Raw genomic sequence first — 144,179 nt, forward strand, 5'->3', positions numbered from 1 at the left:
TTAGTACATAATCCGACTTGTATTGAATGAAATGCAGTAGATAAACCAGCCGCTCCGCCGCCAGTAGCGGACACACAGTGCATGTGAACAACAGACAACTGATACTCAGCTGATCTGCGGCGCAACCACAGCCAGTGAGTCCAGAGAGTCCGGGGATCGACAGTGAACGTTTTCAGGATCGACCGGTAGATCGCCATCGACGGGTTGATGACCACTGCTCTAGAGGGATCATTGGAGCAGCGAACTGTGATGAACAATATGAAAACAAACTAAAAGTTCCATTTGGGGAATGTCTTGGTTCTACTTCTAAAGAGAAAATAACTACAAACATTTAGATATGTATAGGGTGTGTGTGTATCTCTGAGCCCAGTGGCTGTGTGGCCTTTTTTCTTCCTATGGGAGCTGACCGCGCTGCAGAAGAAAGCAGCCACTCTGTAACAGTGGCACTGTGGTCTGTGCCGAATTGTATTTATCCAGTTGTGGACTGGCCATCACAGAGCAGATGTGTTGGCCCATGCAAATTACACAAGTGCCCCGCCTATCCCTCCTATCTGAGCAAGTGTCAATGTTTACAACTTCAGCTGAAAGCGGAGTGACCCTTCTGGTCAAACATATAGAAAAAAACCATCACAGTGAATTTGGGGAACAGCAGTCACGTAAATCTGTGTTCTCCTCCAAGTTTAACATCACCAAATGTCCCTAGTCTGTCTCGTTAACCTTGTGAGCAGTGCACCTTTTATATAAGTGCACGTCTTTCTCTCAGTAAATGAAAACCATCAAGTATTCAGTGGAACCATAGTATAAATACAATACATGAAAATGTTTACAAGTTAATGTTTCACAGTTTGAACCTGCCTGATACAAGTGATGAACAAATAATAGCTTTATATATAATTTATGCTTACTTTAGAGTAGAGGAGATGCTGGCTCATCAGAAAGTACCACCAGGCAGCAGAGTGCAGAAGCTTTTTTAAAAAGTTTTCTACAATAGGTTATGTTCATTTTAAAGTTTACTTACCATAAGAGTTTATATGAAATATTCTATTCATAAATATTGACTGTTACCTCATTCTGTTCTGTATTGGTCTATTTAATGTAAGTAGAACACTTAGGAAAACTATAGATCAAGTTCTATGCCTACCTGTGTACACATCTACCGCAGCACTGCTGAATTTAATCACTGTAACACAGCAAATGTAATTGTATCCTGGAAAAACATTTCCCACCAGAACGTAATTGCTTGTGTAAAATACTTGCGTACTGTATTAACACAGGCAAACTAATTGTGTTCACACATGGGTCTAATCGCAAACGGACAGCTCTGGGTAGGGGTCTAAGACTCTTTGAGGACACATTGACATCCGATTGCTGAGTACACATTCTGAGGTGGGCTGTACATGGCACCATTCTTTCAACAGTGTGCATGCAAATGTATCCTGGGCCACACTGAAGGACTGCACACTTGATTGACATCGTCTGCGTAAACAGACGTACTCATGCACTCCGTCAAAGCTGGCATTGTTCACGACATCTGAGCATTTCAAAAAGTCCATAGAAGTAAATCACGAGTAGGTCAAACGTCCCAGGTGTTTGGATTTGCCTGGAACACGCCAAGGAACAGGCCCCATCTGTGTTGTTTTTCATTTGTTATTCAGGGTTTACCCCAAGTAGCAGATGATCACATTAAGCATTTTTGAACAGAATCTTAACCAAATGAAAAATTAAAAAAAATAATAACTTTTATCCGCAGCTCTGGACAAAAATGATTGTATCGTCCCTAATTTAAAACAAGATTGTTTTTCTTTAACCTGGGTTCAGGGCCAGACAATTTCATGTTAATTACAACAGTTATTCTTTTTGAAAAGAGAAAGTACCAAAATAACCACAGAATGTTGCATTATGGGTTGTTTCTTGCCTTTTGTTGCTAGGCCCTGATTCTTTCAGAGTGAATGAATGAGTTAGTCCAGTTTCATATGCAGGAGTTTCTGAAAGCTGGTTTAACATGATCTGCTGCCACATCTGTTGAACAAGAATTATCTTTATCACAGATAATGAGCTCAAGACTGAAGTGTGCAAAAAGTTAACTGTCGGAGAACATTTGTTGCAAGTGGAATGAGAGCAAGGAAGGAATTGACTCACTACAATAACTTGGCTGACTAGTTGCCACTGGAATGTACAACTGAACAAAAACATTTGCTCAGCAGCCGAACACTGTCTGATGGCTGTGAGGAAGGAAAGAAATAAATTCAATACAAGTCTTGCTTTACCTGCACACACTGCAGTCCTTCACAATCCACACAAGTGGGACTAATAACTTCAGAACACACACTTCAGTGAGCATATTTGTTTTGCTTTTCTTACTAACGTATGAGTGATACTGTGAAGAACAACCACCAGTGTTGCCATTTTTATAAATATTATAATGATACTGGTCCACAGCCACTAGAGTGCCCAAGACCTGGAGACATGGGGGAAAACCCAATTATTCTACTTTAATTTCCAGCAGATGAGTCACGGGAAGTGCATTGCTTCCTCTCGCCAATTTAAAAACAATGCATTTGGTGATGTATGTGTTAATTTGCATATAGAGTGAGATATTGTCACTGGAGACGGATGTGGAGACCCATGCTAATGCTTGGTGTGAACTGTCTGCTTGTACTGAGGTCACTTGAAATACATGTTATTGACCGGCCTCGTGTTCCGATCACTCGTGGTTTTCTGCCTTTTCCCTGTTGCCTAGTGTTTCTTTGCATGTTGAGTTTTTTTGGACTGTGCCTTTCTTTTGCACTATGTTTCCTTTGTTTTGATATTGGCATTTATTAAAGTACACCTTTTGTTATTGACCTTCACCTGGCTCCTGCATTTGGGTCCTCCTGCCCCTCACATTGTGACAATGTGTGTCACATGGTGCCCAACAGTATCTTTTCACCCGTAAAAAATCACATGCCATTAAGTAAATCTCCTTCCCAGTCTGCTTTATTTCCATCTCATTAAATGATGATGGAAGAATGATAGGAGAACAGCTTTCCATGTTTTTTGATAGTACCTTGTTTTCTGTTGGGACTAATCTTGGATATAAGAAAACTGCCACTGCATTCCTGCAGTACTTCATTGCTTGGCCTTAACAAGGCTGAGTCAGCCTTGGAGTTTTTTTTGTTTATCATGGCCTCACTATCTGGGCTGATTAGGTGGGGTAACCTTAAGTTACTATTACACCCGGTTCCATCTTAGACATGTCACTGTTGCTGTCACTTTCAATGAATCCATTATTATTGATATGGTGTCATATGAGTCATGATTAATCGGAACGGCCTCAATGTTATATTCATTAAGAGCCTCCCAGGATGAATCCATTATTTTTTGTGGCAGGAGGGACAGTCGACCTGCGATCAACGTCAAATAAGTCATTGCATGGCTACATTTTGTTAAATTAGATGACAACAAAGTCGACCATATACTTGCAAAGAGCAGTTTTCATATCCAAGCTCAACAACTAACATGGCACATCGTGTGTTTGGGCTAATGATTACGTTAAAATAAGAATTTATAGTTAATTTAAGTTAGTGATAATTGTAATCATTTGTCTGTAAGTAAATTACCACTGCCAATTGTTCCTCTTATTATATTCATTTGAAATATTCTTGCTCTATTTGACAGCTCCAAGCTGCTTCAGAGTTAAAATACAGTCAAAACACCAGATTTGCCCCGATGCACGCTGGATTTAGTTTTTCATAAAACTCCCACAGTTGCTTAATATAGATGCATGAAAGACAACAGATGGTTTACGTTCTACCCTTGAGCTATATCACCATGAATGAGATTGTCAGCAGTGGATTTTAAATCTCATGAGAGGGGCCTCCCAAAGGTGCTTGCCAATCCTTTCTGCCTAATAGGCGTGTAAAATTAATTCAAGGCAGTTTTCTCAGAGAATTAGCTGAGTAATGCAGTGTACTGTGTGGCTTATACTCACAGACAGCCCCCATGTCCTCTCCTGTTACTTTCTCTGTTTCACCTCAGCTTATGAGATGCTCAAATTCGTTCACCCGCTGCTAGTGAAAGTCTGCTCTGTTTAGTGTTGGGTCAGTAGCTAAAGCCTTGGTGTGTCTGTGCTTGTTTGCTAAAACAATTAAGCGGAGGACTTGGTGAGGGCAGTGAGTTTATGTGTGGGCTGAAAAACAGAAACTGTTAGATACAAATAAAAAAAGCTGCAACACAGATTCTCACCTGGTTTGGTAATATTAGTGTCATAATTGGTAACCCATTCACATCCCAATCCTCATTATTTGACTGTTCTTCACTCGACCTGGAAACACCCTGTGCTCCTCCTTCTTGAAGGCCGTCCAACAAATCTTAGTTCTGGTCTTTGAAGCGGAGTGATCTGAGGAGCTGTGATGATACACAAGATCCTTTACACAAGTCTAGTCATGGACACCGCAGCAAATAAGACTGATTTGAAATAGCATCACAGCTTTACACCATCAAATAAAAAATGGGTCTGCAGGTTTTTCTAAATAAAACAACTGTAAAAAGCATATTTCATTCTTTAGAAATACTCTCTGTTATGTCTCCCTTTTAAAATTTGTATTGTGGAGTCTATATTTAAGAAATAATAACATTTCACTCGTCATTTCCAGAAACTTGCAGATTTACAAACTGAACATAAATATATTTTGACACAAATAATCAATTAATTAAAACATATTGCTGCCAGCAGATTAAAACCCCCTGTTACACTGATACAAGATCTAAAGCAAAAGAGGGCTAGACCTCACTGCCAAGGTCTAAAATCCAATTTACAGCCGATCTAGTTGTGAAGCTGAGACATTGCCCTCTCCTCGTGTCTTCTTGCATTTCAGCTTCTACAGTGGGAGGGACTAAAATGTGAATAAAAGACTCAATTCAGAATCTATCTTACAGCAGGCTCAAAGAGGCACACAGCAGCTCCAAACACCAGCAGTGTCATTCTTCAATTTCTATCTACCAATCTCTTAAAATGCAATGTGGTCAGATGCATTGCGTTAAGGCAGTGATAAGATCTTTTTTACTAATAATCTGGTCTGAAACCAATAGCAGATCCATTTCCTCGGCAGAAGCGCTCTCTTACTCCCTGGTAAATCTGCATCAGTAATTAACTATATACTTGAATTAAAATGATTCACCAAGTGGATTTGGCAGACCCTAAATACAATTGTGCCACATACTTTAGACCATTAATTTATATTTTCAAAATAGAGCCTTCAGTGTTGATATCAAGCTTAGCATCTAAGGCACCTACTACAGTAAATAAGTTAAAGCAGTTGGCTCTAAGAAAAAAATACAGATTTTTCTCCTGATATTTTCATGCAAAAGTAACAATGTGGAGCCTTTTCTAAGGAAGACGTTGTCTGCGCTGTCTTAAGAGGCATTTACCATCCCAGTCCAACGTTTTAAAGGATGTTCCCATCAACCTGCTTTTCTGGTGTACTGAAAAAAACAAGATATGTCTTGAATGTGACCTTTTTCTTTTTGTATAATAAAAACTATACTGACCTTTTCCCCTTTTGTGCTAAAAATTAAATGTAATATATGTGGAACTGATTTCAAAGCTTGATACTTTATAAATCATTCTCAATCTTAACTTATATGCAACAGAAAACCTAAATGTTTCGTTTTATGTGTAGTCAAACAGCCAAACTGTGAAGTTTGAAATTAAATTTCATGAACCTTGAAATTGTTTGCGTTCTGATGTGAGTGTCTTCAGAAAGATTTAAATGAAATGCTAAGTGCAGAGACTTGTATCACTCTCATCTGAAGATATTAAAAGTAATATAGAATATCGTCTCTATCAACACACAAACCACAGGCAAACCTCATCCCATGTCCTACTGCCACCTGCTCTAGCTGTGGGCTGCCTCCTCTCCCGTGCTGTGTGCACTTGTGTACCGTCCACTGAAATTCAACAAGGATTTTATGCAAGAGTTTGCTGATTTCATAGCAGGTATTTCGATGGTTTATGATCCCTTTTTTAATTAGTGGGGATTTGAATGTACATGTATGCTATGAAACTAAACCTATGCCTAAAGACTTATTGAATCCTATAAATTCCTTTAATCTCACCCAGGTGGTGTCTGGCACCACACTTGAAAAGGGGCACACGTTCTACCTTGTGTTGTCTATTGGCCTATCTGTTCATGTCAATACAATCTGTGATACATCATCTGCCTGTTTTGTTCACGATGACAGTCCCTTGCTCTGTGGTCAAGCCTTCTCCTCCTGCATGCTGCTGCTGCATAATTAACCACCACACTCCTTTGCATTTCTCTGCTGTTTTTAAAGACTCTGTGCTCTATAACTTGGATGGATGTGATGTTCTGTTTGACTGCCTAAATGACATAAAATCATGGATGAACTTAAACTTCCTCAGACTAAATGAAAACAGGACTGAGGTTATTGTGTTTGGAAACCCTGAACTGCCGGATGTGGGCACCCTTGGCCCTCTAGCCCCTAATATTCACTCCTCTGTGAAGAGTCTTCGTGTTCATTTTGATTACCTACGTTGTTAAATCTAGCTTCTTTCAACTGAGACTCAAAACCTTCCAAATCAACAGATCAATAAGGGAACATTTGGACTGGGGCCGCACTGCGCCTCCTGGGGAATGTTTTAACCTCTCTGACCATTACAACAATGTCAGAAATGCTGGATCCACAGAGACCTCCTGTAATACAGCCACACACATATATATATTGTATTTTCTTCTATCTTTATTTTATTTTTAATATTGTTATCACGTGTTGCTGTCTTCTTGTTGGACCTAATACTTTGCTAAGCACTTTGGTCAACCAACTTGTTTTAAATGTGCTATATAAATAAAATTGACATTGACATTGAAATCCCATGCACACTCAACCATACAGTCATTATGTTTTGTCCTCAAATATAAAATCAATAGATTTTCTCACCTGTTTGCCTTTTGTTAATTACCATCCAACAATTCACTCATCCACTCCAGCGAAAGGAGAGTTTGGAGGTAGAGGTCAAACTGTATTTCAGCCAAGTTTAATTGGAGTGTAACTTCTCTCTTTAGTCTTGGATTTACTCGTGGATTTCTATAATACCAGATGGGACAATAACATGGCCGGGCATAATAACCTTCCATTTTTGTCACTTTTCCTCAGTTAATCCCCATCAGCCGCTGTCTGACTAATTAAATTCTATAACCGAGCTTAGCCCATGCTTGTGGATGATTACAGAGACAGTATAACCTCAACATAAATCACTGTGACATTCACACAAAAGAAGCTGACTCATTTATTTTTCCTTTAACATTTTAAATGGATTTTTTTTCTAACATTTCCGGTCTTCAAATGCCAGAGTTATTCTTGTTGCAGACAAGCTCAGTGTTGTTCAAAATATCACTAATGTGCTTTTAATTTGGATGCTATCCTAATGTAAGTTATTGCGCTAGTGTATATCCTTTTAATATGTTAATTTGGGTTTAGAGAAAACGTCTTTATTAGTCTAGACAGAAGACATTTGGTCAGTGTGTAGGATGTAGAGGATCTCTCAGCTGACATGTCCTATTAAATACGTAAAACTTTCAAAACTACAGAAACTAAGAATCCTGTTTTTTGTGAGCTTTGTTTAAGTCTTTTAGAATGACTGTTACATTTGGTTAGGGTTCTTTTCCATAGTCTGTTGCACTGCCGTGTTTCAGCGGTAGCCCACAATAGACAAACAAACGCTGGCTCTAGAGAGGGCCATTCACTCTTTCCTGTGACCTGAAGGTCCCTCTAGGTTTCCCTACATGGTTGGAAGAGGACGTTGAGGCGAGGGATGTTCAGTTGGTTACACTATGAAACTTCACTGCTACAAGACACCAGAGGTGGCAAAAGTATACATTCTTTACCAGAGTAGAAGTACAGGTATTTGAGTCACATATGACTCGAGTAAAAGTATGCATATTGATTCAACCTCTTTACTTCAGTAAAAGTACAGGCTTTAAAATGTACTCAAAGTTCAATGTAAAGAGTACCCCTCCCATCAGTGCAAAGCAAACTGATACTCGTGTCACATTAATATAGTTCAATGACCATTTAATTTAAACCATTCTTACTTCAAATCAAAATTTAAAAAACCCAATATATACTATGAACAGAGGTTATAGCAAGAGAATATGTTTGAGCATGAAATACTGTCCAGGAGGAAATGTGTAGGCTACAATGGAATACAGTATTCTTAATTTAAATAAGGGCAGGGATAGGAAATGTTTTGTTGCCCTGCTTCGTTGTCGACGTTATCAGTGATGTTGACTGATTCTTTCTTCTATGTTGTTACTCCTTGTCATGGAGATATGTGCTGAGCCTCATCTCCGCGGTTGAGTCTCCTTTTTCGAGTCTGTTTTTTCTCTGTCTTTTAAACTGCATAGGTTTTGCATTATATGCACCAATAGATACAATCGGAATCGTGTTGTTGTCCATTTAGGTTCAAATCTGTCCTGATATTGGGAAGACGGTGCTCGATGATGCAAAATGAAAACAATAAATAATTCCCCTCAAACTCATTCACACAAAAGTAACGAGCCTGTTTTGAAAATGTAAGTAGTCTAAAGTACACATATTTATGTTAAAACGTTGGGAGTAAAAGTAAAAAGTCATCAGAAAAATCTACTTAACAGAAACATACTAAGTATTTGTACTTTATTACTTCCACTAAGTAATCCTTTAACACAGATGATGAAGACTGATTTAATGAGCTTTGTATTACAGAGGAGACCAGAGTAGGATCTCTTTGCAGATACTTGTAGGCTGCAGAGGAAAGCTGACCTGATACTGTCCACTTGGCCTATTTACTGAAGCCCATGGCTCCAATTAAAGCCTTATGATTGGGCTTAAGTGCGCCGCAGGCTTATCAAACTAACCACAGCACACAGTGGAAATGAAATATAGTTTGTCAAAACTTAGGCCTGGGCTAAAAGGTACAGAATGGACTGTCTCGTCAGCAGCTTGCACTTGGACAGTAAATGGGTCTTGGTTGTTTTATCGACAATGACAAAGGTTAAAGCTTAAAAACAAAAAGATTGCCTCTGTTCTTTCAGTCCTATCTTTACTTTAGATAAAATACAAGAAGCCTCACAACTGCTGTTTTGTTCAGTTATCTATTGGACATGTTTGTCTACACAAAAAACTGTGATAAATAGTGTTTCCAAAAGTTAGTTATAACCCTTGAGATTTCACTCTAACAGGTGCTGCAAATAGACAATGAAACATTGCTATCTAAGTATTTGTTGAAAGGCTTGTTTTCCAAATCTTGACTATTGGAAACCGAATTAATGAGTGAAGCTGCTTCACACAAGTCAGAGACAGGCAAGTGTAGCCTTTCTCCCTGTCGACACTCAGCCTTATCCGTAGTCTGCATCATTGTTATTGGAAACAACGGAACATTCTCTCCAGTCATTTTTCAATACACGCTCGTTTTCAAACTGGCAACCAACTCTCCTGCTTCCCAGCCATCCGGTGCCACGTATCTATTCTGTCTTCTCATCGCCGTCCTGCACAGCTCTGCACATTGATCCTGCCTTCTGGTCATTGCCCACTGAGGAGGCTGTGACTTTGGGTCTCTGGTAACCCAAACAGCCTCCTCTTCCTCAGAGGGCCTCCACCTGAGTCTTCCAGGTTGACGGGTCTCCAGTCTCCTGTCAACCCACCTGAGGTGTCCCTCTCTGACCTCCTCCCGTCGATTGGCAGCCCATTCTGTATTTACACAGCTCATTGGCCCTCTCCCAGTCTTTTCATGCTGTCTCTGCTGTTGACTTCTTGTCAACATTCCCATCACCTGTTACTGTTTTGTTGCTGTTTACTTCATTAGCATTTGTACCAGAAAATGTGACTGCACGTCTGCCTGCTTATCTGCATGTTCAAATCTGTCTCCATTTGTTGTGACATACAGAATAACTGAATTTCTCCAGCCAGTCTGGTTTCATGCATTTGGGTTCTCTATCTTGTTGCCTGCTGCTATACGTGTGACAGTGTATGCATATCAAGAATTAATAAGTAGCTTATTGCTGAAAAGATGCAGATGATAAATAGTGTAAATGGTGATTTCATTACTCTTTTGTGGATTATAACTTAAACTCTGAAGCAAGGGAAGTCATCTGATATTGCTGTCGATCAACTATCTAAAAAATGTATTATGATTCATCCTAGCAAAGGGTATCAAGGGGCTGAGAGGCTTAATGTCTCATGTTGTGAGTTCAGCTTTTGCTTGCTTGAGTGCCCATTTGCTCCTGTTGAGCGGATAGTGTGTATTTCACTTTCATTTAATTACTTTCTGTGGGTAGAAGATCATACGCAGTGTACAAAAACTACATTTTTCATTCTGATTTATAGTGCATCAATGGAATGCCACAAATCTATGTTGGGAGCTTTTTGCCAATATTATGATAGGAAAAGTGGAAAAAACTGTTGGATTCAAACCCACTGCATTAAGCCTTAATGGTAAGCACTCTCCAAGGTGATCTTCTTGAAAGCTTGAATTGCTTAAAAATACGAAAAGGTGATGAGGCTCTTGATCGCTAGGCTCTACATGCAACATCAGTTCACCAGACCCCTGTCACTAAAGGGACATCGGCAATTAAAACCTTGCATCTGGAGGGTAAAAAGGAAAACGATAGGCAGGCTACAAATTGACCAGCTTGAAAAAAATAATTGGGAACATTTTAGAGAACTGCAGAGGTCCAGAGTGCCACTTGGCTGGAGAGGAACTTTGGAATAGGAGGTGTTAGATGATTATTTTTAGACATTATTTGCTACCATCTTCCACTCTTACTCTCTTGCTCACACTTCACCAAAAGCATCAGATACACAGATGGGTCAACTTAAACATTGACTTCCTAATACTATGTTGTAGAATAATGGTGAATTTAGAAATACTGTGGACTTTAGCTTCTGCATCTTTTAAGTAGAGTTTCAGTGAAGTATTAAAATAGAATATTAATAAGGGCTGAAATTCATGATACATGTCATTTGCAAGTTTGTCATATCTTGACAATTCTAGATAATTTATTATGATTTCAAAATTTCAAAATGATAAATAAGTAATTTCCCCAAAAAACAATTTAACTTAACATTTGTTTGACCAGCAGGCCAAAGCTAAAAAATATTCAATTTACAACAATGTAAACCATCAAGGAGTAGCAAGGACATGGCATATAAGAGGCCTTTAAACAATTGATTATCAAAATGGGGGATTTCTTTACAAAGAGTGTCAAGCTAATGGTTTTAGCCTCGACTTTTCTGTGGAGCAGCATAACTTTCAAAAGGTTTCGTTTCACTTTTACACTAAATGCTATAACTGGTGTTCAGGCACATAGGATAACAAAACTTGCCCACTGGCCCCACTGGTCTGTTTCATATTATAACGGACATAAAAACTATTTGGTTCATTTTCACGTGTTGGCGGTCTTACCCACGTTCGTCAAATAAAACTCCCCTTTGTCTTGGTCTGAAGGTGCAGTTGTAAAGTGAAAGTTTCAGCTCCGTGCAGCAGCAGATTCACATCATAGAGCAGCAGAGTCTGATCACATAACAAGAGGTGAGTTGATTGACAAGGTAGAGGTTAAGGGTAGTTAAAAAAGTAATGTATGTTTTTCACGAACAGATGCATGGGTTAACGGGGTTTGAGAGAGAGAGAGAGAGAGAGAGAGAGAGAGAGAGAGAGAGAGCTCTAATCAAGCAAGAGAGCAAAACCCTAAGATTATGTAACTGTGTAAGAACTAATTGAACTATGGCTGGACTGCTCAAAACTTCAAGTGCACCACAATAGATAGATAAACTTTATTACAGGCTCTAGACCCAATAGCAAGACATACACCATAAAGAAAAAAGAAAACAGATACATAAACACATACAAACATACTCTTATTCATGAGAGTCTTAAAAGGCACCCATACCAATGTTTCCACAGATATGATTGATATCTGACCAAGCTGCACCTGGGGCTTGTGAGCATCATTATAATACAGTTTTGTGATTCATCAAGTCGAGACATAAACTTAAACATCAGGTTCCTCAAGAGAGCCTGTAAAGTGCTTAGCCCTGAGTCACAAAAGAGCTTACTAGCACTGCTACACCTGGGCTTTTTCAGCAGTATCCTCAGACAGTCATTGTATGCTACCTGAAGTTTGCGCAGGGTCTCCTTTTTGTAGCTGCCCCATAATGGGGCTGCATACATGGGGGTGCAGTAAGCACGAAACAAGCTCACTTTCACATCATCAGAACAGTAGTGGAATTTCCTGACTAACATGTTTGCTTGGACATACAACATTCGTCTCTGCCTGTACATGTCAGCATCATCTTCCATCTTGTCAGTGATGATGTGCCCAAGATATTTCGTACAGTTAGATACACAGAGGGATTTCCCTGACAGGTAAAACATTGGAAAGTGTAGCTTCTGATCTTCCTTGGTCCTACATATCAATACAACACTCTTTTTTGCATTGTACTGTACGTCAAACTCAACCCCATACTCGGAGCATATATCCAACAGCTGCTGGAACCCAACAGTGCTGGGGGACATAATAGCCAAATCGTCTGCGTACATCAGATGGTTTAACAGAGTGTTCCCTATCAGACAACCTGTCTTACACTTCCCCAACTGCTTCGACAGGTTGTTCATGTATAGGTTGAACAGGGCTGGAGACAGAAGCCCCCCCTGCCGTACCCCATTGCCTACACTGAAGGGTGAGGATAGGCTGTTTCCCCATTTAACCTGCATACCTTGGTTGGCATACCAGTAAACCAGGATTCGTATGATGCATCCAGGCACACCCCTAAGCATGAGTTTAGTAAAAAGCTTATGGTGATTTACTCTGTCAAATGCCTTAGAAGCATCAATAAACCCTAGAAACATTGTAGCAAGGCTGCCCATCAAATATCAAAGTAAGAACTCTACAGATACTCCAACAACAGATGTCCATTGTACGCTTTAATCAGTAAACCTGAGTTGTCACGTCTACCTGGTGGGAGAATTTCCACACCATGGATGATGATTAATAGAAAAAACATTAACAAATAAAAAATAAAAATTGTGAGGTTATTGGTAAATGCTAAATTAAATTTACTAAAGTTGTTTTGCTACCAGTAAGAGAGCTAAACAGTCGAAATTGAAGAGCCCATGACGAAATGATGGTGGACAGTTCCAGGTGCCAGTGGACTGTATTCATCAATTAACTGAGGAATCCTCTGTACTGTCTGCACTCATTTACAATGTGTTTTATCATCAGAGTTCTGGCTGCCCCCTATGGTCACAGGGCAGCCTGCCAGATATTGGCAATTGCTTTGGTGCGGCTTGTTTGGCAGGCGTCAGAGACCAACACACAATACCACCTTTGCTGCAGGGCCGTCGGTTTTAGAGCAACAGATGTGTTTAGTAATTCACTGCCTCGAGAGACTTCATTTTGTGTCCAGTTTGTTTTATGCATATGGATATAACTTCAGCAACAGCTTTTTATGATGGTGAAAGAAATGTTACCAGGTGTTGTTTTTTTTCTTCCAAATGTTTCTTTCTTTATGATTTCGTCCTGCAGCGAAGCCTCTCATCTGTTTAAGAACTCACAAACAGATTATAACCTTGATTTAGTATGATAAGAGATTACAGAAGATGGTGGAGTAGAACATTAGTTTGAGAAGTAGTAGTAAAAAGAATCACTAAAGAGAGCTGGTTCACATTATCTTGTAGTGTGATGGGTAAGGCTGTCATATAACATGATGCAAATAAAAAATAAAAATTGCAATAGGATCATGTGATGTCTGTTTTATTCTGTTAACGATGCAAATTTAAAGATGGTGCACTTGTCTACTACCTTAATTGATATAAGTAAAGATGGAGAGAGGGTCCATAGCTGCTAAAACATGTTGAACTCATAGATCTTGACTGTGAATCTTGTAGCAACACTATGCTGTGAAAGTATAGAGTTATTGTTCCTGATATAGTAACACAGGCCTATAGAATACCTGCAGACTCACAATAAACTCTGTCGATGAGCATCTCTTTTTTTATGCAGCTATAATTTAGAGATTTAACCAGGGGTTCATTAGTTTGGGATAAAAGCATAAATGCAATCACTGACTATATTATAAATGGGAAATGGAATACATCAATCAGCTACCCTATTATAGCCAGTAACTGTTTTTTATGTTGTGACAGATTGGTGCATTTTAAAATTAATCAAGTCCCGGAGCAATGGAAGATAACTGACTACATAATCAGTTTTACATCATGGCTCAGAATGAACTTCACAACAATCCAGTGATATGTAGTTAAAATTACATGCCTAGATGGGAAAATAAAATATATTTCTGAAAGTAAATAAATAAGCACTGTATTAGAAATGCGTAAATTGTTTGTTTGGACACAGTTTAGCTTTTCATTCCATTCTGTGGTTTGTAATTCACTAAATGAGTTAAAAAAAACACTTATATTTTTCGTGGCTCTCAAAAGACGGATGGACAGACTCACTTCCGAGGACACCCATTGACGACGTACATTCCCAAGCCCCAACCTCGAACAATCTGAAGTAAATGCCTAACCCCAAAGTAATTGAAACCTAATCCCCTAAGAAGAAGTCAATCATTAAAACTTGTGGGGTTCAGAATTTCCCATCCACGAAGCTGTCGGATCCCCACAAGTCTTTAGAGCTCTCATCTTTCACTCCCCATTTAATATATCAAAACAAGAGCCCACACATTCAGGGGAACCTAGAGTCATGTGGAAAGTATGACAGAAAAGGAAAGCAACGTTGACGCAGGCCCTTAGTGGGCAAGTGTTTATCAAGCCGACTGATGGGCTCTTATTTTTGTCAAAGGTTGAAAGGCTTTTTAACAAAAGGTCATTTGGATTTGACTCACTCCGGCTCGGGTCCAGTCTCGAGGCCGTTGGCCTGGTTAATCAGACATTATGCCCTGAGCCCCTGGTTAAAGGGGTTGATTATAGGGGCGGCTCTTATCTCCGCTCACCAGAGGCTTTGTAGTAAACAGTGGAGAGTGAGGACCAAGCATTACACAAAACAATTAGCAGAACATCCCTAAAGGTGCACTGAAGCCTGAAAAACATTAAAAGTCAGCACTGAAAAGAGATTTGTTGAACCTGAAGTCCCACTAACGAATTCAGCTCAGTCTCAACAGACTTGGGGGGGGGGGGGGGGGTTAGTCTGTCCAGCTCTTGCAAATCTTTTGGGTGATATCAAATACAACAAAGGTTACTTTATAGCACCTCTCTCATAGTTTAGAGTTTAATATTCAGTGCTCATAATATAATGGTAACAATAATGTAATAAGGCCAAAAGTGTATCTGCCCAGTCTCGTGTTAGTTAACTTGATGTCAAGAGTTTGATGAGACTTTAAGATAGAAACAAGACTCTTTGACCTTGTAAACTTGGCACAATTATGTTGGACAGTTTTGGCAATTAGATGGTCACAAGACTCCTGCTTTAATACTGTGTGAACGTTAAATGTGGGATGACTTCAGTTCTTGGACGTAGTTCCAGGTCGACACAGGCTCTTCAGTGAAGTGGGGACAAATCTTGTGACCTGATTAGACGTAACCTGAAATTTGATAATCCCTTGGAAAATCTATTTTTATTACATTATTAAGCGTAACTTAATTTACAACTTGCTAGATTCACCAAAGGCAACCTTTTATATAAAGTGTCTTTGTCTTGGTAACAGGGATTTTCACAATTATCAGGACCAAAATCACGAAAACAATATTGCTACAATATCTGTAGAAAGTCAGACAATGTCAGTAGATTTTATCATTAAAATTGTGAGTTTTATCTGATTTTTGGCAAATTAATTTTGCTCAAATTAATACAACATATTAAAAAATATTTATACCTTCTATTCCTGTGCCGATAGATGGTGATCTTGTGATCAAAGATGGTCAAAGTGATCACACTTCTATTCTTATTGCACTTATTTCCTGTTTAAAAGGCTGACGCTGCATCTTTCAGGCAGATGAAGACATGGGAATCTAGGAAAAGCATTATTCTTGTATTAGAGTAAACAGTTGAACCTGGAATTACACGCATGGGGAGTAAAGTATGAAACCAGCTCTTTGGTTTTGATGCATGTTTTATTGTTCTTTAGTTCTTCAGAGTGTTGAAAGTTACCTAATCTTGGCAGTAAGTTGGATGTGTAGGTGATAAACTCTTTAGCTATACGTGCCGTTTTCAGAACACATTAGAGCAAACAAATAACTAATCCATTCATAAACTTTCTCTAACGTATATTTAGTTTAGGAGTGGTTAAAAGATACTACCCCCCAAGACCTATATCTGCTGAGTATCACCCTGAATATAGTGGCATGCACATTGGCTGCTAACCCCCCCCCCCCCCCCAACAGCTTCTGTCAAATTATCTATTACATATCATTTTCCTGTTGTTGACATATTACAGACCTTTACCACCATTGACTCTGTCTCTCCCATATCCCCCTGTAAGTCTCCTTGATTTTAATTATCCTACTTTTCTAGTAGGTTTTTATTAAATAATACATTGCACATTGCAGATTTAGACCAAAAAACTTTATTGAACAGCACTCTCAAAATATATGACAATTTCTTTAGCTTTGGTATCAACATGTGTACAATAATCTATACAAGACCTCCACAGCTGCAAACAGTCTGTGAGCTAAAAGTGAATTAATTAAAGTGACGGTATGCAGTAGAGAAAGGTACCACACCAGACATTCACTTACAACACAGCACTGATGCACTGCTGTCAGAAACTCCAGTTATCTTTGTGCTGCAAGATGGGAAAGTGTAAAATCAGTTACCAAAAAATTGAACAAGATGCAGACAAGCACTTTGCAAACAATATATACAGAACAACCATATATCAAGTTTTGTTGCCTCAGATAAAGTCTATTGTTGCGTCCTGGGGAAAAGAAATTTATTTTTGCTGTGGGTGCTGTTGCATTTTCTGAGATAATGCCTCTGAATAACTTCAGAGGCTGTTATAAACATTAGTGACTTTTGTAAAAGCAAATAACTTTAAATATTATGTGTAGAGGCTGACATCTTTCAACAATACACTGCTGTGTACCCATGAGCAAAGCACTGCTGATCATTTCTAGGATGTTTGAAAATCACCCCGTCACAATAAAGGGCTTGTGTCCTCAATTATTTTAAAGACGAACTGCGCTTTGGATTTTGGATCAGCACATGCAAACTACATAGACTGCATACGCATACAAACACCGCCTTTTGGGGGATTTGGAGCCCGAATCTGTGCAGTAGTGAGCGGGGGATGGAGCTGCCACCGATACACATGCTCGACCAATTGTGAGTTAGTATCAGTTGTGAATCATTTTGTTTCAACCCGTGTATATATAGCATCAAGTAACTATATAACTAATACCAAATGTAATGAAATGAGCACTTGAACATATGTCACTGTGATGTCAGTGTCCCGACCACTAACATGGAGGAGTCACAATTAGGGACCTATGTTGTAACCAGCCATCAGGTTTTTGGGGGGGAAGCAGTCATGTGAAAATGTCAACTTGGAAACCATGAAGAAATTCGGGCATAGAGGCACACATTCTCAGGATTTTTACTGACACCACTTGTTTGTCTCCGTGATGACCACGGAACATTACCAGATATTGCATTTGTTCGACCTCATTTGCATATCAATTACAATCTTTATTGAAAGAACTATACAGCAACCTGCCAACATGCAACTATTTCTTTGACCTTAAAGTCTCTATCCCTGAACAAAATGCGACTGCTGCTAGCAATGCTACATTTACAAACAAACTACTTATTAATCCACTTAATTCGATCTCCTTACGCATTTCAAAGTGATAAATCAAGCGTAAACTTTCAGGGGATAATAATAGTCTAATAAGTCTAATTAAATGATGGTTTAAATTTTTACTAGTACATTCTCAACACTCCGCCTTGTCTTTATTTTCATGTATTTCTTTATCATGTCTATTCTAGGAAAGAGTTAAAAAAAATGAATCGTAATAAACATCTTGTGTTTTTCCCGCTCACTTTGTAACCACAGTCAAGTCACATATCAATGCATCTTATCCCTTTGTCCTGCACTGTGAACACATTTCTGTTTTGACTTTAAAATGACAGAATACCTTCCCGAAAAATAGATATTGCACAAAATAAATTATTCCTCCACTTGCTCTTCTATTGTCACAGCAGTCTGGCAGAGCTTTTCCCCAAAATTGCGTCAAGAACATCCTTCACTTCTTATGCGTGGTGAGACATATGTGCACTTCTTCCTCTGCAGAGAAACATAGACCCCCCATCCCGAGGCAATCTAAGATTACCCTCTGTTAACTGTCCATCATCTCTACTAGCCGGGGCAGAACTGATGCAACAGATGTGTCAAATCCACCTGGACTGGCCGGTTGCTGATCTCTAAGCCTTGGTTACACCACCCCTCTCATTATTGATTGATCCTGGCTGACGAGGTTGGCTATAGCTATGAAAAAGTCCACAATCATCAGCCATCAAAGTGGGCCACTAGTGATACTACGGCAGGTTTGTTCTCTGAAGAAAGGGCTTTAGTGATGTCGTTTGTGGGTTCAAAGGAAGGGCCCAGTTGGGGCAGTGTGGCGGCTGGCTGTCCAAGGGATGCTACCATATATAGTAAGTCGTTGGTCTGGCGGGGACCATTGACTGCTACGCCCCTCACGGCCTTGGTGGCGACCTTGGAGGAGCTCTTTATGCTGGAGCCGCGTCGAGGAGTCTCACATCGCAGCAGGGCTTGGCAACATCTGTGAAACTGGGGCGAGCATGCAACACAAAGAAACATGGTCAGAAATGTGCTGTATACTGCAGGAATAGTCAGAAGACCACAAAGAATAAAACTGTAAAAACAAGCCAAGAGAATTAATGTTGGTCATAATTGGTTCTTGCACCTACCATTGCTAAATGAGTTTACCTGGCGGATCTCTTCTCCTGCCCTCCTCTGCTTCACACAGCACCATTCTGTCACAGGGGTTATCGTGTCGCCTAAAGGTTTTTGTTGAACAATAGGCCAAGGGACATTATTTGTAAATGGTAAATTGATTGCCTTTATATATAGCTTTTCTATTGTTAAGGATCACTCAAAGGGCTTTACACGACAATTCTCACACCCACACATTCATACAACACTTTTGTTCTAGGACACACCAATGCTACAGCATCAGGGGCAGACTGGGGTTCAGTATCTTGCTGTTATATAACCGTCTCAATCTCATGTGTGAACCGTTACTAAATCTTCATGTGGGATTAGGGCTGTTTAGGTATTTGGTTTAGTTGCATCTCAATATATTCACACATCCACACAACAAGTTTTTCCCCCTCTCTTACAGTTTCAGACCTGGAAGCTGCTCGGACTGTGGGTTCAGGCCTGTGGTCAAGTTGTTAAAAAGGAAGGAATTGTTTCGCCTGAAAAACACTGCCTGTCCTCTGATTGTCTTGCTCTCTCGTCATTGGTGGGCACGGTTGCGCAAATAAATTGGGCAAAAAGCTGATCTACACTCTGTGTGGTAGCTTGTGGTCATGCTTGTAGCTCCTCATCTGAGGATGGGACGACTCCTGCCAGACCACAAGATATCAACATTTTTGTGGGAATATCTTGCCTTCACTGATGGTATGAAACCTGAGTGGCTATGGAACATAGGGTTGTGATTTGTAACATTCCCTATCGCATCAATACAGTTAGCTTAGTTTAACCCCAGTTTGATCTTTCACCTTCCAACAACCTGTTTATGTCAGCACTTTCTTCCTCTCCAGTGGGTTTCTGTGAGAGACATGTGGTCAGCCACAACCCTCCCTTGATAAAGCACAGCCAGCACTGGGGCCCCAAATGTTCTGGTCAGTCTTCCTGTAAGTGTCCTTCAAGTCCATTGATTGGATTGCTTGTAAACTATTATGAGCAATGTCCTGGTACTCAATGTGACTCCACCTATGTTGATCACACAGAGGAAAGTGGTGACACCCACTGTCCCTGTTACCGCAGCCTAATATCTCTATTCTGCACCTCACGATTTACGTCTTATTGCAAAACTTCACTGCCAACTCGGTAGATGGGATGCCTTTTATGCAGCCAGGCAGAAAATAAGAGAGTGAAGGTCAGGGTTGGGGAAAGACGTGTGGCACAACTGATTTAATGCAGGCAACTGTAGTTTGCTTCTCTTCACAGGCCTGCAATCAACACTCGACCTTCTATTAACTTTAATGATTTTTCTCTAAGCGTTTTATTTGTCAGTCCTTAACCACCATTTATATTTTGGCCTCAATCAGAGTCCTTACCTTACCTTGACAACTCCCGAGAGTGAGGCTTTTAAAAACATTAGCTCATTAGTTTTAAACCAGCCATACACTATGATTATTCCCATTCGGACACTTTGCACAGTGCGCCGGTAATAGGGTGCTATGTTTTTATTGACTAGTAATTGTAAACATTTCCACCACAGTGTGGCTTCGATCAGAGTCAGATTACGATGCATGACATATTCTCTCGTTCCGACGCGTTATTTGGTGTCCACGTAATAATTTTTTCCCCAAATGTCACCAAAAGTGCTGTTACTTTCCGCAGGGGCCTGTCAGGCATTTTAAATGTACAGTTTTAGCAGTCAGGTCTTGGCTGATGATCGATACATACAGTGGGAGCACATAAATTGTGAGATTTGGGTTCACAGATGATTTACTCATACAGTCTGAGTTAAAAAAAATCATATAGTGTATGCCCAGCTTTACAGAACTGTCCAGAATCATCATTCTTGTTGGCTGCAAGGTTCCATCTGTGATCAATGAACTAGGATTCAAAGTAACACCTTGGCATATTTTAAGCATAATGACAGCTGCTGTGTAACCGCTGTGTGTACATTGAATTAACTTTCTGAGGAACTTCATGAAGAGCAATAAGGAACTAGATTTTTTTATAATTGAGTCAAAAACATAATTTTCTAAATCTGATTTTAGTTTTAGTCTGCAAACATTAGCATCACTCGTTAGTCAAACACACAGCACTTTTTCTCAAGTTTGAACTTAAGTGTTTCAAGCTGCATTGTGTAAGCAATTCAACAACTCTATTTTGTTATTTGAACCTGGTCAAAGGGACAACATCATGCTTTGCATTTTGATTTACTACTTATTTCTCACTGTAAACAATACAAACTCATCGGAATTTTAAAGCCTTAAAAGTAATGTAGAATATGAGTGGGTGCACCTAAATGAAGTCTTGGTGCACTTCAGTGAAAAGGTTAGGTGCATTGCAACCTATTGCAATGCACCTAATTTGAAATCCTGGTAATGGTTAACAACCAGAAAGTGTTCTTTTATTTGAAACTCTAATAACTTTAATGTCACAGTGATTTAACGTTGCGCAAAGGTGTCATTTATAACTGTTGTGTTCCCCTAAAACAGGGTCTGCAAAAAGCGTTTGTGGGAAGGGGTGTGCGCCTTGTTTGGGGTATGCAACAACAGGAAATGAAGCCGAGGTTCTGCCAAAACCTCTTCTGGAAGTGTTGAGGGATGCATTGTGATAACATTGTATATGCAATACTGTTTTAAATGCCCATGAAACTACTACATGATACCTAATCACCTGTGAATGTTCTAAACGAGTGAGTTCGCAGACAGCTAACAGCCTTTAACCAATAAACGAAGCAGCCCTTTCTTTGGTTTTCAGCTATGGATTTGCAACCTCCTCTCGTTTATGCAGAAAAAGGTTGTGACATTAGCTCGATAGTGTCGTTAGTGTATCTCAATGGAGACACTGAAAATGCACAAATCTAGATCGAATTTGGACAAAAATGCGCATTTTAATACCAGCTATAGAAGTAGCTGTTGTTTAGTGATTTCATGTTATCCAGTACAGGTCTACACCTCCACTACTGCTGTATTTTCACCAGCACCAAGAATCGGAACACATCAAAAATATGTTGTGGTTAGAAAAGACAGGCTGTCCCCAAGGTGCAGAGTAAAGGCACTGGAATCTATACACCATCTGTCAGGGTCTAATAAATAGTGAATGGACACCTTAATATATTTTTCAATGTGGGAAACAGAATTCCCAGAATTCTGATTTAATGCAGATCTCCCTGTTTTATACCAACTTCTGCACAACAGAGAGCCACAGCCGCTGATAGACAGATAGGAAGAGTCTGAATAATTGACGACCCCAGCAGCAGGTTGAAAGCATAACAATGCATTCAGGGCATTTGGCTATGCTTAAAATTCCAGGCATTTCTATCCATATCCAAGACATGTTCACACCACAGACCCCAATTTGACTATTTTTTAGTCTCCTTCCCGGGGCTCCTGTTAACGTGGACTCCGATTAATGCCGCTCTTGAGTAAACGTAGTATACTTAGTATACTTTCTGAGTTTCATGTATACTTATAGTCTACTACATTTTCTCATGAGGTGCAATATATGATGAACGTCTTTCACAGCATCTGAGAAAAGCGGGGATATCACAAAAGTCAAATGAACAATCAAAGCATTCCAACTATACAACAATATCAAATTGAGACACAGAGAGAACAGGAAAAAAATGGGCTGATACACATGTCGACAGAGACGAAGATGCTCGGTTAAATGTAACTGATGTGATGTTGATGTTTTAAGAGCTGAAAAACATGACTAAAATTAAAGTTTGGACAAGGACCATATTTTTCTTGCTGTCAATAAACCCTATGACAACACAAAAAGCAACAATAAAATGATTCCAATAACAAATACTGTTTTTGTAGCCAAACCCTAATATGTCGTATTCCTCCGTGCCACAGAGCACCATGTCAAAAAACTAATAAAAAGAGACATAAAGGAACCACAGCGTTGGTTGATATGTTTCCTCACGAAATATTTGCGAAACAATATGAAATCCACAGTTGAAAATAGTCCCCAATAAATGCCCTATTCACTTTGAGTAATATTCAAAAACTACACCGCCCTGTTCGTCTTCTGTTTCTTTTTTAAGGAAGAAGGTGTTAAAGTTTTCAAACTTTCAAAGATTTAAATCTTTTCACATGAATCAGCTTGTGACAGAGATCCGTTGACAGCTGAGGAGTTGTAAAACATTAATAGATTAACCAGCAGCTTCTTGACTTTATTCCTCCCGTGGGATCTAAGTGTCAAAGAAACCGTGTATTGCTAGCTTTGTCCTTAAAATATGGACCCAAGTGCTTTTCAGTTGAATTCCTTGAACATGAATTTTTTAACGCATCACAAACTTAGAATTTCGTAGCTTGACTCGACATTGAACCTCACATCGTCAGAAGCCCGTCAAATGCCTGCAGAGAGCAAGAAATGCCTCCGGACATAACTTAAAATTCTCCTCCCAATGTATCTACGGACAGTATATCAGTCCCCTCTCTGTCTGTAACCTATAGGTCATCTATGAGTGAAGGCTAACAATGAGATGTAAAGAAAAGGGGGGTTCAACACCTCTCTGTGGCGCTGATGCAACTCTCTCCTCTCCCCATCAGCTGTCTCAACTCACTGAAGAGCACTGGAGGAAGATGGGGAGACGGAGACAACAGACAAGTGGTAACGGATGAAGTTAGTTAAGACACAGGCATCAAGGCTAAGGTCAAGGCAAAGGTGAAGACGATGACAGATAAATGGATAAAGCATGACAGGGGGATTGAAGGAGAGGGATGCACCGAGTGTGTTGAGAGGGAAGGTTGAAAATGAATCAAAGGGTCATCTCACGCAGGTCACATCAGATTTGGCGGAGGTTTCTTTGATCTGATCTGAGGCTGGTTGGGTAGAGTATGACAAAAGAGGGTAATATGTCAGGCGTCATCTCAAACTACAAGGACTTTATTTATTTTATTTTCTGAAGCAGCGATGTCTGCTCGGATCCAACATTTTTTTCTTTTTGCCTCTACGCGACTGTACAGAAAGACTTTCATTAGCAGTTCACTCACGTCGGCTTCGCAAGAGCAAAGAAGTCCAACATAAACCCAAAGTTATGGGGTGCACAATTTCTCATTATACAATATCAAAACAACCGCACTGGATGAAAAAACTCAATAAATGAGAAAGCACAATAGTTCCTGCTCCTTTTTAAATGAGTGACACTAATAATGAAGACGTTGCTGTGTTCTCATCACAGCCTCAGAGGAGTTCAATTGCAGTCACTTGAGTAAATGAAACTAAATGCAGTTTAAGGAATCTAAATGAGATGAGCCAATGTCAGGAAGACCTGAGCTTCTTTTATGGACATAAGCAGATTACCCACCACTTCATCTGACAATTTTCTGTTTTAATTTGATGAAGTAAGCTCCCTGGCGTTGTGAAGAATTCACTCAGACCATAAACCTAATTTCAGAAAAAAGTTATAGATCTGAGAGCTGTCGTCGGGAAAATTACTGTCACACAGGAACATGTGATCAGAATGACAATCATCTGATTTCCTCATGGAATGTAATGGCGCTTTCTGAGAAAAAGACTGCCCTGCATTTATAGTGTGTGTATCAATCATTTCCTCACCCGGCCCCACGGCTCAGATGTCGTGCTACATCTCATTTCCAAGAGCCATTGACATAATGCTTCCTAACAGACTTGCCTTCCACAGCATCGATCCAAGTTTACATTGAAGCCTCTGGCCTGTGGAGTGAGCTGATTCTGTTTCCAATCATATCCTTGCCAGCATTCAGCTGCAGTAGTCAGACACAGTATAAGCTACAGCGGTGAATTAACTGAATGAAGTGCTCATTTTATAAAGTTGAAAAGACTGAAACTGTCATTTACAATTTACACCACATATATTACATGGAATTAGGGCAGTGTTTCCAACCAAAACTGGGTATTGATGATAGAAATGTGTCTAGATCAGATAATCAGGGCCTCGCAAATATGATGCAATGTTTACATTTATTTTTTATTTTTTTAAGTGTTGACTGTATACAAAGATGGATGGTGTCACAGCTGAAGTCTGTGCAGGAGTGATCGAGGGATGGAGTCGTGGTAGCGAAGTACCGTCGACACACACACTTGACCAATCGTGGGTCAATCTCAGCTGTCAATCATGTCAGATAACTATTGTAAACCTACTTTACTAAACACACTTGCATTTAAACATTAGAGTGATACGATCTACCTACAACGACAGAAATCATCTTTTGAATATTTTTTGTTTGGTCCATGTCCCATCTATTAACATAGAGGAGGTTGGATTTATGACCTTTACCACCCACCAGGTTGCGATCAAGATGTTTTGGCTCCAGTTTTGGCGAGTCATTTTGTCCATCTTTTTAAATTTATAACTAAACTGTCACCAACTGCTTGCTCACCTTCCAGGTGCTCCCTTGGCTGTACATTACATTACATGTACATATACATTTAGAAATTACTAATTATGTGCTCCTTTTCTTTTTATTGAAAACTTAATCCCTAAGTAAGCACCAGTCAATCTGCGGATCTGTCGGTTTGAACACCCTGATGAATAGTGGATGGGTCGCGGGTGGTGAACTAATACATCATTAGTGAGGAAAATATTAATTACATTCACTAAAGTCTGAGCAGAGCTGTGGTCCACTTCTGCCCTGCAGTAGACATCTTCATTTCCCATCAAGCAAATTAGTGACAATGGGGAATACTCAGAAATGCTGTACTCTTACAGCCTCCAAATTACAGCTTAGTCCACTTATTCAACTCAATGTTTCTTTGGGTTCAATAAAATTGTCTTCATATCTTTGTTCTGCCAACGGGGTAAGTGAAAGTATGGTGCTATTTAGATTTTCCAATTAATCAAATGATCATTAAAGATCATTTAACAACTTTGAGGTAAGTCAGCCTAAGGGCTCCTAAAATCATGTCACAGTGCAGCCGCCATTTAGGTCAAACTGTGATTGAAGTTCTGAAATCTAGTTTATAAACTGCAGAAAAACATTCTGTCATGTTGGTATGAAAGACCTGGTTATTTTACCCTGAAGTGAAAAATGTTGATAGCCCTTCAGTGGAACAGTTTTTTTCCCCCATTTCATCTCACTTTGAAATGCTCAACATCTTTATATTTGATCCGTTTATATTCACATGTGGTCAGATGAAAGATGAAATAACAAAGAGAAACACTATTTGTAGTAGTTTTTATCATGGTTAATTCATAGGCAATTTCCTCTGGGCACAAAAAGTGTGCCCAATTGAGAGAAAAGTCGCTACTGTAAAGAGGCTTCACAACATAAACCTATACTGGGCCTGGTCCACACAGGATCCTTACTGGTGTGTTTTTGATGTGTATCATGGTGTTTGAGAATTATCAATCAGGACATGCTCATTTAAATATGGATCAATAGCTGATCCTTGCTGGATACAGACCACTTGGCCCCCAAGGCCCCAGCTGTGCTATGAATACCTTGTGTAATAGAATAAACATCTTGGGATGAACCGGAGTGAAATGAGTTTGTCAGAAAGACGTGGGCATGCACACAAGAAACAGACTTTAACCGGGGCATTTATTCAAGTAGTGATGGAGTAGATGACTCCGAAAATCACAGGGCACGTCAAACTGTCAGTACTGATGACTCAGTTCACAGCAGGAACATGAGACGATGGTGGAATGATACGACCTGTCGGTTTGTTTGACGTGGTTTCATTGTTTGAGTCTGTTCCTCTTGACAGTAAGTAATTGTGGAGTCTTTTGGAAGGACGCTTCAGCAGTTTATTAACAGATGATTAGGTCTTTTGAAGAACATGGTTGGCTTGTGCTGCTTTGTAAAGGCTCATGTCCAGCAATAAGAATTACTGCTGACTGGTGCTTTCTGTAATTCCACCTACTGTTTTTGCAATGTCTGCAATTGTGATCACGGTAATGTCAAAGCAATAGTTTGACATCTTGGAAAATGTGCTCATTCGCTCTCTTTTCTTGAGTTAGCTGAAAGGGTGAATACTTGTCTTAAAACAAGAAGCCAGTCAGGTCTCCGTGAGATTGGTGACCCACTGCAATGTCTGAAATTACTGAGACTGCTACAATATCACAATTACATGACTCTGCAAGGTACTTTTAATTTGAAACAATGGGTAGAGTACCGGCCTCTCTAGCACGCAGCTGCAGCCTTTATTCTGATAGAGGAGTGGAAGAAGAAGAAAGAGGAAGGTTGATTTAACAAGCAAACTCCTATAAGTAGGTTATTTAGATAAATTATCGATATTAACTGTGTTGTCATTGTGTGTGTGTTTGTGTAAGCACCAGACCTTCACTCTATGGGGCAACTGTAATGACTTAACAGTGTTCTGATGTACTGACAGCTGACACAGTAAAAACCACCGTACACATTGAGAAGACAATTCAGGTCAAACTTACCAACGTAACTGCTGATCGTTGCTGGGACAAACGGACACCAGCTGGTACTTGTATCTGTACAGCATTTTTAGTCTTCAACTCGCCTCAACTCATAGTTTCCATAGTAACGGGCTGGGAGGAATTGAAGACTGAAAATGACATACAGGACATTTGGTGCCTCTCTCCCTCTCACGCTGTTATGAGGTAGATGATGTGTGGGCTAAAATGTCCCTGTAAGGTCAGATGGCTGCCGCTGTGTCGGCGACTCGGCGGCGGCTCGAGTAAGAAGGGAGTGTTAGACGGAACAGACGGTGGAGGAATAGAGGTGCTTACACCTTCGGATGACATGGCTACATGGCAAATGTACTGCAATTATTTAGAGCTTGTCTTGTCTTATTGACCACTGAACGCACTTTACACTACATGACACACATACACACACACACATTCAGAATCTTGCCCAAGGACACTTTGAATAGAAACAAAGACCTTTCGATTCATTTTAATGTAGTTTTTGTGTTGATTTCCAACTTCAAAATAAAATAACCGTGTGTGAGCAAAGCTTCACAGCAATGTATTGCACTTGAGCAGGTTTGGAAGCCGATAAGATTTCCTCTCCAGCAGAAAGTTCTGTATATAAATCTCTATATGGCACATGAAATCTTTCTGTCAGAGTCTGAATGGAATTGTTTTCTAAAACCTTACGCAGCATTTTGTGCTTCACTTAATAGACCGGAGAGAGATGGTAAAGATTACATTGAGGGAGGGGGGAAAAAAGTTTCAACAGTCGGCATCAGTGTGATGCCAGGACGGTCTTGGTTATCTTTTGTTATTTTTTTTCTCTCTATGATGAAGAATGTTTCAGAAAGGAACAAAAAATCCTAAATCTAAAGTCTAAATGTATTGTTTAGTACAAAGAGTTTTTACTTGAGAGAGGAACTTGATAAGGAAGTAGAAGCTTTGGAGTTAACTTGCAAAACCTACACTATAAATCAAACTAAGAGGCAGTGAATTCTCTTCAATGATGAGTTACGTGAAAGTAGTTTCATCATCTCTCAACCAAGGACAACAGTTACCTGCAGTCCTCTGCCAGGGATTTGTGTTAATAACTTGTTTATGGAGCTATAAATTCATCCAAATCAATTCCCATTCAGGAAGCTCTGTGTAATTTCATCTAGCAACACTGGTCGTCTTTTCTGAGGTGTTACACAGCAGCTGAAAAACTCAGTACACCAGATGCTAATCTTTGAGTGAATACAGTGACAAGTGTTTATACTCTTTTTATAAACTGGAAATCCTGAAAAACATAAGGGCCTGTGAAACAGAAACTTTCACAAAGACACAGAAAAGTAAAATTCTGTCTTTTTCCAAGCAGCCTCTCTTCAAAGTTGTTCCAGTATTTCAATGGATTGTGTTCAAACTTCCCTTTCTTTCACTTACAGCTTCATGCACTGTACCTGTCATTCACCTGCAGAGCTGCTCTCCCAAACACACCAAGGAAATACAGGGCAGTCTCCACCATTTAACATCCAAACTCCAATTATCTGTTGGTTGAAACTTGTGTATGTTGCAGCACAAGGCAGCTGACGAGCTCTGTAGACTGTTTACACTGATGCCACATTCACATTATGCGCTGTAGGATGTCCCTTAGTGTAAATACATTCTGTCGATCTGCAAAGAAATGTTTACACCAACTTCCTTGTGGAAAATACATGTTGAACCATGTGGAAGATTTTGCGGCTGCTGTTATAGCTGATCCTTTGTGCTGTATTCAGATAAATAACTACGGTAGTGAAAATGTTTTTGCTTTAATATTCATTAACGACTGTGTCTGTAGGAGTTCTGTTCCAATGATTTAACACATGCTTTAAAGTTTCAAATAAAGCAAAGCAAGCATATAATATAACGCAGAGGCAGCAAGTAAAGTAAATGAAGAATATAAATCAGATTAACTCATAAGGAGGCCCCTGTGGCCCAGATGATCTCCCACTTGCACAGAGCACAAAAAGGGGCCTTCAAATTAGGTAATAATAATAAATGGGTAAACTGAAATTTATATTCAGCTCTATATTTGCACTTTGCAATTTAGTAAATCACATTATTAGAAACTAAATCTTACACACTAAACTATGGGAGAGGGGGGGGGGGGGTCACAAAGCTCCAGCAAAGTCTATTTGTGACCTTAATCACAGGTCTCAGCCATTCCAAAGCTGACAACACATTAACCAAACAGGGAGTGTTAGTTTTCCTCGCATAAGGAAACTATTTCCTAATCCCCATATAGGTTCAACTGCAACTCACAACGTTCCAAATTGATAAAAAAAAAAAGATTATTTGGGTTTGGCATATTTCAGTTATAATATCAATTATTCTTAGATATGAAAACATTTCTTGGAAAGCTATAACCATGTATACACATCTTAAGTATACTATTTTAGATTGAACCGCCAGGCAGCCAGTGAGGCTTAACATCAGCAGTACCTCAGGAAAATCTATGATTGTCTCATAAAGAATGATTGACTACAGTGTGTGTGTCAGAGGGGAAACAAAAGGTGTGTGTTGTTTTCTCCAAGGTTCGGGATCACCACTTCACTGAAGTGCTTGCCTGTCGATGATATATTTATATCCATTCATATGGTAGTTGGCAGAAATGGAAGCAGAGATCTACGTTGCAGTGATATTAACACAATCAGTCATTACGTTAGAAAACATCAGGAACAAGACCCTGTTCAAAGTAAGTATGGATTTATCCATTAAACGATAGTCTGCACTCTCACTGTATTCTTCTGGGACAGAACTGGATCAGTGCTCTTACTGGTTAAGCAAGGTGTCTCATTAAATGTGATTTCAATTCACCAAAGACCTCTGCTGGAAATAGCCTGATCTAATTCTGAGGAAGGAGATCTCGCATCCAGCATAAAACATTATTTTGAACTCTAGGCTTCAACTTGGCTGAACTTGAAATTGCTAAAAAAAAAAAGAGGCTGCAACTGAATGTTTCCACAATAACATGCTTGTTTTCATCAGGCTGTGGATTGAATTAAATATAACACACACACCCTCACACAAACACACACAAGGAAGAGCTGCATGATAAATGTGGCAGTGCTTGTTAGGTCGGCTATGATTAATTATTTGAATACAAAGGCTTTATGTCCCTTGCTCCTCACTCAGTGATCTAGTATGCATGTCCAGCTATGATCAGACCTGGCTCTCCACATGTCGGCCACTAGAGGTAGAACATGAAACGGATGTTTCAGTTCACTTCTCAACCCTGGTTGTCTTTTGGCTTTTTCCTCCTGTCTCTTATTTATCTGCCCCTTCAACCAGAAAAGCACGAGCACTACCCGCGCTCTCTCGGTTTTGACGCTGCCAGCCCAAACAAACTTAGTTTTTTTCTTTCACTTTGAAAAAGACATTGCGTCATTTGTTTGCAGTACTCTCAGTGCTGCACTGTAAGTTTCAGGCATATGTGACATCAAACAATTCGAAATCCAGAGAACTTATTTTCTCAACCTGCTTCCTACTATGGAGTCCTACATTAACACACTATTCTGCCACAGTTTGAACATTTGTGATTGTTTCACATTTGGGTTTGAAGTTGGTGGGAACAGCTGAATGGGTTGTTTGGTTACTTCAATTACAATGTTTCAAATGTAATCAAATAACATGTTTTTGACTTATTTACTCACTCAATCTTTAAAACAAATTCTGCTGTTTTCACCATACAATGCCTCTGTGAACTCTGAATTGCCATTTGACAGATATCAGAGTAGCATTGATCTTCTAATTTACCTCAACCACACACAAAATAAGCATATTTTCCAACATGTTCTTTTAGTGTTAGGAATGATGACTGATTTGATGAAGTTTTCAAATGTGAATGTGTCACCCAGTATGTTCGGGGGAACAAGCTGAAAAGCATGTTTTCATTTCAGCAGTTACTGATGACAGTTGTAATTTACCAATGAGTCATGGGCTCATGGTTTTGAGTCAGTTCGGATTCATCTCCTCACAGCAACTTAAAATTAAATAAAGCAGAAGAGCTAATAAAACATTATCATAGTACCCAGCCCCTTCTAACAACAACCGCAGAATCACAGCTCGCAAGCACAGATAACTCCCATAGCTATTCATCATAGTCTGAAGTGGGCATGGGCCAAGGTTAATTGAGACATACTGTGTGTTTTTTAATCAACACTTCAGACGACGGGCACCTTCGTGACATTGTAAATACGCCTTCTGGTTTGATAATGAGCAGGATTAGGTTACATTCACTTGAAAGGCTCAAGTTAGTTGATTACAAAACATATTAGATTTGTTCACCGTGGCCTGAGATGCACCAAAGTGCCAGCTTAGACGAGATGGAGTCAAAGAGATCAAGGTAGTGATTCCTAAGTACTTATTGCATCATTTATTTAATCAGATGGCTATTTATGGAAACCTGTGATGCTTTCCAACACATGTCCGCAAAGGCAGAAGTCCATCACACGTGTGTGTGTAACATATTTTCATTGACACCTACACAGCTCTGCACACAGGTACGTGGTAGACGTCCTAGAAGGCATTAGAGTACAATCTGATACGAATACAAACCAGAGGCTCATTTCCATTAAATAAACACCCCTCTGTAAACATTGAAGAAGACTGGCCTCAGTAAATGAGATGCTCTTTTCCTGCCGCTTTGTGACAGTGTAAGACAAAAGGCCCTGACCCTCGCTGCAGCGCCCCCCTCCCTCCTTCCATCCTTCTCTCACCTGTTTATTCATGAAGACGTAGATGACTGGGTTGATGACTGTGCTCGTCTTAGCCAGGACCGAGGGGATGATGCTCGCCACGGGCGTAACCAGGCCCGGGGGCCCGAAAGTGGCCATCAGGGCCATGATGCCGTACGGCAGCCAGCACAAGAGGTAGCATATCACCATGACCACCACCATGAATAACACACGCTGCTCACGTTTCCTGCTCGTCGATGGGTTGATTCCACTCACCTGGACACAGCGACAGGAAGAGAGAGGGAGGAAGAGAAATAATATGTTAATAAGCTGGAAATCTTCACGCCATGTGTTCAGACGCGTATGTTTTTGACTTTTGCTGTCACAGTGCATCCAAACTGTCCTCTGTAAAACAGAGCTGTTTTGGGAGGAGAGGAGTCTCTCTCACTTCTGCACTCTATCACTTTGTTTCCCAAAGTCGTTCAGAGAGGTGGAGCGAGCAGGAAACAGACGGAGCAGGAGGCCACGAAACGCATATCAACATACCTTCATTCATTCATCCTACATACCTACAGAAGAAGTCTAATCAGAGGAAGACAATGACACAACTTAATGTCATTAAGTCATTAAGAAATAGTTAACCTACAGGTTAACTATTTCCCCTTCTTTCCCGTCTTTATACTAAGCTCAGCTAGCTGTCTATTGGCTCCAGCCACATGTTTACTTGTAAAAGCATTGGGAGTGGTATCATCCATCTTATCTGACTCTCAACAAGAAAGCAAATCGACATATTTCCCAAAATGTCAAACTATTCCATTCACTCCTGACATCTGGAAACGCTGGAGAAATACAGATACACTTTGGGCTTCAGCTTTAACCTACCATACCACTATTGCACAAACACTGTGTAATTAAAACCAATATTATCCGGCTAATTTGGCTGCTTGTTCACAACCTGCGTGATGTCTGATCACCTGTGTGTCATGCCCTCGTCAGAGTGTTGGAATGCACTGACACACTCGAATCTGATTGTGCCCGAGAACATGGACAGCAAAAGTCTAAACAAATGCATTCACCTCCATATGGACACGACTGCACACTGAAAAACACCTTAACTCTCCAGACTTGAGCTGCCTTCATTTGTCTCTATGCCCGATGGCCACATGTCAGCTGCTGTCAGTCAATTTTTTCGCCATGGAGACACAGTGACAGGGAGCCAGTTTCAAGACGAGCTGAAGCTGTGGCAGGTTCCTGTTTTTGAGTTTTTGTGCAAAGGCTCTGAAGTGATGTGGTGGCATGATACTGTGCATGATACTGTCCACACACAGTAGTTGCACATACTCATAGGGAAAAAACATCATGATTTTTGAACAAAGAATCATCAGCCATAAAATATTCGTATCAGTCTGCTAACCATTTAATCAAGTCTACTTTTACTTTCACATAATTTTCTTTTTCCCTTTTGCATGCACTGTATACATATGTATGCTATAAGGGTTTGTGAAAATACGGTAGTGTGTGTATATACAGTGTATATATATTTAGGTGTTTTCCCATGCATTATTCAGTTAACATTTTACTGACAAGCTGTAAACCCATACATTCCTGTACATCGCATACTGTCATTCACACTGTGACATTTGTATGAATATACACGTAAATATAACGCTCAGCTTTCACTCGACTCTCAGCGTTTGTCTTATCGCCACAATATGACAGACAACTGCTTTTCCAACGTTGCAGACAAGCCACACCAGTGATTGACAGCCTTGTCACATTTAGATAATCTTCCCCAAGTGGCTTCCATGTCTCAGCAAAAGGAAACTTTGGATGTTTTCACGATCATGTTTAGACCATCTGATACAAACGCTGAAGTGTTTGCAGGCTGAGCTGAGATTCTTCCAGGCAAACTGTGTTATGATTTACAAAGGTAGTAATTTCTTGTTGACGACTCAATTTAGTTTTCTTTATTGTGGCTATAGTTTTAAATTAAAACCTGATTTGCTCTGAATGCAGAATTTAAGCTGTCTTGAATATAAATTTGAGGCTTCATACTGTATGTATCTTATCGGCTTCACACTTGGCATGTGTATTGTTAAGGGGCCCAATGAAGTGCACGGTTGAATTTGTCGCGATCAATAAACTTTGAATAAACGGACAAACCTTCCCATGTAGTCAGTGGTGGTGAGGCAGTGTGCAGGCAGTCTGAGGATTGAGTTGAACATGTCTAAGGATAAAAACCTATAGCAGTGTTTGCCATCTGTCAAAAATCACATCCTGATCATTTTGATAATTAGAAAAAAAATGTAAAACCATATTGCACTGACACAGGTGCTGATCTCCATCATGGCACTTCTTCTGCTTGATAGAATCACTTTCTCTTTTATCCAATTGTCTACAAAGTAAAAGCACAGCATTTGTTTTCCTGCTGCAATGGTTTAAGTCAAGCTAAATTATAGAGCTTTTATTTTGAAAATGTGTTAACTTGGGTCTGATAATTGTATGGCTTGCTTGACAGTAATAAAGCAAATTTTTCTTTTTTTATGAAAAACATTGACCATAATATCGGTGCAAAACAAACAGAATCCATTTGATCACGGACGCACAATGATTCATCGCAGATTTTCAATGTTTAATTTTCCTCTGTGGCAACAGGAGTATTGTCTCCACCCAGGTCCCTGGCAGACTTTTAGCTATTCAGATCATTTGGCCAATGTGTTGCGATGTAAAATTAGTTTTGAACCAAAGTCAAAGGAACTGGCTGGAAATAGAATAGTTTATGGTGTCGGTACATGCAATGTCTTAATGCTTTGTGCTTACTGTTACTGGTTTTGGTTTGGATCCTTCCCTTTCGCACACGTATATGTGGACAATGCACATGTTTAAATGTGTGTACGTGCATTGTTCCAGCACCTATAATGACTTGTGTTTCCCATAAAGTGACACCTTTAAGCCGTGTAAATGACAGCATTCTCTGTGTCTGGCTCATTGTATAAGGAAAATTCAGCTTTTTTTTAGCGATTATTGGCTCAATATACCCATAAAATGAAATGTGCAGTGGACTCTGCTTGGGGTGTTAGTCGTGTACACACACAATGTTCATCTGCTGTGGTCGTCACATCATTTAAACCCTAATTACAAGCAACCAAGTGAGGAAATCTGCTCGTGGCAGCCCTCAATTTGAAATTCCAAGTCAGAGATGCCTGGAACTTCTGAATTACAGACATGACAACAGAGTTGCTATGAATGCATCCCCAGCAGTTACACCAAAATTAACTCCAGTATTATAAAATAATACAATTTATCTGGTTAATTTAAGACTTGCACATTGAGCCAGTTCATTTTATTCAACGTATGGCTATAGTGCTGTTCCAGAGCGACCACGTTACCAAATTATTATGCAAAAGTTCATAATTTGATTCATTCCACACAGAGATACGTATTTCTATTTCCTCTAACAGTCACTGGATGTTTAAAGAAATAGTGGAAAAGTGAAAGAAATGTTAGATACTTTGGTTTAAAACCGATAATGAATTGTTCAAAAAATGATCAATACCAATACTATGTTAAACACAGCAGAAAACTGAATATCTAGATTTTGCACTGTTGGCCAGACAAAACAAGATTTATAGATGCATGTATAATTGTTTCAAATATTTTCTGGCAAATTATAAACTATTATTACTATTGTATTACTATCAATTATCAGGAGAAACCAATTATCTGACTGATAATTAAAATTATCGTTGTTACTGCTTTGGTTAGCTCTAGGCCAAACCGCCTTGGAATTATGTACGAACACTCCAATGTTCAATTCTACACGAATTGCAGAAAAGGCCTCAGCTTGAGTGAAACACATTTCCTCAAGTTGACACAATGTCACGTCACACTGTTGATTATTTGCCTTAATGGGCATTTTTCAAGGTAGACATTTTGGCTTGTCATCGTAGAAAAAGCTCAGGTGTTATTCACATTAACAAAGGCTTTGTTCTTCTGAAGTTCCTTCAATGAGTCATGACAATGAGTCACCAGGATCAATACAGGACCCTGAAAGTAAAGCAACTCAACAGATATTAACCATGATTAATCTATTTCATTAAACCTTGCTTCTCCTTCTGTGATTGGTCAAAATGTCTGCCGTGACAAAGACCTCTATGTCAGCCTCGCACACCAATCATAGGTTGAATATCTAAACGCACCAGTCCGTTCATTCTAATGGGAGCTGCTTGCTCAGGTAAAGTTACCATTACTTCCTACCTGTGTTTTCTGCTGGCCCACATGAATATAATCCCTTCTGTGATGGAAACTGTGATTTTTAGAGCGACTGCTAAAAGGTTGATTGCAGCAGTTTTGCATCTGTTTTTCTGGGACTGGTGCCCAGCGCATCATGTGACCTGCAACTCAGTTAGTGCAACACATTCAGGGCTGCTGCTGAATGCTTTGAATGATCTTTTCTGGGTGCTCATTTTGAAGCTATTGACAGAGCACAGACACTTGCTGTGTAGAAGGGTCAAAGGATCAAGGACATAGCAGCAGGCTGTACTGTGGGGCCTGCTGTCAGGATTGGCGTTTGAGAAAAATAGAAAAAAAACTGCTGGACTCAGCTGGTTCACGGTTGAACATTTCTACTGAATATCAGATCATGGGGGGAAATGTGATCGTATCACCTCTTACATGTACACACTGCTTTTGTGAGGTTGTGTGTGTTGGCCTGAGCAGGAAATATGTGTGGGACAGTGGTTTTTGTTTGCTCTCCTTCTTCCTGCCCGTCCCAATTCTTGCATGTGTGCACTTTCTGCTACACAAATGTTTTCTCTTCCACATGACCCTGAAGTTGACGACAACATATATTTGCATAGATAGTTGAGTGGTGCACTTTATCATAGCCATTTAGCTGTTTGCATTTCATGTTCAGAAGAGGTGAATGGTTGGATCTCTTCCTGTTCAGCCCCTTTAAGAGTCGAGCTCAAGTGTGGACTTCGAGAGGTGCCTGATGTACTTGGGGAGAGTTCCGAAAATAAGAAGTAGACTTTATTTGTGCGATGCCAAATGGAGAGAGGGTCATTCCACACTTCAGAGACAGATGGAAACGAATCCAAATATGACTCGTATCACGGAGCAGGTGGTGACAGACGTTAGGGCACTGTATGAGCTGCATGGTGCAGGCTGCAGCTCATCTTAATAGCCCTGTTCAAGGAGAAAATAGTGGAAGGGCACATATTAGTGGAGGATAATAGCTTCCAGGCTGCAGTTGGTGTTGTGGTCAGGTCAGCGGATGATTAAAGTTTGAGCAAAGAGTCAGGCACACAGACTTGGGTGAGGAAAGATCAGTTTTGATGGATTTTTGGGAGACAGAACCTCCATACTCAGGTGCATTGTGGGCATGTATGACAGTTCCTTGTCTTGAATCAAGTCAGATCTCCTGCTGGTTTCTGGCAGGAGTCGTTACCGTCCTGTCAGCGATGATGGAAAAGTCTAGCAGAGAGGGGGAAAGTACTGCAGAGTCCTAACACCCATCCTATCCATTTTTTTGTATTTTTAGTTCACAGGAGAGTAGTTCTCAATCCTTTAGTGCCTTAATGTGCAGCCAGTGTATGTTGAATTACACACGTGGGGATGTGCAGAAAGAGAAATTAAATCTTTTGAATGCTGCACTGCCTTAAGTTTATTGCGCGGCTCTTGCCTCATTCTCCTGTCTCCGAATGGCACTCATTTGTCATCATTGTAAAAGTGTTTTCATTCCCCAAGTTCAAGCAGAGCGGACATCTGAGGAGAAATGTACTGAAGTGAACATTTATATTGCTTTCAATTTGCCAGAGAAGCTAAATCAATGATAGGAAACTAACAAGAAGGAACATGGTGACGGAGTTGAATTGCTTGCCTACAGTTCTTTCCACTGTCCAGTGGGGAAGGCCAAAACATTTAGAATTTTAGGACTGGAAGTGAGGACAGACTGAGTCACCAGCCAGTCATCTGGCTGGTCGTTGTTTTAGTTCAGTATTTGAACTTTATTCAGGTGCTTGCATTTCAAGAAAGAGAATGAACTTCTTTCAGTTCATTTCAAACTTCTGTAAATTCTTTATTCTGACTGCTACTTCCACGACAACTCCAGCCTCAACTTTTAAGCCTTCACAATTCCTCAGAGTAAAATACATAAAAAATAATGCAACATTCATTTTTTAAAGTTCTGGAACAAAGTCCTAGATTAAGCCAAATTAACTTGCAAGTCCATCCTGTTCCAGCTCCTAAAGGCATTCTCCAGGATTTAGCACCAGATAAGTCTTATTTGGATGAATGCAATGAAACAGCAGTTTCTTTCAAAGCATGCATGACAAACTCAAATTATGGGTTTGGATATAATAAGCAGTGGTACTTCATGCCCAGTAGGCATTTGTCTTCCTGTGCTCATCATCTCAGAAGCCTTATGACACACGAGTGGGACCAGCTGCTTTTTACATCACTGTAATCAAAGAGTCTCATCAGTTTAATACTGGAAAATACAGCTGCAAGATAGAATAGGCTCTGAACCAATGAAAGTCTGAAATCTGCCCAGATGGCTTGGAGAGTTATGTTGTATTTTACTATTATAATTACGTCATTGTTTTCTTAATGATCATCTTAGCGGAGAAGATTTATTTTCAACTTTCTTACTCATAAAACAGGTCAGCAGGGGATGGTGGAGACAGGCTGGCAGCCATGTTGAAACAGTGCTCAGACAAAGCTGAAATAAATCAACACACAAAACTGACTGTGAGTCCATTTTCAAGAATCGCTCTGCGTCATTACTAGCCTTCCTCTGACCAAAGATTTTCATAGTCAACCAGTTATCATTAGTTCAAGACATTACCGAACAAGTTGTTTCGGGTATTATTTGATTACTGGATTGTTAAATGAATACATTTAATAATTCAATAGATGCTGGTTAATAATAACTATTTTCTATTTAAAGGTATAGTGCAGGGTTTCTGCAGGGTCTTAAAAATAAGACTAATAGACTATGGATACCAACTGTCTCTGTCTGTAGTTTGCAAGACAGGGAAGCATATCAAGGGTTATTTTGTATTGTAGGCCACTTCAACTTAACTTCAATTATGGGGACGTGTAACTTATTCTGGGACTCTGATATTCCTTCATATCTGTTGTACTTGACAACAATCTTAAATTTCATTCCTTATGGTCTTAAAAGTTATAAATTTTACCATTTAATTTGCCCTTCTCTGTGAAACCATCGTCCTCCCCTATGTTCATATTGTGAGAGGACTCCAGCTCTGTTAGACCGTGATGTCAACATCACAGCCAGGTGTCCAGGCTCATTTTGGCCCCGATGATGTCTTTCAGAGACAAACACTGTAAACACACCTGTCACCTGCCAACCACGGTGCAGCCAGAAGCCCTGCAGCTAAATATCAGTTATGTTAACAATGCTGATATTTAGCAGCTAGCCGCCAGGCAGACCCACTGAGAGTGGAAATTAATTTGAAACACCAACAAACCTGCAGATCAGACATGACAATATTCCATGTCTCTCCTGGCCCCTCCTTTTTTCTCTTTCTCTTTGACTCACCTTAGAAACAGATCCTCTGTATGCGTCCACCTGTCTCGTCTTTCTCTTAGCAACAGCTCAAATGCTGCAGTTTTCATTCAGTAATTCCATCGGCCTTTTTCATGGCAGACATGTCAAAGGTGTAATTCAAATGAATGACAGCTGATTCGAATTTAGCTGCTACAGTTTCAGACTCTTCACACTGTCATGTCTTACTGAGACATTTGAGGTGAACAGCCATTGTTAAGGTGCTTTTCCAACTCTGAAAAAAACTAAAACTTCACCATAAAGAGTAGATTGAAGCCAAAGAAGATCCCTCAACACTAACGTCCTTTCTGGTCCGGTTACACACAGATACCGGACAAACTTTTTCAACAGTTGGTGACCCAGATGCACCCAGACTCACCAAACCCATATTAGCACGCTGTAAGTGTTCCTAATGAAACTACACAATCCGTTAATCTGGAGTCTTCTGTGCAGCTAACTTGATTACACTGAAGTGGGTGGCTGCCAGACTGGCTGCTGAATATCACCTCAGCTCCGGGGGTTGTGGGCATTCAGTAAACCTCCCACGCCTTCGCCAGCTGCCGCCTGCCCTCTTTCATGCCTGCAGCAGCACCAGATATTGGTTATTAGACTGTGAGATCGGTGGCGGTGCTGGTGGCAGTGCGACAGGAAGCAGGCTGTATGAGCTAGACACGAGGCTGAGAACAGACAGAGGGAGAGTGCAGAGAGTGAGATAGAGCGGAAAGAAGTTGTTTGAGAATTAAAAAGCGTACGGGGAGAAGGAGCCGGATCATTGCAGCAGAAACAGAGGAGGAGAGGTGAGAGTGAATTCGGGGGAAATTGAGGTCTATAAGGAGGCGATAATGCAAGAAATGAAATAATTGAAAGTATAGTTCTGCGGTGATTCATTTAAAAGTTTCCCCTCTCCTGCTTTTGGCCTTGTATCATTATGGACAGTTGCTTTGGGAGTTTGCCCCATGCTGTAATAAGCAGGTGAGGCTGCCAGCTTGGCCAGCGATTACCTGGCTAGAGATTAAAGTGTGGCAGCTGCAGCCATGTTTGCCTTGTTACACAAACGTGCTCCACCTAAAGGTAGAGGGGCTGTCATGTAAGTTCAATTTTCTAAGCAAGCTGCCAAATAAGCTTCTCTATACTCTCATCTTCAAACACGCACACACTTCCAAAACCCTTTAGAAAATAGAGACCCAAACCAAATCATCTTGAAGTAATGAGTATTTGCCACTCCTGAGGATTTTTTCGTTTTTTGCAAGAATGCATTGTCAACACTCTTGAGCCTCCTGAGAGAGTTGAGCTGGAACAGCTTTTCAGCACTTCACCACCTCAACCAGGAAATAAAGATTAGAAGAATCCTTTTACTGTAAATTCTATCTTTCACAGAGACACGTTCCCAGGTTCAAGTCTGTAAGGCATCAACAACTAACTTTGGAATGCTGAAAGCCCAAAAAAAACGTATCCTGTCACTATTGAATGTGACTAAAAGGATGCGGAGAGGAACAAAATGAGAGATATTTGACAGTTTCAGGCAAGCCTCTCTCAAAGTTCAGTTAATTGGGGGGAAACTTGTGAACTACTAACGCCACAGCTCTTGACTCTCGCGATGTATGACAGACGGTTTCTTTATCTGATCATTTATTAAACACAAGGGTATGGTGTGCTGCTATGAAAACATCCCCAACGTCTGACTGAAAGCCAGATCTTTACTAGCCTACAGTACAGGAATGTACATGGAAGAAAAGTGGCTCATTTAGTTTCAGGCATTTTCATAATTGCTGAAAAAAGTTAAAAGTTACATTTATCTTGTTGGTGTTTGGCTGGAAAATCCCCCCCCCTTCCCCTTTGACAGCTGCAACACAAAATCAAAGCTTGTTGAATCCCAGCACCGAAACACGGACACCTCAGAAAGCTACATCCGCACCAATCTAATGGCACATTTCAGTGTTTCATCAACCCAGACAAACAGTCCTGCTGTACACACACACACACACACACACACACACACACACACACACACACACACACATCACCGATAAGGGGAAAAGACATAGTAGCAGCACTTTTGACTGGCTTGTTTTGCCTCAGCATTCCAGCTCCTGAGTCGGCCCGGCTGTTCTGCCAGGCCAGTTGTTGGCTGCTAAACATGATTGATTGCAGGATTTGTGTCTGCTGCATTAGTCCCGTACACCACCAGCCTCCTGCCAAACACTACACCAGCCTTTCGCCCATCAAAGGTCCTCTCTCAGGAAGAATCCTCAATGCTCTGTTGAGTGGCTTTACAAACATTCACTGTCGCCCTCCTCCTCGCCTTTCCATATCCCCGGGATCCTCCCCTCTACCTGCTCCCCTTTGCCGTCACGTCGAGGTGTCTGCAAGGTCATGGGGAAGGAAAAAGTACCATGATTGTAATTTATTGAATAAGGGAGGGTCAAGTAAATCTGCCGAGCACAGGGGAATAGGCATCCCTGGCTGCTTTCTACAGACAAACAACTTGTAAAGGAGGGAATCAGGAATGAAATTAAGGGTGAGGCTATGTTGGGCTGCAGAGGGAATTCAGGGGCAGATGTAGTGAATGGAAGGTTGGTGTGGGGGCATGTGTGTGTGCGCTGGAGATGAAGTGCCGGAACATTCATTTTCATTTGGAATAACAGCACTCTGAGGACCCTAGGGAGAGAGGAGAACTGTACAAGTGGTGTGAAATTGACTTGTCGAATTGTAGAGCTAAAGGGCTTCTTTTTTTTGCTGTTAGATTGCTTTTGGTCTGGAGATCCTATCTCTTGTCCTGCCTCCCGCTAACTCTAAAGGGAGTCTAGCAGACGACTTATGTTCTCTCTAGTGTCAGAATTCTTTACTGAGGTTACCAAATACAGAGGAAAAAAATGGATCATATCCCCCAGCTGTGAGCAAGGTGTCAAAGATTAGTGCATAGCAGCGCTTACAAGCCTGCTCTGGCAAACACAAGTGACATCTTTGACATCAAGAATGCCTCACATGTCTGGGTCCTAAAATAATCTTTGTGAACATATACCAGCATTAAATTGTGCAAAAAAGAACTCCACAAGAAAACATGTTGACTGTGGAAACGTATTCGGCAATTTTGTATTCACTGAACCAATTTTGGCCCCTGGGGACCTTTATTTGATTGACAGACTTTTATTCCAAATCATTTGACGATTGACCTGATTTAGAGCAGTAGCAGTCAAACTCAGCGACAGAAGCTGTGACATGGACACATTAACTCACAAAGATGGTCACACTCACTATGCTGGCACATTTGTGATATATCAGTGGCATGACACCGCATGGGTGCCTCGCTAGAATTTGTTCACAAAACTTCAAAAGACGCACAGTACAGAGAAGTTTGGCAGAGCCTTGCAACCAGAGGTGACTTAATGATGCCCCTTAGCACCCAATTAACAGTGTTTCCAGTGTCATGACAGCAAGGAGGCCAATCCTACGATTACAATTTTGCCTAAATATGCAAAATGTACACTTATAAAATACAGCAGGATGTTTTGAGGGGATTTAGCAATGTTCTGTTAAGGGGTTGGAGCTTTTTTGTCAAAACTTCAGGAAGCTCTTTTTATAACCCCAGAAGACTTTATTATACACTCACCAAGAACACTATGAGGAGCATCACACTAATACTGGGTAGTTAGTTCCTCCCTTTGCTCTTGAAACAGCCTCAGTTCTCCGTGACATGGATTCCACAAGATTTTCCAAACTTTCTGCTGAGATTCTGCTCCATGTTGACATGACTGCAACACACAATTTCTGCAGATTTGTCAGCTGCCAATCTCCTGCTCTTCCACATCTCAGGTGTTCTATCTGTTGACTGGGGAGGTCACGGAAGTTGACTGAACTTATCGTTGTTTATAAATCCAGTTTGCTCAGACTTTGACTTTGCGACATGGTGCATTATCATGTTGCAAGTAGCCATTAGAAGATGGTGAATTGAGGCATAAAGAGATGGTCAGCAACAAAACTTGCATAGACTATAGCATTCTGATGATAATAGTTGATAATAAAGGGACTAAAGATTGCCAAGAAAACGTCTGCTACATTATTGTACTACCACCAGCAGACTGGACTGTTGACACAAGGCAGATTGGGTCCATGGATTCATCCCGTTGATGCCAAACTCTGACCCTACCATCTGCAGCCTCAGCAGAAATCCAGACTCATCAGACCTGGCTACAGTTTTCCAGTCTTCAACTTTCCGTCGCTGGTGAGTCGGTCAGGAGTGAAACCAGAAATAGTCTCTGCTGTTGTTACCCATCTGCCTCAAGGCTCGACATGTGGCGTAGTCCGAGATGCTTTTCTGCTCACCACAGTTGTAATCTGTGTTATCAGCTCCAGTCTCTCTGCTCTCCTCTCAGATCACGTTTGTCCCCATATTCTGATGTGTGATGTGAACATTAACTGAAGCTCCTGACCTGCATCTACATGATTTCATTGCACTGCTGACACATAATTGAAAAAAATGAATGAGTAGGTGAACAGGTGTTCCCCATGTGTTCGGTGAATGTAATGAATAGTGCTCCTCATAATGATTAAGTTGGAATTTATGAAATTTGAGTATAAATAGCAGACTCTCCCATTGGCCAATCTGCTCAATAACACTCATACAGATTCCATGTACCTTAATGCTGTAATATATTACTCCCTCGCACATGCTCTCACACGTGTGTACAAGCACGTACGCACATAATTAGTTATGCCCTTGTGTTTCATTAATTAGCGGCATTGGGCTAAAAGCTCATCACTCAATGTGTCCTGGAACTGCCTAGAACAACACACACACACACACACACACACACACACACACACACACACACACACACACACACACACACAAACTTTACCAGGAGGGTTCTCCACTGTATGGCTTTAAACACATTCAGTGGGAATATTATTGATTGTCCCCATACGACTCTGGTTCTATACATATGGGGGACATTAGATTCCAACAGCAAATTAATTATCTTCATGAATATTTAATTGGATATACTGTAAGAAAAGGCAATTACACAAGGTGCAACACTGCAGATAGAAATTTGTTAGTGTTGTGTTATTTTATGTTTTCTTCACTTTAAACACAGTCCTGTGTTGCTATCAAACAATAATTTTCCAATCTCTGTTTGTGTAGCACTTAGTTATTATCAATCCTGTTGTGTGGGGGGAAAAAAGGAAGATCATTTATGTATAGACCTGCTGGGGATGACTTGGTAGGGGGAAGTATTCACTAATTATCTTATATTACACTTGGCAATGGCATTAAAAGTCTGTAACTAAGAGTTTCCTCTAAAGACCTATTCACAAAGCTCTTAAACTTTTACAAATTTAATTGGAAGAACTCCAAAGCTGAGAGTAGGGAAACATAGACGCTGTTGGTATAAATGACATTTAGTTTCATGCATGACTGGACTCTCAGTGATTGGTGGAAAGGTGACCTGGCCGTGTGAGAGAAAGTCAAGTCAAATATCAATACACAGGTACACGTGATCGTTACCTTTAAACACTGATTTGAGGAAGGAGTTACCCGCAACATAAAAGCCGTTTTCAGACATGAACTCCAGCGGGGGATCCCCAGCTGTGTTCACACATCGACTGCTCCATGATTTATACAGACTTAATACTTTGTGACACTAAATAATGTCAAAGTTACAGAGATTTGCCTCAAGACGTTTAATACAGACCCAGATATTCTAGCAGAAACAATCAGCTAACCTTGTAAGTTATTACAACCTGACTTATATTTCAGTGAGAAAATATGACTTAAAGGTAGCACAAATAAGTTCATTGGTCCATTTTATTTAGCACCTTTCTTTCTCAGATGTCATTAAGTGCTTCCCAGATCAGTATTCACAGGTCAATGGTCCAACAGAAGACGGGTCCAAACTTTGGGAGGTGCAAGTTAAAAAACACAGCTTCCTATAGTTTTAAACCTTGAGCAACTAACAACCAACAAACCACAAGCAGAGGACCTTGGAAACCAGCTCATAATATAAAACTGCAGGAAATCTCTAATGTAGGTTCCCAACCATGCAGAAGTCTAAAAATAATCACAAGAATTTAATTGGATTCTGAATTTGATGTGTCTCTCTTATCTCTATAGCAGGCTTTTCATACCTAAACTGTGGCAATAAGGATGTTTCTTGAAGATTTTTTGAAACATTAGTTCTTCTTCTCTGAAATGCACAAAAGCACATAAACTGATCACAGATTATGCTCTGGTTTAACTAAGACTTTAGTAGTGTAGTTTGATGAAAGGGAGAAGATGCACTGTGAGGAGCCAGCAGAAATCAAATGAGATGATGCAGGTCACTGCGCTCTAATCCCACCCTGAGGCTGAAGACAAAAGATTTTTCTCTTCATCTACATGTGGGACCTTTCTCCTGCCCAGCCTTCAGACGTGAAACCAGCAGGGTGTGATGCAGATCTCCGAGGACCAACTTGGAGGAAGATTAAGAGATTCTAAGAGAAACAGGCATGTTATAAATATCAGGCAGAGAGAGAAAAACTGCCCAAGCAAAAGGAAAATTACATAGCGTCCTATGCAAAACCTTTTGATTTAAAAAACTAAATATAATTGGTTAAGAATGGGAGTCTCCAGCAGAGGTCAACATTTCCATAAGCACACACTTTTTATTAGGAAGGACCAGGGAACTATTTAACAAATGGAAATAGGTCAAGAAGAACCCAATCTAAGTGATAATACATCTGTGGCTGCCCCATTTCCAGTGCAGAATTCTCAAGAGGTGTGTTAGAGATTTATATCCTTAGGAGAAAGACAGGTGGGGCGGAGTTGGGGCAAGCACACACTGCCATAACAGCAGACAGCCATCCTCAATAAACCTGTGGCCCGTAAAATATGGCAAATAAAGAATGCTATAATTTCGACGAATCCATCACTGTTCATCACTACTTTGCTGAATGAATGAGCATTAGTGTATGTGTCACAGCCAACGATGAAATGCTGCTACATCCTACAGACAAATGGCTGCAGAGGCTGGAAGTGCCAGACGAGAGGCTGCCTCACATTCAGATTCTCCAATTAGGCCATGGCTTACTGGGTCAGGACAGGCAGGGAGCCCAGGATGTGAGCAAAGAGTGAAACAATAAAAGATTGAGGCTTCTTGTTTGTAGCCAACTATAGGCAATAGTGCATTTTGTTGAATGATGCACTGAGGGTTTTTACCTTTTACACTGAATAAACTCCTTGAGTCAGCCAAATTAACCTGTTGTGTCTTTTTGATTAACCCGCTCTGCATCCCAGTGTCATCACCATTTAGAAGAAACTCAGCACTCCATCATAAGCTTTATTTAGGCTTGGGAGCTACGCAGGAGAAGGACATATCGTCTTTTGTTTTAGTCTGATCACATCATGTCACTTTAGGGCATAGCTCCTAATAAGACTGCCTTGAACTGTGTCCCAGTTTGGGGCTTACTCTTTGAGGTCCACATTGCCCGACTAGATACTCCGTAATTGGTCTGCAAGGTTGTCCCTTCTCAAAGGTCCTTTGCAGGAGTATTTTGCTCACAACCAGTGAATCTGTAACGGCGTTGTTATTGAACTATATTGAGGTAATAATAAATCCAAATACCATTTTTTTTGTACAATATCGACTCTTGGCAATTATGGTGTTGTGGTTAAGCGAAATAAATCATGGTTAAATTAGACAACTAAATTTCTTGATTAGTTAAACGTAGCATTGAGATGTTCAGCAAGAAATGTAAGTGTTCAAATTCTCTTCCAGCTAATGGACAATGGACACTATTTTATTTATTTTATATGTGTCACTGTTCTACAGTTGAGAGTACAGGTCGCTGTGCTGATGCTTTGTGAGAAAGAAAGACTTTCCAGATGCCAGTGAAGAAGTGACAAGTAAATACACCTGAATCAATACAGGGTAATGTCTTCATGTCCAATACACCTACCAGCTGTAAATATGTGCACTCTGTGAAATACAACTTGCTTTGACATGTTAGGAAATACCATTGAGGTCAAAAATCAAGCTTTCTGTGGAAACTAAATTTCTCAGGAGCTCCATTTAGATGTTTGATCCAGGCCAATTTTGCATTGATTTTGTGTCAACCAGCCATGTTGCATCGCAAACAAAAGCACTGCACAAAGCCCTGCATGATACAATCAGTGTGTGACTATTTTGTTTGTTGTGACTTTGATGCCTGCACTTTGATTTCCTCTTTGGGAAACCAACATTAAAGCTTTAAAGTGAGAAACTGGGGTTGATATTTTCAGATCCTTCTGTCCCAGTTTGTTTGGGAGGCAAATGAGATGGGGAATTACTGGTTTCACATTTACTATAAATGCTATTTTGACGACATCCATCAAAACTTTGTCTCCTAGGAGAGTCTATGGTTCACGTGTCAATAATTAATACAGTAATAATGAATAATTTAATATTTTTCCCCATGGGGTAGATGTGGTAAGAGTTACTGGGTCAGTAATTTACACAGGAAGCCTTTGTTCCAGTTGAATTTACTGTATATGGACATTTGAGATGTGGGTCAAAACAGTAACTTCCTCTCGGTCAGAGCTAAAACCTTGTGGGCAACTTACTGATGAAACTCACAGTGTTTACTAATTCATGGAAGGTTAATAAATGTTAATCACTGTGGCCATTTTCATTGTTTAGCACATAAGTCATTCAAATTGTCCTGCAATATCCTCACATCAGTCATTATTCCATTTCTGTAAACAGGGGCCTTGCTACAGGATAGGCATAGCAGGTAGCTACCTAGGGCCCCCAGCTGAAAATCGGCCCGTGAAAACTTCTGATTACGTTTGTCCACAGCAACATCAATTTTGTTGGAACCCCCTTAAATACTGTGATCCACTATGTACAGGAGAAGCCACATGCCACTAGCTTTCTGTCATTCTGTACCTGGGATGGAGGTGGGGGTTTTGACTTAAACTTTACTACTTAACTAGTAATTGATTGTAAGCACAATATGCATTGTGTTGAATTTGTTTATAATAAAAGAATTAAACGAAGATTGGGATGATATGGTTTGGTATCATATGTTTCTGGGAGGGGTTGGGTTTGGTTGGATGTGGGGCCACTCCATGTTTGTTCCCTAAAGTGCATTGAAACGCTCCTAGATAGTAAAGCCAGCCAAGTCATTTTGTCGCCGATAACAAACCGTGACAGCAAGAAACAAAACAATATGCCAGAACATTCCAGTATGTAGGCGCAAACAGGGCACTAATGAACGGACTCCATTCTTGTTACATGAGCCACACAGTTAGCATGTTCTTAGACAGACCTCTAAATGTGTACTGCTGTGACTCACATTCTGTATAGTAAAGATAAAATGTGGATTTAATTATACCTTTTCAAACACTGACTGCAGTATCCATAATGTTACCTGTATGATTGATAACCACACTTACTGTGGGTTTACGTAGAAGGTCGGTCAAAATGAATGAAGGTTATTCATGTGGAAGTTGAGCAAAAGAGGACTCATGGTAAATTAACTCTACACTTTAATACCATCGACCTCAAATAGCCCCGTGTTTCAACTTCTATCTAGCTCTCCTAACATATATTATTCTGGCAGCCATAAAAAAACATTAGCTCTCTCGGATGGATTATAGTCAGCTTTAATAACTGGAGTAAAATATATGTCTCTAGGGCTGTGATCAGATGATCACATCTCAGTAATGAATCACACTAATGATAGATCCCCCTGCTGCCTTTTAGCTGGGCTTCATAGTGTCCATGCTTTTAAAAGATTACACAGTAAAAGGCACCAGTTCATATAAAGTCTTTTGCATGGGGCCGAATCATAAGCGTGCATTGTTTAAAGCTATGAGCGTGCGTGCGTGCGTTAGGAAGCTACATTGTGGCGATAAGAGCCGACACTGTCAAAACCACGTGATCTCCGCATCGGAATTAAAACGTTGAATCCTGCCTCTGCTTGCTGCACCACCCCTCACCTGAATCCTGCATAGTTTGTTGTTGTGAACACATCTGAGCACCTCCGCAGGCCATGCCTGAAAACGGTTTTAGTCTGCCTCTGTCCGAAGGACCATTTACAAACCAGCATCTTTTAAAAGTCACTGAATAACGTGTTCTATAGTTGAATCTCCACAAAAGCTGAGATGTAACAATGACAAGGTATTTGCTAAGTGAAGTGTGAAGTTAACCAGCTGCTGGTGAAAGCAACATATTTGACACATAAGGACATCCACAGCATCTCCTCCTCTCCTCATCACTAGAAAGCACAACCGTGTAAGAGCAGTCTGTTTTTTGTCTGTGTGTGTGTGCACACGGTTTCCTTCAATCCTCTACAAGATAATTTCGATTAAGTACAGATATTATATTGAGAGGCGAGTGCAATTAAGAACAGAACTCGAACCGACTTGTCACGTCATTTTTTAACACTATCTCACTATTGTTAAAATTACTAGATATCATATACAAATCTGTAAAACCCTGAAACTAGAAATCAGATATAACCTTTCATACTAAACTAAGGAGAGTTTAGGATGTTAAATGACAGAAAATATAATGGTAGTATAATGGAAAAAGAAGTTTCTATTTGCCTGAACTCTCTGATGAAAATGGAATTAATCTGGTGGCTTTGTTTCAGTCAGTGTAAGAAGCAGACTGACAGACAGTGAAGTGGTTGAGGTCTTGACACTTGAGCTGTTATCATGAGGACACTCTAACTGAGCCTGTAGTTCATGTGAGGCCTGCTCTCCCTGTGACGCAGAACATCTGCTGATGCACAGCAGCACCTCGGTTTTACTGCCACACAACCACCACACTTGACTGGTTTAAACATACTGAGGGGAAATGGTCTTCTCGCGACTGATGACTGTTTCGAACAGGATCATTAAGAAGTGCAATTAATGACCACATAGTCAGTTTTACTGCTAAAGCCAGATTACACCTCCTCCCCAGTAGATCATCGCTTTCTCTCAGTTTTCCTCCTGGACTCTGGAGGTCAGCTGCACCTTTCACCATAATTTGGTGGAATTGTTTCCGTACGATATCAAGTATCTGGAGGGTTAAGTTAATGGCATCTCACAGCTTGGTTGTTGAGCTGCATTTTTTCTCTGTATGTCCACAGATTGGTAATAAGTGGTCGGCAGATGTCAGGGAAGCCGAGGCTGAGCTATGAGGTAAATTGTGCGAACATCGCAGCATCTGAAGACTGGAGTGCTACTGGCACTTTACAAGGGCTTGGAAGGAAACGTTTACACCGAAGTGTTTTTGATTTTATGGTTTATGATTCAAGTTTCCTATTTTGAAAATCCAATTTCTTGCCTTTGCAATTGAGCACGAAGGATGCAGATCAGTGTGTGCTTCAATGCACTTGATTGAAATACTGGATAGTCAAACGTTTTGTATGTTAATCTCTTCATCGTGTTTAAGGAGTCAAACTCAAACCACATAAGGAAAGTGGGAAACATCTCAGACACCACACTGAAGGTAAAATAGCCAAAAATTAATATTGCCATTGAATCCAAGCAAACAATGTCATATATTAGGTGATCCCTCATTTGCAAACTTTTCCTCAGCCTACTCGAGCTGATTGATTGTTGAGCCCTATTAGACACATTGTGATCTGTTAATATGAGCTATACAAATACAAGTTGATTGATTTATTGATTGACCTATTTATTTAGTACCTTTTATCAGGTCAAATTTTTCATTTGCCCAGCAAGTAAAGTCTTTTGGTGTCATCCAAGTGTCAGCAAGCCCCGACATTCATATTCGACTCGAAACGAGGTCGTTAACATCGTGTTTTAAGCCTTAACCATCGTGTTTTAAGCCATAAACATCGTGTTTTAAGCCATAAACATCGTGTTTTAAGCCATAAACATCATGTTTTAAGCCATAAACATCGTGTTTTAAGCCATAAACATCGTGTTTTAAGCCATAAACATCGTGTTTTAAGCCCCCGTCTGAAGAAGGACTCCCCATTGATTTCAATTGTATTGGATTCTGTTCTAACAAAGTTTACCCCGGAGACTCCAGAAGTGTTTTGTGGACTCAAACACTTCACCCACCCCTCCAACCGCATAGTGGTGAGTAGATAATGAGGGAATTTTCATTTTTGACTTTCAGTGCACTGAAGCACACACTGATCTGCATCCCACTGGCTTAATTGCAAAGGCTGAGATTGCTTTCTAAAAATAAGAAACATTAATACTCAACAACATCCAAAACATTGTGTTTTCCACTACTTTGTGTTTTACATCCTCCCTGTAAAAAGTCATTAAAAATAAAGCTCTACAAACAATATTCAGTTCGCAAACTTGGCTCATTAGATAAGCTGAACAGTTTCGTTTTTTTTACGATCCACTCTTGGTTAAACTCTGCTTTGGATTTCCTTCCAAAAACTCTGAGGTGGAAAAATAGTATTAAATCTGCTCTTCTGTCACCATTAAGGGCCTTTTCACACCTGAAAGTTTGGACCATGGTTCATGTCTTTTTTCATTGTTTTCAACTGAGCAGGTTAGTTTTGGTTTTACGTTGCAATTTAGAAAACTAAAGAATAATCATCTTAACGACCAACTAAGGATGAGTCTATTTATAGCCTGATTGATATTGATGATCACTTCGGCAGGTAATAGTCTTTGTTTGAATGGAAAGAAGGAATGAAGCAGTTCATTTTGTTAATTTAATTACTGCTGTAATATCATTATCCACAAAGGTTTTCTTTGCACCAAAGCCTACAAATTTAAATAAAGGTGATTATTCTTTTAGAACTAAGCTAAACACATGGACATTATTGTGTTACCAAATGCTTCATTGTTGTGTGATGGCACATATCGGGCTGCTTTCTGGAGACGTGATGAGGGGTGGAGATGGGATGGAAGTGATAATGACAACCGAGACAACCAAGGTGAAGAAGATGGATGATAATGGCACAGTGAAAGGGAAAGAATATGGGACGAGGGCACACAGAGAGCTGGGAGATGGAGAAAGTGTTTTGAAAAGAGTGTAAGAGCGGGTGAGAAAGCAGGGACTGAAGCTGTCACTGTCGAAAATGAGATGAGCCGTTGTGCCAGTTGTGTGCATAATACGTGTGTGTTTCCAACAAGACAATAAACAAGGACACGGTGCACTTGTAGCCTGACAAACAAAAAGAACATGAACTTAACACTGCAGGCAATCTAACCAAGAACTACTTTGTGTTTTAAGCTGGCAGCTTATTCTTCAGCGCCGCAATCGTGCCCTTCAGCATCTTGCCATTCGCCATCTCATTTTACATACTTTGTTTTTGTGGTAAGGAACATTAGGGTCCTTAATAGAAACAAAGAATTAAGCACAGAGATGCATTTTAACAGGAGCACTTTTGGCCACTTGTAGATTGTGAGCAGAAAGTTGGTGTAATATTTGACTGAATACTGTCACTAAAGTTTTGATAAGCCTATCGCAGGACTTTGTCCCGGGAGTGCAGTACGACTAACAAGTAAGAAAGAAAAACAAAGTATACGTCCAAGTGTACATTCGTTGTTACTTAAACTAATGTACCTTCGCTTTTTTGTAAATTTGCATTTATTTGTTATTAGTGTTTGTTGGCATGTGAATGATGATTTCCCTGCATGTGTTTCACAATATTTCATTGTGTGTATCCTGAGAACTAAAGGCAATGTGCGTGCAGAATAGAAACAAAATGTTATTCCCCATGGACAACACTTAGTCTTAAGTGTAATGTTGGGTTAGGACCAAACAGGACGAGAATTTATCCTGTGGTGCAAATACTTACTAAGTCACTGCAAAGACATGAGTAACTATGAATCTGCGATGGACGAGGCAGACGTGCATTCCAGTTCACGCAAGTTGAAAATATTTCAACTTGAGCAAAGACTTGTGTCGTGAAAGCTCATCAGCTTAGAGATTTTCCTGACGAACCCAGAATCAGAAATGGAGGACAATCTTACTTGCACTCCGAGGGAACCCAAAGCTTTACGAAGCAAATTCTGCACAGACACGACAAAAATGTACGGGACTTGAAGAAAAGTCAGTAAAACAGAAGGATTACCAAGTAGACAATGTGTACTTAATTCCAACTATCAGTTGTACTTAGATGCTAATCTTAATGATGCTAAATGGTAATGATAAGTGAGTCCTAGCATTAGCTGCCTTCCTTTGAAAGGCCATTTATTTTCACATGGCCACCGACGTTTTTTTTCCCGTAATTTTCACTGTTTTGCTTTTAGTCCTTCTCGGACTTTTCATCACCTTTACGTAATCTGCTGATTATCCTGTATGTTCATCAAATGTTTTGAAAGAAATTTATTTTCCCTAGAGTTCAAGGTGTTTTGTCTAAAAACGAATTAAATACGGTGCATAATGGAAAACAATGATGAAAAAAATTAACAGAAAAGCATCCCATTTAAAAAGCTGGAACTAAAGAATGTTTTGCAAGGTTGCTTGTATTATGTTGTAAACATGTGAAAAATGCTGGTTGCGTCAGAGCCACTTGAGAGTGGACAAGTGGACAAGTGAATCATAATAGGAGCTCACAAAATTAACAAGTGGCCAGAGGTGGGAAGAAAAAATCTTCTTGTGGCCATTGAAATTATTACATTTGCGAGGTCACTTAATGTAATGTGGGAAAGAGCAAAATTAGGTTGTTTGGTTCAGTGCATAACGAGGTTAACATTTCAGGTTAACATTAATATAGCAGGGCTTCAATCGGTCACTCTCATTTCTCCCCTTTCATCCCTTTACCTCCCTCACTTCCTCTCGTTATCTTCATCTCCCTCCCTCCCTCTCTCCCTCTCTCCCTCCCTCCCTCCCTCCCTCTCTCCCTCTCTCCCTCTCTACCTCTCGGCCACAAAGTATGCTGGAGAAATATCGTGGCACTTGAGAGCACTGCTCGATCTCCACAGGGACACACGAGCCACGTAATGAATTCAGACCAAGAGTGAGGTTGTTGAGACAAAGGGAGGAGCTGCTGGTTGTCTAACCAAAGACTCCATCTGTCTGTGTGCGTGCGTGTGCATATTTTATCCTCTTTGTTTTGGTTTTCAAGTGTCGTGGACAATGTCTCTCGGTTGAGGCATACATTTTTTCTTCTCTTGTTGTTTTGATGACATCTATGTTGCTAATAGAAACTGAAGGACAGATCTATTGGGTTTGGATCAGGACACATACTGTAGTGGCTTTGATGAACTTGGTTGGGTTAATACATTTGAATCATCTGAGCCGGAGCTCATCACTTCAACCTTTTAGCTGTGTCTATACTATCCTCCAGGTAGAGAGGAATTAAGTTGTTGTTCCCCACATCCAAATCTGTGTCTGATTTTGATCTTGTAATATTACAGCAGACACCAAATGATGTGAAATAATATGTATCACGGAGCAAAACTTTCTATGTTTTCTTTTTGTTTTTATCAAGGTTTAAATAATGGGCCCTATTCTCATGCACGTGCAAAGCTCATGATTTCCCTTTGCTATGAAAAACTGCTGTTGTGTCCCATGATATGTTTACGTCATCTTTACCCTTTTAGTTATTTTGGTGACTTGCAGCACATCAGAGTGGGAAGAATGGTACGCTACATTTTCAGTTTTAAAGGATAACGGTAATTTGCATCATCTGCCAGTTGAGTGGCCCACAGTACAGAGTGGATCCATGTGGAGCGGTTTCTGTCACTTTGAACAGTGATGTTGGATCAGCGATGTTTCGATCCTTTGAGGAATAAGTTATGTGAAGATGTGACTTCGCACTTTGATGTGCAGCAGAGCGGTTTGTAATAGAATGCATGTAGGTGCGTATTTGTCTCAATTTATATTCAAGCCCCATGTCTTAGTGGAGTCTGGTACTGCATACAGAACATGACATGTATACATGGACGCAGGGTTGTCATGATACCAAAATTTGAGTCCTCAATATGATTCCATACTCTATACCACGATAAACTATGTTATATTGAGCGCTATTGTTCATGCAATAATTTTCTTTAAAGCAATACAAATTTATTTAAATAACTAAGTGATTAATACAAAGAATTGATCACACAAAAAAACGTGGCCAGTATGAAAAGGAAGAGCGTATTGATAATAACGCTTTTTACTATTGGCTGGAGAAAACAAGCATTGTGAGGGTGTCACGTTCGACTCTGTTAATCAGATGAATTAATCATCAGATTAATCCATAATGAAAATAATCATTGATGCAGTCAACCCTTTTAATGCCTGACTAATATTAGTTTGATGATATGATAGTAAAACTGTCAAGGAGGCATTTTTCTTGTAATGCTTTACATACATTTTCCTGACTATGCATGAGGTGCTATTAACATTTACTTCTAAACATAGTATTGTTACAGTGTGGTAGATCTATTGGTCCTTCTTCTGACTCCCTCCTGATTCTGAGAGTAGAATAGATCGGCTTCTGTAGTTAACGGATTGTATCATTTCCAACATGTGGTGTTTAAACGTTGATACTTTTGACAACCCTACATAAAAGCAGGTTTTGTGATTTTTTCAAATTGAGTTAAATGCTAACCACTAAAACAAACTGCACAAATCAGTACTGCAGATTCTGCTCTTTCCCTGGTAACAAAATGTCAGAGTCCTGGTGCAGAAAGCTCCACAGTTCAAAGGGACGGTGAAAGAAGACAAAGAACATCGACAACTGCACCACAACATGTTCAGTACCGTCAAGTCACCATGCTCTGCAGAGGGTTAGATAATGTAACATATTGTGAACCAGCAGACAACACAACCGTCGTTTTCACTGTTAATTAACCAGACATTGTGTAGCACCAGCAGCCTACACAAGGTTTGCTGTTGTTGTGACTGCTTGGGATAAAAATAGTATGCCATCAGTCACAGTTGGTGAGCCCAGTTTTTATTATTTGTTGAAGTACCCACAATATGTCCGACAGTGTCCATGTCTGACACCAGGAATATTTTTGGACAAAGGTTCTTTGTCTAATTTACAAATGCTTCAAATCAGCATGTGCAACATTAAAGCTGCAACATCCAGTTGAAAATAAAGTCAAGACAGAGCCTTGGACTTTGTAAATATTTAAAGCAGTTGCAGTATCAGGTACATTAGATTCATGTGTGGATGTTTTGGTTTGTTCTTGTTTCTGTGACTTGCAGACGGCTTCGGTATATTTCTGTGGCGTTTGGATTAATGTATGATGTTTTAGGGTCAAAGAGCCCAGCGGCTACAGGCAGAGAAAGAGGGAAAGAAACTAGTTTATTTAAGGCAGAAGGGAGCGTTGCATCCACACAGTAATAGATTGTGCAAACTGAATATATAGGAAGCGTATGCATCTTTTGATTCCATTGTATGGTCTTATATTGCCTATTCTTTATGCAAATTACGTGAACTGACAAATAGAAAGGCAGGCATCTTTGAATTGTGTTTAATTCAGTTTCTGTTGAGATCTCCTAAAACACAATTTACAGCAGTTGTTTTCCTGACTGCACCTATGTATTAAACTTAACGATGTATTATGAGCATAAGTGGTTAAATTAATGTAGTGGTAAATGGACTGTAATTATATTTATATATTATATACATTCTAGTCTTAATGAGAGAGCGAGAAAACCTCAACAACCTCTCTTAACAACCTCTTAAAGCGTTTTACAGTACAAGCCACATTCACACACAGCGCTGTACTATACACAATGCTTTTTCTATCAAACACCAGCACAGCCACTGGGGGGTTCAGAGCCCGGCCATGGACACTTTGGCATGTGGAGCCTGGGATTGAACCACAGACCTTCTGATTAGTGGACAACCCACTCTATCTCCTGATCCACAGCCACTCATGAATTTCCTTGTTCAAGACATTTTACAGCACTTATTAAAAACCATGGACGCTGTTGTTATGGGTAATGATTTACTTATGTGCTATTTTTGCAGACTAAATCAATGGATGTTTTTTTCTAATACCTGGTCCCAGATGGATTCTGGGTAAAGTCTATACAGTTTGAATTATGTTGGCATGTTGAAAGGAGGTACAGGCTCATTTTAAGTAACTCATACACATACATCTGTATGAGAACGATATCTTGACACACTTCAAGTGATTTGCTGTTAAAGCCTTCTCTGAGAGCGAGCAATAAAAAGAGACGGTAACATTGACAGACACTACGAAGCATGCACAAGCGAGCATAGACGATGGGTTTCTGTCCATTTCCTGTCTTACAATCCTCTCAGCCGGCTATTGATGGATGCATGATTAAACTGAAAAAGGAGGCTAATCTTCACCTCATGGAGACAGTTTTGAGCTGAAGTAGGCCAACAAATTTCATCGAAAGCCGTGTCTAAATACTCAACTTCACTCCTCTGCCTCTGATATTTGGTTTCACTATGAGATGGGATCAGGCAAATGCACACCGCCTCGGATCAAACCCCCGCGTGGACTGCTCCACTGAGCGTCACATTATTAGATAGGGGAGCCGACTCTTTTAACCTTTAGTCGACAAGTTGCTGACATACTTTTATCTTTTCCAGCCGTTGATTTCCAACGTGACCTGACTTTACTAATGAACAATAGCAAGTACTCACCATCAGCGGGAGAGGAACAACCCTGAGCAGCACAGCGAGCCATTAGATAAAGCAAATGAAGAATGCTCATGTAATCCTGCAAAAAGAGCAACCAAAGGACAAGAAGAGGGGACAAAGAAGCTGAAGCCGACGTATAATAGATAAATCAGAGCGTTTGGAAGGAAGAGAATGAGAAGCAGGGAAAGACAAAAGAGAGAAAACACTGAGACACTATTACTTTTCCTCGTTTCACCCTATATCATGTACAAAGAACTGTGTGTGTTTTCTGATGAGGCAGGACAGCAAATAGATACAGTGTGAAAAGGGGCAAAATAAAAAGAACAAAGTGAAAGAAACTGATGCCAAACCACAGATGGAGAGGAAGAAAACCGTGCACAACAACACGGGAAAGAAAGGAGACCGGCATTGTTCTATTAGATTAGTTGTTACCTATCTTTGCTCACAGTTGTGTCTGTGTCACACACCAAGCCGCTGAGGGAAGACGGAGCACATGCAAACACACACACACACACACACACACACACACACACACACACACACACACAGATGCACACACATATGTTTGTACAGCTATCTTAGTGAGGACACTCATTGGCATAATGCATTCCCTGGCCCCCAACCCTAACCCTAACCATCCTAACTAAATGCCTAACCCTTAACCCTCAACCTAACCTAAAGGTTAACCGTAACCCTAAAACCAACTCTTAACCCCCAAACAGTCCATTAAAGGGGGGGTCACAAAGTGAGGACCTGCCAAAAGGTCCTCACTTTGTGACCTCACTCCGTAGGTTGTAGACTCAAACTGGCCCTCACAAAGATAGCTGAACAAGAGCGCGCGCACACACACACACACACACACACACACACACACTATCATCTGTCTGAGAGGACATGATGCTCGCAGTCTGTATTACTGGAACGGTCACTCTGGGAACTGTTTTTGCAAACTTCACAACTGTGTGTGTGTGTGTGTGTGTGTGTGTGTGTGTGTGTGTGTGAGGGGTTTGTGTGTGATGACTAAGTTCCCTGGAGAGAGTGCACACTACCTCCCACACTGTCTCCCCTCATATTCTCTCAGTCACTGTGGGGCAGTGTGCGTAATACTGCACATGCAGCCGGATGTTGCAAACTAGGCTCATCTCCTACTCACAGGGTTTATATTCTCCTCCACTGTCCTGCTCACCTTCCAAATTCACCTTGTCTTTACTTATGTATCCTCACTGTTGGGGGTAATTATTTTCTGTAGTGTCAGCTATAGGGTTGGGAAATGCAAAGGGACATACACTCAGGGGCTTTGTTTTTAGGATCCTGTGTGCAGTCTGTTTGGGTTTAAATAAATGAGGTTCCCCATAAAGTTTACATCGTTCAAATTATAAGCACCATAAAAAATATATTTAAGGAAGAACAGCTGAACTTAAAGATTCAAGTCTCCTACATCTGTCACCACATCCAGCATCAGGGATAGATGTGGTCAGAAATGTGCCTGGTGGCACCTGTAATCTCACCCACTTGTGGCGCCACAGGGTTCGAGAAAACACCAGTCCAAGGTGACGGACAGACGACAACTGGAGGTCAGCAAAAACAAGATCTTCAAGCAGTGTTAAGTTACTCTTTAAAGGTTCAGTGTGTAGAATTTAGTGACATCTAGTGTTGGAGTTGCATGCTGCAGCTGAATGCCCCTCCCCTCACGCTCCCCTTCCAAACATGAAAGAGAACCTGTGGTAGCCTTTAGTTCTCCTTAAAACTCAATAGGTGTTTAGTTTGTCTAGTCTGGGCTACTTTAAAAAACATAGCGGCCTCCGTAGAGATATATAACTGGACAAAGGTTCTGACCAGTCACAGCTAATTTCCTCTAACTCTGCTCCCATAAATACTGGCTGTGACTCTTTCTGGATTTGAAGCCAGTGCATTTAACTGTTCTGTGCAATGTCCCATCAAAGACCCAGCGATTGACTTTATGGACTTGCAGTGACAGCACCCATGGTCATTTTAGTTGGATACAGCTAGAGTTAGGGGTACCTGTAATTACCTCTGCATTGTAATGGCTGTTTGGATGGATGGATGGATTTCAACTAAAAACAAATAATTAAGCCCCAGAGTCACAGCTGCATGATACATCTTCATGAAACACCTGCAGGTTTTAGTTCACCGGTTCACAACTTTGTGAACTTTGAGAAGTAGAAGTAGAGTTTTTGCTTAAGTTTAGTTACTTCACAACAAAAACAGAGACTTTTCATGTTCATGACATTAAATCTTTGAGTTGTAATTCACTTTATAACACTTCTCTCATCAGCTTAAATCATATTAAAACATTTCATAAGCCAGTACACATTGCAACTGTCTCTGTCTCTACATTTCAGGAGTCAATATAAGGGTTCTGACATTTTTTTTTATTTGGGCTATTCCATTTGCAGTAATATCCAGCATCTAGACTCGAGATGCTGGATATTACTCGATTATAGAGGCTTTGCTTGAATTATGTTCTATATCATTGTTGTTGCTTGTGTTCTTACTTTGATTTGTGTTGGTCTGCAGATAATGTGCAATATCGCCACAGTGAGATTCTCAACTTCTGCTGAATCAGTTACGATCACCATCCTGTGAGCTTGATATTTCATTGTATTGTATTAAGATATACACTACCGTTCAAAAGTTTGGGGTCACCCAGACAATTTCGTGTTTTCCATGAAAACTCACACTTTTATTTATCAAATGAGTTGCAAAATGAATAGAAAATATAGTCAAGACATTGACAAGGTTAGAAATAATGATTTTTATTTGAAATATTAATTTTGTTCTTCAAACTTTGCTTTCGTCAAAGAATGCTCCATTTGCAGCAATTACAGCATTGCAGACCTTTGGCATTCTAGCTGTTAATTTGTTGAGGTAATCTGTAGAAATGTCACCCCACGCTTCCTGAAGCCCCTCCCACAAGTTGGATTGGCTTGATGGGCACTTCTTGCGTACCATACGGTCAAGCTGCTCCCACAACAGCTCAATGGGGTTGAGATCTGGTGACTGCGCTGGCCACTCCATTACAGACAGCATACCAGCTGCCTGCTTCTTCCCTAAATAGTTCTTGCATAATTTGGAGGTGTGCTTTGGGTCATTGTCCTGTTGTAGGAGGAAATTGGCTCCAATCAAGCGCTGTCCACAGGGTATGGCATGGCGTTGCAAAATGGAGTGATAGCCTTCCTTATTTAAAATCCCTTTTACCTTGTACAAATCTCCCACTTTACCAGCACCAAAGCAGCCCCAGACATCACATTACCTCCACCATGCTTGACAGATGGCGTCAGGCACTCTTCCAGCATCTTTTCACCTGTTCTGCATCTCACAAATGTTCTTCTGTGTGATCCAAACACCTCAAACTTTGATTCGTCTGTCCATAACACTTTTTTCCAATCTTCCTCTGTCCAATGTCTGTGTTCTTTTGCCCATATCAATCTTTTCTTTTTATTGGCCAGTCTCAGATATGGCTTTTTCTTTGCCACTCTGCCTAGAAGGCCAGCATCCCGGAGTCGCCTCTTCACTGTAGACGTTGACACTGGCGTTTTGCGGGTACCATTTAAAGAAGCTGCCAGTTGAGGACCTGTGAGGCGTCTATTTCTCAAACTAGAGACTCTAATATACTTGTCTTCTTGCTGAGTTGTGCACTGGGGCCTCCCACTTCTCTTTCTACTCTGGTTAGAACCCGTTTGTGCTGTTCTCTGAAGGGAGTAGTACACACCGTTGTAGGAAATTTTCAGTTTCTTTGCAATTTCTCGCATGGAATAGCCTTCATTTCTAAGAACAAGAATAGACTGGCGAGTTTCACATGAAAGTTCTCTTTTTCTGGCCATTTTGAGAGTATAATCGAACCCACAAATGTGATGCTCCAGATACTCAACTAGCAACTAGGTTTTCTAATCATCCATTAGTCTTCTAAGGCGATTAGCAAACACAATGTACCATTAGAACACTGGAGTGATAGTTGCTGGAAATGGGCCTCTATACACCTATGTAGATATTTCATTAAAAACCAGATGTTTCCACCTAGAATAGTCATTTACCACATTAACAATGTATAGAGTGTATTTCAGATTAATTTAATGTTATGTTCATTGAAAAAAACAGTGCTTTTCTTTGAAAAATAAGGAAAATTCTAAGTGACCCCAAACTTTTGAATGGTAGTGTATAGGATGACTGTGTACTAACAAGTTTATTTATGCTTCCAGCAGATAAATCACTGCTTTTACATGTACTTAGTAGTTTCTGGCCCCCCGATGAATTTAAGTATAAGGGTGCTTTCACACCTACCTCGTTTGGTCCGGACCTTCTGTATTTTCAGTTTAGTCTGAACCAAAATAACAAGTGTGAAAGGTGCCTCGGACTATGGTGCGGATAAACTGATTAAAATTTAGTCCGACTGGATCAAACTGAACCATGGCTCTGATCATATGCAATGTGAAAATACTTATTTTGGATAGTTCGGCCTTTCGGGACCGATCGCATGAAGTTAAGGCAGCATTAAACAATTAAAGATGAAAACGTAGTGGAGGCAGCTTGTAGGGTTGCTTGAAGTCTTTACCTTTAACGATATAATGTTTGGATGACAAAGAGCGTCATTTTGCTGGTAGCAACAACATAATGATATTAGATTGGCAATGAAATTAACCAAGTGAAACCGTTCACTCATTTCCTTCATTGAAATGGAAAGACTACTTCTTTCTATTAGCAAATACAAATTAAACAAATACAGCCGAATTGAGAACTTGCTGACATCCGAAGCACAAGGGAAACCAGATCAAATGTAATAACGTAACAAAGACATGAACCTTGGTTCGTACCATGATCCCGACTTTCAGGTGTGAAAACGCACTAACGTTTATTCTGGCTTTGTTTTGTTCTCCACCAACTTCTTAGAGAAAACGCAGTCACTTTAGCTGCTCGCTGCTCCACAATACTCAGAAGCTTTCTGGTGTCAGTGTTTTTCAGGTTTTCATCCATATAAACCAATAATTTAGAGACATTTAAGATGGTGTTATTTCCATTAACAGTGGCTCATAGTTCACACTGTGTGCACTTGTTCTAGGGTGGAAAATTGTTCCTGTCAAAATTCATCCATCTTTACTGCGGTAAAGTTTTAAAAAGATTCCTTAATAACAAATATCTACAGTATATTCTTGGTCAATAGTTCTGACTGCTTAACTTGTCAGAATATATGTGAGCTGCTGCCAGCACTCGTTATTCTATCCCCTGAAGTATCAAGGTTTATGAGAAATGTGGTTTCAGTTTTGAAAATCCCAAAGACCCCAGATGCATCTAGTGTTGAGGGTGGACCCAGATTTCCTTGTGCAAACGCTGCGACTTCAGTGGAAGTCTTCCCCATTGACTTACTTGTCTGATGGTGCACAGCAGCTTCCCATAGCAGAAGACGATCACCAGGAAAGGTATGATGAGGCAGAATACAAACAGGCAGATGATGTAAGAGATGTTATTCGCTGTCTTGGCCTTCCAGTCAACAGAGCAGGTGGTCCCGGGACCTTCAGGGCCGTATTGGCTCCAACCTAAGAGCGGCGGCACGGTCCAGATGAGGGAGTAGACCCAGGACAGGGTGATGCCCAGTGAGATCTTCCGGTAGTTGGAGGAGTCCGCCTCGGTGGGGACCATCATGGTGCTGTAGCGCTCATAGGAGAGGATAGCCAGGGAGATGAGGGACACGATACCTACAGCAAAAAAGACAGGGGACACACATACCTAAGTTGCAAGAAAGGTAGATCCAGCATTTAACAGTTAATTGGGTACATAAGCAGAATATAACACTGTAGACATCGTACAGGTTTGTTCCCTCCTTTTTTTACCCTGGCTGCTGTACATCACATTTAATGAGGCCATCAAATACAGACTAAACACAGTCTGTCCAAATCTGTGCATCTACGATGAACATGCATATATATGTGATATAAAACCTCACAGCTCTCTCTGAAATCAAAAGTACAGCTAAAAATGAGCTTTGTGGTTTATGGTTTCAAAGAGAGTCCGGTTATAATTTCAAAGAATAATTGCCCCAGTGAAATGGGCGGAGTAATAAAACTATAGCAAATGTGGTTGTATCGCATTTCAGCTCACAAGCTTCCTGCAGCAGATCCATGCTGCTGTAAATCTCAAACAGCAGCACAACCTGTAGTGTCTCTGCTCAGTGAACACACGCACACACACACACACACACACACGCGCGCACGCACACCAACTTGATATCTCGATGTGTTACTGTTTCTGTGTATTTCAGAGGTAGAGCAGCAGGAGCCTGCAGCTCGGCGCTCACACTGACCCCTCAGCCTTTTGTTTAGAAGCTGATGTGATCCACAGGGCTGTCCTTCATGCTCATTGATTTTCAGTGGCAGTGAAGTGGAGCTAAACTGAGTGTTCCTTTAGGGAAGTGATCCAGCCCTTTATTTAAGGTGCCGAAGCCGCAAACACGCAACACAATCAATGAATAAAGGTAAAAATGAGGAGGGGAAAAAGTTAGAAAAATAAGGCAGTAGAACAAGTTCAAAAACTTTTAGCTCTGTGAATGTTTTTGTTTGCGTGCACGTGTCTTGTGCACACACATCCACCACACTGCCCTGCCTGCAGAGTCCCTATTGTACAGTGTGTTGTCTGTTGCCCCCAGATATTGCAATCATGCTGCGTATTCTGCACAGTATGCTTAGCTCCGGGCTTTTTATTAGCTCTGTTACTGCAATATTACAAAGTAAACAAAGTTTTACAACAACCTACTTGTGTTTCTGTTTGATGTGGGTTTACTGACTCATAGCAACCGACCCCAAACACGCACTGTCTCCCATCTGTTTTGACAAAGGGCTCTTTCATCCCAGCTCATCACTACTCTATCTCATCCAGCGTGTCATTTCACTCTTCTGTTCTCTCTGCAGTTTGAAAAGAAACAGCAGAAGAACTTTCTCTTCCTCACAACAGGTGGACTGGCTGATGTCCTCTTTGTGATAGTGTTAATAGCTGGCAACAAATTACATCTCGCTAGAGGTAGCCATTACTCCAGTATGTTTTGGAGCAAAAACTAAAAGTAACTAAAAGACTGCAACCCTTAGAAATTGTGATTATTTCAGATTATTTCAGCTATTTATTTCATTTTCTTGTGGATGGTGGTGACTTTGCCAAGAGCTGCAGCCAACATTGTGTTGACAAGACAAAGGGCTATACTATGCCATCTGAGCACTGCTGCTTCTTCAGGGGAGACGGACTCTACAGTGACTCGCTATCTGAAAGTGACCAGCCAGGCCGAGGCTAGCCAGTTAGCATGCTGACCTACTATGAGCAAAAAAAAGTGCTAGAAATTGAATCAAAACAAGAATGAACATTGGTGTTACTTTCCTTCACTGGAGACAATTAATGGAATTACCAGCCTTTACCAAATGAACATCACGCTTCATTGGTGAAGACTTGAAACTAGCGATTAAGATCATAACCTCTTTATGAAAATGTGTACTGACGTTATAAATCAAGCGAGTCATTTCCTCATAGACTTCAATATACAAGTTTCAGGCACTTACGTATTGTCTTAACTTTCTGAACATGGAGTCTACCTCCGTTTTGTATGTACTCTGTGGTCCACATCCAGCTTTGAATGAGGAGCCAAATCAATTCACACTTTCTCAGATTTGCTACAGCAGTTCTCCACCATGGCATACATGCAGGGGAATAAAACTTTAATATTGGCAGTCATCATGTTTCTGAAACCTTTGACAGCAGTCCCTTGGCCTTGGGCTCTTCGAATCTGCTGTAGTTGATTAGGATTTATCCCTTTCAGAAACTACATATTGCCGATCCCATCACATTCCCCTTGCTCTATTTTTTGGTTACAAAGTGTATGACTGACAAGGAAATCTTTATTTAAGCCCATGTAATGTCATCATGAAAGACACCCGCAGAACTCTGGATGTAACTTCATACCAAGTGAAATCACAAATCCCTCTTCATCCATCTACTCGTCTTCAGGCAGGATCAAAGGAAGCAGTTGAATCTAATATTCCAAAATGAAACATCTTATGATCTAATAATGTCTGAAATCAAGAAAAAGGAGCATCTTTGTTCGGTGTCTGTGCAGCTCCCTGACTTCCTCCGCCTTATGTGTCTGTTAGAAAGTATCTGGCTCAGCAGCACTCGTCTGATAAGGTATATCCAGGAAAAGACGGTTTGAATGAAAAACACAGGCTCAAATAAAGCTTTGTTTGTCCGACAAATCTCATCGCCGTGTGTTTTTCCTCGGCCATCATGGGTGCAGGGGAAGTACTGTGATCCTGATGTGTTCCAAACAAAAGAAGTCTTTTATTTGGAAGAAAATGTCTTGCTAACATTAAAGATGATGGCTTTGGCTAACAGGTAAAGAGATGATTGTTCCCATTAATGCTCAACTAAAACCAGACATGTTTCCACAAAATATATTTTGGTCTCTGCTTTGAAAGACCTTTACTTTACTATTTATTACGCCTGCTCATTAGATGGCTCACTATCTTTGACCTTTATGGTGCAGCAGCATTGTTCTGCTCTCTTTCTCCCTGCTGAGACTTTTTTTCTTACCATCGTACCAAATTAAAATCACTCTGGCCAGGTGCTGCTGGTGCCTGCGTGATGCACATGTATATGCATTTGCTCTCCCCCGGACATCGTCATCTATATCTGTGCTCGGTTGCGTGTGCAAGTGTGTGTGCATGCAGAAGGGCAATCTAACTTCAGTATGCAGCGAGTGGGCCCAGCAGTGCAAGGTTAATCCAGTGACTGTGTGCAGAGATCACTTGAGGCAGAAGGAGGCAGCCAGCAGTATGCTGGGACACGCAGACCTGGTGTCAAATAAAGGCAGAAAAATACATTCCCGCCTGTTCCCCCCCGAGAATAATGGAAGACAATAAAAGTTCAATGAGAGAGGGAGAGTGAGAGGAAAATGCTAAATAGCGGTCAGGGCAGGTGAAGCAGTTAAATGGGTGCGGGGAGGTTGATGGCAAAAAAAGAAAAGTGCAGGTTGTGAGTGTGTGGACATGTGTGCAATTTCCACAAATTGTCTTCGGTTTGGGCTTTTGGCTTGAAGGCAAAGCGGTTAATATTCTATTGTTCAGTCGTTCATAAATCTAAGATGTTATAGACCGAAAGGAGGACACTGTGAGCAAGAAGTAGAAATCAATGTGCAGAGGGAGTAGGAATACCATGTCCTATGCCAGGCTAACAGCATCTTTTGTCACTGACAGTCATGCCCTCTAATTTGAAGGAGCATCGATCATACAGAGAAGTTTTACAGAGATTTGGTGAATACTGTGTCAAAAGCAGCCCCCAGCCGTATTCATCTGAATTATAAATTTTACTTTTCCTTTCTCTGACCCTGCTCCACTCTTTCTTGCACTCTGTTTTTATGAGCCTATTGAGGAATTACTCATCCATAACCAATGGGCGCTCTAATGATGTCTGTAAGCCATCTCTCGTTCTCACATGAACACACACACACACACACACACACACGCTGTCTGTCTTCCTGCGATGTTGTAGCTGGTAGAAGCTAAAGTCCTGTCAGAGAGGTTTTAATAAATTGTCTCCTTGTGGATGTCACTGTTACACGACCTCAGACAGCGCCTAAGATCAGCATAAAACTCTAGTTATCTAGACGGTGGATACACTCAGTGTACATCCAGATACTGATAAACATGGGAGTCTCACTTTATTCTCTATGATCTGACTGAAATGAAGTAATCCTTTTTTGGATGCTGCCAACGTATCCTAGAGGAACTGAAAGAAGTGCTGAAGAGTCTGTTATCAATTTAAAAGTTTCACAAATTCCAGAGGCTGTTAAGGAAAGAAATTCAGTGAAGTTAAGTAAAACGTAGGGTGGGAAGTTTTTAAGCAGCAGATCAAGAAAGCGACACAGTGTCCTGGTGACAAAAGCCATGGATGGAAAAGCCTGCTGGATTCGTCTGCTGCATGAATCTTAATCACTGAACGTATGTGAGTGTAAATCTTTAGTTCCTTCCTCCGGTGCATGGATAGATTGAACAGCCAGGGGCTCGATGGGTCGCAGGTCCCCTGGGCTTTATCAAATAACACTTAAAGAGATACAATCGAAAAGAGACATGAAATGGCCACGAAGAAGGACGAAAAGACTAAGAGAGATGCAAAACTAGTAGATGTAACAGTACGGCAGAGGCGCAAATCAGCCATAAAGAGGCACATAATGCACACAAGAGATGTAAAATTACTCCAAAGACACAAAATGAGGACAAATAGATGTAAAATGACTATAAAGAGACTACATCGAAAAACACAAATCGACAACTACATATGCATTTTTTGAATATTTCATTATCCAAAGGCTTCATGTTTGGCTTTAGTGTTGCTGTGATTGCGGGTGGTCACCAGCAGATGCTCCACATTGAAATGGAGCGCGCAGAAGTGAATGAGAGGGAACCTTTCCTGTAAGATTTATACTTTATAATTTATAATTTGTACTTTTCTATAAACTTCCTCAGGGAGAAGTTATCGGCCGCTGACTGCAGAGTTGTTCTGCGTCCAGCATCCAATCAGCAGTCAATGTTCAGCTGGAAATGGAGCTGGGAAGTCTGTTTTTGAAAAGCTGTAAATATTTAATCAGATGTTATTATTATGTTTAATCCTGTGAAAAATCATTCACTGTTTTTTTTTCCAGCAGTGACTGATGAACTTTAGGAAATCCTTTTTAGAGGAACCTGACCATGAAATCCAGTGGCTATGATTAATTGATGGGGGGGGGGGTGCAGGAAACAAAGCGGCAATGTAATAAAAACATGATCCATTATTAAAATCTGATTGAAGGACTGACCGTTGTCTGTCATAGTTTATACAAACAGAACCAGGCGTGATGCAGTGAATTCTATATGAGATTAGTATAGATTAATTTTAGCCAAATTCAGTCAAGAAGGATGTTCAGTAGGAGCATGAAGGGCCCTAGAAACCAACTACTGTATTTCTAACCCTTCCATCTGTTGTTCAGCTTGAAAGCATTAAGTGCAACATATCCTTTGACATGTGCACTTTGATTGGACAGCCAGAGAGAAGTAGGACACACAGCTCAAAAGAGTTGAGAGATTGGTGTTTTCAAAAGCCAATACCTCAGACATGCTCCTCTAAAGGTTGTGTGAGAGGCTTGAAAAGCTTTTAATGCAATTAGTGCGACTGAGGGTAAGAGGGCTTGTCCACTGAAGAACCTCAAATCAGGTCTCAGGCGGAGGACTTGTGACTTTGGTAGCATTTCTTATGTTTAATGCACAAATGAGTCAAATCCGGATCCAACAGATTTAATCAAATTAGAAGTACTGACGAATACACATGCTCAGGTGGGAAATGATTTGAACACTGTTATGCTAGTTTTATACAAACTCCTTATGAATCACTTTATTATTGCCCCCCTGGCCTGTGCACGAGGCTTTTTTTGGCTCTTCCCCCAGCCTGGCCCCAACCCAGGTGAGTGAGTGCTTTATCCTCAGTTGCGTCATTGCGCCCTATTTGCATCGATATCAGCAAAGGTAGACCTGCATCTGCTTTCTCGTCGCTAATTTCCCATGGGTGACATTATTCCGCAACAAATGCTGCTGATGCATCCGTCATAGCCTGCGCACGGGCCGAGACCGTGCATGTGCCCACAGCGCACGGACCTGCTCCACTTGCTTCAGGCGCAATCGCTCAACTATGTGGTAATGAGCGTTTCGCGGGCATTTAATAGGACTGCACGCTGTTTTATGTACACAGTTGCGTGCAGCGCCCAAATCACCGGCTTGACGATCGGGAGTGACATGTTTTCAGAGTCAGTAATGACATTTGAAATGACTAAGCATCTGCGAGCTGGGACAGCACCCTGGTACCGGGAAGATGCAAAGCACATGCAGCTTTGGAAGTGATCCAACAGTCTGTCATGCAGCAGCCCCAGCCGGAGACTATAGGACCAGAGCCTCACCACGAACATCTCCACTACACTGATTTTTTTTTTTTTTACAAACTCATTCATTGGGAAGAAACATGCGCATCTGGACGTGCACACATCTTCAGAGCCACGAGGACGTGCACCCGTCACGAGTCTATATGTGCCTGCAACAGTCTATCCCTGTTATCCTGCACCTCGCACAATATAACAGTTAATAAGAGGATCTGCACTTTCACCAAGACCCCCCACCCCCTCTCTCCGCTGTGCATGCAGGCTGCAGGATGGTCTCACCCAAAATTCCCAAAATACCACTGAGAGAGTCTGAGACAAAGAAACCCCGGGAAGTAAAATCAACTGACCATATCGGTTTGATGTTTTGGAAAAGATAACCAATCATCATGGTATCATGATTCGATTCATCTGGGCTACACGGTTTTTCAGCCTTTTCTATGAAAGTTGTGAGGACGCACCATGCGCACAACGACGGATCGTATAACAGCCAAATGTTTCCGTAATGTTTACAAATGCTCCATTTCAAACAATAAAGCTTAACTTAATTGAATGAAACAAGCGCAGTGCCGCGGGAAGGATCCACACCGAGGCTGCAGCGCACCATCTCTCACACCCGATACAGAAAACACAGTCTACAGCTGTGCCACAGACACACAACCAAAAACGTCCGTGTGAACATTTCCTCACAAAATCCACATTTCTACTCACCAAAGAGAGAGTTGGCGAAGCCGTACCAGACGCATCCCCCTTCTCCTATGAGCCACCGTCCCTGTGTACTGGCCGCGAAGCTGAACGGAGTCCCCAGTACGCACACCAGCAGGTCGCTGATGGAAATGTTAATCAGGAGCAGGTTGATGGGCGAGCGCAGCATCTTGAAGCGGCAGAAGAGCACGAGCACCAGCAGGTTGTTCAGGAGTCCCAGAGTGCCGATGAAGCCCAGGCACACGGCCACGACCAAGTTCCCCGTCGGGGTGAGGGTGGTCCGGTACGAGCCGCCGCCCGGGTGCCCTTCCCCGGCTCCGGCGCACAGAGCGCTGTTGACCCCCGCGCAGCCGCCGCTCAGGCTCACGGTCACGTTGGACACGATCATCGCAGCCCGGTGTCAACGGCGGTGGCACACTGGGCCACGGTGCACTGAAGCGGCTAATATGTCTTTAGCATTTTCTTTCTTAGGTGTGTGTCGGGGGGAAGAAGAATAAAGATACGCTGTCGTCCCAAGCGTGCAGCACTTGTTGCTTTTAACAGTTGACCAAGTAAAGCCAGAGGTAGATGTGTGGCGGTGAATAGTTAGTTTGCTGATGTCTAAACTTTGTGTCCCACTGCAGGGGGAGGGGGTGTTCTGAAGAATAAAACAAAGTTTGGTTAGGCTTTGCTCCACCATGTGGCAGCCAATAACGCACCCGCTCACACTTTCCAGACACGCTCCTGTTTCTCACACAGACACCTTCCCCGGCTCTCAGTCCGTATTTAAATCACCGAAGCCCGCTCTCCAGCAGATGACGTCTGGGCGGGGGGAGGAGGAGGAGGAGGAAGAGGAGGAGGAGGAGGTGGTGAGGGGTGCCTTAGTGAGAGACCAGCACGGAGATCCAGAGGCAGACCAATGAAACCACAATCATAATGCGTCTCAAAGGAACCGGGATATACAGCGCTGCAGAAGCTCAAGCTTGATTAACCAAGAAAAAAAAGTCCACCTTAAAGTTCGAACATGTCCTCTGTGTTTATCCGTGGGTCTGATCCAGAGCGTATCCAACTCTGACTCTGAGTCTGACCCTGAACTCTGATCGGAGTAGGTTCAATGAACTCTGAGTGTTTGGAATTAAACGCATGAGTTGCATCTTATTCACCAGAGCCAAAAAAGAGCTGTCCTACTTTATTCCATAATAACCTAATTTCAGGAAAACCGAGAGGAACGGGCTGACACCGTCTCATCTATAGCGCACACGGGCAGACTGAATAATATGAAGGTGACAACTCAACAGCTTGGATCGACGTGTTGGGCATCAGCAGAGCGAACAGAAGCTGATTTAGTTCATTTGCATGACCACACGAGTGATTTGTTTATATTTTGAGAGTGAGTGAGGTTTCTTCTCTATCCAATTCTTGATTTGTTTGCACTTTGAAGGTGGGTTTTCGTGATCATATTGACACGAAGTCCACTATACAAACTGCTCCAACATCCAATAAGGGAGTATTGATGCATGGCGCTGTCCGTGGTGCTGAACCCGGTCTCCCAGGAGCAGTGGCTGCTCCACTTAATTGTTTATTCTGGTCTGCCGTGCATCTTAATTCACAGCTTTGAAATATATAGATATTTATTATTTATTGACACTTCAGGTCAAAGGGTCTGGATGTTTATTTCTACAAATGCCTAAAAGGTTTAATTAAAAATGCTCACAGATCAAAATAGGATAGGTTAACAGGATAGGATATTAACAGATGAGTCGCAGCCTACACAACTTTTTTATATTTACCCAAATGAAGTATCATTTCAAGGATCTTCTGCTGAATTTTAAAGAGATGAGCTGCTGATTCACTGTCCAGATTTAGCCACGCCACATGCTGATTCACCCCCATGATAAAGATGAGATTTCCAGGCAGCTCAGTTTGTCCTTTTGGATGGGACGACATTGAAGATGTCACTTTGGAGACACTCTGTACCTCTTTGTTTATCAGAAATAAACTCAGAATGACACTGGGCAGATGTAAGTTGCTTTGTCCTCATATAGGAAATCAATTTATGTAGATGTCCATTGTCCAATGGCTTTTTTTTCATTTTCTGGTTCAGTTGATTCCATCTGTGAATTGTTATCATAATTTTCTTCCCATCTGTCATCACTAGAAATATACACTCCAGGGATGGGTTGAGGCTGGAATAATGAGGAGCAGTGAAATGCTAAAACATGATGTGTGTCAGGCATCCCAAGGTGTCCGAATATTCCACCACAGACCCAGAGAAGCTGCAAGGAGATATTTTTTGAATAAACCCCACCCTGTGCTACTAAACCTAGGTTTCATTCTGAGTCAGACAAGTATGATGTGGACCATGCTAATCCACTGCAGAGCCAAACCTCTCATCTGTTACCTACTGCACATGGCTGACGGGTAAAAAGGTAAAAAATCCAGGGACTTTTTTTTCTATTTTGGGGAAATAAATAGCAAGTTTTTATTAGGCAAGTTGAAATGAATCAAGTTGAAATGAAGGTTTCCACTATGTACATTTTGCAGCAGCGACCCACCTCTGCAAAATTATTACTGCCATTAGAATTAGGGCAGACAGACAGTAGGCTCAAATCAGAAGTTATTAGGACCCACAGTCCTTGAAGTTTATTTTGTTCGTTTGATTCGCTTGAGAATTTATGAGGCGTCCATGTCCTTAAACACATTGAAGAAAAAGACAAGAACCACAGTTCAGCTGCCACAGACTTCACGAGACATGCACAACCCGGAGATCAGGGTTAAAGGGGACCAGCATGAAGCGAATTCATGATCTGACACCATCTATCAATAACCTATGTAGTTATTGTGTGTTAATGTGGTTGTCAGATTGCGTCTGAAGCAGCCACTGGTTAAAAATAATCTATCCAGTGTTTAGTTTCTAAAGTTCACAGAGTAAGCAGAAGTTGTGAATACAAAGGTGCCTTAATGACCTCCTAAAGGAGCAGTTTGTATCTGGCAGCAGGTAAAGCAGAAGTTCCCTTCTGTGAATGCATATGCTGCTGTCATACTTGTACAACACAGCACACACTGTGATCCCCCCCAAAAAAAGTGCAGGTTCAAAATGTCAGCAGTTAGTTGGTAATTAAAAGCAAATCCTCATGGTCTAATGCTGGCATTTAGTGTTAAAGAGGTGGTCTTCATTACACATGGCCGGGTAGAAATGGGCCCACTGTAACATTGGACTTTGTACGCCAGAGGAAAGTCACAGAGTCAGATGATGGGGAGCTTTTTCCTCCCCTTCATGGTCTGTTCTAATCTCTTCCCAGCAAATGTCCCCCCTGTCACCCAGAAGCAGGGTAATTATCCGTGAGAAATCCACAGCGACATTTACTCTGACAACTTCTCCTCTATGTAGTCGTAATTGGGTTGAATTAAGACACCTGGCTTCTATCGTGAATACCATTCCCATTTAACCATCACATGGAGACTGGGCAGTTGATATTTAGTTGGATTTTTAGGTCAACATAATGGCTTCACTCTGGGGAGTTGTCCTTGAAGATCAAGAGCAAATGGGGTGAGAAGGTCGTCACAGAAATCTGTTATGTAATTTAGAAAAAAAGGTGCAGTCAGGATGCAGTTTTATAGTTATTATCTCATGTATTGGATTGGCTGAAGACTTAGCTATAGATTTAGTAATTATATTTAAAATAATTTATTATTTAGCAAAGGTTTTTATTGACTGACTGCTGGTTGGTATATTGCATCAATAAAGTGCGTTAATGTTGCTGCCTGTATTACCCTGTTTGTTGTGTCAATACAGTCTCCTGTGCTTTCCTGCAGCCAAATCTGCAATTACAGATCAAGATTTGAACCTAAAATTAATTTAAAGAGCAGCCTGGCATATAGCAGCCGATTAAATTTCATTCATCCCCCAGAAGACCCAGGGCAATGAAGCTCATTGTCTCTCTGTATATCACAAGTTATTCCCTTGTACCAAGCTTTGACTTGTGTCACAGATTTGTCCCCCCCCCCCCCCCCCATTTGGCTCAAAACCACAAATGGCAACATCATGATGAATCTTGAGGTAAAGTCCAGGGATAAATCAGGTATGAAAGGTGAGAACATGTATAAGTGTCTGGATAGGGGAAGACCTCTGCTGGTGGGGCTAGAGGGAAAGTCAGAGGATCACCTACTATTGAATGTCTGCACTAAATCTCTTGTCAAGCCTTCAAACTGTTTTCATATTTCAGTCTGGACCAAAGTGGTGGTCTCACCAACTGACCTGCTGACATTGCCACATTGCTAACATGACTAGAAGGCTCTTTTCTGCAGGGTATGTCACAAGCTATCCATTACTCCAGCATTTTGCTCATAGTGTCGGAACTGAAGACAAAGTTTTATCCTTTGTCCTGCCTTTTATCAGATGTGAGCAATATTATTTTTATTATTAAAAAGTTGTAGCCCAGCACCAAGCGTGTACTGTTGATGGCTGCATGTGCAAGTGATTCATTTACATGGACACCAATGGTCCAACTACTCCAAAGCGCACAATCAGCAGTTTTTAGAATATCCATCAACAACATGCTGTGGACAATAGTTAGTCCTGAAAGTCAGTGTAAACAGCAACTGTTAATGAACTTAAGTTAGACCAAAAGTCTGTGCTTTAGTGCACAGTGTAAATGTTCAGCACAACCTTTGATACTGGGTGAGCAGGGGTATAGATTAGCAGTAGTAGTAGATTCGATGCTACCATATCCATTCTGACTAAATGATCACAGGTAACATGAGTTCATGGCTGGAGTGACAGGATTAAAGATAAAGAAAGTAATGTTTGTTTTCTTGTTCATCATCAAGACAATGGTCTCTTCAGTTTGGTCTCATATCTTTGCATGTTTCTATAAATCTTTGTATTCCCTCTTCCCGAGTGTCACCGTCTCCCTATCAGCCCCTGAATCAGTCCATCTGATTTGTTTATCTCGGAGGCCTGGGTGCTTTGTTTGTGTCGACATTCCGCCGGCCCCAAAGGGTGCACAACTCAAGGTAAAGGTGTCACCAGGTATCCCTGCCATGCATTCCAATAATGAGCGCGTAGAGCATATACAATAAATCTGTGTATGCGAGTGCCACAGTGAGACAGAAAACATGATGACATCTCGCAGAGTCAAGGAGAGGAAATGGGCAAAGAGCAAAACAAGCACCTAAGGGAGCAGGTGTAGGGGGAAGAACAAAAGGTCGACAAACATGAGTGGGGGTTTGTTGCTGTGTCTGAGACTGTGCATCAGCGGGTACACAAATATGTTTGTTCGAGAACATTTTTTTCAAAGAGAGTGTCTTGTAAGCCCCCATCACATTGTCAATTTGTTCTCCCTCTCCTCCATTCCTGCCCTCTTACTCCCTCCATCCTCCCTCTCATCCATCCTTAGCTGCCCTCCCCTCTGACATTGACCTTGGGAAAGTAGCCACTGCTGCTCTGCAACTTAATATGCCCACAGCTTTGAGGGAAGCTCAGATGAGGCGGGAGCCATGGATCATATAGATTTATTGTCCATAGGTCTTACACGCAGGTCCGCCACAGCCCTTAGTTTGTCTGGACCTGTGTGTCACTCGAGGCCCATGCTTTAAATGCCTGACACACAGCCTGTCTTGACAGGATATGGATGAGGAGAATATCTCTTGAATGATGGGAGGGGTGGTGAAGAAGAGCTGCCTGAGAAAACATTGTGAGAGGCCGGTGAGAGGTAACTCATGATGCAGCGGAGCATCTGGTGACAGAGTGACACATGTCAAGTCAAGTGCATGTCCCTGCATGTCTGTCCCCAACTCAATCTCCACAACACTCAACTGTTCTGGTACAGACAATGAAAATATGTATTAAATCAAGACTGAAAAGTTTTTCTTATGCTAGTTTCACAGTAGGGCAGTGTGTCAAGTTGTGTTTGTGACATTATGTGTGGAAACATTAGCTTCAGAACGAAAAACTAAATAGATAAGGAAGACTGTGGAGACTGCAACAAAAATGTGGTTGGTCAATGTCGACTTCAGACCATAAGGATTTTTATATCAAATTCCAAATTTTTCTTGACCAATCGTGAGCCAGTCTCAGCTGTCAATCAACACGTTTCACTAGCATCAAGTAAGTAATGAAACATGAGCATTACAACATATAAATGTGATAAAAAAACACCTAATATGACAGAAACCATCCTTTGACAAAAATTCTTTTAACATGCACTTGATCAATCTACTAACATGGAGGAGGCCTTGTTTATCACCCTGCAGCCAGCCACTGGGGGGCAAAAGGGATGCTTTTGCTTCACTTTTGGGAGCCGTCATGTCGTCCATCTTTAGTCCATGGTGACAACAGAACATTATTTAACATCGTGTTTACTTGTGTTTTTACTTGCTCATCACACTGCATGTCAAATTGCCTCATGAGTTGGTTAATTAACTGGTGTTAAGGCATCTAAATTACCATGGCCACTAAATGAAATGCTTAAGAACACACACACACACACACACACATTGTAATTCCAGTCTCCTTTATAGCAAAGAGGGATAATACTTATAATTTATTGTCCGGTTCTGAGCTTTATATATTGATACATAATTAGATAGTATCTGAAACACTGAAATAACACAGGTGTATCTCACACAGCTCACATTTAAGAGACTCTTGATCCAAATACAGAAAGTCACAGTACGAAAACATATAACGTGTGTGCTTCATTTATGTATTTGACATGAAGGAAAGTTAATTTTGGAGAGTGCCATCCCCAACGGTGGCATGCTAAGTTGTCTCACTGTGTTGGATTTGTTGGAGCGGCAGAAACACTCATTTCACTAATGGTTATACAGTGTTGTAACAGAGTGGCAGTTGTCCTATAATCCATCTCTGACAGGTGCTGGCAGACGTGTACAGACAGCACACAAAGAAATAACAGACATGTTTTATTTAGGCCTGTTGTGAAGTTAATGAGTTAAAGCTGATACGACAAAACACCGGCAGCATGTTTGTTATTTTAACTGGTGACAGCGACGCTCAGCATCGTCTAAATACGAGAAGCTGTGGCGTTTTTTCTGTTCAACACCGCAGTGACGTGCTGTGACGTGCTGCCGAGATGCAGACCTCCACCCCAACACCAACGAAGCCCCACCTCAATGCATCATTCACCTGTTTACTACAACAATACACTGTAAACTCAAGCATATAATATCAAGGTGGTGTAATTAAGTCTAGACATACCTGTGGGGTAAGAGCATGTGTTACTGACAGAGGTATCTGACAGAAGTGAGGCAGACGAGTGGGAGGCAATGGTCTTTCCATACAGGTAAAACTAAGAGTAGGGAGTAAATGAGTCTGGTTTGCCTCCTCAAGAATTAATTCAACTGTATACATGTTAACCCACAAACTGGCACTTATTATATATTATATCAAATTATATATATTCATTCAGTCCATAATGGCTCTCTCTCTCTCTCTCTCTCTCTCTCTCTCTCTCTCTCTCTCTCGTGCTCACTCGCAGACACACACACACACACACACACACACACACACACGCACACGCACACGCACACACACTGACTCAGCTGAAGTCTCTGACCCGCTACAGTTTAAATTTTGATTTGTTTGTAACCAAAGCTACGAAATCAACACTGATCACCACATAATGATCAATACTTAAATGAGTACAATCTTTCAACATAGTTGAGTGAAAACAACATCAGGTAATCGTCACCAAGATAAAGGTCACGTTTATTTCCATAAAGAGGCGGTGAAGGGAGATCTGATCACAAGTGGTCACAGCTCTTCTATAATTTCATTTATTTCCTAAAGAAACATCCTGAGCTGCACATACACACACTGCTGACAGGAGCGTTTCATGGAACTTTGTTGTCCCACGCAATAGCAACCTGGGGGGCCCTACATCGAACTACACCAAACCCCCATTGCCCCACTTAGATTCTGTTATTATTGAAATTATAAACAAAGCACATGCACAAGCATTGAAAAAAATTCTAGTCTTCAACAAAACCTCTAAAATTACAAAGCATTTGGTAGAAAACTAGTGGCATGGGGTCTCATTGGGGGTTTCCAACCACGGTGTCATTGCAGTCTCCTGTACGTAGCCGATCATAGACTTTAAATGTTGCTGTGTACTAATGTATTCAACCATTTTCCAGGTGTCCCTCTCAGCTTTAGGCCCCAAGCAAATCCCTGCTTTACCTTCCCTGTTGTAACACCTCGTTCATATCTTTACTGCTGCTAAACTTCTAACTCTCTGCTCCAGTCCCCAGCCTCACCGTTACACACCCGCTCTCTACACACACAACAATATGTTGAATCAAATGTCTCACTGCAGTCTGTTTGCCAGGCCTGTACAACCACCCTCCTTCAACCTTGCATATATAGTAATCATTTGATCCTTTGTTTTTATTTAAAAAAATATTGATTAGCGCAGCTTTAAGGATAAATAATAGCTTGTTTACAAGTAAACTCAGGTTCTAACTTTATACTGTGCATCTCTGCAGGTCAATGACAATTAATACTCTCTTTTTCTTGACAACCTCAAGGTTGTAGCCATTAAGCAAGACAAGGACATATACTGTAAGCCTCCACTTTATTGGTTTTCTTGATAGATTCATTGTGTGAAAACTATCCAGGCATAGTGACACCTACCAGAGGCTCAAACAAGTGAGCTGCAGCCTGTCTTTGACTGTGAACACCGTGAATGAACCTCAAACGTTACGTCTCTGCTCCTGTGTCCCTTTTCATCTCTTTTTAGGGAGGTTTTACTTAACATAGTTGAAATGTGAGCTGCTACGACTGCTTGGCTTGACATTGTTATTACTTGTTTGTTTTTTTCTGTATGTGAAGAGGGAGCAATTTAAAAACAATGTAGATAATCAGAATGACAAATCTGTGAGACTCCAGACCCGTCAGTTATGTCATACTGACGGCATCGTTTTAAGTAAAAATCGTTCATATTTATGGGTGTTTCAGTATCATAATTGCCTAGATCAGATATAAGGTCTGACATAAGACTGACTTTTCTCATCCTAAGAAATATCAATGGCTGAGAGTAAACTGTCAAAACAGCATGTTTCCACCCCACAAGATTTATCCTCTGTCCAATTTTGTACAAAAACTTCAATGCACTCAAAAAGCACATACCATGGCTTTCTGGAGGCAGATTTCTGGATCTGCCTCCTGTAATGGAAATTGTGTCATTTGTGGATGTGATATCGCATGAGCAGAGGTGTGTGTGGAAGATTGACCAGATTGTTTATCTAAAAGGGCAACTTACAATCTACTGCTCAGATTGTTAACTCTTTGAAGCCTTCATTCTATGGTATCTCTTTGTACATGGTTGGGATCTCACACCCGGGGTCTCACTCCAGGGGTCTTCCACAGAGACGTGCAGGCAGGATGTCTCCTACCCTGATAAGACATCAGGAGGGTAATAAATACCTTTACATACCCAATGGGAGGGGGCCTGTGGGTTATAAGAACACAAACCTCACCTCTGTTCTTTACCCTCTTTTTCAATACTGGTGTGATTGTTGTATTTCTTTGTGAAACTAAAACAAACCAAAATATCTACTGTAAAACAAGCTGTGCATTTTGTTCCCTCCACCCTCTAGAGTGTTCACTGATTGATATCAGGCTGGCTGATTTGTTTTGTATATTGACTCTTGTGGACAGAGGAGTGCAACTGGGTCTTAGAAGGCCGGTGCTCGATATTTTGTACAGATCTCAACACATTCAGCAGCTCTGGATTTCTGCGTGAGCACCAAGGACTCCAGACACTGCGTTCTGAGTGAATCGGATAATCTTTCCATCTAAAACAGATTTAACATACTGATTTTAAAATTCAAAATCAAAGTCCAGCATATTTTGTTGCCGTTTCGACAACTGTGGCTCAAAAGGTGGAGATGGTCGTCCACCAGCCCGAGGCCAGTGGCTCAATCTGCAGATCCTCCAGTGTGCATGCTGACGTGTCCTTGGGCAAAACTGAACGCCTGATTTGCCCCTGATGGCTTTGCTGGCAGAGTATGAATGATGTGATAGAATTATTGCTGTGCATAGAGGCACTGTGTGAATGTGTATGTGAATTGCTGAATGTCACTTGTACTGTAAAGCACTTTGAGTGGTCGATAAGACCAGAAAAGTGCAACAGAAAAGAAAATGAAAAACTGCTATATACAGTATATGCAGTCCATTTACCATTTACTCTGTCAAAAATGCTTGACATACAGTTATCATTGATGTTTGATTGTAGGACTACGATCATCAGAGGATACAGCCATGAAAAAGGACATTTTATCAAATTTTAATAGGTTATGACATCTTTTCTGAGATGTAACATTAGTTGTTATTACAGTGCCATATGACAGTGAGCCCAGGGGTAAGTTAATTATACTGCAGGCAGCTTCTGACAAGCTCTTTCAATTTTAAGTCCACCCAACTGAAGGAAAAGGGTGTGGGACGTGAAAGTCTTTATGTCTAATGAAACCTCAGGGACGGGGAGGCTTTACAAAAACGTCCTCATGCTATAAAAAAAAGGCACATTGATAGTTATTCTCAGCATTACTGATACAGATGAAAGCACACAAACATGAGGAAGCAAGGTCCAAGTGGGTTTAGAGATAAACATACACCTGGATGTAATTCAGTTTAATAACAGACTCAGCAGGTTAATTAGCCCGGTCGCTAAAGGTGATGAGTGGACATATTATCGGATAATATGCATGACCTGGTGTTGGAATGACAGAGTTGGTTTGTTTGTGAAGTGACAGGTTATTGATTGGTCTTTTGTGTTTGTCTCTCCTCACAAAGAGGTTTGAGGTTGGGAGAAAGAATCCTCAGGAGTGCTTCAGAGACATTGTCTTGATAAAGGACACTTCAGTTTATTTAGAGACACGAGCCTCTGAACAAGTTCCAGTGTCAATACCACTGAACAACAAATTTATTTTCTTTTTTACAACCCAAGTCCAACGGAAGCTCTGTAAGTACATTTCTAAAGGAAATAAATAATCATTACAGAGGAAGTAGAAACTTGGGTTCAATGCACTTTAACGCATTATGTGGAAGATGGATTTGACCCTTTAAACATCACATATTGTGCTTTTCAGCAGTCAAAGTTTGAAGATATGCGTTAAAATTAAAAGATGCACAGTTTGTTTTTCTTCCAGCTGCAGAGATCTGTGCCATTTAGATGTCTCCATTATAGCCTTGTCACCTTTTAGCCCAGCAACAAGCACATTATGTTTGCTGTTAGTCCACTGATCATTAAAACCTTTTTAGAGATCGGCCCTGTGAAGTCTCTCATTAATCTTTGTCAGCTGAACCCTTTTCTCAGATCAGCGATGACCAAGTAAATAAAGGCAGAAAGCCTATTAGCCGCGCAGCCTGAGAGGAGCCGGTGCTAAAAGCATCGAGCACTGAGAAGTGCCTCTTTGGGTGGTAATTGTAGGGGAAACTCTTTTCATGCTTCATCACAAATACATTTTAACGTGTCATTTCAATCCGCCATCACATACAATATGCCACCATATCCAGTCCAAACATGTCTTTATCTGTGTATAACTACTAGTTAGACGTTGGTAACATTTCAGATTCAATGGGATGGAAATATGTTGATTTCTGCCTCACCTCTTTATAACAGCATTTTTATGCCGTCAGGCGATTGAACATAAACACTGTCGATCAGTGGTAGACACATCTGTGCATCTATCACAGTATATTCAATGTAGAAATAACAACCCAACTCAGAATCATCCTTTTAAATAAAGAGCTGTTAATGGTGTGCTGTGGGATAATTGCAGTGCAATTTCTAGCCAGAGAACAATTGTACAAATACAACAACTAAGTGTTGCACAACCCATCAAGAGCCACAGAAAAAACAAAGATGAGGAACATCCTCTTCCCTTCTCACACTATTATCTTAGCCTCACTTATTTTCTCTACTTTGTCGAAAGAATAGCTTTATAGTGTCTTATAAGCATTAAGACGTGACGAGGCATCACTGGCAAACTTTTTTGTAATTGTTAAAATAATTGGATGACCTTTTTGACTGTACTCAGCAGCATTATCTTTGCTAAAATGTGAAATTTGCATCTTAAAAATGATCATCACACAAGCAGAGAACAAAATCACCTGCAGCTTCAAGTTACAAGTTACAAGTTTCGGGGAAAATGCTTAAAGGAGACATATTACGCTCAGGTTTGTAATTTCCATACTTAAATACACGCTCTAATTTTCAGAAAACACATCATTTTCATCATAGTGTTCAAAGCTGCTGCTCCTCTTTCCAGCCTCTGTCTCAAACACTTGGTTTCAGGTCCTGTCTCTTTAAGGCTCCCTTTCAATAAAGCCTGCTCTGATTGGTCAGTTGGCCCACTCTTTTGTAATTGGTCAACCGCTTCCACCGCGTATAGGAAGAAGGAAAAGTCGGCCTCCACATTCACATTACATGGCTTTGTAAGGGGGCATGTCAGACTAGCAAGGATTAGCTAACTAAGAGGAGTGCGTTATGCAAATGTCGGGGATGCAATGGACATCATGACAGAGTGGAAGTATCAGCCAGACGACTGAAGGGTGTTTCAGGAGCAGTACTTTCTCTGGGGGAGAGGAGTTGCCAACTTTGGGCTTCTAACTTTGCACAACTTTTACATTCACAAAAAAACCTTCTACACGTTAGAGGAAAGAGAAAAACCTAAAAGCATCATATGTCTCCTTTAATGCTAAACTGTTGCATCAGAGCAGTAAGGACATAGTGGCAGGCAAACCTTTACCAACAAAGTCTTGTTGCTTTGACCCTCAAATACAAACTTTTCCCCTCAGCCTGAGTTAAATCAGGTGTGAATCCAGTGTCGTTCTTGCTCCACTTATTTGCTGCTACACTGTTAATTAACTAAATAGGGAATAGTTTGAGGATCGATCTTTCCGCTGCAGTGGCAACCGTCTGTATCAGATTCTTTTTCAACTTTGGGGAAAATAAGGGAACTTAACTAAGAGCCAGCAATTGTCCCAGATTTGTTGTCATGTTGAGTTCTTTGGAAGCCAGTTCATGCTCTCTCAGTATTATTCAGCCTTAGACTCATCATGTTGTCATCAGAAGTATTTTTTTCATTTAGTTTCTGAAGCAGCTCCAATATTTCTGCAGAGATGTGGAGGCAGGTGCCTTGGTACATTATTGAAAAGGTTAAAAAAAAATCTATATGCAGCTTCTAAATGTTCTCTGCTGATGAGTGTTATCTGTTGAAGGAAGGATTGCTATGTGAGTTGCAGACTTGGGTTATAAAACAATTCACCATGATGGCTCAGGTACTCATTATAGTGATGCTCTGTAGAAACTGTAACACAGTGTTCCAATCGGAAAAAGATTAGAACGGAATGTGGGGCACCAAAAAAAACAACAATTTTGCCAATTTCCGAAACTCCTCACAGCAAACTAATAATGGAACAATGTTCCTGATGATGAAATCCAGAAATTCAGGTTTTATTACATTTTGATAGATACAGGCTATATAGACAGTCTGAATATATCTCCCCTCCCCTCCCCTCCCCTCCCCTCCCCCTCCCCCACTCTCTCCCCTTTATTTCACCCACCTCTCTTCCCCATTTTTCTCCTCTCACCCCAACCGGTGTGTGTGTGTGTTAGAGAGTGGACACAATACAAATAGACAAACATTGGTAATCTGAAACATTTCTGATTGTTTTATATTTTTTGCAAATATGAATTAGTCAAACAAAAAATGTGAAAATATAAAGATATTAAAAATAAAAGCACTTACGAGCACATAACACACTCAGGCACTGGCTGTTGTCCCCGGTGGCCCTGGTTTAGAAACTGGAAGAGTAGACGTTAAATGAAATGCAGATAGTGGTGACATAAACATTATGGTTAACTTTTTCACAATAAAGCAGAGTAAGCTCTTTAATTACAGCAGAGATTTTAAGACATAAAGATTGTGGAGGTGATTTATTACCCCACTGTGCGCAGGGACACCGCACGATAATATTGCTTTGTAATTTGCTTTTATTGCTTCAGGACAAAAGACCTTGTGATCCTGCTCGATCCCCTGTGGCTTTGTCCATTGTTGAGTGGCAGAAAATGCACGGATAAAGGAACGTTATTAGAAAGATGGCGGAGGAGGAAGACAGGCCACAGTGTTTGTTTTTCATGCCTGACATTCGCCACGTCCGCTGGAATATAATGGTCAGTATGCAGTAAAATGAAAAATGAATATTAGCAGCTGACACAGGGAAGTTAAAGCCAGAGTAATGTGATCAAAGGATGTGCTGCTCGTCTCCAGCAGCAACCTAGCAGCAGCAGAGCCTGTATTCATGTGCTCAGTCAGCACTGTGCACATAACAACTGCATGAGACAATCATTCTTCAATTTAGATCAAATGTTTTTCTACATGGAAGCAGTGAATCGATGAAAACGCTGCACAGTTCCCAATTTCTCATTAGAGTGTGTGTGTGTGTGTGTGTGTGTGTGTGCGTGTGCGCGTGTGTGTGCCATCTGGCATGCAGGAGCACATGTTTCAGTTACCACCTCATGGGAGCGATGTCCCTCCTGAAGCATCATCTTTTCATTTGACAGTCATTACTCTTTGTCACTAGCAATATGAGATTTGGAGCGAGTGGAGACGCACTAAGGCCTCTCTCAGCTTGGAGCCCAAAACATCACAGATCAACGGCAGTTTTGAAAGTGACAAGCTGAGGAAGCAGAAATCTAGCGACCTAACAATGTGATGCAATTGTTCATCATTTTACCTGAGGGAGCTCCTTTGCCATTTAATAAACACAGACAGTTATTGGGGAGTGTGAATTTACAGAACGCTGTTTTGTTATTTGGCAGAGGAGGAATGAAGTGATTTGTCAGGGGAGGTACGAGTCCGACTGGGTGTTGAGATTAATTGTCGTATGAAAAGATAACACAGTCGCGCGCACAGCTTTGTTGTTAAAGGCCAGAAACAAAGACTGTCAAAGAGGCCGTTTTAATGAGCCAAAGTTCATGTAGCAGCACTGTGTGGTGTTCCCACATGAAAACGTCCATAAATCAGGTGACAAGCCGCCATTTGAAATATGAACATGAAAGACTGCGCGTCTTTGTGCAAAAATCAAAAACATGTTCATTGAAAATGTGGCCTCTTTATGTTCTGTGGCATTGATTTGACAGCAGTACTTTATTAGATGGTTTCAGTTTTTTGATGCCCCATAAATCACTCTGGCTTTTTGGGAACAGCTATTTAATCTTTGAACTTTTCGCTCATATTCTTGCAATAAATCCAGAAATATGTCTGTCCCTCTCTGTCCTTCTAGTTTTTTTTTTTTTACAACAACCCGCTCGTCTGATTGACTTTGCGGGGCGGATTCTTAACGATCCAAGGAAGTGCACTGTCGACTGAGAATGTTTTGGATGAGGGGTTTAAGAGAAAATCATCAGAGATCCCTTCATTTATTTTAAATTGTACACTGCTCTTGCTTTTACCATGGCAACCATGTTCAACACTTAACCCTGATCACGTGATGTCACTGATGACAGTATCAAACACCACGCTCCGGCTTGGTGCCACAGCTCTCGTTTAAAGTAACAGGGAATAAGGGAAGGCTGAAAGGAGGCTGACAAGACAACAGTCAACATCCAGATCAATTACTGTAAATAAAGATGGACGACATGACAGCTATTTATACATAGAGCCAAAATATCTTGTTTGCACCTTGGTGGTTGGCTGTAGTATAGGTCATAAAACCTGCCTACTCCATGTTAGCAGATGGGACATGAGCCAAACTAAAAAGTTAAAATATTTGTCATGGCTAAGGACACTTGGCAACAAAGACTGGAGGAACTGAGGATCGAACCACCGACCCTCTGGTCATTGGACGACCCTCTCTACCACCTGTGGCCCTTGAAGGAAGTTTTGTTTCTTCTGATGTAGTGAAGCTTTAAGAGCTCCAGCCTGGTGCATCGTCAAAATGATACAAAACTTAGCCACAAAGAATTCCCTCCTCCTACTGTTGTGCAGCTATAAAGAGTGTAATGCACAGAGATAAACATTTGGTGGCGCTACTTTTCTAGAACATTTGTTTATTGTAATGTATGTAATGTATTGTAAATCTCATTTTCTGATCAATTTGGTTTTAATGAGTTAAATGCAGAGATTGTGATTGGCTGGGCAGACGTATCGCCAGGACTTCGAAACCACTACTCCACTAACTGATCACGACTGTACATACACTGGCTCTAAATGACATCACCAGTATAGTGTGGCAGTGCACGTGTCCAGGATTACAGCAATGCTGTAAGAATTGGCTCACAGGTTTCTGGAACTGATGAATTTTCTTTCTAACTGATGTCAGAGTTGTGTGTTCCATAAAGAGAAATCCATAGAGACCTGCTTTTTCCTGCTTTTCCAGTTAAGGGCAATTTCCTTACAGTTGAAGCAGAGCGATACTTGTATACTGTGGTTTGGTATCGTGACTAATGACAAGTCACCTAATAACCACTTTGAAACCCAACAGTCCAACATGAGAGATAGTTTGTCAGTAATTTTTCTGTTGTTTGTTATACATGGGTCGTTCCAAGTTGCTTGGATGTAATTGCCTACGGTGTTGAAGGGTCAAAGTTGGTTGTTACTTGCATCTGAGAGGCTCATTTTGTGAACACACACCACACAGGCATGTGACAAGTGTTCGGTGGTGGTTGAGGCTGAACCTGTACTGCATGAAATTGGGACAGGATTTGTGTGTCCTTGAGAATGTATTTGTGCAGATTGTGGTCCAGAAGTTGTTATTTAGTGAAGAAATGTTAAATGATAAAGTGCTTCTTTTGACCTGAGATCTGCTTTCTCTTCTCTTAAAAAAACAGTGTGTGTTTGTTATTTTGTTGGGACCTTTTCCAGTATGACCACTGACCTTTTCAGGAACTCTTGGTCCTAATGGGGCATGAAACTGAAACTTCATGTCTAAGCTCCTGGTTAAGGTTGGTGGTAAGATGTGTATTGTGGTTAGGTTAAGGTTAGTGTTGGGCATGAATTGGTCCTGGATAAGGTTTGGGTTACGTTGTACACAATGAATGGAAGTCATTGCAAGTGTCCTAACAAGGATAGCGTCACAAACTTGACTTGCTGTACTTAAAAGTTATTGTATTGATAGCAGTATATCCTATATTTATATGAGATAGAGTATTTCAATATAATTTTCATTTTAGCATACTGAGCTCACCTGTGTATGAAATGTGCTTTACTAATAAATACACCTGATTTATAGCAATTCTATTTAAGTTTTACTTAGCGCCCCCTTTAGCCACCCGTTATGATTAAAGTTCACCTTCACCCCTACATTTTGAGTGAAGTGTCTCTTCCTCTCTCTCCCTGAAAATTTCAAACAATGCCTTGAGATGGAGCCGCTGAGACACACCATCATGTAGAGACGTCCCAAATGTCCGACACATTGGCTCTGGAAGGTTCAAGATGGTTTGAAACACATGCTCAAACCATGAATGTAGATAAATTTGGTAATAAATGTGATATTCAAAACAGAATAGATGTATTTAATCAAAGAGCAGTCACAGATTTTAGTTTATAGCTAAAAAAAAACTACATTTTAATGGGCAGCATCATTTTAATTTGGTTGGGCTCAGTGTCTGAGTGATTAAGTGGTTTTCATGTGGAGGAAAAAAAACAAAGCCTATCAATCTCTTGACCGGAGCTCTGACTGTGGAGTCCCACTCACTGAACACACCGAACTCTCTTAAGGATTCTGGATATTTTCCTCACAGAATATCAGAAATAAGCACTGCTTTTAAATTACTTCTAAGTCTTTTTAACTGATTTACAGTTTAGCATTACTCTTGAACTTGCTGGGCCGATGCTGGCAGTTTAAGTCGGCAGTCACCAGTCTCTCTATTCCAAGTGAGTGAACTATCGTCCTAATGTTGAAGCTGCTATTTTGTGGAAAAAACGTGTCATAGTGTTGCTTTAACCCAGGCATGGTTATTTGGTGGGGTCACCATTTCATTCTTTAATGCAATAACCTACAATGCAGCTAACTGCTTGACTACAGGCACACACATGCTTTACCACACACTCAAAACAAACCCAGGTAATACTGAAAGCTATATGTATGGTGGCCCTGAGAGCTCAATTCACTGCAACAATAAGAAAGTCATTTTTCTGTCTCAATATGTCTCAGCTTTTTTCCTAAATGCAGCCACATGTGTTGTCAAACAGGTGAAGTTTGCTCAGTTTCCTTGTATGTTGCCTGTTTGCATGGGTTTGTCACAGTAGCAGTGCATTGAGCACTCAGGGCCGCTGTACATAAGGGTGAGCACCACACATCAGTCACTGAGGACCTCAGCTGAAGCAGCTGCTGGTCAAGTGGCCTCTGTGATCAGCCCCTCATTTTTGCGTGACCAGACTACCACCGACAGTTTGGGAAATTTCTTACGGTTTACATAGTCTGCAATGAATTTTAAATTGCTTTTGGAGATATGAACAAATGAATATAAAATAGAGCGGAGACCAATCCATCTTCCATCCCCTCGCCACATCAATAATAAAAGAGGGAGACTGTGACTCTTTTATTGACTGAATTACCTGCAGTATAATTTTTACTATACTACTGTGTGTACATCAAATTCCAATTGCGCTGGAAACCTTAACCTCAAACCTACACTTGTCTCCTGAATGAATTTTCCTGTCGTCAACAAGAAAAGCAGCGGGGCTTCATCTTTCTAAATTACATCTTGTTGGAGCGTGCTCACAGTAACATGACCTATGAAATATGTCGCCAAAACATGTGCGTATATATTTATATATAGTTGTAGAATATAATACATCACCCCGATCTGTTCTTCTCTCCATAGCTCCCTGTATATTGGGTTATAGAAACTCCTCGAACTTTGTGTTCATCCTACCTGGTTTATCAACAATGAAGATTTTGTATTCAATGTTTGTCATTAAATGAAACTGAACTTGCTTCATTACCGTTCACATATGTGGCTTTTCAAAACCTTTAAAAATAAAAGCTCTGTAATTCAGCTCGATAGGAAGCATCACAACAACATAAATGCATGTTGTGCCTTTACTTTGAAGACAGCTTGCTAAAGAGGAAGGGATTCTATGAATGGTGCTGCCATCAGGGAGATCAGTCTGCAACACCTGTGAATGTCTGTCAGTAGAATACGGTGACATAGAATTATCACAATGGCCTGTTGGCGATTTTGACCCGTGGTTTGACTCGGTTGCCGACCACGCTGTAGTTTATCCAAGGACGTAGAAGAAGACATGTTCAACGCCCCTACTGGTTACTAAACAGACAAAGACAGACAGACGTTTGTGGAATTAAAACCATCTTTCCCTCCATCTGATTCTCTCCCTATTCTTTTGTTATTCCTTTGCCTTTCCTCCTCCTGCTCTTCCATGTCCACGTTCCTTTTGTGCTCTGTCCCTCTTGACCGTACACCCCCCCTTCCGTACATCAGGCTCCTGCTCCTTCTCCCTCTCCTCGTGCTTCTCATCCATCTGCCTTCCCCTCCTCCTTATTCATCTCGCCTTTTTCCTCGGACCTGGTCAGCTGTGTGGAGTAATTTAGCAGCTCACGAGTCCTGGGCCAAATCTGTCACCACAGACATATTAGCAGCAACGCAAGTGATTTCCCACCGGGACCACAGACACTTCCAATCACATCCTCAGGGACACGAAGGGACAGAGGAATAGGGTGAAGAATAACAGACAGGTGGTGAAAAAGAGGATGAGGAAGAAGCCCATTAAATTAACAGGTGAGGACACAGCCTATAGAGATAGCTATCATTCCTGTGAATTAAGTCAGAACATTAGTCGACCAAGAAGTCTTACAAGTGAGGTGACGTTTCTTTGGTTGAAAAGGTTTCTTCAGATTTTAATCATTGCTATTTTAAGCATTGCATGACACAGGAAATATGCAATAGCTGCCTCTGGGGTCACATTTAACAACTGCTATCGAATATGTTGAAAACTAGGACAATTTAGCTGTCTGACAAAAAAGTCCTAACAGAGCTCCATACACGGTTAAGACCACTACACAATGTTGGATGTATAGCTTGAATTCAGTGCATACATGAGGTGAATGCAGAAGAGGAATCCTCCATGAGAGCCTGTTTAAATCCCCACTGTGACCCTCCCTGGTAGTTTCTCTGATGGGTTGTTGAGCAAAAGACTGTAAAAGCCCAGTTGTGCAATTCAATTTTATTAAGATATATAAAGAAATAGACTAGTGCAGCTTTAATTGACACGTCTAATCAGCTGCGGCATGACAGACGACACAGAAGCACGGGACGTGAAATGTGTCTTCTCGTATGTATTCACATTAACATAAATATAAGCTGTCCTAGAGGAGGCCCGCGCAAGCGAATGTGTGCGTTTCCATGCTCATACGCAAGTGAGTGTGTCCCTCATCTGTGTGGACTTGCTTTGATTGAAGGGAAAGGGGACCTCCCCTGTCAACCTGCAATCTCGCGTTTAGAAAAAGACTTATGTCCACATTACGCCCCCACAGGTTCCTCCCTGATTAAGAGATGGCAGAGGGCGAGGTGGACAGAAAGGTGGCAGAAGGGACCCCGCGTTCATTATGTATCTGGATGTGGCGCTGACAGCTCTGATGACTGATGGGGGGGAGAGGAGCTGGGTGATGGCAAAGAACTGTTTTCACAGTGGCTGTGTAAATATGCTGTTCATTCAGAAGATGGGAAGAATCTTTAAGCCCTCAGGTTCTGCCTTTGTGTGGTTTTTCTTCCCTAAAAAGAACCAAGAGACATGCAGCTATATTTTTCAACAAGAACAAAGCTTCTAAAACTGCCAATACACGAGTACGCTCCAATTAAAAAAAAAGATGGTGATTCACTTGAAAATGTTATTAGAAACCATGCATGCCTACAAAATGATAAGAATATGGACCATATCAATGTGTGTTGTAGCCCATTAACTACTAATTGTATATACTCTGCATCACTGCTGACCATTGTCTAAGCCACACATTTTAAGCCCGATGTCCCACCCAATGTCCAGTCAGACACGGGCTTATTTCTGGTCAGAATGAAACTCATCTTCCATATACGTGAGTGTCAGGGGATTTGTTACTTATACACCTCTTAACACCTTTAATATTGTGTATGACTTATATCCCTTAGATGTCTGGAGGCCTCTAGAGGATTAGATGTTTTACTTTTTGTGTTAGGAGTTGCCATCCTGTCTCTGGTGTTGTGGTGAACATCAAGAGTCTGCATCTCAGCCTCTTAACAGGACTTACAGTCATCTAGACTGATATGTGGTATAACTAGTGCAGTGCCTGTTCTAAACATCCCCATTAGTTTGGTCTGTGTTAATGCTCCGAGCTAGAATCACCCCTTGTTTTGAGTGAGTCCTCCACAAACAGTTTTTTCACTTTTTATTGTTTGTTGTGCTGGATGTTGTGTGCAGAGCTTCTTATAAACAGTCTATGGTGCCGAGTGAAGTTTGAAAACTTTGTGTTATTCCTACCTGGTTTATCTGCAGTGAAGAAAACATGTAAAACTGGTTCAGCAGACTGGAGGCACACTACCCTGCTCCCACTGATTGCTACAGAGTCATTCAGACCAAACAACAAGAAGTGCCCAGCAGAACGAAACTGCATTTCTCCCAGCTCCATGTGCAAACATAAAAGGCAAGTAAATGAACACAACAAAAATAGACATAGTATACAAGACCTAAAGACAAACTAAAGCCATAAATAAATGAAAAATTGCTTGGTTGGATTATTGCACAGAGTAACAGTAAACAGTAACAATCAATATAAACTTGTAACAGTAGATGTAAACTCGACACTGGTGAATATAAACAATGTGCTTGAGTGGTGAAACATTGAATTATTGCACAAAGAAATAACAGCATTTTAGAAGATATGACGTATCGTTGTAATTAGTACTTCTAATTTCGTTTAGGCAAAGCTTACAATGACAATAAAGGCATTCTGATTTTTTTAGGGGTCGCCTGTTAATTCAATTTTATTGATATTAAATGTATCGCATTTCATCCATGTGCACGTTGGACTAAGAATCTTCTCTGTCGACCGATCCATGTTGTAATAAACTCACATCTTCAAGTAAGGAGATCTGAGGCTCATCGAGTTAAGTCTTTTACTCATGACTGTGAGCACTGATTGCAAATTTAACCACCTTTCATCAGACGTGTGTGCTCAAGATTTTCATCAGGAAGGGAATATTTTTCCTGTTTAAGTTACATTTATCATTGCATAGGTTTCAGTTAACAGTACAGTGTTGTACAGTATATACTGTATATGCTTATATTTACATGTACTTTTTGTTTATTTGTAGATGTACTGGTTTTAAAGTATCTAAATCAACACTGAAAGAATGAAACTCAACACAAGTACAAGCCAGAGGGCAAAAATATAGTGCCTGCATTTACAAATGTCAAACTGCAGTCATGGCAACATATCAAATGAAACAAACAGCATTGTATTTAAACTTCCAATCTTCTGCTCACTCTACCACACCAGGTGATGTTTACCTGAAAACACCTGCTCCTGCTCCTTTAAACCAGGGCTCCTCGCTGCTGCTCCCCTCAGGTGTTCGGGTGTTCACGTGTTCTGCATGGATTTTCTGGAGGTGCCTCAACGCCTGTGGACACTGCTTCACTTCACAGAGGGAAGATACAACTGTTTGTGCTCCAACCTTGATGTTGTGGCTCTGTTTAGTCCCAGCTGCTGTCCTGCAGGTGTGCTTGTACAGTGGGCTGTGTCTTTTGGCTCTCGCTGTTTGCTCTGCTGCTGCTGCTGCTGCTGCCTGCTTGGCTACTTGAGTATTTCCATTGGAATATATTATGACTGTGTAGTTGCAGAGGCTGAGCTCATTTTCTTGTGGTGGTAGTCAAGCACATGTGTTACGATGCTGTTGATTTATGTACCAGTCGTAACATGAGCAGTAATTGTTGCTGTTAGATTTGGAGGCTCCCAGTTGGCACAGTGAGCAGAATATTGTTTATTTGCCTCAGGGATGTGGACATTAGTGTCTTCTTGCACACAATCCATTCATATACCTGTGGATATTTACCTGTAACACACAACCACAATTTCTCCAATTGTGGTTGTGCTGCTGTTTTTCATTTCCGTTGTAATTATGGTGTAGGTGCAAACTCCTGTGGATATTATATACATCCGATACATCATTTGCTTTTCATGCTACATAATATTCGGTAAGAGGAGGCTGTCTGCTCAGTATTCTATTTCCTAATGTTAATATGTGTAAAAGGGTAGCAAAACTGTAATGTGTCTTCTCTGTGGCTCCATATCATCCGTGAATCCGTCTCATGTTTGCAAATTACCCTTATTGTCTGAGATCAATAGCAGGGGACTGGTCACAATGAAACTTGATCTGCTGTCAGACATGCAGTTTGGCGCGGACAGGCGGACAGGCGGAATGGAAGAATACAAAGATCTCAGGATTGGAAAAGAGTCACAAAAGACACAAACAAAGCTGTCAACTTGGAAAAATTGCTGGTGGAATTTGTACGTCCTGCCTCCTGCATGATGTACCCAGGTGCCGCCCCTCGACGGAATATTCTGGGCATGTTCCTGTTGTTGTGAGAGGCAAACTCCGGTAAATGTCTGACCCAATTTTCTGGACATTTTCAGATGTGACATCCCAGATGGCAGCGACGAATGTGACAGTGACAGACTTAAAGCCAGTTTGTAATAACTGATTTTTGGGGATTTTTTTGGAGCGATCACTGTTTGCTTGCATCACTGAGAAAGTGAAATTGTATTAATCCTCGTGGGAGAAACTGGGTCACATTACAGTTGTTCCATTCTAGAAAAAGAAGAGATGTTAAAAGCATAAAGAAATTACAAGGAAAAGAGAGAATAAGATGTATTCCATAAGAATATGCAGTTATGCTTAACTCTTGTTTTGATCTGTCATAGGCTTGGCCTCATAGCATACTCCCTTTTCTAAAGTTTTATTAAGTAGTCACATTATAAATAATATTATCGATAATATAATGATAAACCTTGTTTATATAGCAGAGAGTTTATAAAGTTATTTGACAGCAACAATCGGCAAGGTGCAATGTGACAAAAAAAGCATTGAGGTGGTTGAAAGTAGTTGATTAAATTGTTTAAATATAAGACTGTCACATAAAAACTTGATCGCATAAAAGCAGGAAAGGGACAATAAAATAAAAGGTGATAAGAAAACAGTAAAATGACGATAGGATGACATCACATGAAAGCAAGTCTATAAAAATGGGTTTTAAGAAGTGATTTAAAAGAAGTCGCCGACTTAGTTTCCAGTCTCAATTTTGGAACAGCCAGCAGGGCTCCACCTGAGGATCTAAGGATATTGTGTGCAGAGCTTCTTATAAACAGTCTATGGTGCAGAGTGAAGTTTGAAAACTTTGTGTTATTCCTACCTGGTTTATCTGCAGTGAAGAAAACATGTTAGACTGGTTCAGCAGACTGGAGGCACACTACCCTGCTCCCACTGATTGCTACAGAGCTCTGGTCTAATTTGAAAGTCAAAGTGAACTTTATTGTCATTCAGACCGAACAACAAGAAGTGCCCAGCAGAACGAGACTGCATTTCTCCCAGCTCCATGTGCAAACATAAAAGCAGTAAAGGGACAATAGGTGATGGTGAGGATCTAAGGCTGCTAACAGGCACTGTTTGAAAGTGATCAGGAAAATCTTAAAATCAATTCTAAAGCAGACAGAGAGTCAATTGACAGAAGAAAGTATCTGGGTGATGTGATGTCGTCTGTTAAAACCAGTAAGAAGTAAGAACCAGTAAGAAGTAAAAACTCTTACAAATGCTCATTTTTTATTTGCCAACCAGAAAATAAAGGGCAGCACAACACTGCACCCATTTTACCCTCTTAAGATAGATATGCATGCAAGACTGTTATTGCCATTGATATTGATTATTCAGCTTTTTATCGATTCTGAAAAGAAATGCCTTCAATACTCACTTGCCTGCTTTCCTCTCTGCCCTTTAATTGGATTCTGAGAGCAACACACACAGTCACACACACACACACGCACGCATGCACGCACACACACACACAGACTAATGTGAAGAAGTCTGTCAGATTCAGTGCCACAGAATCTGTTGTCCTTCAAACGGCTGTCATTATGAGTCTACACAGTTTGAAATAACTGCATCAGAGACGTACATCAGTGGAATATTTACGCCCTGATTGTATCATTAACCCAAGTAGGACATGAATCGTCTGAACCCTTTTCTACAGCATCTGGTGATCGTATTTTTTTTGGCTGATGTTTCTTTTGGTTTCTGGGTGTCCTTGCTGCAGGGCTGCTTTCAGATGAGTGAGTGTTGATTGAGTTGCTAAACTCTCTCTCTCTCTCTCTCTCTCTCTCTCTCTCTCTCTCTCTCTCTCTCTCTCTCTCTCTCTCTCTCTGCCTTAGTCGTAGCTAGCTTTGAACACTCATCATGTTCCTTTATGTGACTAGACTTTAAATGGCTGATGAGGGGTTGCAGGTTGGTTTCCTCCACGAGGGATTTGCTTGGAATAAATCTTGCAAATTGCAAATTTATTGTCTTTTTCTGGCACCTACCTAGAACTGTCAGGCCGCTGAAGCCAAAAGTACACAGAAGTATATGGAGGTGTGGATTATTATGATCACTTTACAATCTCTGCTGCGAAGAGCTTTTTTAATCCTTGTGGGGAAGTGACAAGGTGAGAGCCAAGGTGCCACAAATCAACCCTGCACAGACTTTGCATTCACATTGTAATTTGTCCCGTGCGAGTTGGCCGATTGAAATGTGATTTTCAATAGATCTTCGTACATTATGTGTGCTTTTGCCAACTGAAGCCACAAATTCCGCGAGGACATTTACGGACCACGTTTCGTGCCAAAATAGAAAGTGTGTTTGCAGCGTGCCACCGAATCTGCATGAACACAAACGCAGGTCAGGCAGATTAATTCAGGGACGCAAAATTATCAAACAGGTGCAGGCAGACAGAAACCCTTGAAATTCAGATGAGGTAACTGGCAGTTTACCAGTTTAACTGCAGCAGGATAAAGTGAGAGCTTGATTGTTTAATTCATAACCAGTCACCTGATTAGTCGGTGCTACTCTTGGGAATTTCCCTCACCAGACTCCTTTGGTGCTCCTCAGTTTTAAACTAATTTTGAATAACCAAATATAAAATGAGTTCCCAAATCCTGAATGTTACTATAGTTATTACAGATGAGATAAGTGTAGAGTATGTAAAAAAGGACCTGACTTTCAGAGGATGAAAACATGATAAACTTTTATTACAATAATAAAATAAATAAACCTTACATTTGAAAACGTCCTCCACAGCTACAGAAACACTAACAAAGATAACCTCTGTCAAACTTATTCTTTGCTTCTTTTAACTGAACTTTCTGAAAGCATGAGGGTGCGTAAACTCCAGTATTCATATCTAGTTACATCATAATATTCCGCCAACAGCTAATTAATGCATTGCTTCTGTAAGTGAGGCTACAGCAGTGACTCCCCGAACAGTGCTCTCAGAAAGTTGTCAGACTCCTTTGCTTTTTAACTGTGTGCGATGTTGCAGACGAAAACTAAACTAATTTAAATTCTCAGTTTCCTTCAACAATCCACTCGATACCACATAATGACAAAGCAGAATTGTGTTGAATACTTTCTGGATGTGCTATATTCTTATCAGTATTAGTTTCACTGGGTGCAGTGTCTTTGTATCTTTACAGTTTGTGTGTGTGTGTGTGTGTGTGTGTGTGTGTGTGTGTGTGTGTGTGTGTGTGTGTGTGTGTGTGTGTGTGTGTGTGTGTGTGTGTGCGCCGTGGTCAGCATCTGCAATGTGTTGCAGGGGGGGGTGCATTCTGTGTGGAATGTGGATTAGAAAGAAAATAGTTCAAATCGAGGCCAGAGGTGAGACTGGTAACCAGTACAAAGGGGGCCTCATTACAGTGATGTGGTGTCTCTGCAGCAGAGGCAGTGGGGCAGAATACACATCGTATAAGATGAATATTTACCTTATATTCCAAGCACTTCAATCATTGTTACCTGATGTTAGCACATCTGAAAATGTAACTGTGCCCTCAAAACACCTGATGTCCAATGGTCACTCTTATTTTTTCTCTGGTTTTGGTCCCCACCAAACAGAGAAAGAACTATCTCCCAGAAATGACATTTCAGTACAATTGAACTGCATCAGCAAACACGTTTTGTATCAAAGATATTTTTAGTTTTTGTTTGAAATGACTGAAAACGTCACATTTATTAACAGCAGTGGAGTTGCCAGTAGTTTGCTGGGATTGATGGTCGGCATACAAGTTGCCTAACTGTCACACAAGGTACTGGGCTTAGGTCTGTGGTTAGCTTTAGGCAACAAGTACTGCTTAAAGTAAGGGACAGATTGTGCCTTTGGATAAGTGTCAATAAGCAGATTGTGTCTGAAGTCACTGTGAATGTTTTCTGTATCATACCAGCCCTTGATTTGTCCCTAGCCAAATAAACATAAATATAATGATAAAACAGTTTAACTCTTAGAAGAACAAGGCATTGTGCTGATTTGATTTCAATGGTTTTGTTTTCATCCTCAATGGAAAAATAATGTGGTGTTTTACTATAAAAACAACCCTTTATTTGTCCACTTGCAAACTATCACAGTCTCTGTCCTTTTCTCTCCCCAATTTACACGTTATTAAAAACAAAATGAAGGATATATTGAAATAATGACTCCTGAGGGTTTACAAGGCTGTAGTCACTGTAAGTGGATGTTGTACTGCGAGATCAGATATTTTCTTGGGAAGTGTATGTTACCATTTCTTACTAATACATGTATACAATGTATTTGCGACTTGTTTTTTGACCCCCACCCCCATGATCCCGACCCCACATGAGCAGATACATTAGTTTTCAAAGCTCTACACCCTTTGTCACAGGGTTTGATTAGTTCTCTGTAAAAATCTTTACTGTGGTGTGATGACTGATAGAGGATTTCTCATATGGAATAGTATCCTTTCACTTGTAAATAATTGAAAATACAATATTTAAAATCAACCCTTACCTTTAAATAACAGTCAAGAAAACACCTGGGATGAGAACATCACACCATAATATTCCCAGATCATCAGGTTCAGTTGAAATGTCTTTCACAATGAAATAGTGAATCAGATCCTATTTGACAAACTAAATTTGTAGTAAGTCTGTTGTTTTATGTATTTATATTTAATGGATGTATTAAGATATATATACAATGTATTTTATTTTGAAAATGTATTCATCTAATTATTTAGTTTTACTCGTCTAAAAACATTTTTTCAAAAGGTTTGGTTTGTTGCATTTGAATTTATGTCAGTGATAGGGATAGAAAAGTTAGACTTTTTTGAAGCTAACATGGTTCTTGCTGTTTTGAGTTTGTACCCTCATGGTTGAATGCACTTATTGGAAGTCGCTTCGGATAAAAGCATCAGCTAAATGATATGTTATGTAATGTGATGTTATGATGCCTAGGCTGTGTAAAAAAGGTGTTACCAAATACACTTTGGAGAATGAATATAATCTCCGAATGTAGTTTTTCAGAAGGCAGGAACTAATATTTCAGGTACTAATATTTATGCAGCCTGCAGCAGCTGATTGGACAGTTGCTAACACAGACTGTGTGCAGCCTACCTGGAAAATATGGCTTATCTCAAATTAGTTTGGGACTCACCGGGACACCTGCCTCCTCTTTTCTCACAAATCATACTTTTTCTTTGCCCTCATTATTCTCCTATTGAATAAACATTTGACATTTCCTAATGTGGCGAAGTTCCCCAAAATATCACAGGTGGCGATATTTTCATCTGCAAGAAAGACAGAACGAAATGATGTTAGGATTTCACCCAGACACTGTCAGGGCTGGAAACAGCAGCAAGGGTGATTTGAGTGGTGAAAGGAAATGGGTAAAACTGGGCATCATGAGAAGGTATAAAACTCCCAATGTTTGTTCATGTCTTTTTCTTGAAGAGTTGATGGTGTGATAGCAATTTTTTTTTTAAATGGGTTAAAAAAAAATATAGAATTTCTATGGAAACACAGAGGGGAAATTCTTTGTCCTGCTCCAGTGAAAATAGATCAAAAGGAGCACGTATTGGATGACTGTGGGTGTTCAGACCCTGAATAGCCATGCATAACAAAAGAATTGTTTCAGGAACAGGTGCAGATTCAGGTGACTGACTTTCTCTTTCAAATGCCTGTGCTCGAGAGCTCAGGCTTAAATTCTGTAGCAGAAGGAAGGAAATGATAATGTGGGGGTAACCATATCAGGCGAGCAGATGTCAAACACAGTTTCCACTTTAAACTAAACCTATATCCTATATCTAAATGGCTTGGTGTCATCTGTGGTTTTTTACCACAATTATTAGTAATAATATATACTGAGTACAATTATTCAAGCACTGCACTGGAGTACAGTTTTGTGTACTTTTAATTTACTATAACATATCCTTTCTGCCACTTTATACTACTTTTTATGGGGAAAATGGTACTTTTTACTTCAATGTTTCTTCAACAAAAAATACCGATCTCTGTTCCTGCTCTCCTTTCACTTGGCAAAGAGCTGACAAGTTAAGCAAAAGCTAAAACCTTTGTAAAAGAACAAATCTGTTCCTGTCTGCTCTGTTCTATTGCCAAGGCTGATGCAGCCTGAAAATAAGAAAACTTAGAATGGCCAAATTCGTCAAATTGATGGTCACTTGTTTCCGCCAAAGTACACTCTGGCTAAAATCTGCTGACCTCTATCGCTAAGTCGCAGGACGTGCGGGAGTTGCCAGAAATTGATTTGTGACCCTTTGGTGGGGGTCCAAGCTCTATATTGAAAACCACTGGACTCTACTTCCAAACTGTACATGGATACCTACTTAGCCAGTGTCGGCCTTATCAAATCACATGATGCAGCATACTGTAGTGGAAAATTCAACTGACCAGTGTCTAAGGTATTGGAAATCCCCCTGACCAGGTGTCTAACTGCTGTGATACTGTCTACCTGACAGGATGGAACCCTTACTTGGTGGTGTCTCACTGCTATGACCTTGATCAACAGGGTGCATGCCCTTATTTGGTGATGTTTTTCTTCCAACTGCTACAGCGGACGGACAGACACAGATGATCTCATGTCTTTCATGTCTTTTTTCATATTATGTTTTATGAAACGCCTCTTTGTATAAGTTCTGGCTTTTGTGAACTTGCGGCCAGTTCCATTTTGAGCACCCGTGCTTGTTGTGTAACCTCTGCAGAGTTTACTATTATAAAGACTCAAAGGCAACTCCAGTCTGAGAATTTCATTATTTCAAATCTCAAGATGAATTTCCATCACAAACTTGGCGTCACGAACAGGATCCCTTGAAAGATCGTCTGGACCCGAGAAGTCTTCGGTGGCTGATCACCCAGGAGAGAAACTCTTCTGCCTCTACTCCAACAGTTAAGAGAAGAGAGGGCCGAAATAACTTGGGTTCCGGACCTTCTTCACAGGGATCCAAAGACCTCTCTTTGGTCATCTTATATCTGGTGAGATGTTGACATTCTGATTTTCATGACTGTTTAGATGATTTCTCAAATACAAAATCAAACATAAGAAATAATACATTTAAAGGGTTTTATTTGGAATGGGTGTATTAGTCATTCTCTCTGGATTATTGTGGATTAATGATGTTAATCTGACTCGTCCCTTGTGGCAATCATCCTGTTGATGGCATTTTTCCTGTTTTGCCGGAAGAAAGAAACAAGGATTCGTGAAGGCATTTTTTCCTGTTTTGCCAGAGAAAGAAACAAGGATTCGTGAAGGCATTTTTCCTGTTTTGCCAGAGAAAGAAACAAGGATTCGTGGAGACGTCCACGTCTTAAATTGAGTGTTCAAGGGAAATTGTGGATGAGTACGATTTCATACACTTAATTGATAAGGATGTAGAAATTGTGGATGAGTACGATTTCATACAGAAAGTCCAAATGGTGGGCTTTATGGTTGCAAGAGTGAGGACGGGAAAGTGTGACATTTTTCTTCCAATATGGTCCAGAGACTTTGCTTTTCCTCATAACGGGTCATTATTGTCGAAAAAATTAAACTTTTAAGAGAGAAACTCCTCGAGAAAGAATTAAAAGAAAAAAAAAAGAAAAAAAAAAGAGAAAAAATAAATAAATAAATAAATCAAGGTCGCAATGTGGAAAGACAGAAGATAATTAAGAAAGTGTCTTGAAATGTGGGAAAAAGAGCAGAGTGTAGGGACAGAAAACAAACATTTAAACAGATGGCTAAGGTTGATAAGAAGGAAACTGAGAAAGTGAAAAGAAATCATATAGATCTCTGTATTCTCCATTACAGGGTGTGGCAGTCCTCTCCTCAACGCCTGCCTTCCTCCTCACCTACGACAAAACCCTCCTCCATGATGATGTGCAGAGACCAGACTCCACCAATCAACGATCAGGCCCATCTCAGACTCCACCCACCACTCTCCCAGTCTATGGAGACGGGGCAGCGGGAGGACTGAATGATGACGCCACCTCTTCCTCATCTTTAGGCCCCACTGACTTTGCAAAGATATGTCCGCACTGTGGGGGAGACCTCCGTCTGACTTCACCAGACTGGGATGATGCAGTTAATGCAGCATACATCAACGCTCTCAACACACTCCTCAACGCCCTGAGGACCGCCTTCCCCAATAAAATTGACATGTCCAAAATAACGGGGTGCAAACAACAACCAGGCGAAACCGTAGGAGATTTCCTCACACGTCTGACCGTCCTGTTTAATCAACACAGAGGGATCCCCATACCTGACACCCTTGGCAACGAGCCAGGGGCTTATGAAACACATCTGAAACAGGCCTTCCTGAATGGTCTGCTCCCCCCACTACGGGCAGACGTAGGCCACACCTGCATCAGGCTTGAGGATGCTCGCTTGACAGAGGTCAGATGTCATTCTGAACATGCTGAACGTCAACACAAAGAAACCAAAGACAAAACTCAGCAGAAAAAGAATCAACAACTCCAGAAAGCACAGCTAACCAAGATAACGCTGATAGCAGAGCCAACTTCACTGAACCAGGAAGAGAGGGGCGTGGTCGCGGACGTGGGCAAGGACGTGGGCGAGGCTTTTCTCGACGACCCAAAATTCCCATAGATGAGTGTTTCTTCTGCAGACAAAAAGGACACTGGGCAAGGGACTGCCCCCAGCAGCGAGAGGAGGGGGAGACAAGAACTTTCACTGCCGACTGAACTACAGAAAGTGAGGAGGGGCAGACGGGGGGGAGACGACCAATATACCCGCCGAGGATCAGAGAAAGGGAAGTGAAACACAGATACATACATGCCACTGCAATGAAGAAAATGCTTGCAATTCTAATCGCACACACACACACACACCAGAGCTAACACAACTTTGTGGTTCTTATGTTAAGTACAATAGTGATGCTTTTAAGAAAATGCCTCAACTCGAACTGTGTGTTACCGGTCACAAACTTAATTTCATGGTCGACTCTGGTGCAGGTTATTCTGTGGTTAGGATGTCAGATTTGCCCACATCTCCTGAGATGAGTGGTCGCTTTATATTCTCTCAAGGTGCCAGCGGTGCCACTGTAAAAGAAAATTTCACAAAACCTCTCAAATGCGCCGCTCGGTTTGACAAACATCCCATAAGGTTTGAACATGATTTTCTGTTGTCTCCCTGTTGCCCAATTAATCTATTAGAAAGAGATTTGATGATTGTGTTAGGCTTCAATTTAGTATCCTCGCCTGATGGAGTGACGGTTACGCACAATTCTTCTTCACAATGTCACAGACCACACATGAGCAGCTGTTTGTATATCAGTGGCAACTTCCTAAAAATGCCTCCACTGATCTGCTCTCCACGTCACACTCTCTCGTCACCCCTTTTTTCTGATTTTATGCACACTGATTCACTGCATTGCAGATCACGTTTATGAATCTCTGTTTTTGCCTTTTCCTGATGATTCTCTGAAAAGTGTCCAATATTTTTTGGTCTGGTTCCAGAAGTGCAGCTTCCGTCTCACTCACTGACCATCAGATGGCACTGTTTCGCGTCTCGAATTCCAGCCCTCACATCTCGCTCTCCAAGTCCCATGATGACCAGTGGCAAGACTTAGGCCCATTTGTCAGATCATGCCAGGCTGCCGTTGATTGGCAACCCACAACGACGCCTGACGTAATGTATTCACCAAGTCTGAGTGCATTTGATCTAAAAATGTCTCCAACCTTCTGTTCTCCAGCCACACGCTCATTTGTTGTGACTGAAAATCACCTTCATTCTTATGCAATGTTGTCCAGCCCCTCTGATGTTTCTCCTTTACTTTCAGATCTGCCTTAAACACTGTGGGCAAAGGACAAATAGGATGTGGGCCTCATCAGAAACTGTGATCCAGTCAAAATCACTCCAAAATCTGATTATAGGCCATGTAAACAACAATATCCACTCAGACAGAATGCAGTGGAGGGGATACGTCCTGTTTTTGAATCCTTTTTGCAGGCTGGTGTAATTGTCCCCTGACCTGATTCATCGGTCCGCACTCCACTGTTCCCAGTTAAGAAGATCAGAGACAAAGGTCAACCTACTGAGTGGCGGTTTGTGCAGGATCTGAAGGCTGTGAATGATGCTGTAATTGCTCGATAGCATATTGTTCCCGACCCATACACGCTGCTTTCCCAAATTCCGTCTAATGCAGTGTGGTTTTCGGTTGTAGACTTATCCAATGCTTTTTTTTTTTGTGTTCCTGTCCACAGGGACAGCCAGTACTGGTTAGCTTTTCATTTTGAAAACAAGGCCTACACGTTCACACGCCTATGTCAAGGCTACTGTGAATCTCCATCATTATACAATCAGGCTCTCAGGAACAGTCTTGAATCCCTCATCCTCATTCTGGGTTCAGTTCTCTTGCAGTATGTTGATGATCTACTAGTTGCCAGTCCCACACAGGAGCAATGTGAAACAGATACGATCGCTTTGCTGAGACATCTGGCTCGTGAGGGCCATAAAGTCAGCCTCAGCAAACTAGTTTGTTCAACAAACTGTCACATTTCTGGGTCATGTCGTCACCAAAGATGGCAAATCCCTGTCTGATAAGAGAGTAGAAGCTATTGTTAACATGCCTAAACCCTTGACGAAGAAACAACTCATGTCATTCATCGTCACATGCTCTTTCTGTAGAACGTTCATTCCTGACTTTGCTCTTCTTGAAGCCCCTTTAGGTGCTCTGTACCATGGCAAATCACTCACTCCTCACGAACGTGTCGTTTGGACTCACGAGGCAGACGAGGCATTTGTCACACTGAAGAAGACGCTGCAGCAAACTCCCACTCATGCTCTCCCTAACCCTGACAAACCTTTTGTTCAGGCTGTGGATGAGAGAGACCGCTGCATGACTTCCGTCTTCCTTCAGTCTCATGGTGACAAATATCGCCCTGTCGCCTACTTCTCCGCCGAACTTGATCCGGTGGCAGCTGGCCTTCCACGTTGTTTGCGTGCAGTGGCCGCCTGTGAAAAAAGCCGTCCTTGCCTCACGAGACATAGTAGGTTACTCTGACTTGACACTCCTTGTTCCTCATGCTGTGTCTCTCATTCTTACAGAACAGAAGACCTCACATCTTTCTGCTGCTCGCTGGTTGAGGTATCACACTGTTCTTCTTGACATGCCCAACATCACAGTGAAACGCTGTTCAACTTTGAACCCAGCCACGCTTCTTCCGCTTCCGGATGACGGGGAAGAACACAACTGTGTGGCTGAACTTCAAGTCCAGTGTTCCCCACGACCTGACCTCTCTGACAAACCTCTTTCTAACTCTGACTTGATTCTGTATGTCGATGGGTCCGCCTCACGTGACCCTGTCTCTGGTACTAACTGTGTTGGTTTTTCTGTTTGTTCAGATAACGAAGTGCTCCTCTCGAGTTCTCTTCCTCATCACCTCTCAGCACAGGCAGCAGAGCTCATCGCACTCACGGAAGCATGCAAATTGGCTACTGGTAAAACACTCACAGTCTACACTGACTCCAGATATGCGTTCGGTGTAACTCATGATTTTGGCGCCCTTTGGCAACACAGAAACTTCCTCACATCTTCTGGTAAAAAGATAGCACACCACGGTCTCATCACAGATCTTCTGTCTGCCATTTTGCATTGTTAAGAGACATTATTCCACAATGGGGAATTCCTAGCAGAATTTCCAGTGACAATGGCAGACACTTCGTAAACGAAGCTGTCAAACAACTCGGTTCTCATCTAACTATGGATGTGCGAACACACTGTGCATATCATCCAGCCAGTGGTGGAGCTGTGGAACGAGAGAACGGCACACTCAAAACTAAACTTGCAAAATGCTGTGAAGACACAGGTCTCGCATGGACAACAGTCCTGCCTCTGGTGCTGATGTACATGAGGATGAGAAAACGAACCAGATCTAATCTTTCACTTTATGAGATTCTTTTTGCAACTCCTCCCCATATTGGTGTGGATCCTCCGTCTTCTCCGCTTCCATCCACAGACTTGTGTGATCATGATATGGTGTCCTATTGCTCTGACTTCTTCTCTTTCAGACATCAGGAAACAGGTGGCAAGGGCCCTACCAGGTACTGCTCACAACCCACACAGCAGTGAAAGTTGCTGAAAGAGCCACCTGGATCCACGCCAGCCACAGCAAATGAGTACCAGCTCCATCTGACCAGCTGACGCCTTCAACTCAAAGCACACACACTGATACTTCCACAGGTTGAGAAGCACCAAGAGTGTTGTATGATTAACCACACGAGCGTTCTGCCACAACACAGAAGAAATTTGCCTGACAACTGAGACCATGGACAGGCCATGGCATCCATTTCGACATCCAGGGTTGTGTGGCCTGAGAGGCTCGCTATACGTGTTACTCATGATCTCCTCTATTATTGTTTTGCACATTATTCTGTCTAGATGCACTCCTGTGAAAGTCTCTGATGATCTAACGAACTGTCTTTTCCTACGGTGTCCTCTCAGAACCATCCAGCACATGCAAATTTGACTAGACACAAGAGAAGTGATTCAGGTCCTCTTGATCTGTAACTTATTCCCCATCCCTCCCTACCTGGACACTGACAGCACAGATGGTTCTGATGACGATACTCAATTTTAGGTTTTTTTATGTTATTTTCTCCCCCCAGCTTGCTTATGTGTTTCTTAATGATTTCACAAGACAAAAACAGCTACTGTAATTATCCTTTCAACTTCATATTTTATGGTGCTTTAATTTGAAGCTCTGTGAATTTTTAAGGTTGATGTGAGTTACTTTATGAAGTTTGTACATCCTTAATACATTTTTACTTCCTAGCAAGAATTTAAAAAGTTTTTACTGCATATTTTCAACCTCAAATATACTGTATGTTGACATTTAACGTTTTATTACATTTTAATATGAGTTACTTTTGCCAATCTATACAGTATATTAACTTTTGATAATGGTTAATGAGATGATGATGTTGTTTGACCTGATTTCCTTCCATTTTTCATTTCAAATGCTTGCTCAATCACAGGAAAATAACTTTTTTTTTCTTTCCACAAAAACAGCAGCGGCTACCTATTGCACCTCCCCACCATGCATCGTATGTTCTAGAACCTCTCCATGGTGGATGTGACCCTGTCTGTGCGCAAAGTGCCAGGGTTGAAGACTCGTCGATATTCTTCTATGATTATGATGTTGATTATGATGTTTCTTGATTATTTTTCGTTAGTGATCATATTTTTATTGATGATCAAAGGGGGAAGTGTAGTGGAAAATTCAACTGACCAGTGTCTAAGGTATTGGAAATCCCCCTGACCAGGTGTCTAACTGCTGTGATACTGTCTACCTGACAGGATGGAACCCTTACTTGGTGGTGTCTCACTGCTATGACCTTGATCAACAGGGTGCATGCCCTTATTTGGTGATGTTTTTCTTCCAACTGCTACAGCGGACAGACAGACACAGATGATCTCATGTCTTTCATGTCTTTTTTCATATTATGTTTTATGAAACGCCTCTTTGTATAAGATCTGGCTTTTGTGAACTTGCGGCCAGTTCCATTTTGAGCACCCGTGCTTGTTGTGTAACCTCTGCAGAGTTTACTATTATAAAGACTCAAAGGCAACTCCAGTCTGAGAATTTCATTATTTCAAATCTCAAGATGAATTTCCATCACAATACCATCCTTGTTCTGAATCTTATTGCAGTCAACTCACGGCCAATCTTCTTAGAATAGCTTGTGGAATCCAATTATTTGGGCATTACAAGGATTTTGGGCATTTTTTATTCTAATTTTATAGTAGTCACAAGGGTGTATATCACAAAAACAGCATTATCTGAATCTCCCCCATGTTTACTGCTGTAGCGTTGTTCTGTTTATATAGTGTTGTGTATTCTTCTGCATTACTGTGACGTGCTGGAGTGGAGGGAAACAGCTTGTTGTAGCCATTGGTTGCTCAGATGACAGTGGGCTAATTTGCCCAATTTCCCCTGGTCTGACTGAGGTGGAAATACAGGCCAGCAATGGTCTGCTGCAAACATTTAGTCCCTTGAAAAAAGTTCCACGGATTAAAAGTTCTGGGAAGTTTTGGTTGAAACACGGCTTTAGAGAGAACTATTATCTGTGATATTCTTTTAAATGTTATCCACGAATTAAATATCATAATTAGCAGGAACTCTGCAATTATAGGTGAATCAAATCAGTATGTGATTCATAAATGGCTCTTTGTATAATTGTACAAATAGTTCTGTATAATAAAGCCAGGCAAATTATTCTTTTTAATGGTTTTTCTGAGCTGGGAAAGGAGACTAAGGTTTACTCCCTCAGAGACGATAAAGCCAAACATGTCAGGTAAACACTCTGTTCTGAATATAATGGGGACAGTTCCCGAGGTCATCTTCGAAGTACTCAGCCTTTCATCAAACTCCCTTGTATTTAACATATCATGGGAATTGACCTGGAGAGAAGGAGCGTGGGAGTGACAGAGGAAAGAGAAGAGAGGGAAGAAGGTACGTTTACATTTAGTGTTTACTGTTGTCCCATAATGTTTTAACAGGCTGTTGAGTTTTATTAATGCAGTTTAGTGACACTAGGGATAAGGATTGTAGATACGTTGCTCACAACCATCTATCATCATGGCTTATATTTGTATAAACATTGAAGTTATCAGTATATTGACACTGTTTGGGCAAAGGAAAAGGGTGAGTTGTTGATTTATTAACGCTTGCTTGCTCTTCATGGTCGTTCTCTGCATCTTCCTCAATCTTCTGTGATTGATTTGTTTTGGAAATCACTAACAAATTCAGGCGTGTTCCACCGATTCGTTGATTTTTCTCTTCCTCGTGTTTGTCATTGACATGTTTGGTGTCATTGATTGGGCCGTGGTTGGGACGGGCCACTCTGTGTACGATGCGTTTGGCAGCAATCATTCAGCTGGTCAGCTCACATTAGCCGCGACTTGCTTTTAGCGCGCCTGTCAAAACAAGAGCCAAAATTACTCCGCTAATGGCAAAGTTGCACACGAGCAGGACAAAAGGAATCAATACGGCGACAGCAGAGAGGCAGGAAGGTGCCTGGATCGGACAGGTTGAATAGGCGGAATAGTATAATCAGCGCAGAGCTTGGACTGCAGGGACCATTTTTCAAAGATGTGTGCCTGAATAATGACTGTGAAAGGGTTACAGCACTTTATATTCCTGTCTTCTCTTTGACCTTGTTTTTCAGTGTGCTGCCAGAGAGCAGATATTCTTCATGATCAAAACAGCACCTCTGACTGAAAAACCTGGCCAGCCCTGCCACGTGAAAGACTATCTAGCATTCAGCTTTTTATTTGTATTTATTTTTTTATACAGTATATCTCAGTGTGTGTGGGTGTGAGTCGGCAGTCGATTGAAACCGTGCAGCTATAGGGACTTGTACTGTATACAGTAGAATGGAAACATGGTTCAAGCCTCATTGCACTCGTTATCTGGCTCTCGTCCATGTTTTGGGAGTGAATGTTTGGTCCACTCGGCCGTGACATGCTCTCTGACATGATTGCAGTAAAAGGCCATTTCACCGATAACTGAAGACATTGCCGACAGAGAAGAAGAAGAGGAGGTGGAGGAGGAGGAGGAGGAGAGGGGGTGGAACCACAAGGGATGAGAAAAGTGTAACCTGGAGAGAGACAGACTTTATGGATTACCTTTCCTTGCATCTAACAAGACCACCTACACACAGGGACCACCACTACACACACTTGCAGACATTAAGACACTCACACACACAATTCCTCCCAGAATACCTCCCCTCAGCCCATCTTAACGCTCTCCTTTCCACACCAGAGGCAGAGAAAATGAAATTGATGATTAGTGAAGGGTTACTGTATGTGAGATGAGATGCATATGTAAATGTGGTGGGTTTACAAGGTTAAAAGTCTGGCTTTTTGGATCCTTGTGCATGTGTTAAATAACAATAATAAGATTGCTGTGGTATAAAAAGATGAGCCCGGCCTGCTGGGAAACTCAGGGTCGACATGTTCTACACTCTGCTTGCTTAGGGATTTGGTTCCGACCCACTGATTGAATAAAGTTTTGTGTTTATGGGTTCTATTTGTGCTCTACACAACTCTACACAACTACACAACCCCAGAGCCAAGGAATTTGAACCAGACTGGGGAGGTCTCAAGACAGTAATTGTAATGTCAAAACTTTATGATCCAAGCCAATTATTTCCTTATTTGATCTTTAAATGATGAACTCAAAAGTTAATTAAAAACTGAAACTGAACCAGTGAGTGATAACTGAATATATGGGAAACTTTATTAAGTAGGATGTTTTTGCAAAACATTTTAATGACTAAAACATTTGTCAGGATTGGTATAATATATATTCTACAAACAGGCTGTTTGCAGGGTAAGAGGTAATGTACACTGACAGTGAGGTGTAGAAATAATCCCTGAGAGAGACAATAGTCAGCTACACAGTAATCTTAGTATATTAATGAGGATGGGAATCTCCCAGGGCAAATGTGCTTAGGTTATTGAATTTGGCGTCTGTGTGTATACATGGATTGAGATTTGATGAAAAAAAATGATTCCTTAGCAGAATATTGATATGCTTAACAATGTTTGCCCCATCCCACTCTGGGACAGAATTTAAAAAATCCCAAAGTCTAAGAAGAGAAATGAAGAGGAATTGAGCAGAGCTTATCCAAACACAGACTCTTCCCCTGCCCCTTTCTCTTCTTCTGCCTCTCTGCCTGTAAATTTACCTCGAGACCTAGCTACCTACCCACCCTCCTAACATATTACCTACCTTTCTACCTATTATTTACCCTTCTACCTACCTATTTGCTTACCTACCTTCCTCCCTACCTACCTACATACCTGCCTTCCTAACATATTACCTGCCTTCCTGACATATTACCTTCCTACCTACCTTCCTACCTACCTTCCTACCTATTACCTACATACTTACCTACCTATACCTTCCTAACATAATACCTACCTTCTTATCTATTACCTACATACCTACCTACCTATCTACCTACCTAAAGGATTTTTTGTGAAGCACTTTTTAACCTTGTTTAGATAAGTGCTATACAAATACTAATTATTATTATTATTATTATTATTATTATTATTATTATTATTATTATTATTATTATATACCTGCCTACTTATTACCTATCATCTTATATCGTATTACCTACCTATCTAAATACTTTAAGCATATATTCAAATATACTTTTGAAAATCATGTCCAGTCACCATTATTAATTCATTAACCAGGTGAAAGTCTTTTTAAAAACACATTATTAAATATATATTACAACAATACAAACAGCATGAGAGACACAACAGACTATACACATTATCCAGTGGATGATTGAGGAATTGGAATGGGTGATAGATTTCCTAATTAAAAAGCTGCATCAGGTTTATTAGTGTTCCGTTCTCTTGAGAAAACACTTCTGAAATTTCGAGAAGAAAGTCACGATTTCACGAGAAAAAAAAGGGTCAGTACATTACAAGAGTAGGGTCCTCATTTAAGGAGTAAAACGGTCATAATATTACATGACCTAAGTCATTGTTTACAGAGAAATGGTCATAATATTTTTTTAATAATATTCCTAGAGTTTTCTCTAGGAAATAAGCAGCAGGGGGAATTCAAACAGAGATGACAGGCTGATCTTCAGATATCCCCCCTCCAACATGACACATAGTCTAAAGTTAGGATTCTATTCTCGCAATAGTATGATTTTATTCACTTGAATGCGATTTATTTGATACGACTTTTTTTCTTGTAATATTTCAACTTGAAATCTCAGATTTGTTTTCCATTTTAAGTGGCCCTCTTACTCCATCATACATTTGTCATTCTCTCCAGTTTATTCTGTTTTTTCTTCATGACTTTGGTAAAGAGAAAAGATCGTGTCAGATACATAACTGGACATCAGCAACTGCAACGGATTCCAAAGAGTTCAAGTGAATGTAAAATTTGTCTCAGTCTTTTTGATTGTGCTGCATATAGATGGATGCATTCATTGATAGATTCATAAATTCATCAGATTGATTGACTTATAGATCCGTCGGTCGAAACTGGTTGTCAGAAATCGCAGCTTCTCTGTGATCACAGATAAATGTACTTTTTTGACCCAATTTCTACTGAGAAAGTGATGTCCTGTGACAAAAAATACTTGTGACTGTATATGACACAGGGACAGAGGCGAAGAGGAAAGTACAGACAGATGATCTTCAAAGTATGTTTCTGTTTTTGGGTCACAGTCAGCTTATTCCAAACAATACACACACAGTCGATGTGAATGGTCTCTTCAGTCTTGTCCTGTGCAGATATACAGACTCAGAGGCCTGACATGGATGAGGTTCTACTTATTTGTCGTATCCGATGAGTTCCTATTAATCTCCTGATCAGTGCCTGAGACTGTTTGATACACATCCATATATTCTGGTGCAGGCTGAGATTTTTTTTTGTAGTGAAAACCATAAATCCACCAAGAATCTTGTTTTAATACTAATTTAAACAACACACCAAACCACTTGAGGGGAGACAAGTGCGTACATTCTCTCTGATGCTTCTTTCAGTTAGATTCGATGATACTTTTCTTATAAATGTACAAATATTCACCACAATATACCCACATTCACTGAGCTCTATATTTGGAACACCATAATAAGACCTTGTGGTTCCTCTCTTTGCTCTCAAATCGGTCTCAGTTCTTTGTGGCATAGATTCTCCAAGATGTTGTGTAGTGTCCTCTGAGATTCTGCTCCAGGTTGACGTAGCTGCCTCACATCCTTACTGAGGATTCATCAGCTGCACATTCATGCTGTGCAGCTCCTGTTCCACCGCGTCTCAGAGGTTTTCTATTGGATTCAGATCTGGTGACGGGCAGAGGCCACTGAAGTTCAACTGTTGTTCATGAAACCAGTTTGCAATTGCTTTCACTTTCTGACCTGCTACAGCGTGCTGCAAGAAGCCATTAGAAGATGGTAAATTGAGGCCATAAAGGGATGAACATGGTCAGCAACAATACTCTACATTAGCATTCAGATGATGACTGGGGGGGTTGGTTTAGGTACCGAATTCAATCAAGCCAGTCAGGCAGGTTCCTGCATCACCAGAAACTATTGGACCGAATCTCAACGCAGATTTCGGTGCCTCATTTCGGCGCCTGCAGCTCCATCTTAAAATAGTTACCCCACTATTTTAGTAGGGTAACTATTTTAAGACATAGTTAAAACATTTCATTTACCTCTGATAGCAACACACTCGTTACATGGCTCTGGCAGCGTGTAACGTACCTAAAGCTAGCTTTTAGCTGCTTCAAACTTGAGTCGACACAACAACAAACACTGCTACATGCAGCAGGGTGTTTGTAAACAATGGTGTGTAAAGTGAGGGGAATCATTTGAAAGCAGAGGGATGCAATGGGTTTGACTGCTTACATGACCCCACACCAGGCAAATCAGCTGGCAGAGCAGGGGTCCCTGCACCGTTAGACACTGTTACTTTATCATGAGGCTAAGGATCAACATCAACCAAACCTACTAGGTTGTGTTATGAATTCAATTGATTTTGTCACGCGGATTTTATCACATTGGAAAACCAATGGGATAATAGGCATCTAGGAGGAAATTGATCAATTGACTTGAGAGTGAGTCAATGAATGTTTGAAAAAGACTGATAAATGATATAAACAGAGTCCCCCCCAGGACTCCGCTGACCATCAATCTACAGAATATTGATATCCACTGATATTGATCACGTCCCAGCTGGTATGGTATTGGTGGTTTACCAATACCAGTCATGAAGGCAAGAAAAATCAAATGTTTCAGTAAAGGCAGGGTATGGGAAGTCAGATAATGTTCTTCAGATGTATTTTTGCTCTGATAGCGGTCTCCAGTGCGACCAGCTGATTTCGTACCTACCTCAACACACCAATTAACTGTTATTCCCATTCAACCATGGTGACCATGTGCACGCTGGGACTCAGTTGTACTGTTGTGTTTGTGTAGTCCCATTTTCACACAGTTTACTAATACTTCAAACATTACAAAGTCTAAATTGTTCTTCATAGTGTCCTTTATATGAGTTAATTTACAAAAATAGCGTACTTTACTTACGATCTCTCACTGGTGATGACAATTATATGATTCTACATATTTTTTCAATGTGTTATAGCATTTATTTTCCTCTGCACAGCATTTAGAGGCTTATTTGTGCATTAACAGAATACTCAAAAATCAGCTGCACTTTGAGTTGACTTAACTTTGTCACGTTCCTCCTCGAACAAACTCAAATCCTTTCCACGCTACAAGAGAAAAAGCCCTTCACACCAATGGGTTTTTTAAACAAGGTGTTGGGTGACATTGCCTTATGGTTGCCCAAAGATAAGCAACATTAGTCTCTGATACCATTTATGATCATCTCCTTCATGCACAGTTAGAAGATGGTAAACAGTGGATGTGTTAGTCTTGAATAGGGTTTTTATGCCTTCCCACTAGCAACAGAGAGTTTTTTTGTTTGTTTGGGTTGTCTGTCTGTCCGTCAACATTTCAAGAATGCCAATACAATTGGCACAAATCTACGCTCAAGGATGTGCTCATTCGATTTTAGATTTTGAAAGGTCAAGGTCACTGTGATCTAACTCAACACTTGATCCCACGAACCCCTTCAGGGAATCCTTTCGCAGTTGGCATAATGGTTACCTTGGACTCACGGATAAATTGATGTTAAGTTGGTGGTAAATGGTCTGTATTTATATCGCACTTTTAGTACTCGTAACACCAACTAGTCAACCACTCAAAGCGCTTTACAGTAGACTAAAGTAGGTTTTTCACACACACACATCAGACAGTGCATCTATGGGCATCACCTTTTCTATGAGGGGCAAATAGGGGGTCAGGACACTTTGCCATGCAGATTGGAAAGACTGGGGTCGAACCGCCGACCTTCTGGTTAGAGGACGACCGCTCTAATCTGTCAATTTCAATATCGCTCTGACCTTAAAAAACTAATTTTTTGGTCTTGTGAGTGGAATATCTCTTAAGCACTTTGAGGGAATTTGTTCATATTGAAAACGAAACTCAAAGGTGAAGATGGAGTGATTTGATTTAAGTGGCGGAAAGTCCAAGGGTACAGTGACCTCACAAAAGTCTTTTACACCAAACACCTTGAGAGAATACTTTCAAATTTGGCATAATGTTAACTTAGACCCACAGATTAACTGATTCGATTGGGTCAAGGTCACAGTGGCCTTACAAAACATATATATTTATTTATTTTTATTTTCAAAATTTTCCACCAGGTTTTACTTGGATTCAAAGATGAACATGGTAGATTGCCGTTGTCAAAGGTCACTGTAAACTCAAATGAGTTTCGAAAAGATTTATGTAGACTGAAACTGCGCTGGTTCGCGGTGGCATATAACTGCAGGGTGATGATTCTCGATTTTAATTCAACCTGTGACCATACAAATGAGTAAATAGCTATTTAATACTACAGTGGAAACCGCTTATAATGATCACGTTTGTCTCGCGCCAAAAAAAGGTTGCCATAAGCGGTTGATCATGTTAACAGAATTGCTTCTGTATGATGGGGAGGGAAAACTTAACTGTGATTTCTATGATAATGACGTTATTGCATTGCGCACTCGCATATGCACACACACATACACACAGACTCCGCTGCTCACTTTTCTCTCTCTGTCTGTCTCTCTCTTGCGATGACTGGCGAACACACACGCACAAACACACACCGATACAGACTCAGCTGACGTCACTGACCCGCTACAGTTTAAACGTTGATTTGTTTGAAATGACACCAAAATATCAACACTGATCACCACATAAAGAAACAAACTTTACTTTAATGAGTAAAATGAATTCATTAATTCAGGTCGACTCTCGCGCTGACACACGTGTCCCTTGGCCTTGGTTAAGTTGGAGGTAGCAAGGTAGTTTGCCAGGCATTCTAATGATTGACGGATAATCACATTGTTTTATTTTTTCTTTTCTTTGTAATTTTGTTTTGGAGAAGCGGAAAAAAAGACATTTGATTGAACAATCACAGTTTGGTGGAGACTGCACCTAAACCTCATTTCTGAATGCCCTTTAGGTTGTCAATATGAAATGGTCAAGTAGCCTTCAGTCATATAGAAAATCAATCATAACAATTGTAGCCATTAATGTTGTGTTGAAACATTTGCTATTACTGGCCGTAATATAATTGGGAGTGAAAGAGGGTCTGTCCAGTAAATGAAATGCAGAGTTGAGTGGAACTCATTACTCACTGTCACAGAGCGAGGGCCAGGTACATCAGCCCTGAAAATGCACACAGCCACCCCCCCGCACACACTCTGATCATGCTCCCGTTCAGGGTTTCTTTTAATTGGTTGCAGCCCTCCCCAGGGTGGGCGCTGTGCCTAACAGCAGACTCAGTAATGGTTTACCATGGGAGCTGTGTATTAAACATGCGGTTCAGCAGAGCCACCAAGGAACACTTTGGCACATATAGTTCCTGAGCTGCTGTCCCTTATGGATGCCCCATTGTGCAGCCATCATCCAAATAATCCGACTACATTAACGGTCTTGGGTCAAGAGAAGGAATTTGCAGTTTACTGGGGGATTTTATCATTTTATGAGTGTCTGTCGGAGACGCTCAGGGACTTGAAGACAGCAAATTCATGAGGCAAACTCACTCTAGCCTCCAGGGTTCAATTATTGCTTTTGTAGGGTTTACATTAATGGTTTTAATAATGAGCTGTACTCTGTGTTCATTTTTTCTGTGTTCTGTTCTCTGTTATGTAATGTCTGAGAAGTCAATAAAGAAGTCAATAAGGGGAGAAAACGTTCCTGACTGCACCGTGACCTTTGGTTGGTGGGCTCGGGTCTGGTAAAGGCTGTGATTGGAGGACGGGATTACGCTGGTCCAATTATCTGATATTGGAATCTTTAACACTCATCAAAGGTTTTGGAATCTATTAAAACACACTTGTTTAGAAGCACCATACGTGATAACTTCAACTTTCAAATAGCCTATACACTATATGTGAATGTTACGTACTATAATATCACCATATCACTGCTGTGATCGCAGCTTTTCAGTGCTTTCAATACTGGAGCATATGCATCTCATATCTATGTTTGTGACAGAACATACACACAACAAGTACAAAGCAACACTCAAGAGACTTAAACTATTTAAAATACATTTTAAATATTAGCTAAAACCTGGACAATAAAGTTGTTTTAGGGACATTAATGTGCTCACAGGGGACAATGTAGATTTTCCTTTCTTGCGAAATAATGTCAAAATAAATTAATAATAATGAATTACAGATTATGGCATCTATATATGTTTTTCTACGTCAGTACTCATTAGTACCCGTTTGGCAGTCAGTGGCACAGGGAAAGCTGTGCCACTTCATTGTATCTCAGCAAATGCTGGATGCAAATGTCCTGCAGGCAATCGCTAAAGTGAAAGTGACATGAGGCTGTCAGTGATTCAGAACCGACCTCTAAATGCATCATGAGCAAACTCAAGCAGATGGAAAATAACCTACAGTCCCATGACTTGAACATTGCAAGAGAGGGTGAAAATTACTTAGCTGATCACATAGTGTTTGCAGTAGCTGTGTTAAAATGACTGTAGTGAAAATTAAATGATTTCTACTAAATTGTGTTCATATGCTTGACTTGTACATTTCAAAATATGTGATTCTTGTAGGTTTTCTTCTTAAATGATATCAAAGTGCAAACTTGGTGCAATCTTACAGAAGTAATATTAACCAGGAGAAATAGGCTGTTGCTAACATTGAAAGTAATCTGAGCAGTTATCATGTTTTTAATCCTTTCCCCTTTAAGACTCAGACTTTCTATGATTCATCCTTCCTGTTAATAAACTGTAGAGAGACAGTTCCTTAGAAAGACATGAGCCAGTATCTGAGGCTGCTCTCTGAGGGGAGTGGAGGTTTACAACACTACTGCAGTTTCAGTAAATAATGTTTGTGATATAACTTCGTCTTTTGCACATGGAGTAGTATACCACGGCCTGTGTAATTCTGTAATTACACTGATGCATATTAATGTAGAATATTTATTATTTGCTCACACGTCACATACAACTCAACTTATCATTCAGATGGTCTGTCAGTAAACACTCTTGGATCATAAAGTCAGACTTCTGTGGTTCACTGTACACTGGCAGCCGCCCAGTTCCTGTTTTAAACTAGTTTTTACACTCAGCGTTTCTTCACTGCAGCAAGACCACCAGTAATATGTGTGTGTGTGATTCACCAAAGTTTAGCAGGATAACGGTGAGAAACACACACACGCACACACACACGCACACACACACGCACACACACGCACACAGATGCACACAATAGCCTATGAATGTACATGACTTCTTCTCATTCTCGTATTGCATTAAATGGGAACATGGGCCTGAATATGCTTTGCTTGGCAGATTCCACACCAAGCCTCTTTTTTTCTCCTTCTCATGTATCATCTGAGACAAACAAGTAAATAAATGATAACATGGCCGCTCTTCAGAACTAGGTGTAATTATCCACACACAGATTAATGGGGGTGGGGGGGTGGGGTGGGTGTTTCAAGGGGTGACAACCTCTGTGCCTTGCTACACACACACAAACTCACAAACTCACTCACACACACACACACACACACGTGCAGCAAAGACGAGGCCATTCATCAAAGTGTCTGTGGGAAGGACTCCTGGGTAAAAACCTCTCGAATCAGAATTTCTTTTCAAAAGTTTACCCAGCTCTAGTTTCTGTGTGAGGCCAGGCACTGTTAGGTTATGTGTGTGTGTGTGTGTGTGTGTGTGTGTGTGTGTGCGTGCGTGCGTGTGCGTGTGTGTGTGTGTGTGTGTGATAGAGAGATGAAGAAGCCCTGTGTGCAGGATACAGTTTTAACAATGAGGTTTTGAGAATCTACTGCTTCCATGATAAAATCCAAGCTTTTCTTCTTCTGCAGAAGGCTTGACAATGAGATGTGGCTGCTTACATTTCTTTGTTCTTTATTAACCAAGGAAATGTGCTCAAGGTTTCTGACTGCTTCAATTTAAATATGTTGTGGAAAATCCTTTGGGTAAATGTTAAAATTAAATGTGATGTTATAAGTAGAATTGCAATAAAAATAATTTATTTTGAAAGCACCACACATGACACAGATTTTACCCACGCATGCGGCCGTGAGTAGGAATGAAAATACAAAGCTTGTTTGTGACAGAGGAAAACTTTTCTCGGCAGATGTTAAACTGCAGCAGTTTGATCATTTGTATTACTCCACTCCCTGCTTGTAGCCCAAGAGCCCAATGGAAATATGCCCGTGAGCCAGGCTCAGATCACACAGGAGTTTTCAAATCCTACGCACATGCACACTAATAAAAACATATATAAAGATATTTAAAGCTGGTTCCCTTTTAATGAATCTCACTCAGGAATGAGACGATGTCAGGGGAAGAGGGCATCATCTTCTGAATTGTTCTTACGGTTAAACAGGTTATTATTATTATTATTTTTAGTAGTAGGAGGAGTATAGGTGGTATATGGATATGATGGAGGTTCATCTTTGACTAGTACTTTGACTCATCAGTCAAAGGGGCAACTCTGTGTGTGTTTTAAAAGGACATCCAACATGTCAGAGTGTTTTACTGTACTGCAATACAATAAGTGATTTTTTTTTAAGTAGCTATTAACCATTCAGAGCTTCTTATGTATTTAAACATTGAGTGCAAGTATAGACTCAATTTCCCATGTGTGTTTGTTTCTGTATGTTGGCCCTGTGATACACTGGCGCCCGGTCCAGAGTGAACTCACCTCTCTCCCTATGTCAGCAATTGGCTCCAGCTCCCCCCATGACCCTCAAAGGATAAGGGTAATATATAATGGATGGATGGATTTCCCATGTGTGCTTGTATGAAAAAGTGCAGGTGTTCTCTATTTCAGTGACTCCCAGCCAGGAATATCTGCACCCGAGGGGGTAGCTCTGCAGTTGCAAGAAGGAATTAAAGATTGTGCAGTAGCCATTCTAGGATCATAGCTGTAGTGATAGTACTGTTGGTCTGTCTGTTGATTCTTCTTATAAGAGCCCCAAAACACAAACATTCCTCAAAGCAGTTTAGAATTCGAATAGAACATTAAAAAGCTGCATTCTTCAGTATCTCAGATAGTTGTTATAGTTGTTCTAGACAGACGCATGTCTGTGTAAGGATTCCTTACGTCAGCCTAACAGAAATAAGTGTGATTGTAATTTATGATAAATAATTTGTAACTTTAATCAATTTAAAACATTGCATGTTATTTTTTTTATTTTTTTTCATCGCCTAAAAAAGTGTGTGTGTTGAACTAAGGGAGGGGACAACTGTGAAAAGAGAGAGATCACCGATGTATTGATTTTCTGAGAATTGGTCCGTAATAGTGAATTTGAGGATTCAAATTATTTTGCAGGCATAAATTATTATATTAGGTGAAGGTAATGCAACTCCATGGATGCCAGGTAACATCACATCTCGAAGAAGAAAGAAGAAAGAAGAAAGAAGAACTTAATAATATAAATTATATCAACTCATATTTTAGCATATTGTTGCTTAATTCTACACAATTACACTGCTATTCTTATTTATCTCTACCTAAATTAAATGTTTTAATTCAAGTATTAAATTGCTTCACAATACTTTAAATCTATTCAATAATATTGGATGTCACTTTGTTGCCATAATGTCTAATCCATTCAATACCATGACTTTTGGTGGCACAATTTACTTCAGTAGGATCAACAGATCACCATGCATAACAAGAACAGCAGGTAAACATTTATTTGTGCAACTTTGCTTAAACATGTTTATTCAACATTTTTGAAGTGCAAATGCAAAAATACAATACAAACTAGAGAGGAGTTATAAAAATAATAAATAAAAAAACATGTATGTGTACAATAGGGATACAATTTATACTGCTAATCTATTTGTCATTCATGGCCAATATCTTTTTAAAACAGCTAAAATTTAGAGAAAATAAAAAATATCACATGTTGATAGACAGTCTGGGATAAGGTCTTGGATTACTTTTTCACTGCTAAAATTGGACTCACTTAAAATTCCGCGATAAAAAATGTCCAGCCCCCTCCCATCGGCCTTCTCGTCAAAGCTACGCCCCCAAAACACATGAAAGTCCGCTGCCTGAGAACTGCTAGAGGTCATTTCATTCAGTCCAAATGAAATTATTGGTCCTGTTTATTACAGTCCTGTGAGGGGCCACAGGCACCACCTTTTTTCTTTTTCAGACAACTGTATTTATTGATATCGGGACATGAAAAGGATTTTAAAAAATAACATAGAAAGTGCTTACGAAGCAAATTACAAACTCTACTTTTAACAGGGAGGAAACCTTTAACAGAACTAGATTCAGTGTAGGAATCCATCTGCCTCGACCAGGTGAGAGGAGAAAACTGACATACAAGAGTTAGACAGAAAAGGTAGATGGAAAGGAGGGAGTGATTAAGGGGGAGGCGGAAGAAAGAGAGAGAGAGCAGGAACAGTCAAGTAAGTCATAAGATAGAATAAACCTGACACAGTCTGGAGTTTGGAACTTTGGTTTTCAAGAATGACTATGTCATTTCGATGTAGACACACATGGAGGCAATTCTGGCTTGTGGAGTCTGGTAAAACGACGACCAGGAAGTAACGTACATATTGTCCTAAAGAAAATGAAAGACATCCATGTAGCTAGAATTATTAGATGTTTTGGATAGTGTACAGTGCTTCCAGGAAAGCCTACCACAAAAAGGGCTTGATTGCTGACTACAGTTCAAAAGTATGTAGATATTGTTTGTTTAGCAGGAAACACTGATAAGTTAACTGTAGTGGAAAATTCAACTGACCAGTGTCTAAGGTATTGGAAATCCCCCTGACCAGTTGTCTAACTGCTGTGATACTGTCTACCTGACAGGATGGAACCCTTATTTGGTGGTGTCTCACTGCTATGACCTTGATCAACAGGGTGCATGCCCTTATTTGGTGATGTTTTTCTTCCAACTGCTACAGCGGACAGACAGACACAGATGATCTCATGTCTTTCATGTCTTTTTTCATATTATGTTTCATGAAACGCCTCTTTGTATAAGTTCTGGCTTTTGTGAACTTGCGGCCAGTTCCATTTTGAGCACCCGTGCTTGTTGTGTAACCTCTGCAGAGCTTACTATTATAAAGACTCAAAGGCAACTCCAGTCTGAGAATTTCATTATTTCAAATCTCAAGATGAATTTCCATCACAAACTTGGCGTCACGAACAGGATCCCTTGAAAGATCGTCTGGACCCGAGAAGTCTTCGGTGGTTGGCCACCCAGGAGAAAAAAATCTTCTGCCTCTACCTCCAACAGTTAAGAGAAGAGAGGGCCGAAATAACTTGGGTTCCGGACCTTCTTCACAGGGATCCAAAGACCTCTCTTTGGTCATCATATATCTGGTGAGATGTTGAAATTCTGATTTTCATGACTGTTTAGATGATTTCTCAAATACGAAATCAAACATAAGAAATAATACATTTAAAGGGTTTTATTTGGAACGGATGTAAGTCATTCTCTCTGGATTATTGTGGATTATTAATGTTAATCTGACCCATCTTGTGGCAATCATCCTTGTTGATGGCTTTTTTTTCCTGTTTTTTGCCGTAAAGAGAAACAAGGATTCGTGGAGACGTCCACGTCTTAAATTGAGTGTTCAAGGGAAATTGTGGACGTGCACAATTTCATACACTTAATTGATAAAGATGGGTAACAAGGGAAGTCAGGGACTTCAAAACCCAGAAAGTCCAAATGGTGGGCTTTATGGTTGCAAGAGTGAGGACGGGAAAGTGTGACATTTTCTTCCAATTTGGTCCAGAGACTTTGCTTTTCCTCATAACGGGTCATTCATTGTCGAAAAAAATTAACTTTTAAGAGAGAAACTCCTCGAGAAAGAGGAAGAATTAAAAAGCAACAAAAGAAATAAATAAAAAAAGAGAAAAAAAAAAAAAAAATCAAGGTCGCAATGTGGAAAGACAGAAGATAATAAGAAAGTGTCTTGAAATGTGGGAAAAAGAGGCAGAGTGTAGGGACAGAAAACAAACATTTAAACAGATGGCTATGGTTGATAAGAAGGAAACTGAGAAAGTTGAAAAGAAATCATATAGATCTCTGTATTCTCCATTACAGGGTGTGGCAGTCCTCTCCTCGATGCCTGCCTTCCTCCTCACTTACGACAAAACCCTCCTCCATATGATGTGCAGAGACCAGACTCCACCAATCAACGATCAGGCCCATCTCAGACTCCACCCACCACTCTCCCAGTCTATGGAGACGGGGCAGCGGGAGGACTGAATGATGACGCCACCTCTTCCTCATCTTTAGGCCCCACTGACTTTGCAAAGATATGTCCGCACTGTGGGGGAGACCTCCGTCTGACTTCACCAGACTGGGATGATGCGTTTAATGCAGCATACGTCAACGCTCTCAACACACTCCTCAACGCCCTGAGGACCGCCTTCCCCAATAAAATTGACATGTCCAAAATAACGGGGTGCAGACAACAACCAGGCGAAACCGTAGGAGATTTCCTTACACGTCTGACCGTCCTGTTTAATCAACACAGAGGCATCCCCATACCTGACAACCTTGGCAACGAGCCAGGGGCTTATGAAACACATCTGAAACAGGCCTTCCTGAATGGTCTGCTCCCCCCACTACGGGCAGACGCAGGCCACACCTGCATCGGGCTTGAGGATGCTCGCTTGACAGAGGTCAGATGTCATTCTGAACATGCTGAACGTCAACACAAAGAAACCAAAGACAAAACTCATCAGAAAAATAATCAACAACTCCAGAAAGCACAGCTAACCATGATGCAGGCTGTGTCAGCCCTGTCAAGGCCACGCAGACAAGATAACGCTGATAGCAGAGCCAACTTCACTGTACCAGGAAGAGAGGGGTGCGGACGTGGCCGTGGGCGAGGCTTCTCTGTACACTGGGCAAGGGACTGCCCCAGCAGCGAGAGGAGGGGGAGACAAGAACTTTCACTGCCGACTGAACTACAGAAAGTGAGGAGGGGGCAGACGGGGGGGAGATGACCAATCTACCCGCCGAGGATCAGAGAGAGAGGAAGTGAAACACACACACATACATGCCAAAGCAATGAAGAAAACGCTTGCTAAACTAACCGCACACACACACACACACCAGAGCAAACACAACTTTGTGGTTCTTATGTTAAGTACAATAGTGATGCTTTGAAGAAAATGCCTCAACTCGAACTGTGTGTTAACGGTCACAAACTTAATTTCATGGTCGACTCTGGTGCAGGTTATTCTGTGGTTAGGATGTCAGATTTGCCCACATCTCCTGAGATGAGTGGTCGCTTTATATTCTCTCAAGGTGCCAGCGGTGCCACTGTAAAAGAAAATTTCACAAAACCTCTCAAATGCGCCGCTCGGTTTGACAAAGATCCCATAAGGTTTGAACATGATTTTCTGTTGTCTCCCTGTTGCCCAATTAATCTATTAGGAAGAGATTTGATGATTGTGTTAGGCCTAAATTTAGTATCCTCCCCTGATGGAGTGACAGTTACGCACAATTCTTCTTCACATGTGATAGACACAGCAGATCACGTTTATGAATCTCTGTTTTTGCCTTTTCCTGATGATTCTCTGAAAGTGTCCAATATTTTTTGGTCTGGTTCCAGAAGTGCAGCTTCCGTCTCACTCACTGACCATCAGATGGCACTGTTTCGCGTCTCGAATTCCAGCCCTCACATCTCGCTCTCCAAGTCCCATGATGACTAGTGGCAAGGCTTAGGCCCATTTGTCAGATCATGCCAGGCTGCCGTTGATTGGCAACCCACAACCACGCCAGATGTAATGTATTCACCCAGTCTGAGTGCATTTGATCTAAAAATGTCTCCAACCTTCTGTTCTCCAGCCACACGCTCATTTGTTGTGACTGCAAATCACCTTCATTCTTATGCAATGTTGTCCAACCCCTCTGATGTTTCGCCTTTACTTTCAGATCTGCCTGAAACACTGTGGGCAAAGGACAAATATGATGTGGGCCTCATCAGAAACTGTGATCCAGTCAAAATCACTCCAAAATCTGATTATAGGCCATGTAAACAACAATATCCACTCAGACAGGAAGCAGTGGAGGGGATATGTTCTGTTTTTGAATCCTTTTTGCAGGCTGGTGTAATTGTCCCCTGCCCTGATTCACCGGTCCGCACTCCACTGCTCCCAGTTAAGAAGATCAGAGACAAAGGTCAACCTACTGAGTGGCGGTTTGTGCAGGATCTGAAGGCAGTGAATGATGCTGTAATTGCTCGATCGCCTATTGTTCCCAACCCATACACGCTGCTTTCCCAAATTCCGCCTAATGCAGCGTGGTTTTCGGTTGTAGACTTATCCAATGTTTTTTTGTTAGTGTTCCTGTCCACAGGGACAGCCAGTACTGGTTAGCTTTTAATTTTGAAACCAAGGCCTACATTTTCACACGCCTATGTCAAGGCTACTGTGAATCTCCATCATTATACAATCAGGCTCTCAGGAACAGGCTTGAATCCCTCATCCTCATTCCGGGTTCAGTTCTCTTGCAGTATGTTGATGATCTACTAGTTGCCAGTCCCACACAGGAGCAATGTGAAACAGATACGATCGCTTTGCTGAGACATCTGGCTCGTGAGGGCCATAAAGTCAGCCTCAGCAAACTACAGTTTGTTCAACAAACTGTCACGTTTCTGGGTCATGTCGTCACCAAAGATGGCAAATCCCTGTCTGATAAGAGAGTAGAAGCTATTGTTAACATGCCTAAACCCTTGACGAAGAAACAACTCATGTCATTCATCATAGAACGTTCATTCCTGACTTTGCTCTTCTTGAAGCCCCTTTAGGTGCTCTGTACCATGGCAAATCACTCACTCCTCACGAACGTGTCGTTTGGACTCACGAGGCAGACGAGGCATTTGTCACACTGAAGAAGACGCTGCAGCAATCTCCCACTCTTGCTCTCCCTAACCCTGACAAACCTTTGGTTCAGGCTGTGGATGAGAGAGACCGCTGCATGACTTCCGTCTTCCTTCAGTCTCATGGTGACAAATATCGCCCTGTCGCCTACTTCTCCGCCGAACTTGAACAGGTGGCAGCTGGCCTTCCACGTTGTTTGCGTGCAGTGGCCGCCTGTGAAAAAAGCCGTCCTTGCCTCATGAGACATAGTAGGTTACTCTGACTTGACACTCCATGTTCCTCATGCTGTGTCTCTCATTCTTACAGAACAGAAGACCTCACATCTCTCTGCTGCTCGCTGGTTGAGGTATCACACTGTTCTTCTTGACATGCCCAACATCACAGTGAAACGCTGTTCAACTTTGAACCCAGCCACGCTTCTTCCACTTCCGGATGACGGGGAAGAACACAACTGTGTGGCTGAACTTCAAGTCCAGTGTTCCCCACGACCTGACCTCTCTGACGAACCTCTTTCTAACTCTGACTTGATTCTGTATGTCGATGGGTCCGCCTCACGTGACCCTGTCTCTGGTACTAACTGTGTTGGTTTTTCTGTTTGTTCAGATAACGAAGTTCTCCTCTCGAGTTCTCTTCCTCATCACCTCTCAGCACAGGCAGCAGAGCTCATCGCACTCACAGAAGCATGCAAATTGGCTACTGGTAAAACACTCACTGTCTACACTGACTCCAGATATGCGTTCGGTGTAACTCATGATTTTGGCGCCCTTTGGCAACACAGAAACTTCCTCACATCTTCTGGTAAAAAGATAGCACACCACGGTCTCATCACAGATCTTCCGTCTGCCATTTTGCATTGTTAAGAGACATTATTCCACGATGGGGAATTCCTAGCAGAATTTCCAGTGACAACAGCAGACACTTCGTAAACGAAGCTGTCAAACAACTCGGTTCTCATCTAACTATGGATGTGCGAACACACTGTGCATATCATCCAGCCAGTGGTGGAACTGTGGAACAAGAGAACGGCACACTCAAAACTAAACTTGCAAAGTGCTGTGAAGGCACAGGTCTTGCATCAACAAAAGTCCTGCCTCTGGTGCTGATGTACATGAGGATGTGAAAACGAACCCCACATTGGTGTGGATCCTGCGTCTTCTCCGCTTCCATCCACAGACTTGTGTGATCATGATATGTTGTCCTATTGCTCTAACCTGACTTCTTCTCTTTCAGACATCAGGAAACAGGTGGCAAGGGCCCTACCAGGTACTGCTCACAACCTACACAGCAGTGAAAGTTGCTGAAAGAGCCACCTGGATCCACGCCAGCCACTGCAAATGAGTACCAGCTCCATCTGACCAGCTGACGCCTTCAACTCAAAGCACACACACTGATACTTCCACAGGTTGAGAAGCACCGAGAGTGTTGTATGATTAACCACACGAGCGTTCTGCCACAACACAGAAGAAATCTGCCTGACAACTGAGACCATGGACAGGCCATGGCATCCATTTCGACATCCAGGGTTGTGTGGCCTGAGAGGCTTGCTATACGTGTTACTCATGATCTCCTCTATTATTGTTTTGCACATTATTCTGTCTAGATGCACTCCTGTAAAAGTCTCTGATGATCTAACGAACTGTCTTTTCCTACGGTGTCCTCTCAGAACCATCCAGCACATGCAAATTTGACTAGACACAAGAGTAGTGATTCAGGTCCCCTTGATCCGTAACTTATTCCCCATCCCTCCCTACCTGGACACTGACAGCACAGATGGCTCTGATGACGATACTCAATTTTAGGTTTTTTTATGTTATTTTCTCCCCCCAGATTGCTTATGTGTTTCTTAATGATTTCACTAGACAAAAACAGCTACTGCAATTATCCTTTCAACTTCATATTTTATGATGCTTTAATTTGAAGCTCTGTGAATTTTTAAGGTTGATGTGAGTTACTTTATGAAGTTTGTACATACTTAATAAATTTTTACTTCCTAGCAAGAATTTAAAAAGTTTTTACTGCATATTTTCAACCTTAGATATACTGTATGTTGACATTTAACGTTTTATTACATTTTAATATGAGTTACTTTTGCCAATCAATACAGTATGTTAAATTTTGATAATGGTTAATGAGATGATGATGTTGTTTGACCTGATTTCCTTCCATTTTCATTTAAAATGCTTGCTCAATTACAGGAAAATAACTTTTTTCTTTCCACAAAAACAGCAGCGGCTACCTATTGCACCTCCCTGCCATGCATCGATGTTCTAGAACCTCTCCATGGTGGATGTGACCCTGTACGTACGCAAAGTGCGTGGGTAGAAGACTCGTCGATATTCTTCTATGATTATGATGTTGATTATGATGTTTCTTGATTATTTTTCGTTAGTGATCATATTTTTATTGATGATCAAAGGGGGAAGTGTAGTGGAAAATTCAACTGACCAGTGTCTAAGGTATTGGAAATCCCCCTGACCAGGTGTCTAACTGCTGTGATACTGTCTACCTGACAGGATGGAACCCTTATTTGGTGGTGTCTCACTGCTATGACCTTGATCAACAGGGTACATGCCCTTATTTGGTGATGTTTTTCTTCCAACTGCTACAGCGAACAGACAGACACAGATGATCTCATGTCTTTCATGTCTTTTTTCATATTATGTTTTATGAAACACCTCTTTGTATAAGTTCTGGCTTTTGTGAACTTGCGGCCAGTTCCATTTTGAGCACCCGTGCTTGTTGTGTAACCTCTGCAGAGCTTACTATTATAAAGACTCAAAGGCAACTCCAGTCTGAGAATTTCATTATTTCAAATCTCAAGATGAATTTCCATCACAAACTAATCAGGTCTATAAAGACCAGCAGGCCTCCTACCTATGAATATAAAATCAACATGGCCAGCGAACCATTACTAAAACACAACTCTAAAGGAAAATGCAAAATTGAAATTACTAGGTAACTCAGCTTAGGTTCGATCAGAAAGACTTTCCCTCATTCAATCGATCTCAATTCTCTCACTCTATGCTTATTAATCAGCGGATCGCGGGCATTTCTAAATGGCCAATCAGATCCTGCCACAGTCTGTTCCAGCCAATAATGCGGCTGCTGCTCCTATCCTACGTTCTGCTCCACCCCTTCAAATCCTGATGACATTACGAAGGGGTCTAAAACGCCAAAAGAACATTCACATCACTTTCTCTGTGCACATGTCAATAAATGTTTGTTGTTGAATCGAAGTCTCTCCTGATTGAATAGTCATTAATTACTTTTTTAAAGGGAAAAGGGGGTCCCTACGTTCATCCATCACAAAGAGCTTCTTACACGACGTCACTTCGAAATTCCCAATGACACGAGATGTGTACATATACATCTATGGACAAATGTTTGGGATTCCCTCTTATTTCTGTCTTTTATGGGCTGTAGTGTATCAGACCAGTATAAGGCCTACGTTATGAATTATAATTATAATTGAATCCATGAGAAAATGAGTGAGGGGGAAACACAAATTCAGGTTGGTTGACATTGTAAATCAGTGGTTTCATTGAAGAGTAATGAGGTGAATGCGGTTGATGGTGTTGAAATGTGACACAGGGGGGTTTACAATGGAGTTGATTGAAACCTGACGTGGAAGGGTACCTTGTGCGTCTGTAGGAGACGCCAAGGGGCGTGACAGAGCAGTGAATTTGATGCTCCTGGAATGAGAACAGGTTGACACAATACAATCTCTTGACATTCCCCGGAGGGGAGAGACTCCAGACCTTTTGCTGTGATTCTCCAACCAGGCCCATGGTAAAAACTGAATGTATCAATGAGCCTCCCACTGTTACACTCATACCTGTCCTACGTAAAACAATGGCAGGTAGGAACCAATTAACTCCTTGGCAAGGGAATATACAGCAGCAACTTAAATGTTACACATGAAAATATAAAATTGCAACACTCATTAAAATGCTCTAGATGAAAATGAAACAATTGTGTATTTATTATATATTTATTTCTGAATTGGGAATTGGGGATGGAGTAATTGGGGATGGAGGGGTTGGGGATGGAGGGTTTGGGGATAGAGGAGTTGGGGATGGGGCGTTGGGGGATGGGGGAGCTGGGGATGGGGGAATTGGGGATGGAGTAATTGGGGATGGAGGGGTTGGGGATAGAGGAGTTGGGGATGGGGCGTTGGGGGATGGGGGAGCTGGGGATGGAGGAATTGGGGATGGAGTAATTGGGGATGGAGGGGTTGGGGATAGAGGAGTCGGGGATGGGGCGTTGGGGGATGGGGGAGCTGGGGATGGAGGAATTGAGGATGGAGGAATTGGGAATGGGGGAGTTGGGGATGGAGGACCTGGGGATGGGGCAGTTGGGGGTGGAGGGTTTGGGGATAGAGGAGTTGGGGATGGGGCGTTGGGGGATGGGGGAGCTGGGGATGGAGGAATTGGGGATGGAGGAATTGGGGATGGAGGGGTTGGGGATAGAGGAGTTGGGGATGGGGCGTTGGGGGATGGGGGAGCTGGGGATGGAGGAATTGAGGATGGAGGAATTGGGAATGGGGGAGTTGGGGATGGACGAATTGGGGATGGAGGACCTGGGGATGGGGCGGTTGGGGGTGGGGGAGTTGTGGATAGAGGAATTGGGGATGGGGGACTTTTGGATGGCCGGGTTGGGGAAGGGGGAGTTGGGGATGGAGGAACTGGGGATGGGTGGTTTGTGGATGGGGGAGTTGGGGATGGGTGAGCTGGGGATGGGGGAGTTGGGCATGGAGGAATTGGGCGTGGATGAGCTGGGGATGGGTAGGTTGGAGATGAGGGAGTTGGGGATTGGTGGGTTGGGGATGGAGGATTTGGGGATGGGGGAGTTGGGGCTGGGGTGGTTGGGGCTGGGGTGGTTGGGAATGGGGTGGGATAGGGCTATTTAACCAGGGGTGCTGCTGCATATCCTCCAGTGTGGCACGGTCCTCAGGCTCTAAATCCAAACACATTTCCAAGAAGTCTTTGCAGTCTGTGAGGAGAGAGGACAGATGATAAGGAAACGATGAGGCTTGAATCTACAGTGATCGACTGTAACATGGAAGGAACATAATAACTGCACATTGAAACCAGCGTTGTCTCACCTTTGGATCCAAACGAGATTTGGATTTCCTTCCTGATAAAGTCGTTGGTGTGGAACCACATGCATCCAGCCAGCATTTCAAATAGCAATGCTGCCAACTGCCAGACTGTCGTGGGGCCGGCCATGTATTGCCCACGCATTTGATACTCTGGAGGAGAATATGCTAGTGTTCCTACAATATGTCAGATAGAAGGAGACAGAAAAAAAGCAAAGGATGAGGAACAGGCAGAGATTTAACAGTCAGATGCATGAAAAGCAGGAATACAAGACAGGTTGGCCATACCAGTGAATTGTCTGTAAATGCAGTTTTTCTTCCTAATGCAGCCACATCCAAAATCAATGAAGCGCACTCGAAGGCCATCAGAGCTGGACTCAATGAGGATGTTCTCTGCTTTAATGTCTCGGTGGAAAATGCCCTTGGCTTGCATATCTATGGCAGCATCCACCAGCTGCTTCATGATGATCTGAGAAAGAGATAAAGAGTCACAAATGAGTTAGAGTGGTGAAGAAGGAACTCAGGATGGGACTGAAAAACACAGTCTACATTGTAGCTGCTCTGGATCTTTCAACCGGAGCACACTTCACATGAACTTGTAGGGGTTCAAATTTCCATATTCTCCTGAGCACTTTGAGGACTAAGCTGAGGTCCAAAGGCCTTTCTTATTTCTGGGACCAGCAATTGTAAAAACGACCTGACACAAGGTCTATTTAATGGCTGTTGTGTAGCTTTTAATCGTAGTATGTGATCCGCAGAAAACCTCAAAAAGGAATTTGTGCTGAAATTGTTTTCTGAACTTTTCAGCCAATAATATATCCATTTATTCCAACTCAAGAGCCCTTGATAAAGGTTTCTAAAGAGTGAATCTAAAATAATTTAATTGACAAATTTAAAATGTTAGTTGTGATTGGACCCAAATGAAATATGGGTGTGATAGCAGCCAAACACTCTCCACTGAAACTGATGATATTCAAAATAATGACCTTTTCAGTAGTAGTCTGGGAAACAGGTCACAAAAAGAATAAAGCTCCAGTACCTTTGCAACGTCCTCGGCCAATGGACCAAAGTTATTATTTATGAAGCGCAGCAGATCCATAGAGGGGACTGGCCTCTCCATGACCAGAAGAACCTCTTGCTCCAGATCGTACCAGTCCAGTATGGACACGGCCGCAGATTTTCCCACAGTGACTGGTTCGCCTGCGGCTTTGTGCATGAGCAGCACCTCAATGGGAATCCTGCGTGTCCTCCCATTTAACATCTAAAGGAAAAATATGTGTGTGTATCTCATCAACAACAAGGAAACAACAAGGAAACAACAAAAACTGAAAGTTAAAGAATGATTTCAACAGTTGGTGCTGAGACAACAGATCACTCACCACTTTTTGACGGGGCACATCCGAGTTGGGGATGTGTTTTATCGCCACCTACAGGACAGATCATGAGCAATTTGGTTATTCCAAGGGATGAAGTCAGAGTATTTATGTTTGATGTGAGAATATTACATTAAATTATTTTATCACATCATATTATGTACTTACTGGTAAATCATCAGACCTTCTGTGGCCGGCATAAACTGAGCCAAAGCCTCCTTGACCAAGTTTTTCAAGCTCCAAGTACTTGGCCTCGAAGTCAGCTGCACCAATGAACACAGACACAGACACATGGTTATTATAGTATACTACCTCTAACTTAATATTCAGCACATCTTTTCCAGGACTGACATTTTTTTATATTAACTCATCATCCACTTTTTCATATTTCTAAGGCTTTGAACATTTCAACATATGGAGTCTTTTCAGATGTTGTGGAAATAGCTCAGTGGAGAGAAACCATCAGATAGCTTCATGACAACTAAGTAAAATCAATCTGCCTGACAGGCGGCTGAAAGCTCTGATAGATAAGTATTTGTTTGAATCATTTCATTTACATATCATATCTGGTTTGTATAATCAATATTCAATATTTTCATCTAATCCTCAGGAAGAAAGTAAATAATTATATTTCTCAAAATGTAGAATTATTCCTTTAAGTTGGACAAGCCAGTTTTTCAAACACAGTGAACAACATCACAAAAAGAAAACTGAAATAGCTCCCAACTGGAGTCAACACCAATCCCCATTTTAACATGATCATATTGCTTCCATGCAAACAGCCGCACATTTTCTTTAAAAGTAAGTCACCTATGCTGGTGTGGCCTGACAACACCGTGCTCTCGTCACTGGAGCTTTTGTCCACGATCACAGACTCCAGGGTTGATGGACCAGGGTTGGTATCAGTGCACTTTCCACCCCTCTGCCTCTTCAGTGGGGGCTCATTTCCAGTGGTGGCCTTCCTCTTGGTGGCCTTAGTCAGAGACGAATTACTCGCCAAGATGGCGATGGATGAGATGGGGCGGCCAACCATCTCTACAAAAGAGGAAAAAAACAGTGAGCATCAACCTGTTGACTGCATGTAGTGAGTTCTGAATCCTATGACCACATAAGGATGATGACATTGGATGACTCTGCAAAGTTCTGTATCACATTCAACATTGTTTTGTAATTTTAAACAACAACATTTTAAAACTAAGTTCTTGCATTATGTGAACATTGCAAATACTGTTTGGTTAAGGTTAGTGAAAGTACTGTTTATTATTCACAATGACTCTGGCTACTTTCCTGCACAGTGTATGAGTAAAGAAATATTATCAAGAGCCTGCAAATGAAATCCAGGAGATCAAGTCTGTTGATCTTTTAAAATCTTGATATCATGTTTTATTAATGCAAGTGAAAATAAACTGACAGTGAAGCATGAATAATATCAACTTTTTCCTGTAAAACTGACTGTGTATCAAGATTTGTCCTGAAACAAGTGTCTGTATCATGACACAAGAATGAATGAGGCACGTCAATGCACTAAAATAATCCTAATTTTAAAGAAATACTTGATATAAAATGATTTGTGTTGGAAGTAGGTTGAAATATTATGAACGCCTTGCGAGGCCTCAAACTTGTTGAAGGAATAATACGCTGAAGTGAAGAATTAGTCTGGTACGCAAGTGCCAATAAAACCCAACACCATGTTGTATTTGCATTTCAAGTCTAGTGGTGGTGTCAATATTTGTATCTAATCCTCAGGAAGAAAGTAAATAATGATGTTTCTCAAAATTAGAATTCTTCCTTTAAGTTGGACAAGCCAGTTTTTCAAACACAGTGAACAACATCACAAAAAGAAAACTGAAATACCTCCCAACTGGAGTCAACACCAATCCCCATTTTAACATGATCATATTGCTTCCATGCAAACAGCAGCACATTTTCTTTAAAAGTAAGTCACCTCTGCTGGTGTGGCCTGACAACACTCTGCTCTCGTCACTGGAGCTTTTGTCCACGATCACAGACTCCAGGGTTGATGGACCAGGGTTGGTATCAGTGCCCTTTCCACCCCTCTGCCTCTTCAGTGGGGGCTCATTTCCAGTGGTGGCCTTCCTCTTGGTGGCCTTAGTCAGAGACGAATTACTCGCCAAGATGGCGATGGGTGAGATGGGGCGGCCAACCATCTCTACAAAAGAGGAAAAAAAACAGTGAGCATCAACCTGTTGACTGCATGTAGTGAGTTCTGAATCCTATGACCACATAAGGATGATGACATTGGATGACTCTGCAAAGTTCTGTATCACATTAAACATTGTTTAGTAATTTTAAACAACAACATTTTAAAACTAAGTTCTTGCATTATGTGAACATGGCAAATACTGTTTGGTTAAGGTTAGTGAAAGTACTGTTTATTATTCACAATGACTCTGGCTACTTTCCTGCACAGTGTATGAGTAAATAAATATTATCAAGAGCCTGCAAATGAAATCCAGGAGATCAAGTCTGTTGATCTTTTAAAATCTTGATATCATGTTTTATTAATGCAAGTGAAAATAAACTGACAGTGAAGCACGAATAATATCAACTTTTTTCTATAAAACTGACTGTGTACCAAGATTTGTCCTGAAACAAGTGTCTGTATCATGGCACAAGAATGAATGAGGCACGTCAATGCACTAAAATAATCCTAATTTTAAAGAAATACTTGAAATAAAATGATTTGTGTTGGAAGTAGGTTGAAATATTATGAACGCCTTGCGAGGCCTCAAACTTGTTGAAGGAATAATACGCTGAAGTCAAGAATTAGTCTGGTACGCAAGTGCCAATAAAACCCAACACCATGTTGTATTTGCAGTTCAAGTCTAGTGGTGGTGTCAATATTTGTAGAAAACTGAAATACCTCCCAACTGGAGTCAACACCAATCCCCATTTTAACATGATCATATTGCTTCCATGCAAACAGCACCACAAACATTTTCTTTAAAAGTAAGTCACCTCTGCTGGTGTGGCCTGATAACACCGTCCTCTCGTCACTGGAGCTTTTGTCCTCGATTACTGACTCCAGGGTTGATGGACCAGGGTTGGTGTTGGCATCAGTGCCCTTTCCACCCCTCTGCCTCTTCAGTGGGGGCTCATTTCCAGTGGTGGCCTTCCTCTTGGTGCCCTTAGTCACAGACCAATTACTCATTAGGTTGGCGATGGGTGAGATGGGGCGGGGCAACCTTCTGGTTGTTTTGTGTGTCTTGGACAAGGTGGAATCATCCATGACGTCCAATAATCCAGATCAGCACGTGCATCTCACTCTGTTGATGGTGGGAGGACTAGTGATTATCAGATCATAGGATGTTACTATTGTATATACATGGCTGTAACAAGTTCACAGCCACATTCCCTTTTATCTTTGAATCAAAGAAGGACCTTATGATCTTATTAGTTGCTCCTTTGTTCATCATCTAGCCATCTAGTGTTTAAACCAAAGCAATGTTTGTGTTTGTCACTATGAGGGACATCATGTGTTGCTTTTAAGTTGCTGCTGTATGTTCTTTCGCCAAGGAGTTAATTGGTTCCTACCTTTCATTGTTTTATGTATCAGGTATGAGTGCAAGAAGCGTGGAGTAGCCTCATGCTAGAGTAGCGTGAGAGGCCTGATATATATATATAGATTGTCACAGCTCATAGAGCTCAGTATATAATATATATACTGTATATATATCAAAACTTCACTCCCACACTAGTTGATAGTTGAAAATAACATAATTTAAAACAACCCATGACGCTGTTGCCCCCCTGAAAAAGAAGAACGCAAATCAGAGGAGATTCTATTTCCACAACATCTGAAAAGACTCCATATGTTGAAATTTTCAAAGCCTTAGAAATATGAAAAAGTGAATCATGAGTTAATATATTAAAATGTCAGTCCTGGAAAAAAAACCTAAATATTAAGTTAGAGGTAGTGATGCTTCATTTTTTCACAACTATATTAAACCATGTGTCTGTGTCTGTGTTCATTGGTGCAGCTGACTTTGAGGCCAAGTACTTGGAGCTTGAAAAACTTGGTCAAGGAGGCTTTGGCTCATCATAAGTACATAATAATATGCACATAATGTACATAATATGATGTGATAAAAGAATTTAATATAATATTCTCACATAACACATACATACTCTGACTTCATCCCTTGGAATAACCAAAGTGCTCATGATCTGTCCTGTAGGTGGCGATAAAACACATCCCCAACTCGGCTGTGCGCTGTCAAAAAGTGGTGAGTGATCTGTTGTCTCAGCAATAACTGTTGAAGTCATTCTTTAACTTTTATGTTTTTGTTGTTTCCTTGTTGTTGATGAGATACACACACATATTTTTCCTTTAGATGTTAAATGGGAGGACACGCAGGATTCCCAGGGAGGTGCTGCTCATGCACAAAGCCGCAGGCGAACCAGTGACTGTGGGAAAATCTGCAGCCGTGTCGATACTGGACTGGTACGATCTGGACCAAGAGGTTATTCTGGTCATGGAGAGGCCAGTCCCCTCTATGGAACTGCTGCGTTTCATAAAGGAGAACTGTGGTCTGATGGCCGAGGACGTTGCAAAGGTACTGTTGTTTTATTCTTTGTGTGAGCTGTTTCCCAGACTACTACTGAAAAGGTCATTATTTTGAATATCATCAGTTTCAGTGGAGAATGTTTGGCTGCTATCACACCCATATTTCATTTGGGTCCAATCACAACTAACATTTTAAATTTGTAAATTAAATTATTTGAGATTCACTCTCTAGCAACCTTCACCTTAAAGAAAGAACTTGAGTTGTAATTAATCGATATATTATTGACTGAAAGGTTGGGTGAACTATTTCAGCACAAATTCTTTTTTGAAGTTGTCAGTAGATCACATACTATGATTAAAAGCTACACAACAGCCATTAAATAGACCTTGTGTCAGGTCGTTTTTACAATTGCTGGTCCCAGAAATAAGAAAGGCCTTTGGACCTCAGCTTAGTCCTCAAAGTGCTCAGGAGAAGATGGAAATTTGAACTCCTACAAGTCCATGTGAAGTGTGCTCCGGTTGAAAGATCCAGAGCAGCTACAACGTAGACTGTGTTTTTCAGTCCCACCCTTCTTCACCACTCTAACTCATTTGTGACTGTCTATCTCTTTCTCAGATCCTCATGAAGCAGCTGGTGGATGCTGCCATATCTTTATTTATAAAGCGCTTCTCACAACAAAGCTTCTAAGTAATTCACAAAGTCACTGAGCAGGCAAGGGGGAAAGGAGAGATGTATTTGTAAAAGTCAGGGCACATAGAATGAGATGTAATTTGATATGTATCACATACACTAACAGGCTAGATAAACAACTGCTGCATGCTCAGAAAAGCAGGAAGCATCTCTCATAAAGAAATTATCTATTTTGCTTTGCTTTAAGTCAAGTCTTAAACATCTGATTATAAATGCCTTAAGAAAACATGCTTTACGTATGTGTTTGGTTTTTTTCCATGGGTATTTGTGCATGTACACTGATTATGAGATATTTTTTTCTTCGATTTTTCATGATTTGCACAAAACCAACCAAACCTGTCCATGCTAAGGTCAACTAACTCCAAGTAAATGCTCCATTAATCAAGGAAAACCATCTGCAAGAACACCTCAATGCACACCATCATGGGAAAACCGGGGAGGAGAGAAGGAAAGCAGGAGAGATAATCACCTTTTCAACCGACATATTCTTCTGGGGAAAGTGAGCAAAAATATTGCGGGACGTTTGGGAAGCTGAGCAGAGATGCTATACCTTGAAAAGTCCCATAGATTGCTGAAATATTAATACTTGACATTCCTGAGCCAGATTCATAGGGACATCAATGTGTGAGGATGTGACATACTCTAGAGATGATGATGACATTCAGCTTGAAGACATACCTCCTGTGCACACTCGCTGTCATTTGGAATGAGCTGCAGGCTGAGAGGACGGCTGCTGTCTGCTTCGCACTTCTCCCCACATTTTCATGTAAATTAAAATCCACCTATACCATGTCTGAAAGGCTCTCCAGGTGCATTGGCTGTGTCTCACAAAGTTAAGAGATGGACAGGGAGCTCCTGACCTCAGAAAACCATTTGGCAAGTTAACCAAATTCATAGATGATTGAGGATTGGAATGGGTGATAGATTTTCTAATTAAAAAGCTGCATCAGGTTTATTAGTGTTCCGTTCAACAATTCTGAAATTTCGAGAAGAAAGTCACGATTTCACGAGAAAAAAAAGGGTCAGTACATTACAAGAGTAGGGTCCTCATTTAAGGAGTAAAACGGTCATAATATTACATGACCTAAGTCATTGTTTACAGAGAAATGGTCATAATATTATGAGTTTTCTCTAGGAAATAAGCAGCAGGGGGAATTCAAGCAGAGATGACAGGCTGATCTTCAGATATCCCCCCTCCAACATGACACATAGTCTAAAGTTAGGATTCTATTCTCGCAATAGTATGATTTTATTCACTTGAATGCGATTTATTTTATACAACTTTTTTTCTTGTAATATTTCAACTTGAAATCTCAGATTTGTTTTCCATTTTAAGTGGCCCTCTTACTCCATCATACATTTGTCATTCTCTCCAGTTTATTCTGGTTTTTCCTTCATGACTTTGGTAATGAGAAAAGATCAGCAACTGCAACGGATTCCAAAGAGGTCAAGTGAATGTAAAATTACAAAAATACAATTGATTGTGCTGCATATAGATGGATGCATTCATTGATAGATTCATAAATTCATCAGATTGATTGACTTATAGATCCATCGGTTGAAACTGGTTGTCAGAAATCGCAGCTTCTCTGTGATCACAGATAAATGTACTTTTTTGACCCAATTTCTCCTGAAAAAGTGATGTCCTGTGACACAAAATACTTGTGACTGTATATGACACAGGGACAGAGGCGAAGAGGAAAGTACAGACAGATGATCTTCAAAGTATGTTTCTGTTTTTGGGTCACAGTCAGCTTATTCCAAACAATACACACACAGTCGATGTGAATGGTCTCTTCAGTCTTGTCCTGTGCAGATATACAGACTCAGAGGCCTGACACGGATGAGGTTCTACTTATTTGTCGTATCCGATGAGTTCCTATTAATCTCCTGATCAGTGCCTGAGACTGTTTGATACACATCCATATATTCTGGTAAATCCACCAAGAATCTTGTTTTAATACTAATTTAAACAACACACCAAACCACTTGAGGGGAGACAAGTGCGTACATTCTCTCTGATGCTTCTTTCAGTTAGATTCGATGATACTTTTCTTATAAATGTACAAATATTCACCACAATATACCCACATTCACTGAGCTCTATATTTGGAACACCATAATAAGACCTTGTGGTTCCTCTCTTTGCTCTCAAATCGGTCTCAGTTCTTTGTGGCATAGATTCTCCAAGATGTTGTGTAGTGTCCTCTGAGATTCTGCTCCAGGTTGACGTAGCTGCCTCACATCCTTACTGAGGATTCATCAGCTGCACATTCATACTGTGCAGCTCCTGTTCCACCGCGTCTCAGAGGTTTTCTATTGGATTCAGATCTGGTGACGGGGGGAGGCCACTGAAGTTCAACTGTTGTTCATGAAACCAGTTTGCAATTGCTTTCACTTTCTGACCTGCTACAGCGTGCTGCAAGAAGCCATTAGAAGATGGTAAATTGAGGCCATAAAGGGATGAACATGGTCAGCAACAATACTCTACATTAGCATTCAGATGATGACTGGGGGGTTGGTTTAGGTACCGAATTCAATCAAGCCAGTCAGGCAGGTTCCTGCATCACCAGAAACTATTGGACCGAATCTCCACGCAAATTTTGGTGCCTCATTTCGGCGCCTGCAGCTCCATCTTAAAATAGTTACCCCACTATTTTAGTAGGGTAACTATTTTAAGACATAGTTAAAACATTTCATTTACCTCTGATAGCAACACACTCGTTACATGGCTCTGGCAGCGTGTAACGTACCTAAAGCTAGCTTTTAGCTGCTTCAAACTTGAGTCGACACAACAAACACTGCTACATGCAGCAGGGTGTTTGTAAACAATGCTGTGTAAAGTGAGGGGAATCATTTGAAAGCAGAGGGATGCAATGGGTTTGACTGCTTACATGACCCCACACCAGGCAAATCAGCTGGCAGAGCAGGGGTCCCTGGTCCCGGCAGCGGGGAGACAATTGATGATGAGTTTGGAGTATTTGACTGTATGAAGAACTGAGACTGTTATCTACTGTTAAATCATTGTTGTTGGGTTGGGTTTCATTTATTATGTTTTAAGAGTTTTGCACTTTAAGTATGTTTTGAAGTCTTCAACGATTAGCTGGATTATTATTTGAACACACAAGTAAAGATTTTTTGTCTGACAACTTTTTCATTCCATTTTTCTCTTTTTTGTTGTTTATTTTCTCGTTCATTTTTTTAAGCTTGTCACTTATCGTTATGGTGTACAGAGTACCACAACTTTACAATAGTTATGCACCGTTAGACACTGTTACTTTATCATGAGGATAAGGATCAACATCCACCAAACCTACTAGGTTGTGTAATGAATTCAATTGATTTTGTCACGCGGATTTTTATCACATTGGAAAACCAATGGGATAATAGGCATCTAGGAGGAAATTGATCAATTGACTTGAGAGTGAGTCAATGAATGTTTGAAATAGACTGATAAATGATATAAACAGAGTCCCCCCCATGACTCCGCTGACCATCAATCTACAGAATATTGACATCCACTGATATTGATCACGTCCCAGCAAACCACGAATACCAGTCATGAAGGCAAGAAAAATCAAATATTTCAGTAAAGGCAGGGTATGGGAAGTCAGATAATGTTCTTCAGATGTATTTTTGCTCTGATAGCGGTCTCCAGTGCGACCAGCTGATTTCGTACCTACCTCAACACACCAATTAACTGTTATTCCCATTCAACCATGGTGACCATGTGCACGCTGGGACTCAGTTGTACTGTTGTGTTTGTGTAGTCCCATTTTCACACAGTTTATTAATACTTCAAACATTACAAAGGCTAAATTGTTCTTCATAGTGTCCTTTATATGAGTTAATTTACAAAAATAGCGTACTTTACTTACGATCTCTCACTGGTGATGACAATTATATGATTCTACATATTTTTTCAATGTGTTATAGCATTTATTTTCCTCTGCACAGCATTTAGAGGCTTATTTGTCCATTAACAGAATACTCAAAAATCAGCTGCACTTTGAGTTGACTTAACTTTGTCACGTTCCTCCTCGAACAAACTCAAATCCTTTCCACGCTACAAGAGAAAAACCCCTTCACACCAGTGGGTTTTTTAAACAAGGTGTTGGGTGACATTGCCTTATGGTTGCCCAAAGATAAGCAACATTAGTCTCTGATACCATTTATGATCATCTCCTTCATGCACAGTTAGAAGATGGTAAACAGTGGATGTGTTAGTCTTGAATAGGGTTTTTATGCCTTCCCACTAGCAACAGAGAGTTTTTTTGTTTGTTTGGGTTGTCTGTCTGTCTGTCAACATTTCAAGAATGCCAATACAACTGGCACAAATCTACGCTCAAGGATGTGCTCATTCGATTTTAGATTTTGAAAGGTCAAGGTCACTGTGACCTAACTCAACACTTGATCCCACGAACCCCTTCAGGGAATCCTTTCGCAGTTGGCATAATGGTTACCTTGGACTCACGGATAAATTGATGTTAAGTTGGTGGTAAATGGTCTGTATTTATATCGCACTTTTAGTACTCGTAACACCAACTAGTCTTGATGACCACTCAAAGCGCTTTACAGTAGACTACAGTAGGTTTTTCACACACACACATCAGACAGTGCATCTATGGGCATCACCTTTTCTATGAGGGGCAAATAGGGGGTCAGGACACTTTGCCATGCAGATTGGAAAGACTGGGGTCGAACCGCCGACCTTCTGGTTAGAGGACGACCGCTCTAACCTGTCAATTTCAATATCGCTCTGATCTTAAAAAACATTTTTTGGGGTCTTGTGAGTGGAATATCTCTTAAGCACTTTGAGGGAATTTGTTCATATTGAAAATGAAACTCAAAGGTGAAGATGGAGTGATTCGATTTAAGTGGCCGAAAGTCAAAGGGAACAGTGACCTCACAAAAGTCTTGTACGCCAAACACCTTGAGAGAATACTTTCAAATTTGGCATAATGTTAACTTAGACCCACAGATTAACTGATTCGATTGGGTCAAGGTCACAGTGGCCTTACAAAACATATATATTTATTTATTTTTATTTTCAAAATTTTCCACCAGGTTTTACTTGGACTCAAAGATGAACATGGTAGATTGCCGTTGTCAAAGGTCACTGTAAACTCAAATGAGTTTCGAAAAGATTTATGTAGACTGAAACTGCGCTGGTTCGCGGTGGCATATAACTGCAGGGTGATGATTCTCTTTAATTCAACCTGTGACCATACAAATGAGTAAATAGCTACTTAATACTACAGTGGAAACCGCTTATAAGGATCACGTTTGTCTCGCGCCAAAAAAAGGTTGCCATAAGCGGTTGATCATGTTAACAGAATTGCTTCTGTATGATGGGGAGGGAAAACTTAACTGTGATTTCTATGATAATGACGTTATTGCATTGCGCACTCGCATGAATGCCCTTTAGTTTGTCAATATGAAATGGTCAAGTAGCCTTCAGTCATATAGAAAATCAATCATAACAATTGTAGCCATTAATGTTGTGTTAAAACATTTGCTATTACTGGCCGTAATATAATTGGGAGTGAAAGAGGGTCTGTCCAGTAAATGAAATGCAGAGTTGAGTGGAGCTCATTACTCACTGTCACAGAGTGAGGGCCAGGTACATCACCCCTGAAAATGCACACAGCCCCCCCCCCCCGCACAATACACAATAACCTCTGTTTTTATAACTCTCCTCAGAAAATGCACACGTACTGTCTGTGCTGTATCTCACAATGGCACCCATGTCCACCTGGCACAGACTGTACCTACTCCACCCTGAGAGCAGCTTCCGTTCAGGGTTTCTTTTAATTGGTTGCAGCCCTCCCCAGGGTGGGCGCTGTGCCTAACAGCACACTCAGTAATGGTTTACCATGGGAGCTGTGTATTAAACATGTGGTTCAGCAGAGCCACCAAGGAACACTTATATACCTGAGCTGCTGTCCCTTATGGATGCCCCATTGTGCAGCCATCATCCAAATAATCCGACTACATTAACGGTCTTGGGTCAAGAGAAGGAATTTGCAGTTTACTGGGGGATTTTATCATTTTATGAGTGTCTGTCGGAGACGCTCAGGGACTTGAAGACAGCAAATTCATGAGGCAAACTCACTCTAGCCTCCAGGGTTCAATTATTGCTTTTGAAGGGTTTACATTAATGGTTTTAATAATGAGCTGTACTCTGTGTTCATTTTTTCTGTGTTCTGTTCTCTGTTATGTAATGTCTGAGAAGTCAATAAAGAAGTCA

The 144,179-nt window shown here is 41.0% G+C and overlaps 1 protein-coding gene across 1 annotated transcript; it reads right to left on the minus strand.

Moving 5' to 3' along the window:
* Window positions 1–18,060: 18,060 nt before the first annotated feature.
* Window positions 18,061–71,461, minus strand: LOC117778716 (vertebrate ancient opsin-like). Its single transcript, XM_034614471.1, has 4 exons — window positions 70,743–71,461; window positions 63,464–63,792; window positions 32,041–32,274; window positions 18,061–18,783 (listed from the first exon to the last, which is right to left on the minus strand). Exons 1-4 carry the CDS (start codon window positions 71,122–71,124, stop codon window positions 18,502–18,504), a joined length of 1,227 nt encoding a protein of 408 aa, XP_034470362.1. The 5' UTR covers window positions 71,125–71,461; the 3' UTR covers window positions 18,061–18,501.
* Between the last annotated feature and the right edge of the window lie 72,718 nt (window positions 71,462–144,179).

The sequence above is a fragment of the Hippoglossus hippoglossus genome, chromosome 17 (genome assembly GCF_009819705.1).
Source record: "Hippoglossus hippoglossus isolate fHipHip1 chromosome 17, fHipHip1.pri, whole genome shotgun sequence".
In the NCBI taxonomy this organism is placed as follows: domain Eukaryota; kingdom Metazoa; phylum Chordata; class Actinopteri; order Pleuronectiformes; family Pleuronectidae; genus Hippoglossus; species Hippoglossus hippoglossus.

What these genes read in the sequence shown, in the direction of transcription:
- LOC117778716 (XM_034614471.1), bottom strand. Translation starts at nt 71,124, where the DNA reads ATGATCGTGTCCAACGTGACCGTGAGCCTGAGCGGCGGCTGCGCGGGG. An exon ending in TGCTGTGCACCATCAGACAA is followed by an intron (nt 32,275 to 63,463) that starts GTAAGTCAATGG and finishes CGCTGTGTCCAG; the next exon opens with GTGAGTGGAATCAACCCATC. An exon ending in ACGTCTTCATGAATAAACAG is followed by an intron (nt 18,784 to 32,040) that starts GTGAGAGAAGGA and finishes TGCTCGCCCCAG; the next exon opens with TTTCACAGATGTTGCCAAGC.